Source organism: Staurois parvus, unplaced genomic scaffold (assembly GCF_062004578.1).
Source record: "Staurois parvus isolate SC_StPar_1 unplaced genomic scaffold, SC_StPar_1.0 ptg000287l, whole genome shotgun sequence".
NCBI classification, from domain to species: domain Eukaryota; kingdom Metazoa; phylum Chordata; class Amphibia; order Anura; family Ranidae; genus Staurois; species Staurois parvus.
In genome coordinates this window covers 16,103,397-16,247,575 of record NW_028318083.1, presented here as the reverse complement: position 1 = coordinate 16,247,575, position 144,179 = coordinate 16,103,397, and the positions used below count along the sequence as shown (strand labels likewise).

Below are 144,179 nucleotides of genomic sequence, written 5' to 3'. Positions count from 1 at the left end.
CTTCTCTTGCTGCATGCTTGTTTCCAGTCAGTGATTCAGAAAGTGACAAAAGAAAAACAGTAAAATAACAGCCAGACAACTAATATTTTAAGTATAGAATTTAAAAGTAGTTTTTTTTAAGGTATACACATATTGACAACCACTGTTGTACTCCCTGTTGTATTGTATATATGAAATTACCTCATTCTTAATGGGAAAAAAAATCTCACAGAGTGTAAAAATCATGATAAGGTTGTGGTTTCATTGCTTGAGTCACCCAGTTATTGGTTCATAATTTCAGCCTTTGCTTAATAATTATATTTGGAATGAACATTTTTTTGCAATTTATAAAATTAACTATTCCAGATCAATGGTATATATTCAAATATAATAGAAATATTCTGATAAACTATATTGTACAAATATATTCCCAAAATGAAAAGGGCAGAAGAAAAAATATACTGTATATACAATTAGAGAACAATTGTTCTCCACATTTTCTCATTTTGCCTCCATTGGCAATTCATGGGCGCCATCTAGTGGATAAATACATTCTTACACAATAGATCAACTTTTACTGAAGATGAAATTATTGTAATTAGTCACTAAAGTTAATAGAAGATAATTCATGTAACATATGGTATCTTTGCCAGTATGTAGCAAAACACTTATTATTACTATTATTATTATTGTGTGCTGTAACGGTTTCTCAGATTGTTCTTATCAGTGTAACAAAAAAACCTTTGAGCAGTTACATTGCAATTTGCTTATGGCTGATAGCAATGGTTTATTAGAAGCACCTAATGAAAGCAGAAAGGGCAAAGCAATTATTATATTTTTTTTTTACTGTGGTTATACCAGACTTCCATAATTAAACTAATTACAGTAAAGCTTCCAAAACCTTAGCTCCAAGGAGCCTCCTAACCCACTTGTATTGCACTGTATTGTTGCTGTATTGTCTCCCGTTATATTGTAAAGCGCTGAGCAAACTGTTGGCGCTATATAAATCCTGTATAATAATAATAAACCTAATAAAGGGCTTCTGAGTGGAACAAGTTAAAAGGAGTAAAGTCAGATTGCCTTACCAGCAGAGATAAGGGTCAAGGACTAAACGTTTTTGACCCAGTGGATTAGCTTGATCACAAAGTAACTAGCATTCTTTGTGACATAAAAATGGAAACCTCCATGTTTCTCTTTTTCCTTTAAAGGGTAAGTTCACCTTCTGAACATGTATTTAGGGTGTAACATGTTCAGCACTAACAACCTCAACCACTAATCCATGTGACACCAGGCACGGGTTCTTCACCCCACAGCAGCTTTCACATTATAAAAATGTCACTGTTGAGTTTGCAAAGCTGTGACATTCATTCACAAAGATCTATGAGTGAATGAACTACAAGTCCCATATTCCACAGCAGCAGATAGCTTGTAGCTCTTAATGTACTTCACTGACACTTCCTGCAGCTCAGTCACTGCCTGCCCATAGAGAGATATGCAACACATGCACCAAAGAAGCTCTCAAACCTTTTTGTGGTGCACTGTGTTTTTTCCAGCTTGCATTTTGGTGCATTTGTATTGTAGCAAAACACACATCTGCTAACCACGTTTGAGGTGCCATTAACAATGAATAGCACCCAAGCATGCATTGTGCATTTTGATCGATGCACATTTTACCCTCTCTCTCCCTGTCTTCCCCTCTCTCTCTTTCTTCCCACTTGCTCCTTCTCTATCCTCCCTATTCTCGGTTTCTTTCTCGATTCACCTCCCTCTCTCGCTCTTCTTTCTCTCTCTGCTCTGCCCACAGCTAATTCATTCATTCAGAGAGATCTGTGAACTACAAGTCCCATCTAGCATGGTAGCAAATGGCTTGTAATTCTCTGATCAGCACCATCATAGTTCACTGACACTTCCCGTACCCAAGTAACTGTCTTTCCATACAGAAGTGCAGGAGCCAGACATTTCAGGCTCCAGTGTAAGAAAATAATAAATGCATTTTTTTTTTTATCTGCAAAATCACTTGCATTTTTTATTTTGAAAGGTGAACTTAGCCTTTAAAGGATAATTTCACTTTAAAAATTGCCCATTTTTGTGCAGGTAAAAAATGTGCATTTACTAAATGTGCATTTACTTTTTTTTTTTGAACCTGTAAAGTATTGCACCAGCAATCAGCAGATCGCTGGTGCCAAGCAGGACTCCTGCAAACCTGCCAGTGTATCTGTGTGCTCGTACCTCGTACAGGCAAGCAGATACACTGTGATAGGAAGAATCAATTAACTACCACAGCGCTCAACAGCACTTTGGTAGTTCAATGAGAACTACAAGCAAACAACCGCTAAGCCTGTTGGTACTTGTAGTTCATTCATTCACAGAACTCTGTGAATGAATGACGTGGCTGTGTAAGCAGTGTCCTGTTTTCAAAAGGTGACAGCTAGTGCAGGGAACTTCTCCCTGTACTGCTATCACAGGGAGAGCGGGCAGCAGCTGCAGCAGTTGGAACAGGTTACCCTAAAAATGGGTGGAACATGTAACATGTTCCCAAAAGTGAACTTATACTTTAAAGCAGTTTTCACAGAAAATTGTGGATTGTAATTTCATCTGAAAATAAGTGTCTGTAAACTGCAAGGAGTGATTAGGGAGCAGGGGCGGACTGACCATTTGGAAACTCAGGCACTGCCCGAGGGCCCGGGGTCAGTAGGGGGCCCCATGAGATGCCCCTGGTACCTTTTTCATAGGCTTTTTTGAGTTCGGGCAAGGACACAGGGGCCCCATGATCCCCTATTGCCCGGGGGCCCCATGAGTTGTCAGTCCGCCCCTGTTAGGGAGTATAGGGGAGATCATGGAAAGACGGAAATTTTACCACCCCTCCCCACCCTAGCCTGTAATGCATGTTCCTGATGTGAACTGATTTTAGATCTAATGCTGAGCTAAAGCTACCCCAATAAAGTTGTATGTATGTATTTATTTAAAGCCTACGTATGCTGTTAAATGTATGTATGTAATACTTGTAATTTTCAATGGGTTTTTTTGCAGTTTCTGCCATTGACAGCCCATGCAGGGCAGTAAGGAAATGTCCATTACCACGGTGTGTAGAAACCCCTGTGAGTTAGAACAGCATGTCCACTGTAATGTCCACAGGCTTTATTAGGACTCTGCACTCAGATGGCTTGGCAGGAGCCAATGGTTGGACAGAATTTGAAGTCAATAAAAGGGAAAGAATTAACTTGAGTACTGCTAGTCTATCTGCAATACATGACATTTTCGTTCAGCTTAAAGAGTGAGAGGCTTTATATAATCTGATCCTAGAAAAGCTTACAGCTGCCCCCTCTATTGTTCACTTCTTCTATAGATTGTAAACTGTTAAAACCCATACAACACAACAAGATTCATCTTGATAGCCAAAGCCTTTTTCTCACACAGAAACAAATATATCTGTCGTAATAACACTGAGAAAACTGACATTTTTAGATGATGGTATTTATGTTGGACAATTTAATAAAACATACCTATATATGTATAGAAAAATTATATACTAGTTTTCATTTTGTATTTTGACTGTTTTAGCATGCAGTTTTCACTACTGGTAACTTGTGTTCATGAAATTTTTCATATGTTCAGTATGAATTACCCAGGTTTGCAAAGGATTTATTTTAATGATTGCAGATAATCATCTGTTATTTGGCCTGTTGAAGCCAGAGACCATTGGCATTTTGTATATGTTCTTTGGAACCTAATAGGTTCTTATTCAGGGCTTCAACCTCAAATCCACAGTACTCTAGTTTCTTCTTGCTCTTGGAGGTGAACGTGGAAGGATGTGATGAGAGGTAGAATGGGCTTGAGAGAAGCAAAGAGGAGAGTTTGGGGGAGATTTTGAGACAAGGTTAGTGAGGTCTCTCAGGGCCAAGCTGTGAATTGGCTTTTATGAATCAATACTACCTCCCATCATTTGAGTTTTAGAACCCTGTCCCCTCCTCTCCTAGAGGGAGAACATACCAGAGTATCTCTACATCAAGTGACTAGGTGTATGATCCTTTAAGAACAAAAATCTCAATACTGAAGGTTCCACTATTTCCTTTATAACTGATCATGATTAATGTGTCAATATACCATCTTTTTAACATTGAGTAGTCTTTCCAATGTAAACTGACCCATATTTTAAAGTGGTTGTAGAGGCTATTGCTTTTAATAAAATAAAAGAGAGGGTATACTGACAAGCTCCTTGCAGCGATATTGCACAGAGTGGATCCTTACCCCCTTTTTTTGTGGTCCCCTGTTGGTGCTGGCCACTCCTCCTCTCTTCTGAGTGCCCCCATAGCAAGCCGTTAATAGACACACAAAGCACAGCTCAGCCACGCTCCCCACTCCTTCCTATTTAGATTTGTCTGACAGCAGCAGGAACCTGACAGCAGCAAGGAGAAAGAAGAGCTGCAACCAGGCGCAGCGCTGGAGTGATAGAGGAATCAGGTGAGTGTTTAGGGTTTGGAGGGCTTGGACAGGTATGGGGGCATTTTTATCTCAATACAGGGAATGCATTAAAAGGTACAAAACGGTTTACGTTTAGAACCATTTTAACTGATACACTGCAAAATTTGTGTCACAGGAAAAATGCCTCTTAAGTTTTCCCATTATGTGAATGAATTGCCTGTGTCCCCTTAATTATATTACATTTACATACGAGGAGGAGGGGAACATGCCAGAATGATGATTACACACTAAAGCAGGCCATAAACTGTGTGATTTTCTTTTCTGCAACCAAGGGTGTTGGACTTACAAAATCTTCTTAAGTTGCAAACAAATTAATTAGTTTTTGTTATAATTTATTTTGTATTCTTTGAAATTCATTACTATTGTGATTCAGAGATTTGGATACTCCTGAATATAATTTTTTTCCGAATTTAGATTTGTGAGGAAACATCACACAGGTCTATTCACCTGATTATGTGCAGAATCAAGGAAGTGATCTGGGGAGACTTCCTTAAGATGCTGCAGATCAGCCACATAAGGAGTATCCATTTTCAAGTGGTCAGGTCCCACAAAGGTCTCTGGACATACCCTATTCCCATCAGGCCTGCCATGCAAGAGATGAGGGGCACCCAGATGTGCAAACCTATCACTTTGGTGTGGAGACCACCTGTTGAGGAAAGTCAGATGTCAATACATTGTTTTGAAGGAAGACAGTACAATCAAGAGTAATACTTTCAGAGTTGTCCAGTGTAGAGACCAGGCTACTCGTTCTGTTTTAGGGAACATTTCCGAACATCCTTCAACACCTAGTGTCCAGTGGAGTTTAGCTCAGGAAAATGAGTCAACATGACATTCTCCATTGAGAAGAGGACCATCTGTAAAAAGGAAAGAGACAATCCTAACTGCCTGAAGAGGCTGACGGGACAAGCCAGTATTTCCTGATCTATGGAGAACATCTGGATGGCTTTCCCCAAGCTCAGGCCTCCCACCATAGAAGGGAAGGCTAAAAAGGGCTGAGAGCCAACAAGAGAAGGGGAGACTATGTTAAGAGGTTGTCACCTCAACTGCATACAGACAGTTTTGAAGAGAATTTAGATAAAGGGCCTCATTGGTAACTGATAGTTACCAGCAATAGGCACCCACGACCCCCTATCCGATTGAAGCTTGCAGGTGTTAGGCCCTTCAGAAGGATTCTGACTGCAAGAGTCCAAAAAGCTTACCCTCTTCAGTGAGGACATCTGAGCATTCCAGAGTGGGAATACAAGGAAGTGACACTGGGGTAGAAACAATTTCCAGCGATCGAAGTACACCAAGGGGCCAGGTCCCGGTTAATGTAGTGAACAGTAGGATCTGGTCCAGGCTGATATTTGGAGAAGAGGGATGCTGAGGGATTCAAGGTAACCATGGTGCATTCAAACAGTACAAAAGGATAAGGGGATAACAAAGTACTAAAGGACCTGTCTGGATGTACTGATAGTCCCCACTTAAACGGGGTGCTCTTTTATGCAGAAAGCTTTACAGAGGGGATAGGTGACCGCTGGCTTCAAGCTCTATGCAACGAGTGGCAATTGTACTTTGAAGGCCTACAAGTACTGACTGCCAAAGATGAAAAATTAGGGTGGGATTCCTCAGATCCTTCTATGGATCTCCTGCATTGAGGAAGGAGCACACTCAGGCCACACGTTGCTAATCACACGGTTAAGAGCCGGTCTGAAGAGAAGATGTCCCTTGAAGGTTAACCATGTCAGACAATCCTTGGATACAGCATTGGCATCTTAGCCAAGTAGCCTGACGGTCCTAAGCATCAGTTCATTGAGAGACGAAAGTTTAGATGCATGCGATATAACGCCAAAGCTAAAATACAAGGCTCCAGATGTTAGTCCTTTTCCCTCTGCCTTAAGAAGTATTTCTCTTCCACTGGAGTAGGTCACTGTTAGATAATCTACCCATTCTGACATGGTTTAACAGATTAAGATTACTGCCAAGGAGGGTAGACCAATCAATTAAAACTGAAATTTAAGAGGAACGTTTAACTGCCTGTTAGTGGAATCCCAAATGGTAAGCACACCCTCAGCCCGTTTAGTGGTATTCCTGCTAAGTTGGGCCACTTGGAACAGATCACCAATTTACAAATTCCTTCTCTAAGGAATAAATTTATGACATATTTTCAGCTGGGGCACAGGACTTTTCAGGGTGTTTCCAGTCCACATATGGAAAGTGCCATAATCCAGAGCACAGTATCCAAAAGGTCATGTTCCAGGCTATCCCCACACACCCAGTCCAGCAGAGTCTGGATACAGCCCTCATGCAGGGGGTCTTGATTAAAGTCACTAAGAACAAACTTCCACAAAGCAAGGAAAAAATTAGGAAAAGGGATGCAACCCCCTAGGACACCAGCAAAAAAGCAGCATGCTGTTTAATGAAGGGGATATACTGTGCTGGCTTACAATTTTTCTGTTTGCCTGTGTCCCAATTTCCTGTGGACAGCAGTATAACCCAATGATTTCTGTATTACTATGGCCTTCAATGGACGAGAAAGAAACTAAGTTATAAGAAAGCACTATTCACATAGCTTCTTCAACAGAAATATGGAAAAGTGAATTATAGGAAGTGCATAATTGTAGCTAATACAGCTAAAGGTGGCAGCCAAGTATTCTTTTGTGTTTTAAATAAAGTGGGGAAGGGTTAAAACTACTTTCAGGTTTCTTTTGCTGTGTCCCCACTATGCAATTTAACCCTCTCTTGTTGTCTATGTGACCATTGTCACCAAGAAAGAAACTGAAATACAAAAATGTCACTCGAGCAAGAGAGAAAATTTCTGCTCGCTTCCGGTTTCATCTCTGGGACAGGAAGTGAAAGTAAATCTCCCCAAAGGGGCACAGTAAAAAATAAACATTAAAAAAATATTCCCTTTGCAAGGCCAACAGAGCAAAGGGAAGCGATAGGGCCAAGAGCAACATTTACAGGAAAATATGAGAATAGAATACCGGTATACACTCAGCTTTTTATATCTGGATTTATGGTTCAGTTTTCATGGAATGTAATTTTTTTATGCATATTTTTTATCATATGCTTATGATTTTCCAGGTTTGGGACAGATTTACTTTAAGGTGATAGTCCATGTATATTGAGAAAAAAAAATAATGTCCTCCAAGTAAATGATACACAGTTCATGGATATCAGTAATCTTTATTGCAGACATCTGTTCCTGTCTTGACAATATTGATGTGAGCTCTACAATGCGGTTTCTTCAACACAATTCTATATAGGAGGATCTTCATTCATTATTTCCACATAATTAGTTTCATTTAATAGCTAAAGCAACCTGAATATCATTTTATATTTGAGAGTTCTATGCTGTGTATACACGGGCTGAATATCGGCCAAAATCAGCTGTTACAGTAGAAACCGGCTGATTTTCACCCTCTGTGTACAGCTGCCAGTCCAACAGAAGCTGGACGTGAGATCAAGAATGCTTGAAAACCAGCAGCTTACTAACATCCGATCAGTGCTCTTAGCCAATGGCTGCAAGCACTGATCAGTATGTCCTGACTTGGGGGCAGTCTCCTTCAGAACACAATAGCACAGCAGGGGAGATTGCTGCACTAACATCGTTTGTGTTAGTACAGAAATCTCTTGGGTTATTTTTGTGTTCAGCCCGCTAGGTTGATCGAAAAAAAAAAAACACAACTTAGAAGTGTACCAGGTTTTAGAAACATCTTACCAAAACCGAAAACTCCTGTTGCAACGGGTGGTCTGTATTTTGAGGAATAAAAAGAGAATGGAGGCGCCAACTAAGTGCAGTAATAAAAGGACTGGTTTATTCGCAAAAGAGTAAAAACACTCACAGGATGAGAAAAGGCTCTTCATATAAAAAAGGTACAGCATCGGCCACTCCTCTCTGTCCTGCAGGTACCACCAGCCAGGATCCAGAGGCAGTGGAGACGTAGAATAGGCATGGACCTATGGAGACCAGGAAGTCCACGCCAACCAGCATGGAACGCACAGGCAGATGTGACGTCACCGGGAGGGTCGGAGGGCTGGAATGACAAGCTACGCGCTCTGAGCCTCTAGGTTTTTCTACAGGCCTACAGATGTATATTATAAATAGCTGTTAGCAGTAATGTAAGACACAGCGGTAATGGGACTACAAAAGACCAGAGGATCAGTAAATGCATACCAATATAGAGTCCAAAGGAATTAGGATAAGAGTGATAAAAACAAGTGCACTAGACATGAATTACCTAGCCTCAAAATATTATACACAAATGACATAAATCAGATAATAAACTATAATAAAAAATACATTGCATCGTATATACCGTAATGTATGTGGATATACACACAAATTAAGAAAACATTGGTATAAATATGGCAAATAAATATGGCAAAATTTGTGAATTTATATTATATAATACCACCGCATAAAACAGAAACTCAACTCTCTATATGTACTATATAGTACTTACTATGGAAGTCGAAACAAGTGAAAAAAGCCCCATAGACCTTATGGGGTTTATTTACTAAAGCTGGAGAGTCCAAAATCAGACTCCCTTCTGCATAGAAACCAATCAGCTTCCAGGTTTCATTGCCAAAGCTTCATTGAACAAGCTGAGGTTAGAAGCCGATTGGTTTCTATGCAGAAGGGAGTCTGATTTTGGACTCTCCAGCTTTAGTAAATAAACCCCTATGGGTCTGAAATCCATTATAGAGAAGACCATAAGGGTCCACTAAAAAAAAAAAAAAGATGGATATATTGAAAAAATGCATTTTATACACAATTTAAAGAATAGGCATATGTACACAAAAAAGGGGGTGAGTTAAGGATTACTAGGTGGTATGTAATATAAGAGTATGTGTTGGTATGAATATATGGGAGGTGCAAGAATACCATCCCTACCGTGAAGCATGGTGGTGGCTCACTGATGTTTGGGGGTTTGTGAACTCTAAAGGCATGGGAAATTTTGTGCAAATTGATGGCAAGATGAATGCAGTATGTTATCAGAAAATACTGTCAGAAAACTTGCATTCATCTGCATGAAAGTTGCGCATGGGATGCTCTTGGACTTTCCAGCATGAAAATGACCCTAAGCACAAGACCAAGTTGACCCTCCAGTAGTTACAGCAGAAAATGTGAAGGTTCTGAAGTGGCCATCACAGTCTCCTGACCTTATTATCATGGAGCCACTCTGGGGAGATCTCAAATATGCAGTTCATGCAAGATGACCAAAGACTTTGCATGACCTGGAGCAGTTTTTGCCAAGACAAGTGGGCAGCTATACCACCTGCAAGAATTCGGGGCCTCATAAACAATTATTACAAAAGACTGCACTCTATCATTGATGCTAAAAGGGGTAATACACAGTATTAAGAACTAAGGGAATGCAGACTTTTGAGCAGGGGTCATTTCATTTGTTTACAGGTTGCCAGGTTTGGTTTTATGATTGTACCATTCTGTTATGACCTACAGTTGAATATGAATCCCATAAGAAATATATTTTGCGTGCTCACTCATGTTTTCTTTAAAAACGGCACATACTGTATACTACCAATTCTCCAAGGATATGCAAACTTTTGAGCACAACTGTACATTTTCATACGACATAATTTATTTGTTGAGGATCAGTATGGGGAGTGCAGCTTGGTTAGATTTAGTGTGTAAATCTCTGATCACTAGATGTCACTGTTGGGCATTATCAGAACACTGTTACATACTATGTTAATGATTCAATGTTTCCTACATGCACAAGTATTACTCCCAAATGGGAATTTTCCAGGCCCCATAGTGGATTAGCTGGCAATGATTACATCAGATTATGAAATTGTTATTTTTATGTGTATGTACAGAAATAATTATAGGCAGTGGTGGCAAGTGACAAATATATGTGAAACAGTATTTAAAACAAATTCTTTTATGGTGAACAGAGATGTAAAAAAAAAAAAAAAAAAAAAAAAAAATATATAGAACACACAAACTGATAAATTTAAAATGATACAGCAACGTAAAATATTCAGCATGTACTGTATAATATTGTTAAATTTAGTGACTAAATATTGACTGATGCCTAAAAGCTTTGCCCACCAAAAAAGCAGTCAGAGAGCAAAGGGCTAGTCACTAGTATTGCCTGTAATCTTCCTGCAGCTGATCCTATTCCCAATATTGACTTATCATGCCTTGTTCTGCATGGTTTCTCTCTATGTAAGTGGCCATCTTGGTAGAGGCAGGGTTTTTCTTCCTTATGTCAGTGTATCCAGCACAAAACCGTAGTCACCACAATAGTAGCATCCCCAAATCTCTCCAAATTTTTTGAGACAAGTGGTCATAGGCAACAGTACCTTAGACTTACACTGCAGATATACAGCTGAGACTACAGTTAGAGGAGTGCCTACTGTGACCACATACAAAAGATAGCGCTGCTCAAAAGCCTCCTGCACGTCTTTATGTCAGTTCTCATCCCACAGTGGATGCCGGCTCCTCCAGGAGCATGTTCACTCCATGAGACAATTGCAGTAGTAAACTTACAGGTACACTCCATTTACATCAGCCATATCTGCCAGTGAACACAGAGGCTTCAGCTGCAGTTCCTGGATCTTGGTCATGCCCCTCTAAGGTGGAGCGTGGCCAAGATTCAGGAACTGTACCTGAATCCTCAGTGTGTTCAGCATCAGATATGCCTGATTTGGTTGCTTGCAACCCTAACTTGTTAGAGAAGAGCGCCTAGGCACACCCATATCCAAGGACATGCACTGCTATTTTTAGGAGGAAATCAAGACAAGCAACCAAAAACTAGAGGGTATCTACGTGGGACTTTGAGGGTGCAAAAATCATATCTGGTAGTCTTACTACTGTGAAAAACATTTAATTTTCTCAATAACCATTTAAATATAATTTTAACGCATGATAGACATTGTGTCAACAACAAAAAAAAAAAAAAGGTTTTGAAAACGTGCATAGAAAAACAAGCAGTGTTAATGTTATTGTTATCAAGATTGTTAACAAGTGTAAATGTTAACAAGATACATATGGAAGAATAAATAACCCAGAATAGCATATGAAACATTGAGTAGGGCTAAAGAGAAAGGGGGATTGGGTCTACCAGATGTCAAGAGATACTATAAAGCAGTGGTTTTAGCAAGAATATATGACTGGACATTTAACCATAAGGGGAAAAGTTGGGTAACAATTGAAAATGATCTTAGTGGCATTAGATTGAATCAGATGATATGGGTTCCACCACAGTGCAGGGGAATCAAAGAAAGCACAAGTATCTACACTTTAAATGTTCTTAGGATATGGGACAATTTACACAAAAACATGAAATGGGAATTTAATTCTATATTAATGCCTCTCACAAACACTGAGTACTTTCCCCCGGGACAGAATAAGATATCAGGGAGATGGATTAGAAAGGAGGATACTCAATTGAGAGATGTTTTGGTGGAGGGGGAACTGAGACCACTTAAAGATTTAATAGAGAAGAAGGGAGATATTTTTATTAGAATAGATGAGTGGAAATATCATCAATTGAAATGTTTTATTGGAAATCTACCGAAACCCCTGAGAATAAAACAGGAGTGGAATATGTTTGAAAGGTTGTTAGAGACACGAAGGGATGGGAAGCACGGTATTTCAAAAGTGTATAGAATACTTACAGAATTAGACACAAACACAAAGTTAATTTTTATCACAAAATGGGAAAGAAATATGGGAGTTGGGTTTGATGAAGATAGACAGAAAAAGATGTTTAGATTGATACACGATAATGTTAGTATGAGAGAGGTTGAGGTTAATTATAAGTGTGTGACACGATGGCACATTACACCGAGTGTAGAGCACAAGATGAATGGGGAAAACTTAAATAAGTGTTGGAGAGGATGTGGAGAGATGGGCACGGTGTTTCACATATGGTGGGAATGTCCGAAAATCCAGGCTTTTTGGAAGATAATAGTCAAATTGATTAAAGAAATAACTGTAATTGACATAGGGTTGGACCCAACGACGTGCCTCCTACACAATGTGGAGACATCTGTAAATAAATATAAAGATTCAGGTATTTGGTACTTCTTCAACACGGCGAAAGGGTTGATACCTAAGTTTTGGCGGAAGGCTGAGGTACCGAAGGAGGAAGACTGGATTAATAGAGTAAATCAGATAAGTAGAATGGAAAGATCATACCATATGCAGGAAGATAGGATGAGAGTTTATCTTAGGAGATGGGAAAAGTGGGAAAGAGCAGGATTGAAAGAGAAATATAGGAAAATATGAACTAGGATGTTAGCAAAAAATTAATAAACCTCAAGTGAGTAGAATGGCTAGAGTCTGCAGAGGGGGAGGAGGGGGGATGAGGGGCGGGACGGGGGGGTTGTGGGATGGGAAAGAAAAGAGTTTTTAGTAAGGGAAAGATAGAAATGTTATAAATGTTTATTTGTAAGAGAATTATTTCCCTTTTTGGGTTTTTGTATTAATATGAAAAATTTAATAAATATTTAAATTAAAGGGAAGAAAAACAAGCAGTGGCCCTGTGACATTTGAGAAGGCCCAATGCTAAAATTCTGTAAAGAACCTAAGATCCCTAACCTCCTGCGTGATGGGATCAGGTAGGGAAAGAGGGACTTGTTCCCTGAGGACAGAAGCCCCGGAAGAAGAGCAAATTAGCCACCAAGTCGGGTGAGAAGAGGAAAGAGGAATCCAATGGGGGGGACTGCTCTGTGAGGAACAGAAGAGGGGTCAATTAGCAAGGGAATACATGTTAGGCTGCCATAGATGACAGTCCTGACCCTAGTCATAAGGTGAATCTTAAGTGTATGACATGCCTTCAGGCAGGACATAAGAAAGAATGATATTCCCACAGTAGGGGATAAAAGGAACACTGGGGAACAACAAGGACAGGTTTCCAGAATACTTTGTTCCCATGTAGTGTAAGATAAGGAGGGTCCCCAGGAATAACATAGGGGGGAGTTGAAACAGAACTATGGGTATTAGGCTGAATGGAGAGTAAAGGTTCCGCTCCTACTGATGCCCTTATAAAGGAATAACCCCCTTAAATACAAAGGTCTGGCTCTATGTTACCAACAGCAATGGGGAACAGGCCCAGAGGGGAAGAGAAGAGCAAAGTCTTGCAAAAAGGAGTGCACTTGGAGGTGTTAGGGGAGGATATACAAATCCTAACCAAGACCTGCAGGTAACCAGGTCTAAGGATGGGGTTCCCCAACATCCCACTAGCTGAGAACTACCTCGCATGATGGCTTACAGAGTCTAGGGGGAGCGATATGCATACGCAACAAGAAGAGGAGGGCACCCAACCCCAAAGGCTGAAATGTGCTAAACTGGTGAATATCAAGGAATTAGAAATGCTAGAAGATCTGTGTGCGGAAGTCTGCAGTCACATAATTAAAGATGTATGGTGAGACAGGAGGGCAAGTGCCAGAGCACCTAGAGACCACATGTGGAGGGGAAACAATCACATAAAGGGGGAGAAATGAGAACAAGTATGTGCAACCTTTTCCAGTACTAGGTCAGCAAAGAAGTTGACCAGTGCCAAAGTAAATTCATTTTGAAGAAGCATAGATTAAATTATTTAGTGCAAGAATGGCTGGGTCCACAGTTGGAACAAAAAACAATATGTGCAATCAATACAACCTAAAAGATACCATTAACCCTTTCACTGCCAGGTCCGTACGGCCCTACAGCACTGCTTCCATATGTACCTACATTCCTACTCTGCTATAAGCTCATGGTCACTTCATTGACCATGAACCTATAGCAGAAATGTTCAAAAGATCTGATGCAATTGCTGGCTTCCCACAACTGCCGGCAGTTGTACTGTAATTTTTTTTCATGTGTCCCCCCTCCGCTGGGACCCCCCATCAGCGCACGCCCTCACTCACCAAGTGACCCCAGGTTTGCTGATAAATGCACTGCAACTGGGTGCATTGCACACAGCTGTGGGGCCTTTGTGGCACTTCCTCAGACTTGAATATGTAGCATTGGGAAGGCGGCTTCACTACTAGTCAGGTCAACTCTGCCGTGGGCGCGAAGTGAATCATCACGGCCGCAGCATTTAACCACTTACCGTCCAGCGACATCAGTACATCACTGAACTTTGGATGTTTATACCGGAGCAGGCATCACCCTGGTACCGGTTTTTAGAGCAGTGTAAAAATTAAAAAAATTATTTAAAAACAAAAAAAATTAAACCGCCCCCTCCCATCCTCAACCTCAAGGGCTAATGCGCGCATCAGTCCTGCACGCACGCAAACAGCGATCGACCCACACATGCGAGGTATCTCTGAACATCAGGACATGCGCAGTAATTCTGGCACCAGACCTCCTCTATAAATCTAAAGTGGTAACCTGTAAAGGCTTTTAAAGTGTAGCCTATGGATAGTAAAATTTATGTCGTTTGTCGCCATTCCAACTATGCGCGCAATTTTAAAGCGTAACATGTTTGGTATCTATTTACTCAGTGTCACATCTTTTATACCTTACAAAAAACGGATTAAATTGTGTTTTTTTGCAATAAAATTCAAGAAAGTGTATTTTCTTTTCCCATAAAATTGTGTTTGAAAGACCACTTTGCAAACTTTCAAAACCCACCAATTGCAGGTGTTCCATGCATTCCTATCCATATCAATTGGGAGGCAGTGGCTACAGGGCCGCTGTTCCCAAACTGACATCCATGTGGGTGCATGTCCCTGAACTCACACTGTCTGCGTTTGGGGCCATGCACCAACACCCGCACAGATATGAATAGGATTGCCTGCACAGGGATACACAGAACACCTGTGCATCCCCATGCAGGTAAACACGGCCCTCCATGGGCATAAACTTTAGTATACCCCATGTGAACGAGGTCTTAGTAGGAATATAGCAAGAGTTGTATTTTTAGTGAAAATATTGTTTTGATAAACATTAGTGCAAATGCCAAAGGGTCTTAAAAATCAGTAGCATCCTCTTTTTATTTTACTGGGCATGTGCTTTCAGAAAATATATGGTTTGGGGGGCCTTTTCCAAACTCTGAAAGCTGTAAGTGAAAAAAAAAAACCTTCAGATTTTTAGAGAAATTTGGATATTTACATTTTTTGCGTACATTCGATTTACACCATTTCGCAAAAAGGTGCAATTAAAAATTTACAAACAGTGAGTAACTCAACATAGGTTAAGTTCTTATTTTTATTTCGTAGGAATTTAGCAGGATTTTTGTAAAATGTACTGTTTTTATCTGCTAATAATTATTTTAGTGTATTTTTAGCAAAATATTGTTTTGATAAACATTTGTGCAAATATCGTGGGGCAGTAGCACCATCTTTTTATTTTACTGGTCATGTACTTTCAGAAAATAAATGGTTGGGGGAGGGGGTCTTTTACAAACTCTGAAAGCTGTGAGGGAAAAGTAAGAAAAACAATGGAAAATTACTATCTGGCCCTCTGCTTTTAGAAAATGTAGAATGTGTTCAGATTTTGTAAACAATTTCATGAACAAAATGAACATTTAAGCGTGTGTGTTAAATGAAAAAAATGGCAGCAAAAGGGCCCATCAGTAATGAAAACAGCCTACCTAGGCGGCCATCAATAATCGCCTTCTAGAAATGTTCATTCAAATTTGAACAGATTCTGTCAGAACAAATTGCAACCCATGTAAACAAAAAATAAAGCTTCCAATCTGCAAACAGACCTTACTAAAACCCTTATATCAGCATGGAAGCCAGAAAACCATCTTTTCAAAAGGATACGTCAGCAGTGGCAGCCTACGTAATATTTACACCAGGCTTATATGCTCTATGTGTGTTTGTGTACTCTGTCCTCATGTGCTCTAACTAGGTGTTCTGTTTTTACTCTGTCTATGCATGATCTGTACAGGTCTAATATGGGTTTTTGACAGCATGTGCTCTGTGTATGCTCGGTCTTCACATCTGTGCATGCTCAATGTGTATTCTGCATTAGTATGTGCAGTGTAGCCCACCACCTTCTCTTCCAGGGTGTGCAATGCCTCCAGAGAGTGGGGGGAGTGCAACATGGAGCTGAACAAAGAGATAGAACATACTGACAGAAAGTGGAAAGTTGATTGGGTGCAATCGTCCGATGCTACTACGAATGATAAACACAGATATTATATTTGGCAGGGTGGGAACATAGTAGCAGATTTTTAAAATGCTATACTACACACAGGTTTTAATTTTTTATTTTTTTCTCAGTGTAACAGGTTTGTAATAGGTTATTATGAGCAGCCAATGTACAGAAACAAGGGCATGAAATGGGTCATAAATTGTTGGCGATCTGTGATTTTCAGTGGGGGGGGGGGGGGAAAGAGTTATTTTAGGTTATTCCTCAAAATGTTTGATCCTAAAAATGTCCATGATTTCTCAGAGATACCATCTTCTGAGAAAGCATTCTACTGGCAACTACAAGAGAGAGAAAGAGAACGTGTGTGCGAGTGCGTACATACACAAAACAACTGCCTTACGTATACGGTTTCAGCTGCACACTGTCCAAGGAAATTAACTAAACATGTTTGCAATTAAGAGCCACATGATCGGTCCTGAACTGCCAGGGACAGAATGAGCAAACTGAACTAGAATGTGCTTCTGTCTGGGGAAAAGGAGAATATGGACTTTTTAGTCTCAGTACGAGAACAAACTAGAACAATAAACTTGTTTTAAAAAGGAAAGAACTGTGAGCAAGAAGTACAGAAAAGCAAATATTAGCTGCACCATAGTATTTTGCATTCATATAAAATTTTCTCTTAGGTTACATGTCTGTTGTGCCTGGGTCCTGGAGTATCATGGGATTATACTGATTAACATGTAATTCCTTGGGGTTATCATATCTCCATCTGTTTAAGAATAAAAACTGAATAACCCAAACATTTCCCAAGTAAGACTGAATACGGATTAAACAGGAAAAAGAGCATATCCAATACCGTATACACTGGACATATAGACCATAGAACATACTTGTAAGAGTTGCATTAAACAGGTTTGCTCTCATCCAAAACATTCCTACAAACAGATAAATCTATCCACAGACACGTATTAATGGCAGTGCCAGTGTTGTTTTAAGTCTGCTTTGTTCCAGCTACCATCTGCTTGCTTTGTATGTAAAACTACAGAATTGCCTTAAAGCGACTGTTACCTCTATATACAAACAAAAAAAAAAAAAGGTACTCAGTAAAAGAAGTGAAGAGAAGGAAGCCTGCAGGAGCAAGGAATAACATATATTACTTTATTAATCATCCCCTAGGCAAAACGAGCATTTAGCTTTTTATTTTCTCCAAAGTTCAGCTTTAATACTTGCCTCTCCAGCAAGCAGCAGCTTAAAGTTTGGTTCTCTTAAGCTGCATCCACACTCATAGCGAGAGCAAGCCTTCCTGCTCACAATTTTGTTTGCGCAATTTGCACATGATTTTCTGTGCCACATATGGCCAGCCCATTAACTTGGGTGGGCTGCCCTATGTCCTTTTGTTGCCTGAAAAGAAGCTCCTTCTATTCTGTTTTCTGTGTGGGGAGCCTTCCCCGCCATCAAAACACAATGATCAGTGTTGTCGGCTATGTCCGGCAGCACGGATTGTTCAAAAAACAATCTAAAGGGTGGTTGTACAAAAGTTGATCGATAAATCGACTTCTGTACAACCAGGGTGCCCCATACATGGATCAAAATTTTGCCAGTCCCTGCTGAACCAGCAGCATTTCAATCTATGTATGGCTGGCTTAAAATTTCTTTTGTGTCCTGCAGTAATGCAGTGGCCAACAGAAGCAGGATGCCAACCTCCCGACACACACATTTACTTACAAAAACAGGGGACATTTACAGTGTATTTTTTTTTACCGACATTCTAAAATGTGATGGAAACTCAGATTACAACTTAAACCAAGTAACATTCAAGCAATGTAAATACTATGTAGATATTAACGATGCCCATACGTTATCTGCCCAGCTTAATGTAAAAAATAGTCAAACAGTGTAAAAAAAACCCCAAAAAGTGAGCATGACAGTGTATTAAGGCATGGGGCAAGAGGAGAAAGAGGGAAGAGAGAGAGGGGGGGAGGGAGAGGCCCTTGCAGTAAATATGGCTAGCCTGTGCATTAGATTACCTTGTCCTAAATCAGGCTTTGCTCCCCCACCCCACCCAAGGCAGCTCAGCTCCTTCTCCCACCCACTTCCAATATTCTCTTCTCAGTCAAAGGTGGCAGGTTGGGAAGGTGGCAGATTACAGCAGCGCCCATTGGCTCAGTAGGCAGCAGGAGGCGAATCTTCTGTGGCTTTAGTTAACCCATCAGTTTCTGTCTCCTAGTAATGCTGGACAGCTGTTCCTATACAGTTTCAGACTGACTCCTTCCTGCTGCTTCTACTGTCATAGTGTCAGAAGACTTTGTACATTTTTCATTTACATTATATACATTGGGAGCTTTGTGATTTGTTGCATGAACTTTCTTTACACTTATCTAGCACGGTGGGGTTCTCTATATTTACTGATTAGTATTAGAGATGAGCGAAGTATTCAAAAATTCGATTCGACTGATTCGGCGAATTCGTGGAAAAATTTCGATTCGAGTCGAATATAATCGCTGCGAATTTAACTTATAAAATGGTGTTTCTAGGCTTCAGAGAGACTTTATATTAGTGCAGAACACTGTACCTTTAATTTAAATGCCCTTGGAGTCTGCTGGGGAAGAGAAATAATACTGACAGTCAGTATGACATGCAGATGAGTGCCGTCGATCTTAGAATCACCGCACACTTCACTCATTTGGGCAGTCACGGGGCCAAAACCAGAGTGTGGAGCCACAGTGTGGCGGTGGAGGCAGCAGCAATGGGAGGCCATACAGCACCCTATGACAAAAATGGAAACCACCAGCAGTGTGAGGAGACCTGAAAGTGGCACATGGCAGAGTGTGGCGATGGAGACAGCAGCAATGGGAGGCCGTACAGGGACCCATGACACACTCTGGACCTGGCAGCAGCATGAGGAGGCGGTACAGGGGCCCATGACAGATTACGGGCCTGGCAGCAGCATGAGGAGTCGGTACGGGGGCCCATGGCAGATTACGGGCCTGGCAGCAGCAATGGGAGGCCGTACAGGGACCCATGACACACTCTGAACCTGGCAGCAGCATGGGGAGGCGGTACAGGGGCCCATGACAGATTACGGGCCTGGCAGCTGCATGAGGAGTCGGTACGGGGGCCCATGACACACTCTGGACCTGGCAGCAGCATGAGGAGGCGGTACAGGGGCGCATGACAGATTACGAGCCTGGCAGCAGCAACTTGGACAGGAGGACGTTCAGCTTCTGCACCGTCGGGTGCGTGCTCGCAAACTGTTGTCTCTTGGAAACGGATTCCAAGAAAGACTGCTGACGGAATCCGTGAAGAGGAGTAGCAGGAGAAGGAGCATCTGAACGAGCGGAATATGCCAACAAGCGACAACAGGGGCCCATGACAGATTACGGGCCTGGCAGCAGCATGAGGAGTCGGTACGGGGGCCCATGGCAGATTAGGGGCCTGGCAGCAGCTATGGGAGGCCCGTAATCTGCCAGCACCCTATGACAAAAAATGGAACCCACCAGCAGTGTGAGGAGACCTGAAAGTGGCACATGGCAGAGTGTGGCGATGGAGACAGCAGCAATGGGAGGCCGTACAGGGACCCATGAGAGACTCTGGACTTGGCAGCAGCATGAGGAGGCGGTATAGGGGCCCATGGCAGATTAGGGGCCTGGCAGCAGCTATGGGAGGCCCGTAATCTGCAAGCACCCTATGACAAAAAATGGAACACACCAGCAGTGTGAGGAGACCTGAAAGTGGCACATGTTTGGGGCATGATTCATGGCGGATTTAGTCAGTTGTGTCAGGAACTGGTGGTTTGAAATCCAGACTAATCCACGCCTGATTCATTTTCACAAACGTCAGTCTCTCCACACTTTGGGTGGACAGTCGTGTCCTCCGTGGAGTTGCAATACCTCCTGCCGCACTAAACACGCGCTCCGATGCCACGCTACTGGCCGGGCATGACAGCCTTTTAAGGGCAAATTCAGCTAGTTGGGGCCAAAGGTCAAGTTTCGTTGCCCAGTAGTCAAGGGGATTGTCTACCTCGGTTGGCAGGGTGCTGTCCAAGTAGGCCTAAGCCTGTTGTTTGAGGTCCTGCTCCAGGTCCACCTGATGCTGCTGCTGCGGCTGGTTAGTAGTTTCTTCACTGCGCTGGTGAAGAAAGCTACTCATCATCGACTGCAGACTGAGGCAGCTGCTGCTGGTGGAGCTGCCACTGCTCCTACCACCCCACCCCTCCCCTGCTGCCATGGCAGCGGAACGCGAGCGCACAGGGCCCACAGTGTCTGAGGATGGACGTTGGCGCAGACAGGCAGAGACCAGCTGACTACATAGGTGGTTTTTATAGTACGTTATTTTGGCCTCCCTCTCAGCAGGTGTGAAAAAGGCCACCATTTTTGAACGGTAGCGAGGGTCCAACAAGGTGGACAGCCAAAAGTCATCCCTCTGTCTGATGGTTATTATTCGGCTGTCGCTACGCAAGCAAGCGAGCATGCTATGGGCCATTTGTGCCAAGGAATGCGAGGGACTCCCTGCCTCCATCTCCACAGCATACTGCCACGGTGCGTCTGGGTCCTCTGTCTCCTCTTCCTCCTCCTCTACCAGATGCTCCTGCTCCTCCACTCCTGTCCGCTGAGTGGAAAAACCACCCATTTCACTCAATAATTCCTGAGCACCAATGTCCTCCTCTACCTCCTCCTCTTCTTCCTGTCCTGCCCCCACAGGGGTCATGTGGCGTTGAGATCTGTGCGCCACGTCTACCGCACCCTGACCAGCCATTGTTAACAGCATTTGTTCAAGGACGTGCAACAGAGGAATGACGTCGTTCATCCCATAGTCCTGCCGACTCACGAATAGCGTGGCCTCCTCAAAGGGCCTGAGCAAGCGCAGGTGTCACGCATGAGCTGCCAATGGCTGACATCTAAGTTACACAGGGAGTACCTTTATCCGCTTTTAACATCAGGAAATCTGTGATGGCCTTTTGCTGTTCGTAAAGGCGGTCTAACATATGTAGGGTTGAATTCCACCTTGTTGCAACGTCACAGCATGAGGAGTTGGTACGGGGGCCCATGGCAGATTACAGGCCTGGCAGCAGCAATGGGAGGCACGTAATCTGCCAGCACACTATGTCAAAAAATTCAACACACCAGCAGTGTGTGAGGAGACCTGAAAGTGGCACATGGCATGAGACACTGTGGACCTGGCAGCAGCATGAGGAGGCGGTACAGGGGCCCATGGCAGATTAGGGGCCTGGCAGCAGCTATAGGAGGCCCGTAATCTGCCAGCACCCTATGTCAAAAAATTCAACACACCAGCAGTGTGTGAGGAGACCTGAAAGTGGCACATGGCAGAGTGTGGCGATGGAGACAGCAGCAATGGGAGGCCGTACAGGGACCCATGAGAGACTCTGGACTTGGCAGCAGCATGAGGAGGCGGTATAGGGGCCCATGGCAGATTAGGGGCCTGGCAGCAGCTATGGGAGGCCCGTAATCTGCAAGCACCCTATGACAAAAAATGGAACACACCAGCAGTGTGAGGAGACCTGAAAGTGGCACATGTTTGGGGCATGATTCATGGCGGATTTAGTCAGTTGTGTCAGGAACTGGTGGTTTGAAATCCAGACTAATCCACGCCTGATTCATTTTCACAAACGTCAGTCTCTCCACACTTTGGGTGGACAGTCGTGTCCTCCGCGGAGTTGCAATACCTCCTGCCGCACTAAACACGCGCTCCGATGCCACGCTACTGGCCGGGCATGACAGCCTTTCAAGGGCAAATTCAGCTAGTTGGGGCCAAAGGTCAAGTTTCGTTGCCCAGTAGTCAAGGGGATTGTCTACCTCGGTTGGCAGGGTGCTGTCCAAGTAGGCCTAAGCCTGTTGTTTGAGGTCCTGCTCCAGGTCCACCTGATGCTGCTGCTGCGGCTGGTTAGTAGTTTCTTCACTGCGCTGGTGAAGAAAGCTACTCATCATCGACTGCAGACTGAGGCAGCTGCTGCTGGTGGAGCTGCCACTGCTCCTACCACCCCACCCCTCCCCTGCTGCCATGGCAGCGGAATGCGAGCGCACAGGGCCCACAGTGTCTGAGGATGGACGTTGGCGCAGACAGGCAGAGACCAGCTGACTACATAGGTGGTTTTTATAGTACGTTATTTTGGCCTCCCTCTCAGCAGGTGTGAAAAAGGCCACCATTTTTGAATGGTAGCGAGGGTCCAACAAGGTGGACAGCCAAAAGTCATCCCTCTGTCTGATGGTTATTATTCGGCTGTCGCTACGCAAGCAAGCGAGCATGCTATGGGCCATTTGTGCCAAGGAATGCGAGGGACTCCCTGCCTCCATCTCCACAGCATACTGCCACGGTGCGTCTGGGTCCTCTGTCTCCTCTTCCTCCTCCTCTACCAGATGCTCCTGCTCCTCCACTCCTGTCCGCTGAGTGGAAAAACCACCCATTTCACTCAATAATTCCTGAGCACCAATGTCCTCCTCTACCTCCTCCTCTTCTTCCTGTCCTGCCCCCACAGGGGTCATGTGGCGTTGAGATCTGTGCGCCACGTCTACCGCACCCTGACCAGCCATTGTTAACAGCATTTGTTCAAGGACGTGCAACAGAGGAATGACGTCGTTCATCCCATAGTCCTGCCGACTCACGAATAGCGTGGCCTCCTCAAAGGGCCTGAGCAAGCGCAGGTGTCACGCATGAGCTGCCAATGGCTGACATCTAAGTTACACAGGGAGTACCTTTATCCGCTTTTAACATCAGGAAATCTGTGATGGCCTTTTGCTGTTCGTAAAGGCGGTCTAACATATGTAGGGTTGAATTCCACCTTGTTGCAACGTCACAGCATGAGGAGTTGGTACGGGGGCCCATGGCAGATTACGGGCCTGGCAGCAGCAATGGGAGGCACGTAATCTGCCAGCACACTATGTCAAAAAATTCAACACACCAGCAGTGTGTGAGGAGACCTGAAAGTGGCACATGGCATGAGACACTGTGGACCTGGCAGCAGCATGAGGAGGCGGTACAGGGGCCCATGGCAGATTAGGGGCCTGGCAGCAGCTATAGGAGGCCCGTAATCTGCCAGCACCCTATGTCAAAAAATTCAACACACCAGCAGTGTGTGAGGAGACCTGAAAGTGGCACATGGCAGAGTGTGGCGATGGAGACAGCAGCAATGGGAGGCCGTACAGGGACCCATGACAGACTCTGGACTTGGCAGCAGCATGAGGAGGCGGTATATAGGGGCCTATGGCAGATTAGGGGCCTGGCAGCAGCTATAGGAGGCCCGTAATCTGCCAGCACCCTATGTCAAAAAATTCAACACACCAGCAGTGTGTGAGGAGACCTGAAAGTGGCACATGGCAGAGTGTGGCGATGGAGACAGCAGCAATGGGAGGCTGTACAGGGACCCATGAGAGACTCTGGACCTGGCAGCAGCATGAGGAGGCGGTATATAGGGGCCTATGGCAGATTAGGGGCCTGGCAGCAGCTATGGGAGGCCCGTAATCTGCCAGCACCCTATGACAAAAAATGGAACACACCAGCAGTGTGTGAGGAGACCTGAAAGTGGCACATGTTTGGGGCATGATTCATGGCGGATTTAGTCAGTTGTGTCAGGAACTGGTGGTTTGAAATCCAGACTAATCCACGCCTGATTCATTTTCACAAACGTGAGTCTCTCCACACTTTGGGTGGACAGTCGTGTCCTCCGCGGAGTTACAATACCTCCTGCCGCACTAAACACGCGCTCCGATGCCACGCTACTGGCCGGGCATGACAGCCTTTCAAGGGCAAATTCAGCTAGTTGGGGCCAAAGGTCAAGTTTCGTTGCCCAGTAGTCAAGGGGATTGTCTACCTCGGTTGGCAGGGTGCTGTCCAAGTAGACCCAAGCCTGTTGTTTGAGGTCCTGCTCCAGGTCCACCTGATGCTGCTGCTGCTGCGGCTGGTTAGTAGTTTCCTCACTGCGCTGGTGAAGAAAGCTACTCATCATCGACTGCAGACTGAGGCAGCCGCTGCTGGTGGAGCTGCCACTGCTCCTACCACCCCACCCCTCCCCTGCTGCCATGGCAGCGGAACGCGAGCGCACAGGGCCCACAGTGTCTGAGGATGGACGTTGGCGCACAAAGGCAGAGACCAACTGACTACATAGGTGGTTTTTATAGTACGTTATTTTGGCCTCCCTCTCAGCAGGTGTGAAAAAGGCCACCATTTTTGAACGGTAGCGAGGGTCCAACAAGGTGGACAGCCAAAAGTTATCCCTCTGTCTGATGGTTATTATTCGGCTGTCGCTACGCAAGCAACCGAGCATGCTATGGGCCATTTGTGCCAAGGAATGCGAGGGACTCCCTGCCTCCATCTCCACAGCATACTGCCACGGTGCGTCTGGGTCCTCTGTCTCCTCCTCCTCCTCCTCTACCAGATGCTCCTGCTCCTCCACTCCTGTCCACTGAGTGGAAAAACCACCCATTTCACTCAATAATTCCTGAGCACAAATGTCCTCCTCTACCTCCTCCTCTTCTTCCTGTCCTGCCCCCACAGGGGTCATGTGGCGTTGAGATCTGTGCGCCACGTCTACCGCACCCTGACCAGCCATTGTTAACAGCATTTGTTCAAGGACGTGCAACAGAGGAATGACGTCGTTCATCCCATAGTCCTGCCGACTCACGAATAGCGTGGCCTCCTCAAAGGGCCTGAGCAAGCGGCAGGTGTCACGCATGAGCTGCCAATGGCTGACATCGAAGTTACACAGGGGAGTACCTTTATCCGCTTGTAACATCAGGAAATCGGTGATGGCCTTTCGCTGCTCGTAAAGACTGTCTAACATGTGTAGGGTTGAATTCCACCTTGTTGCAACGTCGCAGATCAGGCGATGCTGTGGAATTCCGTTCTGCCGCTGCAGCTCAATGAGGGTGTGCTTTGCGGTGTAGGAATGGCTGAAATGCATGCAAAGTTTACGTGACATTTTAAGGATGTCTTGCAGTGGGATGGTGGATTTTAGGAACCGCTTGACAACCAGATTGAACACGTGAGCCATGCATGGCGCATGGCACAACCTTCCTTGACGCAGAGCAGACACCATGTTCTTTCCGTTGTCGGTCAACATGGTTCCGATTTTCAGTTTGCGCGGAGACAGCCATCTGTCGATTTCTCTGTTCATTACACTCAGAAGTTCCTCCCCTGTGTGACTACGTTCGCCAAGGCATACCAGGTGCAGAACAGCGTGACACCATTGCGCCCTGCACATGTGATATGCCGGTCGGGTAATGGGACTTGGCACGGGGGTGGCGGCTGAGGACACGGCGGAAGAAGAGGTGGTAGAGGCGGACATCTTTTGTGGACCAAGGACGTGCAAACGTGGAGGCAAAAGCGGCGTGACCTGTCCAAGTTGCTGGTGCGGCTGTGACGGCACCACGTTCACCCAGTGGGCCGTAAATGACATGTACTGTCCCTGACCGTAGTTACAGCTCCACACGTCGGCGCTGCCGTGCACTTTGGCAGAGACCGACATGCTCAAAGACTGGCCCACCATCTCTTCTACATGTGAATGCAGGGCTGGCACTGCCTTTTTGGCGAAGAAATGACGGCTTGGCACTCTCCATCGCGGCGCGGCACAAGCCATCATTTCTCGGAAAGGTGCCGAGTCCACCACTTGGAAAGGGAGGGACTGCAGCACCAGCAACTTGGACAGGAGGACGTTCAGCTTTTGCACCGTCGGGTGCGTGCTCGCAAACTGTTGTCTCTTGGAAACGGATTCCAAGAAAGACTGCTGACGGAATCCGTGAAGAGGAGTAGCAAGAGAAGGAGCATCTGAACGAGCGGAAGATGCCAACGAGCGACAACTCCCCTCAGCAGAGGTGTTGGCGCCTTGACTGGCTGATGGAGGGCGATTGACGTCGGGTGACGGAGCAAGTAACGGAGCGGGTGATGGAGCGGGGGCTGGGGCGGGCAGAACCGCCGTATCTTTATCACGGTTTTCCCAGGCCACCAAATGGCGACGCTGCATATGCTGCCGCAACACTGTAGTCCCAACATGGGCCCCCTGGCCACGCTTGACTTTCTGGCCACATAGTCGACATACGGCTACGTTTACTTCCTCGGGCGGCTTGACGAAAAATTGCCACACCGCCGAGTAGGAAACTTTGCCCCCGATACTCCTCACTGGCTGACTGCTGCTTCCTCCGTGCACACCGGCACCACTACTGGCCGTGGTGGTAGGCTGCAGTGGAGCTGGTGCTCTACTCCGTGGCCGTTTGGCTCCACTGACATTGCTGCGACCCTGCTGCCTCCTGGGCAACCCACCGACTGTTTCGCTCGCTGCCAAGCTGCCACCCTCTTCTCCTGATGATGCGGAAGAAATTGCCTGATGACGACGAGGCTGCCAAGTGCGATCAACCTCCTCATCATCAAGTAGGGTCTCCGCATCACTACTAGCCCCCTCGGCTGCGTGTGGGTCAGGAGACAGACCTGTCTCTAGACCGGCTACCGAGCCACTCTCCTCGCCACTACTTCTTCGCCTGGCTGCTGAAAAGGCGGATGTCTCCCCCCGTTCCTGACCGCCCTCTGTTAGCTCTTCCTCACTGTACAGTGGGGCTGAGCCCACAGCATGCGATACTTCGCTTGGTGAGGGAACACCAAAGGACAGGGGCAGGTAGAGGACACGTGATTTCAGTGGGCTTGGTCCCGGGCCATGCCAACTAACGGTTGTGTCTGACGTACCCACCGACCGTTGGCTGTAGGTGTCAGAGGTGACCTGGGAAGAGGAAGACGACCGAGCCAACCAATCGACGACGGCAGGGTTGTCGGTGGAGACACGACCGCTGGATGACACCGGGAGCACTGGCCTCTGGCTGCGAATAGTGCTGCCTCGACCCCTTCCTCTGCTGCCACGTCTGCTCGCTCCTAAAACATTGCCTCCTCTGCCACTCCTCTGCATGTTGTCTGACATACTCTTTAATTCAATGATTCTGTGTCCCTGAGTAACAATTCTGTGTCCCTGGGTAACAATTCTGTGTCTGTCCCTGAGTAACAATTCTGTGGCCCTAAGTAACGGTTCTGTGGCCCTAAGTAACAATTCTGTGTCTGTCCCTTATTAACGTTTATGTGGCCCTAAGTAACGGTTCTGTGTCTGTCCGAGTAACAATTCTGTGGCCCTAAGTAACAGTTCTGTGGCCCTCAGTAACAATTCTGTGTCCCTAAGTAACAGTTCTGTGGCCCTCAGTAACAATTCTGTGTCCCTCAGTAACAATTCTGTGGCCCTCAGTAACAATTCTGTGGCCCTCAGTAACAATTCTGTGGCCCTCAGTAACAATTCTGTGGCCCTCAGTAACAATTCTGTGGCCCTCAGTAACAATTCTGTGGCCCTCAGTAACAATTCTGTGTCTGTCCCTGATTAACGTTTACATGGCCCCAAGTAACGGTTCTGTGGCCCTCAGTAACAATTCTGTGTCCCTGATTAACGTTTATGTGGCCCTAAGTAACGGTTCTGTGGCCCTCAGTAACAATTCTGTGTCCCTGATTAACGTTTCTGTGGCCCTCAGTAACAATTCTGTGTCTGTCCGTAACAATTCTGTGGCCCTAAGTAACGGTTCTGTGGCCCTCAGTAACAATTCTGTGTCCCTGAGTAACGTTTCTGTGGCCCTAAGTAACAGTTCTGTGGCCCTCAGTAACAATTCTGTGTCCCTGAGTAACGTTTCTGTGGCCCTAAGTAACAATTCTGTGGCCCTCAGTAACAATTCTGTGTCTGTCCCCGAGTAACAATTCTGTGGCCCTAACTAACGTTTCTGTGGCCCTAACGTTTCTCTGGCACTCAGTAACAATTCTGTCTGTCCCTGAGTAACAATTCTGTGGCCCTAAGTAACAATTCTGTGGCCCTCAGTAACAATTCTGTGTCTGTCCCTGAGTAACAATTCTGTGGCCCTAACGTACGTTTCTGTGGCCCTCAGTAACAGTTCTGTGGCCCTCAGTAACAATTCTGTGGCCCTAACGTTTCTGTGGCCCTAAGTAACAATTCTCTGGCACTCAGTAACAATTCTGTCTGTCCCTGAGTAACAATTCTGTGGCCCTAACTAGCGTTTCTTTGGCCCTAAGTAACGATTCTGTGGCCCTCATTAACAATTCTGTGTCCCTGAGTAATGCTTCTCTGTCCCTAAGTAACGTTTCTCTGTCCCCAAGTAACGTTTCTGTGGCCCTAACTCTGTCCCTAATACAGAGCGGTCTGCCTCTCTTGAATGACTGGAGGCAAATGAAGAATTCTAAAATGGCCGCTATTTAAAGCTCGACCATTACACAGTGCTGGCTGGCTGGCTGCTGATTGGCTAATGCAATCACATGTCATTAAGGAATGCATTATGGGTCAGCGCGCCTTGTCTGCGCGCCTTCCCAGACATCCCCGCTCCGTCGCCGCACATGTCCGCCGCCATTTTAGGAAAAATTTCAATTCGCGCGTCCGAAGTAGGCTATTTTTCGGATTCGGCGCGAATTTTCCAATATTCGACTCGAATTCCACTTCGCCTACTTCGATTCGCTCATCTCTAATTAGTATGCTATGGTAAATATCACTTAGCATGCTTGCAGCTAATGTTCACACAATATTTGTTTCACCATTAGCATGATTTCTCACTTCATGTTTTAAGTATATAACTATGATCCCAAAACATGATCTTGGATCAGATGAGCAGAGTTTGGGAGATGGACATTTTTGAAACAGCAGGTTGCATGGCAAGGTCAACTTAGGCAGCTCTACGTCAAGGCAGTGCACACTGTGTCAAAGACCAAAGTGGTGTCCTTAGGTTTTTGAGATCAGACTCAGTTCCTGCTCGGAGTTCTCAAAACCTGACAAAGTACCTCCCTCATCTTCCACATCTGAATAGGAAACATCTGTTGAAGGAAAATTAGAGACAGACTATGGAGGTGATGTAGAGTGGCCTGCTTGATCCTGCAGAACTCTAACAAGGCTGAGAACTGACTGATACCAAGTTTTGACGTTGTATTTGTTAAGGGAGGCATTTTCTAAGAGGAGTTGGCCACCCCAGAAAGAATTAAAAGATAATCTTCATGTTTTATCTCACGTTAAATACTTTGGACCGAGCTGGATTACTTCACTAACAGTTGCAGTGGCTGCGTGCGCTGTATAGACTGTATGTAGCTTCAGCTATATACCGTAAACAGTGCTGTGGGACAAGAACTTCCAGAACTTCTGGAACAAAATCAAATTCGGGCTGAGCACGTCTTAGCCATTCAGAGGAATCTATGGGGTTTATTTACTAAAACTGGAAAGTGCAAAATCTGGTGCAACTCTGCTTAGAAATCAGTCAGCTTCCAGGTTTTGTTGCCAAAGCTTAAATGAACAAGCTCACCGACTACCAAAATAAGCTGAACTAAATTCTATGTGCACCAGTTTTAGTCTCCATGTACACGGGACGTTTGGAAAACACTTCTGAACAATGGAAACTGACTGCTGGAAAACGTAGGTAAAAATAGTCTGTTTAGCCGCGTTTGCATACCGCATTTATGAGCGTTTGCGTTTAGAAGCTTTTTTTTTTTTTTTTTTTTTTTTTTTAAGATAACCTCAGGAGACCTTCCAAAATGCCCAGGATGCATTGAAAAACAGTAAAAAAACTATTTCAGACATTTTGAGAGAAATAGAGAGAGCAGAAGCAGAGAGAGCAGTATGTGTTGAGATTAGCTGTCTTTTCTGGTTGTATTCACTATGGATCCCATCATGAACATAATGCAGCACGTTCTACCATTTTCCCTTCACAAAAAACCTGGAACGGACTTCACTGGTGTGCTAGGTCCATTTGAATGCATGGAAAACACTTTGCATGCATTCTGATGATGAAAAAAGGCTCTGGACAGCATTTGGATATGGAACAGTTAAACGCTTCTAAATGCAAACGCTTATAAATGCGGTTAGCCGCGTTTGAAACGCTGCTAGAGTCTACTCCAGAACGCAAGTTTGGTGCGTTCAAAAAAACAACTGTAAACTCAACTGCCTGTAAATGACTGTAAACAACAGTCTACATGAACACAGGAAAACATTAGGGAGAGCTCAGGGGCTGCTGGAAAAAAAAAAAAAAAAAAAAAAAAAACTGCAGAAAAGCTCCTGAACGTTAGCTTATCAGCTGTAGTGTACATGAACCCTAAGTGAATCTGCTCCCTTGTATTCTATGAATGAACACAAATCTTCCTCTGACTGGCTGAGGAGGACAAAGTTTCCTCTGAATGGCTGAGCAGAGAAGGATGTTCCTGTCCCGCTGTCGAAACATAGTGCTGTACACTATAAGTAGCCAAAGGCTAAATACAGTTTATGCAAACAAACAAACACACACAGCCACTGCAACTTTTAGTGAAGAGTTAGTTTAGACCAGATTGGTCTACACAAACTATTTAATGTTAAATGATACATTGAGATCAACTTTAAGGAGCCCCCCAAGAAGGGTAGCGGATGGGGGCAGTGGTCCAGACTAACATCATCATGACCCTAAGGGGAAGAGATGTTGCAAACACCCCCTACATGCTTAGTCAAAACAGAAATCAGCAGGACCCCCAGAACTGTCCACCTTGTGCCTATGATGCATCATAAGGGTACTCACAATTTACTGCAGGGCAGGAGGGGTTTATGTTGCTTGGGATCCTTACTAAAAGAAGCAAAGAGCCCGGAAGATATGTTCTGAGGGATTGCTGGTGGAGAAGACAAGATAGACATGCTTGTCACAAGATGGTCCAAGCAGGTATAGTAAGCCCGACTTAGAAGGCGGCTGTGCAAGCTCAGTGGGGCACCTATGAAACCTTAAAAATGGTGCCAAACGTAAACCACAAGCCATCCTCTCCTACCTATGACTGAATGTGTTACAGCCTGCGCTCCATTGACTAACCCTTTGAGGATTGGAGAAGCATTCTGGGCTCCTCTTTAAATGCACAACAGCCCTTATTCACAAAACTCTTCTTAGTGTCCTCAGCTACCTATAGGCAGAAAGGAAGGGTGTTTGGGACAAGCCCCATATACAGTCTTGGCCCATCTGATGGCTATCAGATCTTCAGGGAGTAGTGCCATATGCCTAGGTGAATTCCACATGCAGGATCCACTGTCTGGAGTGCGACAATAGAGGTCAGCCCCCATCTTACTGCTGGGGTCTGGGTACCGAACCCCAGGTAAAAGCCAAGAAGTAACTGATCCAAAAACTTAAAATAGGAGCCTCAGTGGTTCTGCAGCAACTGAAGTGCCTTTATAGAGGAAAAATTGTTTTCATAGAAAGATTTGACTACTCCGTTCTTCCAAAAACAGAAGCAAAAAACTGATGCATGCTGGGGGTGGGAGGGGTTAAACTGGGCTGTCCTTTCAACTTTGCTTGACAGGGTCTAATTCTCCTGAAGAACCATTGGTTCTTGAGTAACATCCCATGTCCTGTAATGTACAATTAATGAACTGATGGCAAAACATTTTTTTTTCTCCATTTTTGGATAAAATAAGCAAGGGACCCCTGAGTGTTTAAAACGTTTTTTTTCTCCATTTTGAGTAGAATAAGCGAGGGACCCAAGTGTTTTTTTTTTTTATCCTATTGGGGAGATTTCACTTCACTGTCCCATAGTCAAAACAGAAAGTGAGAGGAAATACCCATTGGAAGATTTACCCTCTATTACTGTCTTGGAGACAACCCAAAATTTTTAATTTTCTATTACTTTCACTCTAAATGCTAATAGTAAACAGATATGATAGATAAAGAAGATGAAACTTCCTAAAGGGGGCACAGGACAGTAATAAAAACCTGACACGTTTTCTAATTCCTCTCTTCTTTGTCCACAACTAACAAAAGTTTTGCCTTTAGTTACACTTTAAGGAATATATATTTAAAAGGACAACTCTAGAGACTGCAATTTCCGTTTGGCTTCAGCTCAGTAAGGATTATTTAACGGGTGGTCAGCCCTATATAGATGTCAGAAGACTGCTGGATAGGCAGGCATAATCTAACTGGCTGAACATCCAACTGGCCCATAAACATGCATAACTGGGAACCCAGGCATGTGTGTTTTGCTATTAAGGCACTGCCAGGTAGTTCCAGTGCTGGGCCTCTTTGGAGAAAAAAAAAGAAATTGTTCCAATCTGTACAAATGATTTCAGATCTGGAATCTGTGGATACCTAGCACTTATGACACGTTGTTGTTTCTCTGGCATCATCCCTGCAAACAGGAATCACCTGCCCTGTAAGTTTTCCTCTCCTAATAACACATACGTGCTGATATTTTGCACTCCTCCCAACAAGCTATTAATTTGGCTGGTGTGCTTCAAATCTAAAAATCAACTAACTAATGTAAGTAACTGATCTGCTTGCAGGTACATTCCATTGTCTGTGAGAGGCTCCGACTGTACAATAATCTTTGCTTTCAGCATAAACCACGTGACTGATGCCTAAGCTTTAGTCATATGAGCACCGCTGGGATGAAGATTATATGTAGCTTTTTGCTATTATCGGACCACCATTATAAACTGTAGGGCCCTGTACAGCCTACCTGTGTTATTGTTGCAGGGTTTACTCTAAAAGTCACTTTGAAAAACTGTTGAGATTTTCTCATTTTACATGCTTGCACTTTCAAATGGCTGTTGTTAAAATTAAATGTACAAGTCAAAGACTTACGTTGTGAGAATTATACAATAAAAAACAGGACCATTGTATAGCACTGTAAAGGAGGAAACAAATATGGACACATTAAATAATTGAAACTTATCCAGAGTTTTTAAAACCTTGATCTATATTGATAAGATTATTTACATCCACTTGATCCTTTTTACAATTTTATATTAAAAAAATGCATAAAATTATACCTTCCCTTTAAATGAAATGATGGCAATTTATCAGCATTATTACAGTAGTGTGTAGATGACTTTGAAGTACTTTGTTATAATGGATGATCCTTCGTGAATGATATGGCTGGCTTACTCTAGAACACCATTCACATAACTGAAATGTTTAGTATTAAAATGTGGAACGTTTGTCTCTTAAATACGAAAAAAAAAAAAAAAAAAAGGTATCAGACACTGGGATACTGGGCCGTCCAATATTCTCAGTCTTTGGTGTGAGCAAACACGTATTGTGTATAAAGTCCATTGTCCATCTGTCACTCATCTGGAGTTATTGTTCATGTGCTTGAAGGGTTCCTTTTCTTCCAAATGATTGGTTGTGGATAAAGGAGTCTTTTTAGAGTAATATCGTTGTCTGTCCTTTGATGGCTTGTTGGGCAGAACAAAAAGCACAATAATAACAGCAATATGGAAGTAAAAATAGAATGACCTAGGCGGGAAAAAAAAAATTATGTTTAATTTCACAAAAATGCTATTTTTCAGATGTCCTGAACTTTTTCATTGTGATGAGTGGACATAGCTTAAGGCTGGCCACACACTGTGCAATTGATTGATCCTTTAGATTTACCATGTAACAGAAGGAAACATCAAGGCTTCATTCAAACAGACGTAATAGTTTTACTAATCTGATTACACGTATGCATACATAATGATAATCTATTTTTCCCCTTTATTTAGACTTCATTTATGTGCTTACAAATGTGTATACTAGCATTTATATATGTGTAAGAGTGTAAAGAGCATGCTCTTTAGGCCCCATGTACTTAGGACACTTCTGAACGCTGGAAACTGACTTCTGGAAAAAGTAGGTAAAAAAGTATTTTTAGCCGCGTTTGCGTTTAGAAGCATTTTTTAAAGATAAGCACAGGAGAACCTCTCAAATGCCCAGTATGCACTGAAAAGTGGTAAATTATTAACTATTTCAGACTGTTTCAGAGAAATACAGAGAGTAGAAGCAGAGACAGCAGTATGCGTTGAGATTAGCTTAGGTGTGAGTTACTCATTAACATTTCTTTTGTTTCCAAGGGTGGGAAAGGTGTCTGGTGGAGTCATTAAGGCCACCTGGCAGGGGGTCTTCATGAGGAATTTGAGGTGTGAATGTTCATTAACATATCTTTTGTTTCCAAGGGTGGGATAGGTCTGAGGTGTGAACTGGTCATTACAATGTGTGACAAGCTTGGTTGGAACATCCTGTGTTCAGTGTCTTGTCCATTTGAGTACCTTGAAAAGGCTTTGGATACATTTTTCATGATGAAAAAAGGCTCTGGACAGCATCAGAAACTGGAAGAGTTAAAAAAAAAAATTCAAACACAATTGCTTATAAAAGCGGTTTTCCGTGTTTACAAGCATTTTGCATTTGAAACACTGACAAAATCAACTGCTGAACGCAAGTTTTCTGCGTTCAAGAAAACGACTGTAAATTCAAATGCCTGTAAATGACTAAATGATGTGTACATGGACACATAGGAAAACATTAGAATGAGTTCAGGGGCTGCTGAAAAAAAAAAACGCTGAACAGCTCCTAAACGTGAGTTCATCAGCTGTAGTGTACATGAGCCCTTAGATGCAGATTTTTGGATTCTGTGATACAGATCGAAATGCAACTCATGTTTACACACCTGTGTGAATGGCTTTATTGAAACCAATGCAGCTGTATTCAGATCCTTAATTAAAAACCTTTTGTATATTTTTTTTTCCTTTTTTTTTTTTAACCACCATGTGAATGATTCCTTAAACGTTAAGGGGAAAAATAAAAACAGTAATTCCGGATTTGGTAGAATCTCCTCCTGAACACCTGCCAGTATTTTTTTAGTTTTTTCTTAAGGCTAAGTTCACACTTGCTTTGTAAGCAGGTGTTTTTAACACTCCTCAAATGCCTATGAAAATTATACACATGGCAGCACACTGTTCACACTGAAGCGTTATGGTGACGCTCCTCAAATGCCTGGCAGGTGTTTGCGGGGCGTTAATACCATTAACTTCATTATAGGAGTTTGTGGTGCTGTTTCAATGTTTGGAAAATGCTTCCAAAATGCGCATAGGGAGTTTGGGGAGCGTTAAACGCCTGTCTAACACCTGTCAAATGCTATAGGGGTGTTTGGGAAGAAGTCAAGTGTGAACAAGCTCTTAGGCTGTAGTTTACATTAACTGGCTAGTTCAATAAAGAAAAAAAAAATGGAAATACACATTCCATCCAGAGTTTTTTTTTTTTTAATTACTCTACACAATGAAATTTGAAATCTGACCGATTGCTGTATTTTACCACATCTTGCACCTTATCATTGTTTGCACTGCCTTTTAAAACAAGACTGCAGATGGTCTTATACGCCGATTAGATGGCAGTCAGATGAGAATGCACAAGTCAGCCACTGAGTATTTTTTTTTTTTTACAAACTGTTTTATAAATATGCACTTTACCATGGGGCAAAAACAGGATTTTTTGTTACTCACCGTAAAATCCTTTTCTCTCAGTTCATTGCCGCTCCTCTTTATCCATAACTAAACAGGGTTTTATAGCCCCACCTACAGGAGCAGGTCACTAGGAAGAAAAAAAAAAAAAAACTTGGCATCTCCTACGGGTAGTCCTCTCTGGACATAAAACCCCCTCTCTGATATAGGCCTTCAGTCCGTCACAAGCAGTGTTGAAGGAGAAACTCCATAGAGGGGTGGGCACTGTGTCAGTCAATGAACTCAGAGAAAGTGATTTTACAGTGAGTAACACAAAATCCAGTTTTCTCTTACGTTCATTGATGGACACAGCCGCTCTTCTTTATCCATGACAAAACAGGGATGTCCCCAAGCAGTGCCACAATGAGGAGGGGGTCAACCAACATAATGGATAAAAAATTGTTGGAGCAGGTTTTAGTCTGTTGCAGACCTATTCTATAGAGCAACTGAAGGGGAATTTATGAATGCAGCTGCCTAAATATAATAAATCTTGCCCAGATCTGTCTCGCTGCTCCTGCCTAGCAATGCCTGGCTGTGTAATAGAATTGATAAATATCCCCCATTGTCTTTATGCCTGTGTATACAGAACCTTAAGTCTGTCCACATCATTGTAATCATGTTTGCAGACAAGTCACTAGATCTGTTAGGATTAAATTGTGCAATAGTAAAGTGTTGGGGAAGAAGACTGCAGTGCTAACAGACAGAGAAAGCAAAATGTCTACATATGTGATGCAGAGCTTTTCTATTAGGCCTCCCAACTGCTCTCTCAATATAGAGTTTAGTATCAAGAAACCAGTCAACAACTTCAAAATTTAAAAAAAAAAAACAAAAACTGATGAAATGTAAATACATATCACTTATACTAAATGGTAATTAAAAGCTTTACACACAGAAATACCTTACTCTACACTAAACAATACAAGTCTATTAACATGAATACATACTTGTACATTTTAAGGGTAGGTTCCATGGCCAGCAAGAAAAAAGGTGCACAAGTGTAGGAGATGGCCAGCTGGGTCACAATCCACGTGATGATGTCATACCCAAGTTTACGCATTTTCGAAGTAATGAAGTAGTGACGGAAATTATTTCTTACCTGAAAATTGAACAGTGTACATAAAATTTATTGCTTTTTCCCTGCAGGACAATACTGTTTTCACAAACCCCAAAAAACAGCTTTGAACAGGTTTAGCCCATGTTCTCTGTCTAGAATATGTATAAAATAGTTAATCTCAAGAATGTTAATGTGGTAGAGCATGCCTTCCAGTAAGGAGCACTGATTACATCACATTAGAAAAAGGCAGCTCTGCTTCTGTTCCTCTTTGGTGTGGTATACAACTGACACAACAAAAAAACAAAAGTCGAATTGCTTTTTATAAAAGGTAAGTCTATGTTGCCTTCAGGAGAACCAAGCATATTTTGGTCTGTATAATGTTTCCAAAGCTAGGTACACATAGCTCAAAATTCATCCGATTCAGCAGGAACCAAATGAATTTTGAACCGCGTCTATCCTTCTATGTTTAACAGAAAGGCGATCATTAGACCAGATTATGTCGAGCGGTACTGCTGGAAAACCAGCATTTGATCATCCGCTGCAGCACTGATCATTGTATTTTGATGGGGGTGGGGTAGGGAATTCCCTGCTGTCAGAATTCAATAGCACAGCAGAAGGGATCCTGCATCCACATTGCTTGGGTGGACGCAGGAATCTGAGGTTTTGTTTTTTTTCAATTCAGCCCACTGGATGAATTTAAAAAAAAAAAAAAAAAAAAAAAAAAAACTCGGGGGATTTACTAAAACTGGAGCACTCAGAATCTGTTGCAGCTGTGCATGGCAGCCAATCAGCTTCTAACTTTAGCTTGTTAAATTAAGCTTTAACACAAAAAAAAAAAAAAAAAAAAAATGGAAGCCGATTTCCATGCCGAGTTGCTCCAGATTTTGCACGCTCCAGCTTTAGTAAATAACCCCCACAGTGTGTACCCAGCTTTAGATAACAGTGCTAAAATGCAGCACCTTTCAATGCCTGCAAGTAACCACAGTTGAACGATGTGGGGTGTTACTCAAACTAAAAATGTTTTGCCTGTTGTTTTTTCTAAAGGCAAGTATCAGACCAACCTGAATACAAATGGACCTGTTAAAGATGAAAAATAACAGACTTACTGTCCGAATCACCAAGTGGAAATAAAAGGAAAAATAAGCCTAAAAGTAGAAAACTAATGCAGTGACCACATCTAAGAACTGGTAAGCTGCAATATAATAAATGTTTCTTCCTGGGTTTAATACTGCTTTAATATTTAGTTTTATCAAATCGGTGCCTGGTTAACAAATATCTGAACATTGTAATCCATTCATGTGTATAACAAATGTTGACAGATTGGCTAGCTGTTTGGTCTGGTAGAGTTACCAATTAAAGTGTTACTAAACTCAGGACTCTGCATTCACTATCTCCCACAGTACACGGAAATGCAACATCCTTTTTACACAATGTAGAGGATAACTACTCAGGTTCCACAGGGAGTATAAAAAGCATGCTTTACTGCATATACAGACTGGTTTCACTGTTGTGGGTTTAGTAACACTTTAGCTCAGCTATGGTATGACATTAGGCCTATAAACAGTGCTCGATAACGTGTATTTCACCAGGTGAAAAAAAGCCTAAAAGAAAAAAAATGCAGCCACCACATTTAAGGAGATCCAGTGGTTTAAATATAGTCTGAGCTACTTTCCTTGAACATTTCTGCAGCAAGTCACCAGAACCTCTCATCTATATGCTTACTCCAGCTTTCCTTCTAAGAGGATCTCTTGCTAAGGATTTTGAACATTGTATCTGATTGACAATTGATCATTACTACTATACCAGTAGCATTCTGGTGAGTGCATAGTGGTGGTGGAGTGTTCACTGGATCCCTTGGCACTGTTTTGGAGTTGGACACGTTGCGGTTTTGTGTCTTGCAGTACCACTGACACATATATGGACTATACTTTGTTACAATTTTATTGTGATTTACACTAGCACCTATATTTTACACTGTATGGACTTTATTCATTTATTGTTTCACTGATGTTTAATCTTTTTGTTTGCACCTATGTGCAAAATTTATTTGGTGTTTTTCAAAACTCTTGGACGTTTTACTATAGGATTTAGCGCTGCACTTTATACACATGTTACTGTGAGATTTATTGTCATGGTCTGTTGTGCTAGCTGCTTTTTGCTAAACACCGTGATCGCCATGAATTATCTTGATATTTATACAGCTCAATAACTGCCATCCAAACAGCTCAATAACTGCCATCCAAACAGCTCAATAACTGCCATCCAAACTAACTGCCATCCAAAGTAACTTTATGTCTTTCACTATATCTACCATCATGACTAGTGAGGTTCAGCTTGAATCTGTTGTATAATACACTTCAAGCCTACATGGATCGTTCCAGTGAATGTTTTGCACTGTGCATGAGAGCTTCCATTCACCACAGAGGGAAAGGAGTGGTATCCTACATGCAGCAACACTCAGAGCTGAAGGAGACAGTAGGTGCGGAGCTGTGGACGCAACCCCTCACCTGTGCGTATTGACATTGCTGTTATTTACTGCCATCATTTTTATTATTTGTAGCACAATACTCACTGCTCTTGCAGCCAGCATCACAGGAATACCGGTGATAAAGGTGAAGTAGTATCCAGGATAAACACCATGCCACAGTGCAGAGAGGAGAAATGTTAAAGCTGTGCGATACTTTGGAGCTCTGTCATAACAGACTCTGTAAAACATACAATAACCGGGTTATTATAAAATATTAAACATCAGTACTGGCAAAACATGAAATCAGCTCCAAGCAAAGAAACTTACAGCACAGGTGAAATACAAATATGGAAGCTGTTTTTAATGGTAAAGGTTTTATATTTTTTTCATTCTGTCCTAGGATTTACACAGCCCTGCCACACAGCACAGCCCTCTGACAGGGCAGGATAACTATTTTCTCTACTGCAGGTCAGTAGGGCCTCTTTCACCCAGGTGATGATGACCGTATAGCGTAGACAGGCTGATTTTTTTGCTGCAACAAAACTTCCAGGAGCTGCGTGCAGGCATCCCACTGAAGTCCATTATGACACAGCAGCTGCACTGACACAGCCAATGGTTCTAATGTAACAGACACCCCCCAATTGGCAGCAGTGCTGAGCACGCACCCCCCCCCCCCTGTGTTCAGTTTGGCAGCCACTGGAATTGCACCCAGAATATCATGGCTATCCTTATAGGTAGTGCAACCACCACAGTAAATTTTAGTATCCCCAACAGCTCTCAGGATATCAGACATAGATACTTACATCAAGCCAAGTTGGACCAATGTAAGTATGAAAAAAAATAATTCCCTGAGTTCCTGGAGACTCCCTGTGTTCAGTGTGCAGAGGGGAAGCTGCTGGAGCAACAACCAGAAGATCACAACTATCACAGTATGCAGCGTGGACTATTACAGAGATTTTCAGCATCCTCATCGCCCCTTCGGATATCTGATATGGATGCTTACATCAAGTCATAGTGGACCAATATAAGCATTGAAAAACAGACAATTCCTGGAGTTCTGCTTTAATCACGGAATAACGAACACAGACCTGAAATAACTTTCGCTTTTATATCTGCCTGGAGTTCAGCTTGAAAAGAAAAGGTCATTTAAATTATTATTATTATTATACAGGGTTTATATAGCGCCAACAGTTTGCTCACCGCTTTACAATATAACAGGAGACAATACAGCAACAATACAGTTCAATACAAGAGATAGGAGGGCCCTGCGCCTTGGAGCTTACAATCTAGGAATGCACGATCCTAAGCAGTTTCCCTCCTTCCAAATCATTCCAATCAAGTCTTCCATCGTGAGCCTTTCACTGCAGTCAATGGCATCCAAGTCACTTATCCATGGGGTATGAATAAGGATTGAGAAGATACTAAACACAGGCTGTGCAGTACGAAGCCAGGTAGCTAGCATTTTCAGAGGCAGGTCAGCAATAGTAGTCCGCTCATCGTCTCTCAAGACATCTGAACAGACGGCATAGTCAATTTATAGTCATTTTTAGGCAGAAATCTACGATTATTGTGTGACCATGTAATTACAAACAGCAGCATGCTCACTGGACTAAAGATACACATTTTAGATTCTTGTCCCCAACTGGTCCAATTGACATTAGTTTTCAGAGGTCTTTACACAAGAATGTCCCACTATTCTATGTGTACCTGATAATCACAGTCACTGAATTTGAAATCAGAAATGGGGAATATCACAGATTATCACATACAGAACTAGTTTGTAAGTATAAAAGAAGTTGTGAGCGCTGTGAAAATTAAAGCAGCCACAGCATCAAAAAGGATACCGAAAAACCTTACAAAAACATGAAATATAAAGGATGCGGCGCTATATCACAAGTATTTAAGTAAAAAACGTCCAAGATATCAATGTAGCGATTAAGTGACTAATGTGATCCCAAACATTATGTCACAAGCAGAGTAACCTGCAGTGCAAAAACAGTCTTTGTGACAATTTCTCTCCTTCAAAGTGCTGCTTCCATGCAGTGAACGTGAGAAGGATAAGGCTGTGCACTCACCAGATGCACAGTGTAACTGCGCATTTAGAGATAAGTTCTCTCTACTAGATCCACTGTTAACTTCTAAAGGTCAGGTCAAGCCAGATATTCCTCCACCCACTGGATGTTGCTGATAATCCACGGTCTCTCTCTTAGGTGGCTCTATAGGTGATATGTGACTCACCAAGGGCCACAAAGAAAGGAGACCAATAGCGTGATACCTCCTTGCTGCAGTGCTGCTCCTGATTCCTTTCACATGTGTGGTTTGTTTGTGCTCACCTAGGTGAGCACAGAACTAGTTTATACTTGCCTAACTAGGAGAGTTGAATGTTGAACACCTGAATCTTTCCAGCTAACCCTAAAGTGTTACCCACAACAGTAAACTCAGTCTGTTAATGCAGTAAAGCTCGTTGCACTCACTGTGGAGTTAATCCTTCGCATTGTGTAAAAAGGCTGTTTGATCCGGTCTTCTCAGATCCTCCCCTTCTTCCACAGTACCCCAATCCATCTGCTGATAGTACAGAGCCTTAGGACGCACTCTAGCAATACAAACCAAACTGAGCATGTGCAGACAGCGGGTTTTTTTTTATGGAAGGGTACATGTGATCAGCCCAGGATCAAACAGCACTGTCAAGAAAGAGGGTCAGGGGTTCTGCAGCCTCATAGTACAGTCAGAGGAGAATGAAAACTCAGCCGGACACTGATACAAGTCACTACATACTGATGTTGAGAAAACAGTTTATATTTACTAAAATAATTGCATTTCCATGTTCCGTATACTGTGGGAGTGCAGATATAGTGAATGCAGGATCCTGTGTTTAGTAACACTTTAAAGCAGGGGCCTCCAAACTTTCTAAACAAAGGGCCAGTTTACTGTCCTTCAGAATTTAGGGGGGCCGAACTGTGTCCATTGGGAGTATAAAATATCAAGACGTCAGTGAGAATAGACAATGTCCCATCTTTGATGTCAGTAGGAGGGATAGTGCCCCATTTTTGGTGTCAGTTGGAAGAACTGCGACCCATTGTTTGCGTCAATGGGAGGAACGGTGCCCCGTTATTGGGAGGAATTGTGCCCCTTAGATGGTGTAAGTGGGGGAAATTATGCCTCATTGTTGGTATCAGTGGATGAAATCGTGCCCCAAGGGCCAGATAAAAGCAAGGAAAGGGCTGCATCCAGCCCCCAGGCTGCAGTTTGGAGACCACTGCTTTAAAGTACAACTAAAAGGTAAATTTTTTTTTGTGGAATTAGAATTCTTGTCAATTTTTATTGCTATCTGTGTCCCTGTTAGGGAGATTCAGTCTCTCTATTTGCATTGTTTACCATTATCAATGAAAGTAAAAGAAAATCCCAAATTTCGAGTTGTCCCCAGAAAAGTAATTGTGGGGACATCTTCCAATGGGGACACTAGATCTGGTGACCTGGAGATCCCCAAGGAATTCCCTTATTTGCAGGGATTTCCGCTCACTTCCTGTTTGGCTATGGAACAGAAAGTGAAGGGAAATCTCCGCAATGGGACACAGAAAGCGAAAAGAAAAAAATCTGACAGGGGTTATAACCCTCCCTTGCTCTATCCAAAATAATAATAAATAAAAAAAAAACGTTTTGCTGATAGTTCTTCTTTAAGTTCATAAAGTAACCAAATGGTCATATAAACCCTTAGAATAATGTATATGCTTCAGTTTGATTCTATAAATTTAGAGGGATCTTTTGCATTGTTTTCTTGTTAAATATTTGTGCTCTAGGAACAGAGCTTTTCTTCTGGCCTGTGTTTCAAAATGGTGTCAGAAAATTATACTAGGTCTGGCCCAGACCAATTCATCTCATTGTCAGGCCATCAACTTGGCACAGGATCATGCAGTAACTAGTTGTTGGTGCCTATTCACTGTCTGCATGAGCCATTTATGTTTTTGCCATGTTGGGCAGCTGAAATGTTGTGGCTGGGATCAGGACAATATTATGGCTCTATGCAGAATCAGGTCCAGAGCTAGTTCAGCCTGAGCATGCAAGTAGAGATTACTTTAGTGAAACTGCATATCAAAGCAATCATAGAAATAGGTAGTAGTGGCAGTAGGGGCGGACTGACAACTCATGGGGCCCCAGGGCAATAGGGGATCATGGGGCCCGTGTCCTTGCACAAACTTAAAAAAGCCTATGAAAAAGGTACCAGGGGCATCTCACGGGGCCCCCTACTGACCCCGGGCCCTCGGGCAGTGCCCGAGTTTCCAAATGGTCAGTCCCCCCCTGAGGGCAGTTATACGAAAATGCTGATTTCTCCTGTATAAGGCTGGCCATACATTACACAATTTTCCTGTACAACTTTCCTTTAGATTTACCAAAACCATATAATAGGAGGTCAAACCTAAACACTTTCAATATGTATGCAATCAGGTGGGCCCTTGCACTACATACTGTAGTTGAAGGTAAATCTAAAGGAAATTGAACAAGAAAATTGTATAATGTATGGCCAGCTTAAGAGGAGTTTAAACCATGCTCCCTCCTACCTCCATACTACACAGTCAAACCGAACATATAAAGGGATCAGCAGCGTGGCTCAGGAAGCAGGAGGGTTGGGCCCAGCTAGACTTTTACAGCAAACATCAATATTTACTTATAAACTCACTGGGCCTACAGACGGCGTTGACGTGACGTTTTTACTAAAGCCATCATAGTTTTTGTATTTTTTTCATTATACCATTGGATTACTTCATGGCATTACTCCGGTTTACTCTAACCTGTAACATGCCACCATTGCTCAAGAATGATGATGTACATTTCAGTTAGAAAAGCATTTCAACTCCTAACAACAGTTTTCATAAATGCATCAACTATTTAAACACTGAGTCATCAGTAAAGCTGTGTTATACCCAACTGGAAGCTGCTAAAAGATCAGAGGAAATATGTAACTGTTCTAACGAAATGATTCTGTTTGACAATACTGTATTAACAATGCTTTATATACCTCATAATGTACCAGAATTGGAAGGTTCGTCGCAGCGTATTAAACAGCCTTAGAACACATATACCTTGATAGATGCACAGCACCGTGGTTGACTTGCTATTCAGCAATGAGCTTTGGAAATTGCCAGCCATTAGACAGTGTCAACATGCAATTCATGGGGCTTGATTTACTAAAACTGGAGCGTGCACAATCTGGTGAAGCTGTGCATGGTAGCCAATCAGCTTCTAACTTCAGCTTGTTTAATTAAGCTTTAAAAAAAAAAAAGAAAAAAAAAGGACAAAAAAAACCACCTGGAAGCAAATTCGTTTCTAAGCAGAGCTGCACCAGATTTTGCACTCTCCAGCTTTAGTAAATGAACCCCATTGGCGTTTCTCAACCCCAACCCCCAGCATCATGGCACATGGGAAGTTTTTCCTAGCTAAAAGAGAAAAAGTGCTACATCCAGCTCGAAGTGTGAGAGCTCAGCGATCACATGACTGCCGAGTTCTCACAGCCACTCTGAGCAGAGAGCGGTGATTATCAGTCACCGCTGTCTGCTCTGCCCCCCCTTATGCTCACTGGAGCGCTGGGCTGTGGTGCGGGAGGGAGCGGCTAGTTTAGGTTCTTAGCAGCTCCCCGAGAGGCCAAGCCAGGTGCCACTCCAGACTCTTGGGTCGATCTCTACTTTAAGTCAGGATCTTCCCCAGCCTGGACTGGCTGAGTGACTTCAGCCCGCTGTCCGCTGAAAACAGGTGACAGAATTGCAGAACGAACTGCAATCCTGTCCATAGGATAAGCACAGCCACAGTGATCCACAGGAGAAGCACAGCCAAAATAGCTTTGGCTGTACTTTTCCTTTAAGCTTTGCAATACAAGATGTAGATAGCATGGGGGGCCTGAGTGACACACTAAGTTGCATTATGTTACTGGTAAATGGCAAACATGGTACCATGCAATTATGAAGGTTTCTTTGTTATGACTGTTAACATGTTCATAGAGTAATTCTAGGGTGAATTTTCACATTAATGACAGTCTGTTTGGGGACATTATCAATACAGCTAGAGGCTTTGACGTCTATTGGGCTTTTATCCTAGACAGTTTATTATCTATTTTACTCATGTTTGGGATTACCTTTTCAACCAAACTGCTGTCTGGATATTCCAGTTGTCTATGTACATTTTAAAACTTGAAGCCATCTACAAGAAAAATGAAAGAATTAGAACATTGATTTAATTCAAAATTATATGAAGCACTGTTTTCACCACTCAATGACACCCTAAAAGGCAAAGTACACATTTACATCAACTATTTGATTGTCAACATATTTGTTATCTTTGACATCTAGGCCATACAACTAAGTGTTCTTGCTCCAATAACCATGCAAAACATTTAAAGCACTAGAAAATGAATTGAAAAGTTTTGAAGTGCTGAAAAATGGGCACATTGCTGACTTTGAAAGCAAAGATTGCCCTTCTACATGTTCTTATAGAAGATCACTATAAATCATCACATAATACCTTGAACATTTTAAATTATATGGATGAATACTAATGTGTATAAAAAAAAAAAAAAAAAAAAAAAAAAAAAAAAGAAGAAGGTTTGAAGTAAACTTGTTAATCATGACTTCAAAATGAACTTATGGCTGCAAAATAGGCTCTATATGAGGTCTCAAAATACTGCCAGTGTTGTTGGACATTCTAAAAAATTCCCTGACATTCTGTGGCATGGGAATACAGGCCATCAAACACGTTGTGCCCAAGAGACCTATCCTCAAGGCCCAAAAGCTGTCACATTGAAGGGGGCTGCTTACAGCAGCTATGTCTCTTAACCTACAAAATTAAACTGAAAGTACCCTGCAAAGAAAAGGAGAAAGTCACTTTTCTGGCGGGTTGTGTTTTTAATCTTCCTCTGTAACCCACAGATCACTACGGTCTCCTGTAGTAACATAGGGATAGGTGAAAGGAACCACAGTGCTCAAGGGGGGTAAGGGGGCTATCCGACATATCCAGAAGTGTTAAGCCAGCCACACATGATCAAAATTCGAACGGTTCAGCGTGGACTGGCCAAATTTCGACCCACGTATGGACACTGTGGTTGTACAAAAGCAAATCTACAGATCGACCTTTGTACAACAATTCTGTTGGATTTTGTCTGCTCAATCAGTAGTGCTGGCTATAGCCTGCAATGCTGATCAGTGTATGCTGATGGCTGGGAAGTCTTTACGCTGTCAGAACACAATAGCTCAGTGGAGGTGTGGATGGGGAAATTGGGACTGTTTTTTTTTTTTTTTCATTCAACCCACTGGTTGAATGAAAAAAGTGACTCATCTATTGGATGCCTTGGATAACAGATGATCTGCACTCAGAGAACTTCAGGAAAGTGAAAATTCAGCAGGACACCTGAAAAAAAAAAAAAAAAAAAAGTGTGTTCATCCTCTTCTCATGCAGGATATTATCACTTTGATTGAGTTGGGTAAGAGACAGGGTTGCTTAAAAGCTGATCTGTAGCCATCCCAGAACACCTTTATTTGTATGTCTAAAGGCCAGTGAAATGTATTAATCTGTGAATTTTAAGACTTTGCATTTGTAATCACTTTCAGTTTTCACTATTGTCAGAGCATACTGAGAAGCAGGGAAATGTGTCGCCACTATGTGCAGAAGCCCATATGAATTAGAATATTACAGTGACCAAAACGTCCATATCACTGATTACCTTTACAGAGTTCCTCCCCCAACCAGCACCACCCCACAGCCTGATATAGCCTGGCTGGAGTCAATTCCTGGACAGAAATTAAAGCCAAATAAACAATGGCATGACTCTCTCTGAAGAATGATTTATTTTTTTTAAACATTTCAGATTTTTCTATTTTGTAGTACTGATTGGACAGCTGTGTGCAGACGCAGCACAAAATCCACAGGATAAAACTAAAACAAGCTTGTACTCACAGCCTAACCTGGAAAAAGTACAGCCATGACTTATGGTACATGTCGTTAGAAGGTGACTTGCTAAACCCAAACTCCAGGCTTAAAGAGGAACTTCAGGTAATGATATTTTATACATAGTTCGCTAGCTTGGGCCAATGTAACTATGCATGTACCATACCCGGCTGATGCCATTGGAAGCTGGAAATCACATTGTGTTCAGGGGCACCGAGAAAGAGGAGGACCCAACAAAGAGCTGGGGATTGTGGGATATGTAGTACATAAGGTTAGATATGCAAGGAGCCAATACTGTTGAACTACAGGTTCCAGCCGGCGGAAGGAAGAGAAGTAAAATACTGAGAGAGGATATATATTTTGGACTCCGGAGAAAGCTCTTCTTCTTGAAACTATGGGCTGAAACTGCAAGGAGGGACCTGGCTGCAGTGGAGAGTTAAGTAGGCTGTGCAGTTCGGAGATTTTGGCGGATGAGCTACAGACCTGCAAGCAGAGCATCCGTCCCCAGCTTCCTGTTGGCAGAGTGACTGACCAGTGACATGCAGTTCATCACCGCCACAGTCACAGCAGAATCCCAGTGTTATAAGGGGCTCGGCCAGGCACCCTCTACGCTGGTTGCAGATTCTGCAGGAGCTCTTCCAGGACATCCTGATTCCCTTGAGCCACGGTGTCATCAGGATTGGCGAGTGGGCAGACGCCAACACTGTGTACACTTGTCACTAAGGGACATTGCATGCAGACACCTTCTACTCCATGTCTTCTCATAAATTAGCAGTCTCTATCAGGAACCATTCACATATATTATCCATCAGTTCTGGTCACCATTGCAGAGCTATCTCTTTGGGCCCTTATTGAGCTAGCTGAAGATTCAGGTCACTCTTTCCACCAAGACTCTTTTAACACTCCTCAAGCCAATGACTCAATGCCTAGGACCTGTGCGTATGTTAAAGAGGGACTCTGTTTAGAATTTGTTTATAGCATATATTTAGCTCTTACAAAGTGTGTTATCTCTGGACCTGTGTCAGCCTGCTCCCTTAAAACCCTTTTAAGGGAGCAGGCTGTCATTGAAGTTTTTCTTCTCTTTCATACCTGGGGTCAAAGGCTCCCACTGAGCATATTTGAAATACTGTTTGAATCATTGTGTTCATCTCTGCCAAGTCCACCTGTGTTCACACTTTGAGCCCAACAAGGTGGTGGTTACACTGCAAAGTATTTGCAAAACATTATTTACGGTTTGCTGACTGAATAATTCTCCATAAATACTCAGTTGCTTTCAGTTGTCTGTGAAATTGACACCCTTTGTTCAGACATAATGCACAAAGAAAACAGAGGTGTCGGGCGGCTTGCAAGGTCAGGGCTACCTTTGGGGACCTGTGTCTTACAGCAGCCCTCAAGAGGGTAGCACTACAATTTTCATCAAAACTGGACTGTTTCAGTGCCTAGGGCAGGAGGGCTGGGGGAGGGGTGTGTTATATTAATTGTCATCACTACTTGACATGTCCTTTAAGCTCACCTCAATGTTCCATATGTTGAGATTATTTATTAAATCCCACTGGGGATTGCCTTTCTCATCCACCCCACTGAAACCATATCCTGCAGCATTGTTCACGGCATCAGCTAGAAAAAAATTAAAATACAGTTAAAAGATCAAATCTACAGAGATTATTCTATATGCTATATAACCATACCAATCTGATATTTGTTTTCATTCTACAACAAGCACAAAATAATTAAGCCTGGTAAGGAATACTCGGTAATCCCATAAATTAGCTATAAAATAATATTGAGCACCGCTTTCCTCATCCCAGAATGAAAGATACTTAGCCAATTTTTATCCTCTATTCACATGAAGAAATAAGATGAAAAGAGATACTGGAAAGAGAAGACCTAGGAGTACTTAGACAAGTATGTCTGCACTGTTGCCATCAACATAAAGTGACCCAGGAGTGCAATGAAGGTAGAAACATCCAGGTGCATGAAGGTGGTAACCGTTAGTATGACGTGTCTACATATCAATGATGTGCATACGTAGGGGCCTCAAGTGACCACCAGGAAAGCTATTCAGGTTACAGGAATTAGGATATTATCCAGGTCTATCTGTAATCATCACTTGTACCTTTTCATTGGTAAGCAGGACACATGCTTTGCATTAGGGCCTATGATATTTTTTTTTTTTTTGGGGGGGGGGGGGGGGGGGGTCTGGTAAAAAAAAAGAAAAAAGGAAAGATCTAGTCCTTGGTTTGGTTTGAGTTAATAGGAACAGGCGTAATGCAGGGATAGGTTAACACAAGCATAGCAGGATGTTATGGAGATAAGTGTCAGGCATCAGAAAATGGGTCTGAGAGAGAATCTGGGTCAAAGTAAGTGAATCATGCCCACATGCATACATATACACTCTTGTACATACTCTCAATGCATATACATGCTCACACACATTCATAAAAGCTAGAAGTCTTTCAGATATGAAACCTGGTTCAGTTCTGCACAGAAGCCAATCAGCTTCTACTTTCAGATTGTTCAATTAGGCTTTGGCAATAAAACCTGGAAGCTGTTAGGATTCTATGCAGAACTACACCTTTTGCACCCTCCAGGCTTCGTAAATAACCCCCACTGTGACCCAAACTATCATATTTTCACTACCTTACTGATCCATTTACGCACATACCAAGGGGTTGAGTTTGGGCAGGGAGCCCAAATACTTCTAATGGAGAGGTTACTAGGACTTTAAAGCTGCAGAGCTCAAAAATCAGATAAAATGAGGCTTACAGAAAACCAGGGCTCACACAAACAGGGATATTTCACGCCGTGGTTTCTCTAGATTGGGTAATTCCTACAGAGTAAAGCTGGCCATACATGCGTAGATTTCTTCCATTCATTTTGTTGGCTGATACAATGCCCCATCTATGCTAAACAGCCTGACAGCTATTGAAATCTGACAGCTGGCAAAACACGACTGTCAGAATACCCCAACAGCCAATTGTCTGCAGTCACTGTTTGGCCAACAATTGTTTTGCCTGGCTTCTTCGATCTTCAGATCAGAGTTTGTTGAGTCAGGTGGTGCCATCAGAGTCAACCAAAGATCAAATTTTGTCTGATGCTGCAAGAAAAGGCCAAAATTCGATCTATATATAGCCAGCCTAAATCAGTATTAAACGCAAACACTATATTACAGCTTACCAATCCTCAGATGTGATGGCTGCAGTCATTTTTTTTTCTAGGCTTTATTTCTTCTATTTTTATCTGGCGATCCAGATAAAAAAAAAAAAAAAAAGGACAAGCTCTCTTACAGATGTATCAGTTACAGGAATGAAACAAACCATTTAAATCACTGCCAGAGGTGCCTGCATTGATCGGTTTTTAAGTAAAACCTTCATCCCAAAAGTAAACAAAAACTGTTCACTGTAACTAATTATAAAGTATTAGCTGGAATTTGGATTCAATTTGTTAGTGCATTTAAATCTGCAAATACATTTAACACTCTGCTCTTGCCCGACTGGCAATGCTGCTGTGCCTCCTGATTCCATTCACCCAGATTGGAGTCACAACAGTATAGGAGATGTGTTACTGGCCAGATTACCAGGTGAAAACAGAGCGAAAAAAAGCAAAATAAAACTAATGCAGTCATCCTAATGATTGGTAAACTACAATAGATTACATTTTTTTGGGGGGGTTTATTACTGCTTTAAGAGCAGTAGACACTAATGTATACAGGAGTACAGGATGATGGCTCAAATTAGTCAGGCCAAAAAGTATCCAATAGACACAATCTTATGAAAATAGGATTCCAAACATTATGTTCAGCCTCATGAATTTATGTATTCATGTATAAAAACATTTTTATCGAAAAATATTCTACTCTTTAAAAAATATTATACTCTATATTCACTTACCCAGAGTCCATGCAAAATAGTACTTAGGTTTGTTAGCCATTGCAGCAATGTAAAGGTAGCATAGTCTTGTCAAAAACGAATATTCATTAATGAAAGTATCATCCACAATATAGGCAATAGGGAAAGCCTTACTTATGGTCAGGAAAAGAATGAGTGATACCACACATATGCAAATCCTGTGTAAAACAACTTTCTAAAAGAAAAAAAAATATACACAGTGAATAATTACTGGTGCAGTATGAAGTTGAAGCTTTCTTTGTAAATCCTTTATAAATTTAAAATTGAACCCCAGCAAGTACAGTAGCTAAATGCAAAAAATACATATATGGGAATAGTATTACTTGTGAACTAATTTGCAATTCCATTCAGCTAGTCTTGGGACTCAGTTATACAAAACAGTCAAATTTTTGTACTCTAGTACAGCAACAGCACAGTCTTCTATAACCCGATCATGAAGAAGCAGCCGTGATGAGTTATCACTCTGCTCTCTTCTCCTATCAGCCGGTAATCATATATGAAATGCAGCAACGTCTGACTGGCTTCTAGAGCTGGCTCTCCTTCTTACAGTTCCTCACTGTATAGGGGATTACTAGGACACCAGCATCCAAATAGCTTTAGATACAGCATCTATATGCACGTAATACAGTTAAAAGAGAAGTGTGGGTTTAAAAAAATAAATAAATAATATACTCCCCTAGATGGCTACAACATGGACCCAATGCTGCAGCTTTCCCCCACCAGCTCTACACAAAGAACTGAGCAAAGAACTCTAATTGCGCAGTTCTTGGCTCCTCTGTGCTCTGCCCCTCCAGTGCTCACTGGAGCACCGGGCTGTGGAGGGGAAGAAAAGTGGCTGACTCAAGCTCTCAGTGGCATGCGGAGAGGCTGAGTCAGCTGCAGGTCAGGCATTTGGGCAGATCCTAATATTATTGTCAGGATCCCTGCAGAGCCTGTGCTGGCACTCTGATGTCAGCGGACAGCGGTTAGCCTTTGGCTTCAAACCAGCGTCAATTTTTACACTTGCACAAAGTCAGGGATTTTGTAGGACTAGAGTCAGGTGTATGATTAACCAATTATACCAAGCAGGAGCTAATTATCAACATGTTTTTATGTAGGTTAAAACACAGTTATTAACGGAAACAGCTGTGTAGGAGGCTTAAAACTGGCTGAGGAACAACCAAACTGCTACTAAGGTGAGGTTATAGAAGACCTTTTCTTGTCACAAGTCATACACCATGGCAAGACTGACCACAGCAACAAGACACAAGGTAGTTTGCCTGAGAGAGACCTTGCTGATGCAGGATAAGATTTCAAAGCAGACTGGGGTTTCAAGATGTGCTGTTCAAGCTCTTTTGCAGAAACACAAAGAAAATGGGCAATGTTGAAAACCATAGACACATCACGCTTACTTCTTTTCGACATCAGGAGATGTCCAGCAGTGCCATCAGCACAGAACTGGCGGAGACCAGTGGGACACAGGTACACCCATCTACTGTCCAGAAAAGTCTGGGCATAAGCTGTCTTCCTGAAAGAATTGCAACCAAAAATCCATACCTCCAATGTGGAAACAAGGCTAAGCGACTCAACTACGCACAAAAACATAGAAACTGGGGTGCAGAAAAATGGCACCAGGTTCTGTGGACTGAGGAGTCAAAATTTGAAATATTTGGTTGTAGCAGGAGGCAGTTTTGTTCACCAAAGGGCTGGAGAGTGGTACAATAATGTGTCTTCAGGCAACAGTTCGGTATGGTGGAGGCTCCTTGCAAGGTTGGGGCTGCATTTCTGCAAATGGAATTGGAGATTTGGTCAGGATCAATGGTGTCCTCAATGCTGAGAAATACAGGCAGATGCCCATCCCTCATGCCATACCATCAAGGAGGCACATGATCTGCCATAAATTTATTCTGCAGCAGGACAACAACCCCAGATATACATTCAATATCATTAAGAACTATGTTCAGCGTAAAAGAAGAACAAGTAGTCCTGGAAGTGATGGTTTGGCCCCCCTTCCCCCCTCCAGAGCCCTGATCTCAACATCATGGAGTGTATCTGGGATTACAAGAGAAGACAGAAGGTTTTGAGGCAGCCTGCATCCACAGAAGAACTGTGGTTAGTTCTCCAAGAGGTCTGGAACAACCTTCCTACCAAGTTCCTTTAAAAACTGTGTGCAAGTGTACCTAGAGCAGGGGTGTCAAACTGGCGGCCCTCCAGCTGTTGCGAAACTACAAGTCCCATCATGCCTCTGCCTTTGGGAGTCATGCTTATAACTGTCAGTCTTGCAGTGCCTCATGGGACTTGTAGTTTGGCAACAGCTGGAGGGCCACCAGTTTGACACCTGTGACCTAGAGGAACTGATACGGTTTTGAAGGCAAAGGGTGGTCACACCAAATATTGATTTGATTTCTCTTCTGCTCATTTACTTTACATTTTAATTGATAAAAAATAAACATCTATTTCTTCATAATTCACAGCATTTTTTTCACACCTGCCTAAAACTTTTCCACAGTGCTGTATAGCTGCATTAATTGGCATTTTTATGCCTGCTTGGAAGTTGGATGTGATATTTTGTCACGAGTATGGCAGTAGTACTAATTTTAGGGAATTCATTAAGTGTAGCCATTTTTAAAGCCTGGATATTTATTAAAGGCAGCATCTGTCCAGGTGGATCCTGTATGCTGTATGATTTTGCCAATAATATCAGCATGGAATATGATAACAGACAAGTAGTTAGCTATCTGGCAGAGTGACTAGGTCATAAAACAAAAGGTTTTTTTTCAGAAAAGGGTTTGTTGCATAGATGCCGCCACCATTATTGTAAGTGCTGCCTGCATACAGAGGAATTACATGAATGATGTTTGACAAAACACTGGTGCAGAACAAAAATGGTGCGTTCACAGAACAATCTAAATATTATATTGTGACATACTAAGCATGTGCAGAAGAAGAACGTTAACCTTTTTTAAATAATTTTAATCAACATAATGTTCCATAACAGTGTGACTTCAAGCAACTGGATACAGAAGCAAAAGAAAAAAAAAATCTATTCATAGCCATATGTGTCTATTGTCTCTGTATAGAAACCTAAAAAGGAAATGGCTGTTTGAATGGGAACACATTTTTTTAAAGAATCAAAAAGCACCTATTCTTTTTGCCCCACTGCCATGACCTAAACAATCCAATCCTTCCCCTTTACACATGTAGACGTACTGAGGTCTATGGGGTTGTAATGCACAGGCACAGCTAGAAAAGGGAATGTTGGATGTAAACAATTGAAACTGCAGCCCTCAGATCTCGGGAAGTATACATCTCTGGATGGGGTGGGATCAGTTAGGTCAGGGCTAAGGGACGAAAAAGAATAAGTGCACTTTGTTTGAAAGTGCACTTATTCTTTAACTTAATATAGATTAGGCTAAAAACTCCAGGCAAACAGATAAATGTACAGATTGCATACATATCAGGAGTTGTTTTACGTGTCAATTACATATATATGTTCATTCATTTCTGAGATTTACGAAACACAGGCAGCCTGGTGACCTGACTTCTCTTCTCTGCAATTAACAACTAGGGCTCATCCCTGTCCCAGTCTGTGATTGGGCAGTCAATGCGAAGCAGCAGACTGATGAGCTCATCTGTATCTCTCATCCTATCAGCATGCTCCTTGTTAGGACATGAGCACTGCAGCACACCTTATTGGCTACCTTTGCAGCTTTTCATTCTCAGTCTGAACTCTACTGTACAGGAGGCTGATGCAAGGATGATGCTCTTAAAAATTCACTTATTCAGCATGAAAAAAATACCTGCATAAATTGGTTTTATCTGGCTGGAGCTCACCTTTAATGGAAATAAATTTCATCAATGCGTTGTCAAAAATCTTGTTTCTACTTTATTATTCTTTTACCCAATGAAGAAATATTTATGGCTGTCCATCCAGTGCTTACTAACACAACACAGCCTGAAGGATGACACCATTTACTCTTTCATTGAAGGAAGACAGTAGTTCCATCTGCCCCTAACCTTCTGACTCTACAATAAAGGAGGAGCTAGCAGAAATTTATCTTGCTGATCACTTAGCTCTTTTCTCCTGCCAGCTTTCCCCTCATATTGGCATGCTGCACACATAATAGGCTTGTAGTATTGTCCCTTTTCCCAGTCTTAAGCTGGCCAGAAATGGATACAAATTCTAATCAGTATGTGGCCATCTCTGCTCAACAGAAGTTTGTCGTATGATCACATTCTGTAAAAGTAACATGTTGGAAAAGACTCCCTCCAACAGCCATTGAGCGGTGTATTCTGACAGCTGCTGGTCCCTTTGTCAGAATACAATGTACTGAAGGAAGGGGATTCCCTCATCCCCCTCATTTCTGTGGATGGAGAAATCTGTTACAGCCTTGATCAAGTCATCACTGACTTGCGTAGGGCAGATTGCCACGCGGGCATACAGCACAGACTGGTACAGGGATACTCCAATTTTTGAAGAGCAAGGGACACAAGTGATTTGGTAACCAGTCAAGGTCCACAATGAAATTAAATTGCACCGCCTAATGCTACATCAGTAGCTGGGGGGGGGGGGGGTGAGTGGTTGGGTAAGTGCACCAAAACACTTGCATTAAGGATATAATAGAAGTATATGGCTCAGTGCAGCTAACACGTAGTTAAGCCGCAGGTGCACTGCCCTGCACCAGTGATTCAGTGTGAAAGCCCACTGAAATTTTGCTCATTACAATAAGCGCAGCATATACATTGACTTTTTTTCCTCTTCCAACTTCAACTGGCATCGCTCTCCAAGCTGCTAAAGAAGGTCCCAGGTGAAATTATATAGGTAGTCTGGCTGAAAAGACAAAAAAGTCCTTCCAGTTCAAAAAAAGAAAAAAAAAAGTTATAATCCTATATCCACAGTTGATACAGAAGAAGGCAACACCCACCCCCTCAGCAAAGCATGAACCAATTTGTTCCTGCAGGTTAAAACAAAAAAAAAAAAAATCCTTCCTGATCCCCCGAGAGGCAATTGGATCTTCCTTGGATAAACGTTACCTATATAAGTTAGTATCCAGTTATATTCTGTGTATCTAGGAAAGAATCCAGACCTTTATTAAAAGGAATCCACTGAGCTGGCCAGAACCAACTCTTGAGGGAATCTACTCCACATTTCCACAGCTCTCACTGTGAAGAAACCTTTCCATGTTTGGAGATTACATTTCTTTTCCTCCAGACGTAAAGCGTGCCCCCTTGTCCTCTGTGATGACCTCTGGGTGAATAGCTCTACACCGAGTTCACTATATGAACCACTGATGTATTTATACATATTGATCATATCCCCCCTTAATCTCCTCTTCTCAAGAGCGAATACATTCTGTTCCTCCAATCTTTTCTCATAGCTGAGCGCCTCCATGTCTTTTATCAGTTTGGTTGCCCTTCACTGCACTTTCTCCAGTTCCCCAATGTTCTTTTTTGTGAATTGGTGCCCAAAACTGAACTGCATATTCCAGATGAGGTTTTACTAATAATTTGTACAGGGGTAAAATGATATCTTTCTCTCTCAGGAGTCTATACCCCTTTTAAAAAAAAAAAAAAAAAAAAAAGAGGATTTTGCTCGCTTTAGAAACCGCAGCTTGGCACTGCATACCATTACTAAACTTATGATCTACCAGAGCACCCAGATCCTTCACCACCATTGATTCCCCAAATTGTACTCCCCCTAGTATGTATGACGCATGCATATTCATTTATCAACATTAAACCTCATTTGCCACATAGTTGCCCAATAAAACAGTGCATTGAGGGCGGCTTGTAAATTGGAGACATCCTGTAAAAACACTGCAAAGCTTGGCATCATCTGCAAAGACTGAAATGGGATTTTTAATCCCAGACCCTACTGTATATAGTTTATAAATATATTAAAAAAGTAAGGGCCCCTACACTGAACCTTGGGGTACACCACTGACAACCCTAGACCATTCAGAGTATGAATCATTAACCACTACTCTCTGAATATGATCTTTTATCCAGTTTTCTATCCATTTACATAATGATTTATCCAAGCCTGTAGACTTTACCTTACAGATTAGCCATTTGTGGGGAACTGTGTCAAACGCTTTTGCAAAATCCAAGTATACCACGTCCACAGCCACCCCTCTGTCCAAGGTTTTGCTCACCTCCTCATAAAAAGAAATCCTTTTCAAGTGTACTTGGTATCACTCAACCTGGGGAAAAAAACGGTGCTACAGAGGAAGCATCAGCTTATACAGCTCCTGCTTCCTATGCTGCCAGTTTGATGCACTGTGATGCTCTGAAAAGGTGGGTCGGCAAGCCGTTCATCGGGATCTGGACATGCACTTCACTGGTTTGAGGTTGAGAGCCACATCAGAAGGCTCAGACGGCTACAGGTTGAGCACCCCTGGGAGTAGCGATTCCTGTTGAAAGTAGCAGCCCGATAAATCCGAGCGTATGAGCTGTCAGCTGGACTTAGCAGTGACCAGTGAGCCATGGGTTGCATCCTGCTCTACACAATAACGTCGATGCCTTTATTCATAGTGCTTTTGTAAGTGTGGTTCTTACTTTTAATAAAAGAAATATATTTCAGCATACAGAGAGAAAAATCCAGGCATGATACAAGAATAGGGCAAATTGTACTAACTAATTGAGCAAGTGAGAGAAAATATAATTAGTGAACCAGTGTCCAGTTGATCCCAACTTTAAAGGGAACAAGCTTATTACGACCTTTTATAAAACTCAAAAGGTCTCAATTAGAGGTGAGAATCTATCCTTCCTTTCTGTTGGTGGTTGAGATTCAACGAGCACACTGGGATTTCTTTCTAATTTTCGGAATGAGAATTATTACTTTTTTTGAACACAGACTGATGAATTTATGTACCATTTCTGATATATGTTCACCATTTATTTCCTCACATTTATGTGTGATACACATACACTGTGTTGTAAAGGCATTACTGTGTAGATTCATGTTAATATTTGCGTTGGAACAGTATTAGAATACGGGCACTGATTTTCTGTTTTAGTAGATTGGGTGACTAATTGAAAAGGTTTTAGCTCCAGCTCGCTTTTTGCACAATTGATAGGTGAGCATAAAGATTATTAAAATTTGTTGTTATACACATGTATAGCCAGCTTTAGTGCTGCTATACAGGGATTGTGAGAGGCTGATTCCAAGCCAAATTGGAGTACTTTCACTAGTTACAGTTCAAAATAATGAATCAATAAAATACATAGCTGCATTCATTTGTGTTTTTTATATCGGCCTGGAGCTCAGCTTTAATCATGGTCAATAAATGGTAAAAAGGAGAGAATTCCAAGAGCAGTTATCAGAATTTATATGCACTAAAGGGTAAAATAAACTGTTGATTCTGACCATTTCTATTCAACCAAGACCCAAGATGAAGCACACAAGTTGGCTATAAAAATAAGTGAGAAAAGGAAGCTGTATACCTTTAGTACTCACATTTGGGGAAGGATCTGACACAAGGCGTTTTTCTTTCAAGCCGACTTCCTTTAACTTTGATCGTATGTGACTTCCTTCAATAAAGGCAATGTAGTCCTGGAAATTGCTGCAGGGACCAGCAAGGACACTCATAAAATTCAGGTGGTAGCTAAGGTATTCCAAGAGAGTTGGTATTTTCCTGCAGAAAATAGAAAATTGGTTTCTATGTATATATGTGTTGTCTAAATTATTATACCTTACCGGCCCACTTCTGGGAATGGTTCAGATTACAGATAATATACATGAACTAAGGGCTAGTTCACACCAAATGCAGTCCAGTGCATTTTTATCCTGCATCAAAAATGCATGGACAGTGTTTAACATGGATTCTAATGGCCTTAGTTCACATCGGTGAAGTCAAAGAAAAAGTAGAACATGTTGCAGTTTTTCTGCTGGAATGCATTCGGAACATGGCAATCTGCATCAAAAACACACCGGAACACATACGCCCGCCGTCCCTTTTTGGGACGGTGACTGTGGAGCAGCCGGTGTATGTCCGCAGTCTCCGGGGGTCCACTGCCACTCCCTTGTCGGTGTGCCTGCGCTAGCAGTCTTCGGCGCATGTGCGCCACTCCTTTGGCGCTGCGTACGGCTGACGTCATCTGCGTGGGCCCATTTAGGGTGAGCGTACGCTGCGCCATCATGGATGTGGACCGCGTCCTTTCATGGACTCCCGTGTGTGACGCGGTGGGGGTTATCCAGTGCGATGTGGCGTGTCTTATATACTCCCAGCAGATACTTTCTCGGACTATTGTTTCAAGTTCCCTTTGTGTGGGATGTGTCATTATTATTTATATACTGGTCTTTTATAGATATTGTCCTTTCTATAGGGGACACATGGGAGGAATTCGGTGCGGGCCTGCTATTCCTTCATATACGGATACCATACGAAGGTGGAGTACTTTAATACATATTGGTTTTGCCCTCCCTTCTTTCCCATCTGTCTGAGGCCAGTTACTTAGTGCCCATTATAGTTTGGTATTATAGACACCTAGGTATAATACACCTTGATTGACTACTATTACATAATTGGCTGGTTACTCTGCCACTTCATCTGGCTCCTACATTATATGGGCATATCTGGAATTCCAGTTGGGACTGGGCACTCTCATGTTAGTATGTTGCTCTTGCTGGCCAGTTATGCAGGTGGGCTATTTTTGTTATATGGCAAATACACCAATTTTAATTACTCAATCCCACTAATATATGGCTATTTTGCAGGCCCACCAATGTCTTAGCAATTCCTCATCTGTGATCCTCTCCATGTCTTTGTGGGTATAGGGCTTTTATGCCCTTGATGGAAGTAGATGATTTATAGAATTGCTGTGAGTATTGGCCAACTCAAACCATATTGGCGTTTTAGTTTCATATATTTCCTATTATAGGATTCCTGTATACTACAATTGGCCTTTGAGTTCCCTTTTGGCCTTCTTCGTGCTCTGGTCCCCTATGCCCGCCCTCCAGACTCTCTTGCCGCTGATCCGCCCTCTACACGCAAGCTTAGCTCGATTTTATACACGTGTATTTTGTTTATCTTATGTACATTTGTGTGATTGTCTGTACACTCATTTTGTATTTCTTTATACACGCAGTAGCACTACTCTCCCTCATATTCAAGCTACGGTCCTGAAGAAGCCAAATGCACAGGCGAACCGCATTGACCGTATTTTGATGTATGCATATTGCAGTTACTATAATTATGTGCTCAGTGATAGATAGAGAATCTAAATATCTATCTATCTATCTATCTATCTATATATCATACACACACACACACACACACACACACACACACACGAGGGGGGCGTTGTGCTTATTATGATTTTCTATGGTTTTGCCCCCTTTTTTTGAGGGGTATGTTTGTATCATGGGTCCTATTATGAATATAGGACTCCTTTTATGTCAATAAATGGTTGTATTTTACCGTGTGGTCTCTTACTGTGCCCAAAGAATCCAATGTTTTTGCCGTACTTATTAGTTCGGTCTTTTTTTCTTTTGTATCAATAGGATTTGGCACCAAGAAGCTTTTTTTGGTTATTTTTCGGAACGCATCAAAGACACACCGGAATGCAGATGAAGTAAAAAAAAAAATAAAATAAAAAATAAAAATCACACATGAACACACCAAAAACATGCAAGCAGGAATGCATCCAGAAAGCAGAAATTGTGATGTGAATTGGCCTTTAAAGCAAAACAATCTTTCACTGACTCAATACAATAAACAAGAGCAAGTGGAAATAGTAACCCAACACAATCCATCATGTACTGTCAGCTTTAAATGCAATTCACCATGTTTTTTGCACACATTTTCTTAATAAATTTGGTTCAGATAAAAAAAAATAAAAAATAATATATATAAATATATATATATATATATATATATTTATTTTAAAATATCTAGCTTTAAGGATAACTAAAAGGCAAAACTTTGTTTAATCATCGGATAGCCTAGGGAGGGATTAGGACACCTGTCAGTTTTTATTGCTGTCTGTGTTAAGGAGATTCACCCTCTCTATTTGTTTAGTTTACCATTATCATGGAATGTGAAAGTAAATGAAAAACCAAAATTTTTGAGTTGACATGAGAACACTAACAGAGGGGAAATCTTCCAATGGGGACACTAGTTCTGGTGACACATTTGGATTCCCCCACTTTAGAGGGATTTCCTTTCACTTCCTGTTTTGGCAATGGGACAGGAAGTGAAGGGAAATCTCCCCAATGGGACACAGATGACAAAGAAAAATAAACTGACGGTTATAACCTTCACTTATTCTATTCCAAAAAAAAAAAAAAAAAAGTATGTTTTGCATTTAGTTAAGACTTCAAGTCCAGTTCCTGTAGAGAGCCGAGTGCACTACAACCTCAAACATCATCAACCCTGTCTACACTCTCTCAGTGAATTATAGAATTCCTTCCCCTCTGTCATGGAGATGAGGAAAGAGAGGGGTTCTGTAGTCCTAACAGACTTCCTGTCCTAGGTTGACAACTGTATTCCTCCATAGATACAGTACAGTAGTGTAGTGTTTATTTAAATGGACTGCCTAATATCAGCCCTAAGGCATTTTCTCTAGTACAGTTCACAGTAGTGCAATACTGCAAAGCAGGAGTGTTAAGGAGGTGCGTTGAATGAATGGCACCACATAGCATTCACATGCGTCACCACATTGCACTGGTGTGAATGGGCCCTACAATTTTCCCTTTTCTGCTGTTGGAACAATTTTAGACAATGCGTACGATGTGTAGAACATGAACTAGATGGCTGTCAACTAGTAGTATGAGCTACATATGGAAAAAGCATGCAATAATGACAACAATCTCTCAAAATACCTGGAGTACCTTTTACTTCCTGACGCTATTGGAGCGATATTGCCAAACTTCCTGTCTGATCGGTGTACGACAGAGCAGGAAGTAAGGGGAAAACTAAAAAAAAAAAAAAAAAAAAAAAAAAAAAAAAAACACAAACAACAAACAATCTCTGTCATAATTTGTTGCTGTGTTTGCACCCAGTAAGGTAAGACTTTCCCTCACTTCCTGTCCAAGTGACTGACATCAAAACAGAAGAGGAAGTAGGAGGACTCTCCCGAATGGGTACAAATACAGCACATCCTGATAGAGGTTCTGACCTGTCCCCATGCTATCCAAAGTAAAAAAAAAAAAAACACACAAAAAAAAAAAAAAAAAAAAAAAAAAACACACAACAGCATGAGTCGTACAGGAACACACTCGATCCAGGTGCAGTGCAATTTCAGCCAATTCATTTTAATGCACTGGACCACAGCAGAAGTAGTGCATGCACTTTACTTTAGAGCAACCGGATTGATACTTCTTTACTAATGCGATCCAGTGCAGGCAAACGCATTGCATTTGCGACTTGCGTTTGGGGGGTGTTAGTAGTGCGTTTTGAACACGGTGCGGGAAATGCACATGGAAAGCGGGGGTTCCTGCTTGGAGTTCTGGTGTGAACTGGATGTAAAGAAAAAAAAACAAAAAACAAAAAACACCTCTGCTTCTCAGTTGTATATGCCATGTCACACAAAGGAACATCTATTTTAACCACTTCATGTCCGGACACTTTCACCCCCTTCCAGTTCAGGCCAATTTTAAGCTTTCAGTGTGATCACGCTTTGAATGATAATTGTGCGATCATGCAACACTGTACCCATATGAATTTAGCATTTTTTTGGAGACCGATAAAAATTTATTTTGGTGGTATTCATTCACCACTGGGATTTTTATTTTTTTTTGCTATATAAATGAAAATGTCTAAAAATATTGAAAAAAAGTGTTTTTCTTATAAAATTTTGCAAATAATCTTTCTTCATAAATCTTGGCCAAAATTTATTCAGTTATCTTTAGTAAAAAAAAAAAAAAAAAATTAGTTTACAACCAAAAATTATAATTTTTCAAAAAATGTTTTTACATTTTTATTTTTTTATATTAATGTTTTTTTTAACATGTTGTCACCCTAGCAGTACAGTGTCACCATAGTGACACTGTACTAGTAGGGGGTGATGAGGATTTTTTTTTTACACCGATTGCTTTTACACCCATAAAGGCTGTAAAAGCAATCATTTCTCCTCCTTTCTGGCTGCATTCTTGCAGCCATTGAGAAATACTGTGAAGCTGTGATTGGTCACAGCTTGTCACATGGTACAAGGCTGTTGTGAATCGCTTTGTACCATGTGACCTCTGGGATCATTCACAGATTTCACTAGTAGTAAGCAATGTTGTCAGGAAGTGACATCTTGTTTACTACTATTCATGTGATCGCTGATTGGCCAGTCAGTGATCACATGATCGGGACCTCACACAGAGGTCCCGTACAGCGATTGGTGTTCCACTGTGTCCAGAGGACACAGCGGGCACTGGCTTGCGGTGCCGCGCGCTCCCAGGGAGCACGCACATGCTGCGAATGCAGGTGCCGTTTATAAACGGCCACCCACTCCTGCACTGCTCCCGTCCGGCCGTTTATGTACATGGGCAGGACGGGAAGTGGTTAACAGGCATTCTCACTGTTCCACAGAGTGCCTTGTAATTATATGTGCACTGTGTTTTAATAAGAGGACACACAGCCAAGACAGAGTAACCAGGAATCCTTCCAAATTCAAAACAGAATGGGGTTAAAGCTCACATAAATTTATCATTTTATCTATACACTTATCACTAGAAAGGATACATGCATTTACTATCTCCTCAATGTTCTTATTTCAAACAGTTATCTATTAAAAAATATTTATATGAAATCTCTTACTTAACGCAGTTTTGGAGTTGCTGCTTGGTGAGTGATTCAGCACTGTGACTCATCCCTTTAAAAAGAAGAAGTAAAACATAAAAATAACGGCTGAGGATTAAAAGGAAAAGAGAAAACCGCAGCTAGTATAGATATTCAGTATATTACAGAACGCAAATACAGAAAAATGTATTGACCAGTTCTTATTGACTATTATCATCATCATCATCTATAGGCACTTACTGTACACTATGATCAAAGTGACCCTTGAAATACACCTACAAAGCCAACAGCAGTAGCAGCAGGTGGCTTCCAGAATGCATCTATGGCTGCAATTTCACTCACTTTATGGAGCCTTCTGATTTAAAGGGACACTAAACTCTAGTTTAAAAAAAAAAAAAAATTCTATTCAAAGTATGTATTCTTAACTTTAAAACAGAGCTCCACCCAAAAGGGGAAGTTCCGCTTTAAGGACTGCTTCTCCGCTCCCCATTAAGGATTAGCCTAGGGGGCCCCTCCCAGGCCACTGACAGACAGTCTCCTCAGCACTCCATCTGACACCCAACCCAGCTGGCCTGACTAACACATATTTATGGGCTGGTCCACCACTCTACAAGGGCCTCCAAACCTGGGATTGATTAGACTCCTATAAACACGCAGATTAGGTCTCCACCTCTTCCGCCTACTGGCTTCTGGGAAGTTCCAATGATCCTCCAGAACCAGGTGGAGGCGATAAGAGTCTCAACCTGTTAAGTCATCCAGTTTCACCTGCAGTAAACCGACCTTAATCACAGACTCAAACAGTTACCATGGGTCATACACAATAGATTTGCGTACACTACTCTAGTAGCACACTAGAAGGTGCTACGTTTAAAAAAATGCAGCTGTTAGGAGGCGTGATTTTTTTTTTTCTGCCTCCAAATGCCCCTCTAGGTTAGCCTAGGTCTCCTTGCACATACAGGCATTTAGAGTCAGATATCTATCCCTGATGATGAAGTCACGTGACAACGCATAGGATGAAAGCAAGGCAATGCCCTTCTAGTATGCAACAAGAAGTCCCCATTTTGGTACACCTCTGATACGAGCTGTGTATGGGCATTATTGCCCACTTCTCTTGTGAGTTTCATTTTATTGCATTCCTTTTTTATTAAAACTCTTTCACTATGGGAAGCTCTCTCTGTTTATTTTATGAGCGATCCTTGCATTTATGTCAAAGCGAATCTTCTGGAGGAAACATACCTGTCATTGTCACGGGATCCTACGGAACTAGTTGGAGTGGTCGTGGATATTCATCTAGCACTTTTTGACCTACATAGTATATAGGTCAAAAAGAAGATGAGTGTGCACGCCTGGTAGTGGATGAGCACCGTGGTGAAAAATTGTGAAGAGTCACTTTATAAATTTGGGGAAAGAAGTGAAATGTGCATGCTGTATTATCTGGAAATTCATATTACAGACTCAAATTTATGTTTGAGATTTTTTCTTTTTCGATGTGTTTGATGGTCATCCGGGCGTTTACTAGATATATAGTTTATTTTTCATTATCCTATTAGGGATACTATTGAAGTTTGTACACTCACTTGAATTTATTTTTGTACTCATTCATTACTGGAGAGGTTTATTTGCATTTGGTTGGATGGTCAGTCGGATGTTTGCCAAGTATTGTTCATGTAAATTATTACACACTTGGCTTATTTATTTATGGTGTTATGTTGCACTAGTTCATTTGCTTCACTTATTGGTGAAGGCGGTTTCTGACATTTATTTAGCAGCGCCACACTACACACATTTATTTCATGGTGAAGCCACTGGCTCTTGGCTGGGAAATTCAGGTATATTCAGTAAAAAGCCAATGCTATTGTATACATAATCTCATAATAGAAGGACCAACTTCCCAATTGGGAACCATCCACCCCAAATGTAAGTAAGTGATCATAAAGTCAGCATGGTAGTCAAGGCACTTATATTAAAAAGAGGGGGCTCTTATAAATATCTTAGAAACAAACTCAGTTCACATCAGTCCAGTCTGACTACATATTTTGTTCATAGCTGTACATGATTTGCTGGGATGTAGACATCTTAAAAAAAAAAAAAAAAAAAAAAAAAAAAAAAAAAAAAACACAGTCTGGGTTCCTCTCCTGCTGTACTTCTTAGACAGGTTGGTTTGAAAAGTGTCAAACTCCTTCCAGTGTCTACTCCAGCTTTCTGAGTCATCAGCATTCTGTCCCTCTCACTTCCATCAACTCTAAACAATAGTTTTGCTATGCTGGAAAAACACCAAAGTGCTCATTGTGAAGCTTTTAGCCAGCAGATATGTTTAACCTCCTGCTGACAACAGAACAAATATCTGCAGTGGCAAGGAGGGCGGGGCTTAACACCCACACATGGTGTCCACGCTGGCAAAAGTCTCTGAAAGCGCTGTGGGCTCTCAGCACAGTGACCAAGCTGTCATATACATCTCCTAGTGTCCGTTTGTGATTGGGAGCCAATGGGACATGCCCCTGATCAGGTGACCACTGTGAGAGTCATTCATTTGGATCATATCAGGAAGTCTGCCCTGCCCCCCACCCCCAGACATAAATACCCAGTGGAATGGCCGCTGGGAGGGAATGGGAAGGGGTCAAAATGTAACCAAATGTAAAACTTTCTTTTTTTTGGACCGCATGGAGATAGATTAGAACACTTGTCAGGTTTGTATTGCTGTCTGTGCCACTGTTAAGGAGAATCTCCCTCTCCATTTGTCCTGTTTACTGGGTTTTTGGGTTGTCAACAAAACAGTAATAGAAGGGAAATCATCAAATGAGACACTAGTTCTGGTGGCAGCACAGGATTCCGTCACTTTGGAGGGATTTTCTCTCGCTCACTGCTTAGGCTATGGGACAGGAAGTGAAGGGAAATCTCCCCAAGACGAGACAGAAGGGAAGAAAGAAAACCTGACGGGTTATAACCCTCACTTACTCTATCCAAAATGAGAAGAAAAAAAAAAAAAAGGTTCAGCATCCATTTCATAAGTATATTTCAGACAAATTTAATTAATCAAAAAAGGTGTATGTATACATTACCCAGTGTCCCAGTTTTTTTCCTCTAACACTTTCAGTTTGTACTACAGTTAGGTCCATATATATTTTTACACAGGCACAATTTTAGATTTTTCAAGTATTTAGCAAAACATATTCAAGCTATTCGGCCCCCCTTTTTCAAGGGACCAAAAAAATTGGACAAATGAATATAATCATAAATAAAATGTTCATTTTTAATATTTGGTTGAGAATCCTTTACTGGCAATGACTGCCTGAAGTCTGGAACCCATGGACATTACCAAAGATTGGGTTTCCTCCTTTCTGATGCTTTGCCAGGCTCTAACTGCAGCTGTCTTCAGTTCTTTGTTTGTGGGTCTTTCTTCCTTTAGTTTTGCCTTCAGCAAGTGAAATGCATGTTCATTTGGGTTGAGATCAGGTGATTGACTCGGCCAATACAGAATATTCCACTTCTTTTCCTTCAAAAGCTTCTGGGTTGCTTTTGCAGTGTGTTTTGGATCATTGTCCACCTGTACTGTGAAACGCTGTCCAATCAACTTTGCTGCATTTGGCTAAAATCGGGGCTGACAGTATATCTCTAAACACTGCAGAATTCATCCAGCTGCTTCTGTCTTCTGTCACATCATCAATAAACACCAATGACCCAGTGTCACTGGAAGCCATGCATACCCATGCCATCACACTGCCTCCACCATGTTTTACAGATGTCGTCGTGTGCTTTGGATCAGGAGCTGTTCCAAGCCTTCTCCACACTTTTTCCTTCCAGTCATTCTGGTACAGATTAATCTTAGTTTCATCTGTCCAAAGAATGCTTTTCCAGAACTGGTCTTGCTTTTTTAGATGTTTTTTGGCAAAGTCTAACCTGGCTTTTCTATTCTTCAGGCTTAAGAATGGTTTGCACCTTGTGGTGAACCCTCTGTATTTGCTATTGTGATGTCTACTCTTGATTGTAGACTTTGACAAGGATATGCCCACCTCGGAGAGTGTCCTTCACTTGTCTGGATGTTGTGAACGGGTTTTCCCCTTTACCATAGAAAGGATCCTGTGATCATCCACCTCTGTTGTCTTCTGTGGATGTCCATGCCTTTTTATGTTGCTGAGCTCACCAGTGCATTCTTCTTCTTTCCTCATAATGTTGCTGGTATCTTTCTGATGAATTGGTTTGTTTTTTTAAGCCTTACAATGGTCTGGTTCACTTTCATGGACAGCTCCTTTGAACGCATGATGTAGGTTCACAGCAATAGATTCCAAATGCAAATACTACACTTAGAATAAACTCCAGACCTTTTACCTGCTAAATTGATGAAGAAATGACAAAAGGAGTAGCTCACACCTGGCCATGAAACAACTTTTGATTCAATGGGCCAATTACTTTTGGTCCCTTTAAAAAGGAGGGATGGCTAATCTTAAAAACTGTAATTCCTAAACCATGCCTCCAATTTGGATTAATCCTGATTGTGCACTTTCAGCCCATATCCATTATATAGCTATAGCTTGAATATATTTTGGTAAATATGTGAAAAACTATAATTGTGCCCGTGTCCAAATATATATGGACCTAACTTTATATCACCTTTGGATATTTGCGGAATTAGCAAGTAAGAGCAGATTAGCAAATGATCCACTGAGAACATGCTTATGATCCGTTAAGAACCGTGCATGTGAAAATGTTATAAATTTGCTTTAGCAGAATGAGAATCGAAAAAGACTATCCAGCAGAAACGAGTCTGGAATACATTTTCTTGCAGCTGATATTGCTATATTATACAACAGAATGACCCAGTATGGATGTCAAAACCTAAAGCCTAATGACAACCAAAACCTTTTACTAAGGAAGGCATAGAGTTAGGTTTTTATTTCTTGCCTGTGCTCCCCATCAGGGAGAGTTCTCCCCATTTCTGGGACAGGAAGTGATTGTAAATTTCTCTAGAGGGGACACAGACTGCAACAAAACGCTTTTTCATAAAAATAAAGGAAAGGTTAGTAGCTTTGTCAAGCAATTAATACTGTTTTTGTCTTCAGATTGCAATGACACCTTGTCCTATCACAGAGACAAGAAAAAAGTGATTTTTAATTCACCTGCCAAAATGTCAATGCTTACCATCATGTAACTGGAAGGCCAGTGTTGTGATTTTCTGAGTAACAATCATCAATGGCCTAAAAGAGAAAGACATTATTATAATATCACCAAACATTACAGGTATGTTTATGCACCTAATAGTGCATTATATGCATTGCCTACTTGTTGCCAGCATGTATTGTAAAGACAAGCTACTATAGACGGTTAGTTCACCTTTAATAAACAAAAAACACCTACGTAGGCAAGGGGCACTTAAAACTAATTGTGCAGTTCTGACTAAAATTGAATAATGCTCTTGTTATAGGTGTAGGCCATTTTCATACCTCCCAAAGCCTGACTGGAATACTCCCAGGACATTGCTAAGTGAGGCCTACTCATTACTGCTCACCTCCACCATCACAGGAATGAGCTTTTTCTCTGATTCAAACCCCCGTATATGCTCTCTTTCCCCTGATGCAGTAGTTCTGAGCTCAGTGTTTGAGAACTCACTCCTGTGATGGTGGAGGTGAGCATTACCTACTAGGCCTCACTTAGCACCGTACTGGAAGTGTTTCAGTCAGGCTTGATGAGGTATGCAATTGGCCTACACCTATAGCAAGGACATTATTCAACTGTAGTTAGAACTGCACAATTAGTTTTAAGGACCCCTTACCTGCATAGGAAGGTTTTTTTGAGAGAAAGAGAGAAAAAGCTCATTCCTGTGATGGTGGAGGTGAGCAGTAATGAGTAGGCCTCACTTAGCAATGTCCTGGGAGTATTCCAGTCAGGCTTTGGGAGGTATGAAAATGGCCTACACCTATAACAAGAGCATTATTCAATTTTAGTCAGAACTGCACAATTAGTTTTAAGTGCCCCTTGCCTACGTAGGTGTTTTTTGTTTATTAAAGGTGAACTAACCGTTTATAGCCGCTTGTCTTTACAATACATGCTGGCAACACGTAGCCAATGCATATAATGCACTATTGTCTTTATCCACAAACACCCCTTATCTACATAGGAAGTTTTTTGTAAAGGTGAACTAACCCTTTAACAAATAGTGCTTAGGAACAACATTTTCTATTCTGTGTAACTGACAGTTGTGGATAACAGTTCGTTTACACCCATTTCTCAGGTTATTTCTTGTTACATACTTACTGCATGCACTTACCCAGAGAAGTCCGTAGTAAGGATGCCATAGTTGAATATGTACACTCTGTTAATCTGGCACAATATCAGATAACTCATGGCAGTTGTAAAGCAGTACCTGTACAAAATAAATAAAGTAAAACCACGCTGTGTCTCAATTAGCTGTGTCCAACAATTAATCTGTTCCAACATTATTCAAAGGAGGACTATAAACAGCTAAAGCACCATCTTGTTTGTGCTGAACTATAAATTATTAGATGTTAAAAATACATTTATTGATATAAATATGGCTAAAGCCATAAGAATTGTCAAGCTGGAACATAAAATGAACAGCGCTGCACAGAAGGAAATGCTTGTGTAGCACCCTCCTAGTAAGCTAGGGGGAGCTAGACTGCAATTGTTAGTTAGGGCTTAGTAGCAGCTTGGGTGTGATAGCTAGCAGGGGTCAAATTATGGTCAGAGCTGAGAGGCTCTGCAGACTAGCCCTCTGGAATTTGCCCTTGCTCTAGGACTTTGGAGAAAGATCTAGAAGCAGTGGGTGGATCTGAGGAGTGTCTGGTCTGTGCTCTTAGAGGATCCTGGCCAATCCCCAATAGGAGGCTTGGCAAGCGGCCAAGACAGCCTTTAGGAGTAACCGAGCCTGCTCAGTAGGAGGAAGTTGTGGTTGGAGAGGAGTTGGAGGAGAGTTGAGGAGAATGTGAGGCGGGAGGCAGGAGCTTGTGAGGGGGCCAAAATGGAGAGGGGATCACCTACAGGCAGAGGACCTTAGAAGGAGGAAAGCTCAGAACTCCATCGGCCCCCTGAGAGAGGACCACCTGTGAGGCAGGGAAGGAGCAGCCCAACTAAAAGGCCTGGTAGCAACCACTGGCCCATCAGCAACACAGGAGGACTGAGTAAGTAGGCCTGCACCCCCTGGGCCAGATAGGGGAAGGATTACTCTGCTGAGAAACCAGATTAGCAATCACCCGGGACTGTCTTATTTATTACCAGCTTCCTGACAGCCCTATAGCAAAACTACTGCTACAGGGCGGCAGGGCTGCACAAAATCACGTATATATACCTGATTTTGTATTTCCAGGTGGGGGGGGGGGTGCACGAGCTGCAATTGGCGGCTACAGCTGTCGATCACCGGGTCCTGGTCGGAGATTCCCCGCCGGCACCCGGCAATCGTCCCAGATATTAACCCCTTCCTGCCCAGTGTCATTAGTACAGTGTCAGTGCTTTTTACTAGCACTGATCACTATTAGTGTCAGTATGAATGTCAGTGTCAGATAGTTATCCCCTCCATGTGTCAGAATGCCCACCACAGTCCCGCTATAAGTTGCTAATTGACGCCATTACTAGTATAAAAAAAGTTTAATATTAAATTCCAGTATTTATACTGCCATTTGTAGACACTATAACTTTCACGTAAACCAATTACTTTACACATAATGGTATTTTTTTTTTTTTTTTAGCAAAGACATGCAGCAGAAAACACCTGACGAAATTTGTTTTTTTTTTTTACTGGATATGTTTTATAGCAAAAAGTTACAAAATATTCTGTTTTTTTTTTTTTTTCAAAATGGTCAGTCTTTGCAAAAAAAACAAAACAAAACAAAAAAAAAAAACCTAAAAACCAGCAGAGGTGATCAAATACCACCGAAAGCTCCATTTGTGGGAAAAATTGGACATAGCATTTCATTTGGGTGCAGCGTTGCATGACCGCGCAATTGTCAGTTAAAGTAACGCAGCGCTGTATCGCAAAAAATGGCCTGGTCAGGTGGGTGGTTAAAGTGACAGGCACTGGATCTCCTGCTTAGGGATTCCTCCAGGCAGCTGGATAGAGGAATATATAGGGTCTGGGGTGGTACAACAGCAGATGCTGGCTAGCTCTCCAGGAAGAGGATATTTTGTGTGAAGACTTGTACATAGTTCAGGAAGATGTCCTCAGTTTCTCAGTTCCCTTGGGTATCCCGTACACCCCTTATCCCATTCAAGTTCTAAATCCCCCAATAAAGTGTCAAAACAAGCTCAAGAACTGGTCAATGACTCCTGAATGCAAGTGGATGTGAAAATGCATGTTGCCTGGCTGTGCAAGACTATAGGGGGACCCAAAACTTCAGCAACTCCTAAGGGGGTAGTGCTACACTTATAATAGGATATTTTCTGGATGAAAGATGCAGAACTACACAACCAATATTTACCATTATTAGCCTTCTCCTGCCTGTCTCTACTGGTTAGTGTGGTTATCAAATCACAGTGATCAGCCAATAGCAAGCTGCAGGTGGTGTGTAAGCCTATGCTCAACTTTACAGAAAAAAAAAAAAAAAAAAAAAAAAAAAAAGACATAATGAAAAGGCGCTCAAGGCTGCTGGGATGGTTAAATTATACTCTGTTCTAGGTACCCACATTTTATTCATCGAACTAGTAAAACCAGTCTGTAAAACAAGTTTACCTTAAAATACACCTAAAGCCAAACCCTTTTTCTTTCGGTTTGGCTGGAATGGAAAATGTTGAAACTCCTATCAAGTTTTTATTGTGGTTTGTCTGTGTGATAAGGGGATTTACCGCCCCCCACCCCTCCTATTTTTTTTTTTTTTTTTTTTTTTTTTTTAATTCCCCACTCTATCCAAAATTTTAACAAAAACTGTAAGCTTTAGATAAATTTTAAAACTTCTGTCCATTTATGAACACAGCCATTAGGGATTTTGTTTATGCCAACCAGGAAAAAGTAGCACTATTAAAGCTGTAGTAAACACCGAATGGTAACTTGTACCTACAATGTAAGTGTATAATAAAATTTACCTGTAAGTACAAGGAATATCTCCCAAAATGAGAACAGTTTAGGAAATATAAACTAATTCTGCAGCTGGTGACATCGGCGCATGCACACTGTGCTCTGAAGGGAAGGCACAGTGAGTATGTCGTCCCTTCACAGTGATGTCATCGTGGCTCCCATGCACATGCGTGAGTGACATCATGGCTCAACCATTCAAATGTCCAGAGCCTGCAAACCTGGAAGAAAGACTTGGTGAAGATGGAAGCCATGTCAGGCACTGGAGGGCTTTATTTTAAGGCAAGTCTTTCATAATGTGCTAAATACAATGCACACTAGCACACTATGCCTTACCTTCCGGGGGGGGGGGGGTTTAGTGGCCATAAAGGAGCACAGACTCTGAAAATAACAGAGGACAGGGTTCACAAAATGTGCTTATCATCTATGCGTATCTACCCTTTCCCTTAATATGGTACAATATGTAGTATAGATTGTGAAGAATGCAAAATCCATACACTCTTACCTGTGAACTTTTTCCCGACTTGCATTCACCATGATGAAGTAGCAAACAAGTACCAAGGTAAATATGTGCACAGAGTACCTGGTATTTAAAAAGAACATTTAACTTCCATAAGAGCCTTTTAATAGCAGTAACAGTCTAGCATTACAGAGTTTTATACCAATTCTAGGCAAAATAAATGCAGGCTATAAAAATCAGAGCATACATGGAAAACAGCATATCATGAGCAGAAACAATACGTGTTAAGAAAGTACTACTGTTGAACCCACAGTAGCTGGTTTAAATAGATAGTGACCACAGTGACTGAGGCTGCAGGGGACAGCCATACTGCCTGCAATCCCATGCAGTTTCTAACATTGGGAGGCACATATTGTAAATCAGGGGGTAGGTGGTTCGTCACCCTTTTTTTTTTTTTTTTTTTTTTAAAAACAACTTTACTAGCAAGGTTTAGTACGAAAAACTTACAAAAACAAAACAAGTGTCACTGTAAAAAAAATTGTTTATATATATATATATATATATATATATATATATATATATATATATATATATATATACACACACACACACACACACACACACACACACACACACACACACACACACACACACACACACACACACACACACACACACACACATATATATATATACACATATATATATATATATATATATATACACACACACACACACATATACATACACATACATCTATACAGTGGAGATCGAAAGTTTGGGCACCCCAGCTAAAAATTTGTATTAATGTGCATAAAGAAGCCAAGGAAAGATGGAAAAATCTCCAAAAGGCATCAAGTTACAGATTAGACATTCTAATAATATGTCAGCAAAAGTTAGATTTTATTTCCATCATTTACACTTTCAAAATAACAGAAAACATAAAAATGGCGTCTGCAAATGTTTGGGCACCCTGCAGAGTTAATATCTTGTACTGCCCCCTTTGGCAAGTATCACAGCTTGTAAACGCTTTTTGTAGCCAGCCAAGAGTCTTTCAATTCTTGTTTGAGGTATCTTTGGCCATTCTTCCTTACAAAAGTCTTCCAGTTCTTTGAGATTTCTGGGCTGTCTGTCACGCACTGCTCTTTTAAGGTCTATCCATAGATTTTCAATTATGTTGAGGTCAGGAGATTGTGAAGGCCATGGCAAAACCTTCAGTTTACGCCTCTTGATGTAATCCCCCGTGGATTTCGAGGTGCGTTTAGGATCATTATCCATTTGTAGAAGCCATCCTCTCTTTAACTTCAGCTTTTTCACAGATGGCATCAAGTTACCATGCAAAATTTGCTGAAATTTTATTGAATCCATTTTTCCTTCTACTCGTGAGGTGTTCCCTGTGCCACTGGCTGCAACACAACCCCAAAGCATGATTGATCCAACCCCATGCTTAATAGTTGGACAGAGGTTCTTTTCATTAAATTCTGTGCCCCTTCTTCTCCAAACGTACCTTTGCTCATTCCGGCCAAAAAGTTCAATTTTAACCCAATATGTCCACAGAACTTGTTTCCAAAATGCATCAGGCTTGTCTATATGTTCATTTGCAAAGTTCAAACGATGATTTTTGTGGTGAGGACGTAGAAGAGGTTTTCTTCTGATGACTCTTCCATGAAGACCATATTTGTACAAGTATCTCTTTATAGTGGAATAGTGTACCACAACTCCAGTGTCTGCCAGATCTTTCTGGAGGGATCTTGCAGTCAAACGTGGGTTTTGAATTGTTTTTCTCACAATCCTGCGAGCTGTTCTGTCTGATATTTTTCTTGGTCTTCCAGATCTTGCTTTAACTTCCACTGTTCCTGATGACTGCCATTTCTTAATTACATTCCAAACAGAGGATATTGACATCTGAAAACGCTTTGCTATCTTCTTATAGCCTTCTCCAGCTTTGTGAGCGTCAACTATTTTCAGTTTCAGTTTTCTAGACAACTGCTTAGAAGAACCCATGGTGCTGATTGTTGGGGCAAGGTCAGATGAGTCTGTGCATTTAAAACCTTTGAGCTTGACATCACCTGGTCTTCCCAGACAATGATTGAGAACAATCCAGGACACTGGCAGGTCTCAGCTTGGCAAAGGGGGCAGTGCATGCTATAAATTCTGCAGGGTGCCCAAACTTTTGCAGACGCCATTTTTTGTTTTCGGTTATTTTGAAAGTGTAAATGATGGAAATAAAATCTAACTTTTGTTGACATATTATAAGAACGTCTAATCTGTAATTTGATGCCTTTTGGAGATTTTTCCATCTTTCCTTGGCTTCTTTATGCACATTAATACAAATTTTTAGCTGGGGTGCCCAAACTTTCGATCCCCACTGTACACACACATACTGTATACACACACATTCTGTATATGGGGGAAAAAAAAAAAAAAACTTACTACCTACTACCTACTTTGAAGTGGGTCAGTGGATGGTATCAGCAAGTAGGGCGATGGACAGTGTCAGCGAGTAGGGCTGAGATCGGTGTCAGTAGGGCAGTGGACAGGGACGGTAGTTTTTTGTTTTTACAATTTTTGGGGGTTTTTTTTTAGGAACCCGGTTGGGTTGTTTTGGTGAAATAGTAGAGGTCTAAACAAACCCCTGATGTCTCACTTGTGAGACAGAGAAAGGAACTGAGGACAGAGACTCCTCAGTTCCTTTCTCTGCAGCCTCAGCTGTGCTTGACAGAGAACAAATGGGAAGTGCTCTGTGCCAAGCAGCTTCCTGTTCATTCACAAACCGAAGCAAAGTAAACACAGTTTACTATGCTTTGGTTACGATCACTCACTGTACATTTAGAAAAGGAAGGATCTGGTAAATTACATATTTTCTAGTCCCTTCCCCTGTAGCAGCCATCAGAAGAGGAGGGAAACCAGCAGCCCTGAAAGGGAGGGATCAGGGAAGGACACAGGGGCTCAGGCAGCAGAAAAAACAAGGGCAGGAAGGGCAGCATTTACTGGTACCGGTGGGAGGGAAAGGAGGAGAAGCCAGCTTTCAGCCGCTGCAGGAGGAAAATACAGGGTTTTGGTTCTAGTAAATGCCGCCCCGCTACCCCACCTGTAAAGGCTCTGGGGGTCGGCATGAAAAAAGTTATCATCTGCCTGTGATCGACAGGTTGATTGTGATCGGTGGGTTTCTAAGCCCCATTTAATCCAGAAGGTAATTTCCTTCTACTTCTGATCTTTCACACCCCTCTATAGAAGGTTTGCTCTACAATAACAATACTCTTTATGTCTAATGGATGTGCCACAATACTGGGTCAACTGGTATTAGCGGTGCAACGGAAGATAGGGAAACAACACTCAGATTTAAATCAACTATATTCTCATAATTAAAAAAAAAAAAAAAAAAAAAAGATCTGGCACTTCTAGGTTTGTGTTCCAGGACTTTCACAAATCTATTTACCTTTACATCTAGGAATACTGGTGCATGCTTCCTAAACACCCTATTACCATAGACACGACTGCAAACGATTCTGCCAATATCAACCATCAGCTGAGATTATCAGGGTGTTGTCGAACTATGAGAGGGAAATTCTTTTTGCAAGTAGGTGCCACATCCATACCTTTCCACATAGAATCTGGAAGCTCATGGCATATTCTTGTTCCCTTACAACTAGTGCAACGTTAGGTAGGCATCTTTCTGCTCGTGGTTCTTAGGGAGATGTCTCTTAATCCATTGACAGTTTACTGCTAGCCATACATGCCTACATCTATGCTAGTTATATATGGCTTGAATTGTGAGTGGTGGGTGGCCCTGTCAGCACCACATGGCTCGACAAATTTTGACAGCACAGTGGCTAAATGGTTAGCACTTCCACCTGGCAGAACTAGGGTCATCAGTTCAAATCCCAGCCACAGCACTACCATGTCTCCAAAGACATGCTGGTAGGTTAATTGGTTCCTGTCTAAACTGGCCCTAGTATGTGTATGTATGAATGTAAGTTAGGGACCTTAGATTGTACACCCCTTGAGGGTTAGGGACTGATGTGAATGTACAATATATATATGTAAAGTGCTGCATAAATTGACAGCGCTGTGCAAGTACCTGAAATAATAAATTTACAAATCGAAGGAGCTGGGTGGTAAATTATGAGTGGAACAGTGGCTGATGCCTATCAAATGCAGTCACTGTAAAGCCGGGTACACACCTTCAGTTTTTTTCATTCATCCCAGCTAAGCAATGTTAGTACAGCGATCTCTCCCACTGTGCCTTTGAGTTCTGACAGAGGGACGAGCCCCTGCCACCAGAACACACTAATCAGTGCTGATTGGATGCTGTCCCTTTGACAAAAGCCAGTCCATTGACAATGTACTGCAGGAAGGACAACTGTACACATGGTCCAAATGTATATTCTGACAGTCACGGGAACAACTGTCAGAATACAATATCCAACAGGGGATATTCATCCATCCACGCATTTTATCATGGATGGGGAAATCAAAGTGTGTATGTTTAGCCTTATATCTATTTTCTGCACAGATGCAAGAAATACATACCCGTGCACTGAAGACTATAACAGTTCCATATTTACTAAGGCTTGAAAAACCTGACAACCGACTTTTATTCATAATTCTAGCTGAAGCATGATAAATCTAAAACCACAATGCTAGATCTAGCAATCACAAGAAACTTGATTGTCATTGCTACAGTGTGCAGTAGCAACACCTTAAAAAACAAAACGAAAAAAAAGAAAACAAAAAAAGATTTAACTGTTTATACAGAACATTATGTGACTGCCTAGTGACAAAGATTATAAAAAAAGGTTTAGGATTAACAGTTGACATGGATACAGACCAGCCCATAGAATCTGACAGGAAATGATGTAGGACTAGCAGCAGAAAGGACAAAGTTTGCACAGACAACGTCCTGCCCTGAGATCTGTTAGGAGTTCCAGACTAAATGCCACTCTATCACTTTTTGTTACATTATTGTTTACCATTTGACTCAATGAAAAGAAATTTGAAAACTGAAGCCCGTTCCTGCAACAGAATATGTTTGATCCCATTCACAGTTCGCTTGTCACTATATGGGTGCATGCCTACAAAATAGTATCTCATAAAAAGGTACTAGATCACTTACCATCCAAAGCAAAATACTGCCAGGTAAACGCCAATGATGGTGGCGAAGGCATGGCGCACAGTAGCATGTGCATGGCTTGCGCTCAGGTAGGTACGGAACCAAACAGCGACACCAAGAGCAAACAACTGACATGTCACAAAGTTGACCTGCAAAAAAACACAAAACAAGCACATTCATTTTTTTTCTTCAGGAAACTCATGGACTCATTAACTTTAAATAAACAACTAGAACATTTGATAGTTAACCTGAAGCAAAAAACGCAAACCCATATTTCAGTTTTGTGCAGATGCTGAATAGTTAAATTGAGGTTGCATTTTACCCATGATGGGTAACGGATTCACATTTTCTGAAGGACTTGTAGAGTGGATTTGTACATCATTTATTTTGGTCATGACAAAAAAAAAAAAAACATTTAGTAACATGTTTTAAATACATAAAATATTAAAGGCAGCATATTAAAAGTGAATAAGGGCAAAGCTTTTGCCTGTAACCCATAGTCAGCTAATGCCCGCTATCAGCTGATGGGGAAGAGCTGTGCCAGACTTGGGAAGGATCCCGACAATATTGTCATGATTCACTCTGCTGCCTGATAAAAGCTGGCTCCACTTTTCTTTGCATGTGCAGCACAGCACACAGGTGAGCACTGGAGGAGCAGTGGGGATAGCAGGGATTAAGTCACTGTTCTCCACACAGAGAAGAGCAGGCTGAGCAATCAGTGGTTAAGTGATTGTTCAGTCTTCATTCTTAGAGCCAACGTGGGACAAATGCAGCATCAAACAGATGTTACAGTACGAAGGAAAGTTTTTTTTCTCTTTTTTTTTTTTTTACGCATACCTATACTTAATATTGTGCTTTGTGCTAGAGATGCATTATAACCCTTTTATGATCAGAGGTCATTGAATCCTAGATGCCCATACTCTATTAATACTAGGGATGCACTGATATATCGACGTCCAAAATTTATCAGCTGATAATAGTGTTACCAGCATTTTACCGATAATGGCTTCTCTGTTTTTATTACAAAAGTGTAAAGCAACAGTTGCGTTTCATAGACTTTCACGTAAAATTGCATACCTATTGACTGTCATACAAAATTGTGTCCCCACTGACTTCAAGGGAAAAAAACACCCCGTGACTTCAATGCAAAATCGCATCTCATAGACTTTCATGAAAAGTCGCGTCCCATAGACTCTAATGCAAAAACGCCACCTAGTAACTTCAATGCAAAAATCGTCAGCCACATTAATTAAAATAAAAAAAAAATCTAAAAACTGTTTCGGTTTTTAGCCAAGTGCATCTTGAATTTTCAGTTTTGATTTCGGCACCAGAATTTTCATTTCATTGCACCACTAATACTGTGCTTTGTGAAGCTGACAAATGGGCAAAAATGTCTGAAAAAAGTATTTTTGATAAGTTTACACAACATTTTTAATACTTTCACTTTTTTACTCAATATATTGCACTGGGACTCCCCAGCCTTATGGTTTGGCTGCAAACAAATCTCATGTGATAACTATGAGTGGCTGTCACGGTAATCACAAGACTGGGATACACTCCCAGTTTCCAACCATGTGTTTAGACCAGCAACTTTCAATAGTGGCACCATTTAGAACTAGCAGTATGTTTCTACAATGAAATGTAGATAAAACTGGATCTAAACTTAAAAACAAGCTTGTACTTTTTATTTTCACTTGGTGATTTTGCGAGAAACAGAATTTCTGTCCAATAAGTGTAAATAGTAAAGCACTAGAAATGAATATATCAACATAAACTATACAGTGTACTGTTAGGATATTAAATATTATAATATTATGAATGCAGTAATGATAAGTGACAAACCAATAAATAAACGCACTGTGCTCTGATCACATTTGGATCCAATAAAGTGCAACTCTAGTGATAACCACAATATACACTTGTGGTGACACACCGTGATCCAAATCCCCCCTATTTGAATCCTTATCAGGATAAATTTGGTGATTAGACAATCGTGGTCCCGTTATATAAAGGGAAAAAATAATAGTGTTTTGTGCCTTATAAACACTAAATAAAACTTATAAATAATATTAAAAATAGTGCAGCGCTAAAGGTAGTGATATTAAAACAGGTATGAGTCCACTTTAAAGTCTTGGTCATAAGAACGTGTCCAGTGACAAGTGAGGATTCAAAATTGGTGATCCGTGTGGAAACGGCTGAAAAACGCACTCACCAGAAGCAAGACACATAAACGCAGTGTGCATCTGGAGCTCATGGATCCTCAATCCAGAAGGGAATAAAGCTGGTCCAGTTACAGGAATGGTGAATCCCTCCTCTGTGGATGCAGAAACAGATCCTCCTCTTCCCAATTAGGTGTAGGATTCCAAAGATCAGGATTCTGCAAGCAAAAGCTCCTCAGGGGAGTTTAGGGAAGGACACCCATAGTGTAGTAGGTTATAAAAAGCAGCTTTATTAAAAAATAGCATCCAGTTCAAAGTAGGCAGGTATCATAAAGATGTGTCAGCAAGACAAACTAACCCTGACACTCTGAATAATGGCCGCCGGGCCTCCACGTGGCTCCGACGGCGTAGCGTCTCGACGTCCAGGCTCCTCCTTACGCGTTACGTGCGCACGCACATCTTCAGAGGTATGGTTCCATGAGCTCTAGATGCACACTGCGTTTATGTGTCTTGCTTCTGGTGAGTGCGTTTTTCAGCCGTTTCCACACGGATCACCAATTTTGAATCCTCACTTGTCACTGGACACGTTCTTATGACCAAGACTTTAAAGTGGACTCATACCTGTTTTAATATCACTACCTTTAGCGCTGCACTATTTTTATGTTATTCTATTTTAAGTACATATTGGTTGCTTAGAGTGCTTAGCCGCTTTCAGGACTAGCGCTCACTGTTTTTCTCCCTATTTATAAATAATATTCAGTGCCTTCTTAAAGAGAAAAATAAACAAAATACCCAAAAATTAAGCGTAAATAACGAAATCCTCCCAAAAAGTCCAATGAATAAATATACGTGATTCCCCAAAAACAAAACAATCATGCAAGTGATGAAGTGAACTGGTGATCTTCACTCTGGTGCCAAATCCTCGAAACAGCAGAAATACCCGCTCACCTCCAAACCTTGACCCTAGGGGCCAACACGCTTTTAGGATCACCTCAATCGATCCTTAAGGGTACTTTTTGTATGGGTGTACGCAACTTCCGGTGACACACTTTCGGGCGTAGAGGCCATATTGGTACACCCAGCCCATGCAGTACACCCATAGCTTGTGGTGAAAAAGCATTTTTTCATGGGAATACATGTGAGTGTGCTATTGGCTACTATTTTGCATTGAGTAATAAAGCATTATTGCACTATGGAGGATATTGTTCTTTATATCTCACTAACATGATCCTGAGTGGAGAAGGTAGAGAGTGAGCTGTATTGCAGTACCATTGCCTTTAAGGAATCTGAGAGGAGTAAGTCACTACGTTAGGGAGTATATATGACATCTGTCCCTGTGGTGAAAAAGTACCCTTAAGGATCGATTGAGGTGATCCTAAAAGTGTGTTGGCCCCTAGGGTCAAGGTTTGGAGGTGAGCGGGTATTTCTGCTGTTTTGAGGATTTGGCACCAGAGTGAAGATCACCAGTTCACTTCATCACTTGCATGATTGTTTTGTTTTTGGAGAATCACGTATATTTGTTCATTGGACTTTTTGGGAGGATTTTGTTATTTACGATTAATTTTTGGGTATTTTGTTAGTTTATTTTTCTCTTTTAAGAAGGCACTGAATATTATTTATAAGTTTTATTTAGTGTTTATAAGGCACCAAATACGATTATATTTTCCCTTTATATAAAAATGGACCACGATTGTCTAATCACCAAATTTATCCTGATAAGGGTTCAAATAAGGGGGATTTGGATCACGGAGTGTCACAACTGTATATTGTGGTTATCACTAGAGTTGCACTTTATTGGATCCAAATGTGATCAGAGCACAGTGTGTTTATTTATTGGTTTGTCACTTATCATTACTACATTTATATTTAATATCTTAACAGTACACTGTATAGTTTATGTTGAGGTCATATTCATTTCTAGCGCTTCACCATTTACACTTATTGTTTATTCACTTATGGTATAGGTTGAGTGATAGCAGCTTATAGTAGGTTCACCCATATAAGCGCAGGAGGATCTATTTCTTTTTATAATTTCTGTCCAGTGGTGACAATCCACAATCACTGTACTATGGGCCATCTATGGTATGTACTATTTATGGGGAAACAGCATTTTCACCATAGGACAAAAAAAATGTCCTAGGACTACAGAACATCTTACCCATTGTTCTTTTCTGTAGTATAGGAGGGAGTGGTTCTGTGGCCCAAAAGAGAAGAAGAAGTGGAACAATGCTGACAACAGTCAGGCACAGCAGTACTTGAACTAACCAAATAATAACACTTTGTGATCTTGGAAAATCTGCAAGTAGATGTAAAGAAGTTTTTCATATTGCAATTTGTCATTCTCAGCATGTCAGGGGAATGCCTTGTAATCAACTTTAGATCAGCCATTTACACATTGCTATCAAAATAGAGTTAAGAGAACTTACCATCAGTGAAAACTGAATGTCAAAATAATCCAGAGGTATGGACTACTGAAGGTATAGGCAAAATTGTGACTGTTAACACTTACGAGAAGCATGGCCAACGCTCTTTTGGCCATACTTTTCATGAAGGTCACAAGAGTGCACTTATTTTTGCACTACTATGAACCAGATTCAGCTGAAAGCGGGCCAAAGCCCCCTGTCAGCTGATGTCACAGAGCCTCTTCAGGCTCTGCATGGATCTGAACAATAATATCGGGATCTGCTGGATCGGCTTCTTAGTGTACCGCTGAGAGCCTGCACTAACTGCTCCTGACCCCTCCCCACTGGAGGGGCAGAGCACAGAACAGGTGACCAAGTCACCTACCCATGCTCAGTGAAGACCAAGAACTGAACAATCAGCGGTCTCATGATCGCTCAGTTCTCAGTCCTAGAGCAGGCGGGGTACAGACGCAGCATTGGACCAATGCTGCAGCCATATAGGCGAGTATGTATGATTTGGGCTTCGAAATCCCACACTTCTCTTTCAATCTGGCTTCAGACCTGCAAGTCTTAATTTGCATAATTTTCTGATTGATTTGGGCACGTGAGCCGTCATGTTGGAAATGCATGGCCATCCTTATGAAAATTTTCTCTGGAAGCTGTTCACATACAGGTGAAACTCAAAAAATTTGAATATAGTGCAAAAGTTAATTTATTTCAGTAATGCAACTTAAACGGTGAAACTAATATATGAGATAGACTCAGATGAGATAGCAAGATAGTTCAAGCCGTGATTTGTCATAATTGTGATGATTATAGCTTACAGCTCATGAAAACCCCAAATCCACAATCTCAGAAAATTATACTATTACATGCAATCAATAAAACAAGGATTGTACATAGAATAATAGCGGACCTCTGAAAGGTATAAGCATGCATATGTACGCAGTACTTGGTTTGGGCCCCTTTTGCAGCAATTACTGCCTCAATGCGGCGTGGCACGGTAGCTATCAGCCTGTGGCACTGCTGAGGTGTTATGGAAGTCCAGGATGCTTCAATAGCGGCCTTCAGCTCTTCTGCATTGTTCGGTCTCATCTTTCTCTTGGCAATGCCCCATAGATTCTCTATGGGGTTAAGGTCAGGCGAGTTTGCTGGCCAATCAAGCATAGTAATCCCACGGTCATTGAACCAAGTTTTGGTGCTTTTGGCAGTGTGGTGCCAAGTCCTGCTGGAAAATGAAGTCAGCATCCCCATAAAGCTCGTCTGTGGAAGGAAGCATGAAGGGCTCCAAAATCTCCTGGTAGACGGCTGCGTTGACCCTGGACTTAATGAAGCACAGTGGACCAACACCAGCAGATGACATGGCTCCCCAAATCAACAAAGACTGTGGAAACTTCACACTGGACTTCAAGCATCTTGCAGTGTGTGCCTCTCCATTCTTACTCCATACTCTGGGTCCTTGGTTTCCAAATCAGATGCAAAAATTGCTCTCATCAGAAAAGAGGACTTTGGACCACTGAGCAACAGACCAGGTCTGTTTTTCTTTAGCCCAGGTAAGAGGCTTCTGCCGTTGTTTGTTGTTCAGGAGCGGCTTGACAAGAGGAATACAACATTTGAAGTCCATGTCCAGGATCCGTCTGTGTGTGGTGGTTCTTGATGCACTGACTCCAGCCTCAGTCCACTCCTTGTGAAAGTCCCCAACACTTTTGAATGGCCTTTTCCTGACAATCCTCTCCAGGCTGCGGTCATCCCTGCTGCTTGTGCACTTTGTGAACATCCAACTTCTTTTGCAATTACCTTTTGAGGCTTTCCCTCCTTATGGAGGGTGTCAATGATGGTTTTCTGCACAACTGTCAAGTCAGTAGTCTCCCATGATTGTGATTCCTACTGAACCGAACTGAGAGACAATTTAAAGGCTCAGGAACCCTTTGCAGATGTTATGGCTTAATTAGCTGATTAGAGTGGGACACTTTGAGCCTAGAATATTGTACCTTTTCACAATATTCTAATTTTCTGAGATTGTGGATTTGGGGTTTTCATGAGCTGTAAGCCATAATCATCACAATTATGACAAATCACAGCTTGAACTATCTTGCTTTGCATGTAATGAGTCTCATATATTAGTTTCACCCTTTAAGTTGCATTACTGAAATAAATGAACTTTTGCACGATATTCAAATTTTTCAAGTTTCACCTGTATATGCAGTGCGAATCCGATGCAATTTGAAAGAGTCCGGATGAGTTTAGTGAGTTGGGATTAGTAGCTCCCTAAACTTGAATGGAAACTGCATTTGTGGAGATTCCAGTACCAACTTGCACTGGAGCTGCTCCTAAAATCGCATTGCAAAACCGACTCAATTCGCACTGCATCAGTGTGAACCTAGGCTAAGTGGGGGGGGGGGGTATTTGCTATTTGACTCATCTGGAATGGTGGATGGCACTGTGTCCAGAGCCCAGAAAGACAGAAACATTTTAATTTGCTACCCACCAGATAAGGGTACAATACGTACTCTTTTACAGGGCTTTTATCATCATTTTGGCCAGCTGGCATCTGGGTCACTTTAAAGGATATGTGAAGAAAGGGAAATAAGTGTTTTTTTATTTTTTTGGGTACTTATCCTTTAATATTGCAAATTAAAAAGTATATATATACTTGTATATCCTATCCCTCTTGTATTGAACTGTATTGTTGCTGTATTGTCTCCCGTTATATTGTAAAGCGCTGAGCAAATTGTTGGCGCTATATAAATCCTGTATTATATATATATATATATATATATATATATATATATATATATATATATATATATATATATATATATATATATATATATATATATATATACACACATACACACACACACACACACACACACAAATTATATACACACACACACACACACATACATACACACATACATACACACACACACACACACACACACACACTATACTCTTAAATCCTAAAATGTTAAAAACATAAAATGAACAAGTTGGAAAGATACAGTCAGAGGTTAGCTTCAGGAAAAACCTTGTCTGTTTTTTGCATAGGTTATCATGCATTTTCAAGAGTTTTCATAAGGATGGCCATGCATTTCCAAAACATGACAGTGAAACTCCAGAGAAGCTCATATTATTTCACATCACTAAGTCCCGGTTCACACAAATCTGTTTTTAGGTGCATTTTGAAATGCAGGAATTCACATGACATGAGAAATAAAATGTTTTTCTATGGAGAGTGTTCACATTTGTGCAGCCCAGACGCAGTAGAAATTTTTCAAAAAAGGGTCATGTGCGAGTTTAGAGCAGTGTGATTCGAATTCGAGGTCCACAAAGTTGACCGTATGAGAAATGGTTACGTGTTCAGATGTAATGCGATTCCAATTCGTTGTTTCATATGTTAACCAGGTTTCTGACCAGCTTGAGAGAGACAGACCAAAATCGCAGGTGAATCGGACCGCAGCTGATAACTGAATCGCACTGGAAAAGTGAATACATTTGTACCACTTATGTGTGAACCTAGGCACAGCAGGGCACTATCACACCTGGAATCCTGAACAGCAATGGTTGCACAAGCTCATAAAGACAGCGAAAATGTAACGCACAACCGTTACATTTTACAACCAAATAGTTATTCTATTTCTTCTACAGTGTTTTTCTGTCATAGAAGCTTCTTTTACAGGGTTTAATGTAGTCTCACCTGGGCCAGCTAGTGAATGGGTCTCTTTAAAAATAAAAAAATTAAAAATATGACATGCAGGTTACTTTTTCTGCGATACAGAACAAAATCGCTAACTCTTGCAATGAAGTTCTAGATTTTTATTTTAAAGCAAAAAATGGCCAAAAACGCACACACACACGCTGTACAATTTTAGTTTCCTTGGAAAATTGGTAGTCACAGCAGTCAGCAGCTATAATTACAGTGAAATAAATCACCTTTTCTTTTTCACATGGTGTGGGTTAAACTCCAGCATGCTTGGCAGATGCCTACACTCCCTCTCTCCAAGAATTACAGTAGGATTCTGCACAGCCCACTCCCTAGCAACTAATCATTCTGTTCATTGCTCAACCTCAAAAATGGCAGATGTGAAGCCACATAAAGGTCTCTGTTTAACAGGATGGGGAAAGCAGTTATGCCGTTTCCTCGTGGTAGTCTGCTTGTGGTTTCTGGCAATCAGCAACAAAAAATGTTAACTCTGTTTTTCTTTATATGAAATGAAAATAAAAGACCCAACAAGAAAGAAGGTGTGCTGTTTCATTTATTTTAAGTATCAAAAGTTACAAATACAGAAGGGAGATACAATTCACAAGGAAGTCCTAACAGAATATACTTCATTATCAAGCCTTTTCAATTTTCAGTGCTGTGATAGTTTGACAATTACTCCATCATTTTTTGCAACACAGAGCTTTTTTTGGTGGTATTTAAAGCAGACTTTTACCTAAAAAAAAAAAATAAAAGTCAACAGCTACAAAAACTATAGCTGCTGGCTTGTAGCCTTACTAGTGGTCTGATTATGTCCGTATTTCTGTGCTCAAAGCGGTACTTTTTTTGCATGGAAATATGTATTTTTTTTTATTGTAGGCCTGTAATTTTTAAGAATAACTCACTGAAATCTGTCCGAACAAGAGTCTAGTAAACATCCCGGGTATGTTAAAATTTGAAACACAAAATAAATTATAATTTAATAAATAATCATAAAAAATAATATAATAATATACCTTAGATTGTATGCCCCTTGAGGGTTAGGGACTGATAAGAATGTACAATATATATGTAAAGTGCTGCGTAAATTGATGGCACTATATAAGTACCTATCATAAATACATAGTAAATTTAAATATAATCAAACCAAAAACACTGAAATTTGAAATAGAGCGCCAAGTTCGCACATCACTGAGCAAAGTCGCAAAATCATTTTCAGTGTCTGATGATGAATTTCCCGACGAATGATTATCACTCAATTGCAAGTGGTTCTAATTTACTATCACTGTTCTCTAGCTGGTCTAAAACTGCTTTTGACCTAAAGGGGATGCTTTTTGGACGCCATGGACGTTTCTCAGTTTCCAGGCAGAAAGAACAGTAAAAATGCAGGCAGGGCACAGGACAAAGCACTCGGGACAAAATGTATGTGAAATGGTTTGATACAGTAATGTTTTACTATGCGATTTTAGTGAATGAAACTTTTACAGCTTTAAAATTTCCCACCAGTTCCGTCCCCCGTACGTCACAGGGAACGGAACCCAGAAGACAGATGCCGGCATCAGCCGGAGGACATTGCCGGGGACACTGCAGGAGAGACATCGCGGGAGCGAAGGACAAGGTAAGTAAAGAAGAGAACCCGGAGCAGCGCTGCAAGGTATTCCTGAGTGTAGCTCGGGGTTACCGCTTGTGGTACTGAAACTTTACCCCGAGCTACACTCGGGAATACCACTCGGGAGGTTACAATACAGCCACTTACCTGTCCCACGGTCCAGCGGTGTCCTCAACACAACTGGTTTTACCGGCCGTCTTCTCTCCCCGGCGCCGGAATCTTCACTGTGGGCACCCGGCTGTGACAGCTTGCGGCTTCACAGCCGGGTGCCCACTGCGCATGCGAGAGAAGCGCTGTGCTTTGTGAATGGCCCCATAGTCTTCTGGGACCTGTCATGCCTAGGCGATCGCAGCAGACGTGGGAGTGGGTACCTGTCAAATTCGGGTACCCGCTCCCCCAAGGTGACAATTAGAGATGAGCGAATTATTCAAAAATTCGATTCGGCTGATTCGCCGAATTTGAGGAAGAAATTCGATTCGATGCGAATTTATTCGCTACGAATTTAACTTATAAAAAGGGTTTCTAGGCTTCAGAGAGCCTTTAAATTAGTGCAGAACACTGTACCTTTAATTTAAATGCCCTTGGAGATGAGGAAGGAGAAGGATGAGAAGAAGGAGAAGGATGAGAAGAAGGAGAAGGAGAAGGATGAGAAGAAGGAGAAGGAGAAGGATGAGAAGAAGGATGAGAAGAAGGAGAAGGAGAAGGATGAGAAGAAGGAGAAGGAGAAGGATGAGAAGAAGGAGAAGGAGAAGGATGAGAAGAAGGAGAAGGAGAAGGATGAGAAGAAGGAGAAGGAGAAGGATGAGAAGAAGGAGAAGGAGAAGGATGAGAAGAAGGAGAAGGAGAAGGATGAGAAGAAGGAGAAGGAGAAGGATGAGAAGAAGGAGAAGGAGAAGGATGAGAAGAAGGAGAAGGAGAAGGATGAGAAGAAGGAGAAGGAGAAGGATGAGAAGAAGGATGAGAAGAAGGAGAAGGAGAAGGATGAGAAGAAGGAGAAGGAGAAGGATGAGAAGAAGGAGAAGGAGAAGGATGAGAAGAAGGAGAAGGAGAAGGATGAGAAGAAGGAGAAGGAGAAGGATGAGAAGAAGGAGAAGGAGAAGGATGAGAAGAAGGAGAAGGAGAAGGATGAGAAGAAGGAGAAGGAGAAGGATGAGAAGAAGGAGAAGGAGAAGGATGAGAAGAAGGAGAAGGAGAAGGATGAGAAGAAGGAGAAGGAGAAGGATGAGAAGAAGGAGAAGGAGAAGGATGAGAAGAAGGAGAAGGAGAAGGATGAGAAGAAGGAGAAGGAGAAGGATGAGAAGAAGGAGAAGGAGAAGGATGAGAAGAAGGAGAAGGAGAAGGATGAGAAGAAGGATGAGAAAAAGAAGGAGAAGGATGAGAAGAAGAAGGAGAAGGATGAGAAGAAGAAGGAGAAGGATGAGAAGAAGAAGGAGAAGGATGAGAAGAAGAAGGAGAAGGATGAGAAGAAGAAGGAGAAGGATGAGAAGAAGAAGGAGAAGGATGAGAAGAAGAAGGAGAAGGATGAGAAGAAGAAGGAGAAGGATGAGAAGAAGAAGGAGAAGGATGAGAAGAAGAAGGAGAAGGATGAGAAGAAGAAGGAGAAGGATGAGAAGAAGAAGGAGAAGGATGAGAAGAAGAAGGAGAAGGATGAGAAGAAGAAGGAGAAGGATGAGAAGAAGAAGGAGAAGGATGAGAAGAAGAAGGAGAAGGATGAGAAGAAGAAGGAGAAGGATGAGAAGAAGAAGGAGAAGGATGAGAAGAAGAAGGAGAAGGATGAGAAGAAGAAGGAGAAGGATGAGAAGAAGAAGGAGAAGGATGAGAAGAAGAAGGAGAAGGATGAGAAGAAGGAGAAGGATGAGAAGAAGGAGAAGGATGAGAAGAAGAAGAAGGATGAGAAGAAGGAGAAGGATGAGAAGAAGGAGAATTCCAAGCCGGCAAAAAGTGTATCTGCAGAGCTCCGCTATTTCTTAGCGTAGCTCTGCAGATACACTTAGCGGAGCTCTGCAGATACACTTTTTGCCGGCTTGGAATTCTTCTTATTTTCATCCTACTTCTTCTTCTTCATCCTCTTCTTCTTCTTCTTCTGAGGATGAGGATGAGGATGAAGAAGAAGAAGAGAAGGAAGAAGTAGGATGAAAATAAGAAGAATTCCAAACCGGCAAAAAGTGTATCTGCAGAGCTCCGCTAAGTGTATCTGCAGAGCTCCTCTATTTCTGACAGTTCTCTGACATTCACATTTACAGCGGTTGAAACATTGTATCTAAATGGAAACATAAATGGAAACAAATAGATACAATGTTTCAACCGCTCAGCTCTGCAGATACACTTAGCGGAGCTCTGCAGATACACTTTTTGCCGGCTTGGAATTCTTCTTATTTTCATCCTACTTCTTCTTCTTCATCCTCAGAAGAAGAAGAGGATGAGGATGAAGAGGAAGAAGAAGAAGAAGAAGAAGAAGAAGAAGAAGAAGAAGTAGGATGAAAATAAGAAGAATTCCAAGCCGGCAAAAAGTGTATCTGCAGAGCTCCTCTATTCTGCAGATACACTTAGAGGAGATCTGCAGATACACTTTTTGCCGGCTTGGAATTCTTCTTATTTTCATCCTACTTCTTCTTCTTCTTCTTCATCCTCTTCTTCTTCTGAGGATGAGGATGAAGAAGAAGAAGAAGAAGAAGTAGGATGAAAATAAGAAGAATTCCAAACCGGCAAAAAGTGTATCTGCAGAGCTCCGCTAAGTGTATCTGCAGAGCTCCTCTATTTCTGACAGTTCTCTGACATTCACATTTACAGCGGTTGAAACATTGTATCTATTTGTTTCCATAAATGGAAACAAATAGATCCAATGTTTCAACCGCTGAGCTCTGCAGATACGCTTAGCGGAGCTCTGCAGATACGCTTAGCGGAGCTCTGCAGATACGCTTTTTGCCGGCTTGGAATTCTTCTTATTTTCATCCTACTTCTTCTTCTTCTTCATCCTCATCCTCAGAAGAAGAAGAAGAATGAAAAGAAGAAGAAGAAGAATGAAAAGAAGAAGAAGAAGAATGAAAAGAAGAAGAAGAAGAAGAAGAAGAAGAATGAAAAGAAGAAGAAGAATTAAAAGATTCTTCTTCTTCTTTTCATTCTTCTCATTCATTCTCCTTCTCATTCATTCTCCTTTTCATTCTTCTCATTCTTCTTTTCATGAAGAAGAAAAGAAGAATGAAAAGAAGAATGAAAAGAAGAAGAAGAAGAAGAAGAAGAATGAAAAGAAGAAGAAGAAGAAGAATGAAAAGAAGAAGAAGAAGAATGAAAAGAAGAAGAAGAAGAATGAAAAGAAGAAGAAGAAGAATGAAAAGATTCTTCTTCTTCTTTTCATTCTTCTCATTCATTCTCCTTCTCATTCATTCTCCTTTTCATTCTTCTCATTCTTCTTTTCATGAAGAATGAAAAGAAGAATGAAAAGAAGAATGAAAAGAAGAAGAAGAAGAATGAAAAGAAGAATGAAAAGAAGAAGAAGAATGAAAAGAATGAAAAGAAGAATGAAAAGAAGAATGAAAAGAAGAAGAAGAATGAAAAGAAGAAGAAGAAGAAGAAGAATGAAAAGAAGAAGAAGAAGAAGAAGAATGAAAAGAAGAAGAAGAAGAAGAATGAAAAGAAGAAGAAGAAGAAGAATGAAAAGAAGAAGAAGAAGAAGAATGAAAAGAAGAAGAAGAAGAAGAATGAAAAGAAGAAGAAGAAGAATGAAAAGAAGAATGAAAAGAAGAAGAAGAATGAAAAGAAGAAGAATGAAAAGAAGAAGAATGAAAAGAAGAATAAAAAGAATGAAAAGAAGAATGAGAAGAATGAAAAGATTCTTCTTCTTTTCATTCTTCGTTTCATTCTTTTCATTCTTCTTCTCCTCTTCATTCTTCTTCTCCTCTTCATTCTTCTTCTCCTCTTCATTCTTCTTCTCCTCTTCATTCTTCTTCTCCTCTTCATTCTTCTTCTCCTCTTCATTCTTCTTCTCATGAAGAAGATGAGAAGAATGAAAAGAAGAATGAAAAGAAGAAGAATGAAAAGAAGAAGAATGAAAAGAAGAAGAATGAAAAGAAGAATGAAAAGAAGAAGAATGAAAAGAAGAAGAATGAAAAGAAGAATGAAAAGAAGAATGAAAAGAAGAATGAAAAGAATGAAAAGAAGAATGAAAAGAAGAAGTATTCCAGTACAGCAAAAAGTGTAGCTGCAGAGAGCTCCGCTATTTCTGACAGTTCTCTGACAGTTCCTTCACATTTACAGCGGTTGAAACATTGTATCTGTTTCCGAATAAAAACATCTGTATCCTAAATGGAAACAAATAGATACAATGTTTCAACCGCTGTACATGTGAAGGAACTGTCAGAGAACTGTCAGAAATAGCGGAGCTCTCTGCAGGGACACTTTTGCCGGCTGATCGGGAAAAATACGATTCGCGCACCCGAAGTATGCTAATATTCGGATTCGACGCGAATCGAATTTTTCCTGAAATTCGAAACGAATTCCACTTCGCCTGGTTCGATTCGCTCATCTCTAGTGACAATCCTTAATGGGGAGTCGGGACAAGTGCTTAAAGCAGAACTTCCCCTTTTGGGTGGAGCTCCGTTTTAAGCACTCGCTTTCTGGGGCATTTTTATTATTCATACACACGCCATCAGCATTTTTTGCTAAAAAATTACCTAAAACCCCCAAACATTATATATATTTTTTTACAAGCAGACGCCCTGAAGAATAAAAAGGTGGCAGTTGCAATTTTTTTTCATGTCACAAAATATTTGCACATTTGTTCATCAGAGGCAAATTTTCAAGAAAAAATACACTCAAATGAATCTGCGTGCATACAAACACATTAGAGTACTCATTTGTTTGGTATCTATTTACTAGATGCAACATCATCACTTATAATTTACCAAACGTACTCAATACTCAAAACTGCATGCACCCAAAAAACGGCAACAAACTACGGTACCTAAAATTTTTTCTTAGGTGACGCTTTAAAAGCCTTTACAGATTAGGAGTGTTGAGTTCATTATGAATGATGGCCCTAGAATGATTGTCATTTGTGGGGATATGCCACACGTGGTGCAATCACTGTTGATATATGTGGGACTTCTGTGCATGTTTGCATTTGCATGTATGAGTAGTTGGGAGGGGGGGTGCTTTTAATTTATTTATTTTTTAAACCTTTCTTATTTCTTTTTTTCCCCATTTAAACTTTATTGCTATCACAAAGGGGCTAACAGGTCCACATGGAATAGCTTTGGACAGGTACGCCTTAGATTCCTTAAACCCCCAAAGTCTCTCTTGCCCTCCAAAACAGCTAATCAAGCACAGATTGTGCTTGATTAGATGCTTTTCTGGCTGTAACAGCTCAGGAAATCCCAGATTTGAAACCGGAAGTAAAAACATCTTTGTTGCTTTCTGCTTCATTCTTCACAGAGAAGATGGGTGAACAGGTGTTCACTGATCCCAGCCATTTACCACAATGAACAGAGGCAGGAGGGAAGGGCAGCCTTCTCAGTACTGCAAAATTAACAGCAGCCCAGATCACTTTTACAAAACAGTTGATCGCCAGCTGTAAAACACGACTACATCAAGGTTACAGCTTTAGCTGCAGCCATGTACTCGATATAACCACTTGCTGACAGACTGTATATATGCATGGACAGCACAGTGGCTACCACTTCTGCCTGGCAGTACAACAGTCGTTGGTTCGAATCCCAACCAAGGCATCACCTGCCTGGAGTTTGCATGTTCTCCCTGTGTCTGCGTGGGTTTCCTCTGGGTACCCTGGTTTCCTCCCGCACTCCAAAGACATACTGGTAGGTCCACTGGCTCCTGTCTAAATTGGCGCTAGAATGTGTGTGTGTGTATGAATGTAGGTTAGGGACTTTAGATTATACACCCCTTAGGTTAGGGACTGATGTGAATGTAATATATAACACTGGAATACTAGTTAGTGCCAGTGTACAAAAGGTGTATTTGATTTGGAAGAATAAATCACCTCTAATATTGGAGGTCCTACACATGTGGATGGTGCTGTGTTATATAAAACTGTAAATTTAGTTTTTTAGATTTTAGGATGGTGTGCCTCGGGATTGTGCAGAATTTGAAAGGGTGCCTTAACTGAAAAAAAGGTTGAGAAACACGGGTCTAATGACAGTAAGATTACAGCTAGGGAAGACAAGTAGTAAACAGAGGACTGCATTGAAACGGCACTCCAGAGATCCATGTCCACCTAACCACCATTTTCTACTTATAGTGGAAGTAAACTGGTTAAAGGGATTGTAAAATCTAAAATTTTATGTAAATCTTGTAGCTGCTAACTTTTAATCATAGGATACTCACCTATCCATCCTCACCGGGGCCAGTTCTTAATCAGTCTTGGGGTTCCTGCCACCAGCATCTATAGTGTGGGAAGCCGGCTGTGAGCTGTGCTGCACTTTGTGAATGGTCCTGCTGTCTTCTGGGACCTGTGATGTGTCCCAGAAGGCTGCGGGCAAAGATCGGGCTAAACCTCCACTTGGATTGCCTAGGCAGTACAAGTGGAAGGAGGAGCAGGTAATTTAAAAAACTAGGTACCTGTTCACTCCCCCAAAAAGTTATATGCTAAATGTGGTGGTAGTGGGGGGAGAATATAAAGCCGAATTTCCCCTTTTGGGTGAAGTTGTGCTCTAATTTCACTTCCTGTCTCTGTGTGCCTGGGAGAGAGAGAGAGAGAGAGAGAGAGAGAGAGAGAGAGAGAGAGAGAGAGAGAGAGAGAGAGAGAGAGAGAGAGAGAGAGAGAGAGAGAGAGAGAGAGAGAGAGAGAGAGAGAGAGAGAGAGAGAGAGAGAGAGAGAGAGAGAGAGAGAGAGAGAGAGACCGACCACATGTCCGGCTAGGAAGACGTATGCTACTACTCCAGGCCAGAAGCAGGGATTATTAGGCAAGTGTTTCTCTATTTAATAGTTTACTATTGCTGCCTATAGCTTCTAAGTGTATATATTTAAAGCTTGGTGACAGAAGAATATCTGTCCCCTTGTTATCTCACATGTTCTATACCAGGGGTCTCCAAACTGTTGCCCAAAGGCCGGATGTGGCCCCTTGCTTGCCTTTATCCAGCCCTTAGGGCACTATTCCTCCCAATGATATGAGGCACTATTTCTTCCACTGACCAATGATGGGGCACTACTCCTCCTTATACTGACCACCAACCTTAACCACTTGAGCTCCAGAGGATTTACCCCCCTTAATGACCAGGCCTCTTTTTGCTACTCGGCGCTGCACTAATTCAACTGATAATTGCGCCGTCATGCAATGCTGCACCCAAACAAAATTTACTTCCTTTTTTCACACAAATCGAGCTTTCTTTCAGTGTAATTTGATCACCTGTGCGCTTATTTTTCACCCTATAAACAAAAAAAGGCCAAAAAGTTTGAAGAAAAACAATATTTTTTATTTTCAGCTATAAAAAATATATAGTAAACTCAAAGTTGGTTATAAATTTAGGCCAAAATGTATTCTGCTACATGCTTTTGCTAAAAAAAAAAATTCCAAAAAGTGTATATTGATTGCTTTTTGTGGAAGTTATAGCATCTACAAACTATAGTATAAATACTGCAATTTACTCTATTTTTCTGCTATACAGCGCTGCGCTAGTTTAACGGACAATTGCGCGGTCATGCAATATGGTACAAAAATGAAATTTACATCCTTTTTTTCCCCACAAATTGAGCTTTCTTTCGGTGGTATTTGATTGCCTGTGCGGTTTTTATTTTTTGCGCTATAAAAAAAAAAAAGGCTGACAATTTTGAGGAAAAAAAAAACAATATTTTGGACTTTTTGCTATAAAACATGTCCAGTAAAAAAAAAAAAATGCAAAAATCTAATTTAGTCATAAATTTCTGCCAAAATGCATTCTGCGACATGTCTTTGCTAAACAAAAACCCAATACGTGTAAATTAATTGGTTTACGTGAAAGTTATAGCGTTTACAAATGGCGGGAAAGATACTGGGATTTTTAGGGGTTTTTTTATACTAATAATGGCGGCGATCAGCGAATTATGGCGGCGATCAGGGACTTATAGCAGCGACTTATGGCGGGACTGTGCGGACATTTTGACATTGGGGGGTACTGACTGGGGGTCACTGACATCCCCAAAAACACTAATACAGTGATCAGTGCAAAAAAAAAAAAAAAACACAAAAACACACTGTACTAATGGCAATGGGGAGGAAGGGGTTAACTTTATTTTGCAGGGAAGGGTTATAGGAGTGAGGGGAGTGTTTTACTAGGGGGCGGGGGTGTGTACTGGACGGGACAATGCTGATCGAGAAAGAGAAACTCTTCTTTCTCGATCAGCTCATCCTCGAGCTGACAGGGAAGTGACAGACAGCACAACTACTGCAGCTGTGCTGTCTGTCACTGTTTGCCGACAATCGCCGGGACATAGCCGCTAAGGAGCGTTTTAAAACGTGGTTTTGCCTGTGAGTGCCGCCCTGCCGCCGTATATGTACAGTGGCTGGGCGGCATGTGGTTAAGGCAATGTTTATTCTCACTGATGCTGGGTCTGGGACACGCCTACCTTTACTGGCAACATTCTGAAGGGCAGTAAACTGGCCCTTTGTTTTAAGGATTCTCTTAATTTGCAAGGATTTCCGCTCACTTCCTGTTTTGGCTATGGGACAGGAAGTGAAGGTAAATCTCTCCAATGGGGCACAGATGGCAAAAAAAATAAATAAATAAAAAACCACAACAACTCACAGGGGTTCTCTTACTTTACCGAAAATGAAAAAAAGAAAATTTTGACTTTAGTTCTACTTTGATCTATTATATAAAACTTGCATTATGTCCACACTGGTATGCATCTATATGCCTATGGGTAATGTTATATGTTGGTTGCAGTAGTTCCTCTGTAGCCAATTACTTTGATCAGATTACTGGTTAAGTTTCCAGGAAGGGAATTCCCTCTGTTCACAGAGGCCCTGTCCTAGGTGGAGGCATTGCCAACTTTATTATCAAACCCAATCTTCCACAAGGTTCTAGTTCTCTCATTTAACTACAGGTTTAACGCAATGTCTGCTTGGGGAGGACCATTTCTCGTGAAATCTTTTTTGAGTTCAGGTCCACCCTAACACATCTGCAAAATGGAGAAAAAAAATTTTAATTTTAAAAATATGGACTGGACTGTACTATCCCGCACAATACTTACATGATCATTAGATAAGTAGTGCACCATGTTTTTCCATATACATCTTCACCATATCTATCTGAACAAACTACTCACATGCATGATATAATACAGCAGTATAGAGGAATGCTACTTCATGGTTCTAAAAGAACTGCATTCCACACAGCACATATTTTCTAGGAGACAATGATCTATTTATACAGACTGGTGAACAGGTGCTTTTCATTGTGTGTTCCTCACCCTATTTCTCCATGAACGTTTACCTGGTGCTTCTCCAGTTAATAATATAGGAAGCTGCAATGTTCAAGTGCAATGCAAACAATGTGCAAATTGAAGGGGAAAATGACGCCAACGTGTTCAAACTTTCGTCTCTAGCTTCCCTCAGCCCATAGTCATGGATTACAAAGGCCTATGTGTTCTGTTTCTGAATTGCATTTGGACAACGTATTCTAATGGCCTGTAATGTAGTGTTTAAATTTTGACTTGGACCATATGAAGATACATAACTGTAGTATTTTTGCCATGCATTTCTTTTATCCATGTAAGATAGCTCAAGGAGAATATAGTGAAGCTGTAATAGTGTTCTGCACTATGACACACATTGTTAACCATTATTGTAGAACCGTCTGAATTAAGATGCTTGCAGCCTGCTGTATAACCTATGTATAACAAGGACAAAAAGACTAAATACACTTAAAGTACAACTAAAGACACTCTCGGCCCCCAAGATCTCCAGACATTATACCCTGTGACTTTTCTCGTGAGGATAAGGAAAACAACATGTTTATGTTCCACCATTACCCACTGACTTTGATGAGATCAAAAACAGAATCACGGCTGCAGTAACTCCTGTGGAAGAAGACAGACATGCTCAGGAGCATTGGGGATTCATTCAGCTATTGTCTTGGTGTCATCTGTGCAGCAGGTGGAGGGCACATACAGCATTCATAACATGATAATGATGACATGAAATTTGAGGACTTACTTCATAGTTTGTAATTTATTATGTAACTAACACGTTTTTATTATTAATGCAGGCCATAGACAGATAGTCCGAACGAAAAAAATCGCCCAATATTCATGCCGTCAGCCATTTTTCGCAGATCTTCTCGTTTCGTTTTATCGGTCATGCTAGAAAATCCACAAAAAATGAACGTTTTTCGTGAGCATTGGCAGCAGCATCCATGGCAGCAACAATCGATTTTTCGTTTATCGGCCAACAAATTCGGCCGATAAACGGCCCGTCTATGGCCAGCCTAAATATAACTATTTGAAAACGGATCACTTTTTTTTTTTTTACTTTAACTACTTTCCTGCCGCCCTATAGCAGAAGTACTGCTACAGGGCGGCAGGGGTGTGCAAAATCACATATATATATATATATATATATATATATATATATATATATATATATATATATATATATATACACACATACACACATACACATGATTTTGCATTTCCAGATGGGGCGAAACGTGTGCGAGCCCTACCAATGCCACCATTCACGGCCTCGGCTGTCAATCACCGTGTCCCGGCTGGTGATTACTAGCCAGAACCCAGTGATCGCCGAGCATTACCAATGGGGGGGGGGGGGAAGAGAACTGTATGTAAACAATACAGTTCTCTCCAGTCAGCTCCTGCACACTGCTTTGTATGGCTCATACAAAGCAGTGTGCTTACAATGGAAAGCACAGACACAGCCTCATAGTAAAACACACAGCGCACAGTTAACCCTTTGATCGCCCCAGATGTTAACCCCTTCCTGCCCAGTGCCATTAGTACAGTGTCAGTGCAATTTATTAGCACTGATTACTGTATTGGTGTCACTGAGGATGTCAGTGACACCAAGTCAGTTCCCCCTTTAGTGTCAGAATGCCTGCCGCAGTCCAGCTATAAGTTGCTGATCGCCATCATTACTGAAAAAAAAAAAAAAACAGTATATATACCGCCATTTGTAAACGTTATAACTTTCATGTAAGCCAATTCATTTACACGTATCAGGATTTTTTTTTTTTTTTAGCAAAATACATTTTGCCCTAAAATTCATGACGAAACTTGATTTTCTAAAATTTTTTTACTGGACATGTTTAATATCAAGAAGTCAAAAATATTGTTTTTATTGTCTCAAATTCTTTTTTTTTTTTTTTTTTTTAAATAGCACAAAAAAAATATAAAAAAGCACAGTTGATCAAATACCACCAAAAAAAAAAAAAAAGAACATAAATTTAATTTGGGTGCAGGGTTGCATGACCGCACAATTGTCAGTTAAAAGTAACGCAGCGCCGTAACTCAAAAAAATGGCCTGGTCAGGAAGGGGGGGGGTGGGGTAAATCCTCTGGAGGGCAAGTGATTAAAAAAACTATACATTAAATCCACATATAATCCCACCCACCACCACAAAAAAAAAATCCTACACACATTATAATGTCAAAAGTATTGGGACACCCCTCCAAATTATTATTATACAGGATTTATATAGTGCCAACAGTTTGCGCAGCGCTTTACAAACTAAATGGAGAAATACAGCAACAAAACAGCTCAATACAAGAGGGTTAGGAGGGCCCTGCTCCTTGGAGTTTACAATCTAAGATCATTGGATTCAGGTGTTCCAATCACCTCCATGGCCTCAGGTGTATAAAATCAACCACCTAGGCATGCAGACTGCTTCTACAAATATTTGTGAATGAATTGCTCTCTGGAGCTCAGTGAATTCAAGCGTGGTACTACGATAGGTTGCCACCTGTGCAATAAGTCCATCCATGAAATTTTCTTGCTACTAAACATTTCATGGTCAACTGTTAGTGGTATTATAACAAAGTGGAAGCAACTGGGAACAGCAGCAACTCAGCCACGAAGTGGTAGGCCACATAAAATTACAGAGCAGGGTCAGCGCATGCTGATGCGCACAGTGCGTAGAAGTCACTGTCTCCAGAGTCAATAGCTAAAGACCTCCAAACTTTGTGTGGTCTTCAGATTAGCACAACAGTGCATAGAGAGCTTCACGGAATGGGTTTCCATGGCCAAACAGCTGCATCAGCCTTACATCCCCAAGTGTAATGCAAAGCGTCGGATACAATGGTGTAAAGCACACCACCACTGGACTCTAGAGCAGTGGAGATGTGTTCCCTGGAGTGACGAATCACACTTCTGTCTGGCAATCTGATGGACATGTCTGGGTTTGGCAGTTACCAGGTGAACGGTACTTGTCTGGTTGCATTGTGCCAAGTGTAAAGTTTGGTGGAGGGGGCATTATGGTGTGGGGTTTTCAGGGGTTGGGCTTGGCCCCTTCGTTCCAGTGAAGGGAACTCTTGAGGCATCAGCATACCAAGACATTTTGGACAATTTCATGCTCCCAACTTTGTGGTAACAGTTTGGGGATATCCTCTTCATGTTCCAACATAACTGCACACCAGTGCACAAAGCAAGGTCCACAAAGACATGGATGAGTGAGTCTGGCGTGCAGTAACTTGACTGGCCTCACAGAGTCCTCACCTCAACCCAATAGAACACCTTTGGGATGAATTAGGATGGAGACTGTGAGCCAGGCCTTCTTGTCCAACATCAGTGCCTGACCTCACAAATGTGCTTCTGGAAGAATGGTCAAACATTCCCATAGACACACTCCTAAACCTTGTGGACAGACTTCCCAGAAGAGTTGAAGCTGTTATAGCTGCAAAGGGTGAGCCAACTCTATATTGAACCCTACGGACTAAGACTGGGATGCCATTAAAGTTCATGTGCGTGTAAAGGCAGACTTCCCAATACTTTGGCAATATAGTGTATAATCCTATGGGAAGAATTTCTGTTTAAAAAGGAGATGTTCACATTTTAGTAAAAAATAAATGCACTTTATTTGCAAGTAAAAAAATGTGTATTTATTATAGTTGTCTGCAGGAGCCTTTAAAGCATTGCACCAGCGATCAGCAGATCACTGGTGCCATGCAGGTCTCCTGCAGATCTGTCAGTATATCTGCTTGCCCTTACATGATGTACAAGCAAGCAGATATACTGACAAGAAGATTAAATTAACAACCACAGCACCATGGTAGTTCATTGAGGACTACAAGTCGACAGACGCTAAGGCTGTTGGGACTTGTAGTCTCTCATTCACAAAGGACTGTTAAAGAGTGACACAGCCAGGCAGGCGGAGCCCTGAACGGACACATTTTTCTTTTCAAATGACAATTGGGGGGGGGGGGGCTGTGAGAAGATTCCCCACTAGCTGTCAATGTGGAGGAACAGGGGCTGGTTTCATCGTTACATGTTACACCCTGAACATGGGTGTAACATGTTACGAAAGGTGAACATATCCTTTAAATGGTCTGATGACAGGGTCTCTTTAAGAGAGCTTAAAAAGGGTAGTAGACAATTAAAGGGAACCTACAGTGTATTTATGTCGACTACACATCTACTGTAAGGTTTAACATTTTTAATTGCTTGGACTTCTAGAAATTTGTAGATTCCCTAATATAAAGCCCTGTTTACAATTGCTGTAATTTGTTTTTTCAATAATACGACATGCGGATTGCAGCAGGGCATATCATTCTCACATCACTACCACACCCTGCACGCTTGTGAGAAAGTAATATAACTTATAGGTACAACTATGTAAAGTTCAATCACAATTCTTGTAGTTAAACAGCAACTCCTAGCTATATGTAATAGTATTCTGTGTACTTGTAATGCAATACAGGAAATACTGTAAGGCTGCAAAGGATGAAAAGCCTACTATGTAGTTGGGTTGAAAACTAAAACCAAAAATGTTCCTCCTTGTTAATGTGCAACTGTATCTTGTACTATTTTCTATTAAAAAAATTCCCCTGAACCCCCGAATCTTGGCCACTATGACAAATATTTACCTTTATTCCCCAACCAGGATCTGCATTGCTTGACTGCCTCACAACCTTTGTCCCTAAAACAGCCAAGTCATACTACACATGGGCGCCAGGACCCCATTTATTACATGGTGGCCTCTACCAGTTGTTCAGGGCACAGCTTTCCAATAGCAACCAATTGGGTCATGGTTCACATGCCCACCATGCAGCATCTTCATCAGAAGAATGACTGTCTTTTCGAGCAGGGCAGTACAATGAAGATGGCTGGATCAAGCTTGATGGTATTTGACTAAAGAGAAGAGAGACCTTACAGCTTGTTGTCAGTGCTCAGCTCAAAAGCCTGCATCTCTGATGGTATGGGGGTGCATTCATTCATAAGAAATGGGCAGCTTGCACATCTGGAAAGGCAACATCAATGCTGAAAGATATATCCAGGTTTTACAGCAGCTTATGCTCCCATCCAGACAATGACTTTCAGGGAACACCTTGTATATTTCAGCAGGACAATGCTAAGCCGCATACTGCATCTTTGACAACAGCATGACTTCGTAGCAGAAGAGTCCGGGTGCTTAACTGGTGTGCCTGCAGTCCAGACCTTTGACCAATTTAAAGTATTTGGCACATCTTGAAATGAAAAATAAGATAAAGCAGACCCAGGACTGTTGAGCAGTTAGAAACCTAGATCAGGCAAGAATGGGACTACATTCCACTCCCAAAACTCCAGCAACTGGTCTCCTCAGTTCCCAGAGGTTTACAGTGCGTTGTACTTTATGTGTGTCAGCTGGCTCCACTGACAGCTCCTGGTCACCGTTTATGATCAGGAGCTGGTGGGTGGGGCTCCTGATCATGTGACCGCTGCAACCAGTCACAGTGGTCCCATGGTAAACTCCACCTATCTTAGGGCCGACGGGAGCTGATGCCATAGGATTAAAAGGGATAAAATATGGGGAAATAAATATTCAAAATACATTTATTTTATTTGTCTGTTCACCTGTTTTTGCTCCAAAACTTTAGTTCCTTGGTACCTGCTGGGTATTATGATAAAGTACACTTACACTAACACAAATGAGGGGGACTACCATAGCAGAATTGTTTCCTTGGTTATTCAGCAATTAAAGAGTGCTAAAATACTTACTTGGAAGACGGAAATGCAGCCCAGAGTATGACTAATAAGGCTTATTTAGATATACACTGTAGTCTTTTTTCCTAAACCAAACAGTCACTTCAGATTATACACAGAAGGCCTTTCCTCTACATTCCAAGAGGTTTAGATCAGTGCTGGCCAGGTGCGGAGGTAACCAACGGCTTCTTCCAAGCCTACTTTATTCCCAGTACCAGGTGGTACAAGCATGATACAGGTACATGGTGACACCACTACATTACTAGTGGAAGGAAAATATTATACCGCCTAAAAGATTTATTGAAAGTTAGTGTTAAGCAGCAAATACACCCAAAACTCAGGCACTTGAAATGTAAAGTCTATGTGGATGGAAGTAGGATTAATTGCCCTTGGTCTTATGGTAGCCAAACAAGTTACAATCTGAACAATCTCAGTACAACCTTCAATCTAAACCTATTCATTGCTATGAAAAGCCTATCTATGCATCCAGATATAATGCGGGAGATTTGCGAGCATGCAAAATGTGGTGCAGCTCTGCATAGAAACCAATCAGGTTCACACTAAGGTGGTGCAGTACATCACAGGTAATTCGCACAGGAGCCAAAAAAGGTGCAGGACCCTTTTTTGGGTCTGCACTAGATTCGGATCGCATGGGTATTCACACCTATGCAATCCGATTCTGCACATCTCGCCGTGTTTTGGACCAATTTTGGGGTGTTAACATACACACCCGCATCGGTTTGCATGAATGGGGTGCGATTCTGATGCAGTGCGGAATTCGCACAAAAAACATTGTGAATTCTGCACCGCATCAGTGTGAACCCAGGCTAATGCAGGCCATAGAGGGGGAGAAAAATCGGCCGATTTTCATCCCGTCTACAGCCGGCAAAAAGTGTCCCTGCAGAGAGCTCCGCTATTTCTTTGACAGTGCTTTGACATTTATAGCGGATGCAACAATGTATCTATTTGTATCCATTTTGGATACAGATGTTTTTATTCGAAAACAAATAGATACATTGTTGCAACCGCTATAAAATGTCAAAAGCAGTGTCAAAGAAATAGCGGAGCTCTCTGCAGGGACACTTTTTGCCGGACTGGAATTCTTCTTCTTCCTCCTCATCCTCTTCTTTTTCCTCCTAATCCTCTTTTTCTTCCTCTTGCAGGTCACTGCTCATGCGCAGATTTTTTATCGGTAAAAAGATCGGCCGATTTGCCCATAATTGCCGCGAAAATCATCCGATCTGCAAAATCGGCCGATCTTTTTCCAACTTTACCGATAAAAAAAAAAAATCGGCCAAAATACCGAAAAACGGCCGAACAATTAACCCACTAACGATCCGAAAATCGGCCGATTTTATTTTCGCCCGAAAAAAAAAAACGGCCGATTTTCGACCCATCTATGGCCTGCATTATTGTCAAGATTTAACTGAACAAGCTGAAGTTAGAAGCTGATTGGCTAGCATGCACAGCTGCACCAGATTTAGTAAATCTCCCCCAATACAGTGCCTTGAAAAAAGTATTCATACCCTTTGAAATTTTCCACATTTTGTCATGTTACAACAAAAAACAAATGTATTTTATTGGCATTTTATGTGAAATATGAACACAAAGTGGTACATTATTGTGAAGTGGAAGGAAAATGATAAATGGTTTTCAACATTTTATACAAAACACATCTGAAATGCGTGGTGTGCATTTGTATTCAGTCCCCGAGTCACAACTTTGTAGAACCACCTTTTGCTGCAGTTACAGCTGCAAGTCTCTTTGGGGAGGTCTCTTCCACCTTTGCACATCTAGGAGGGTTACATTTTTTGTTTCACAATGGGGATGGTGTGTTCAGAGTGATGTGCAGTTTTTCGCCAAACACAGCGTTTGGCCTTTAGACCAAAAAGTTAAATTTTGGTCTCATCTGACCAGAGCACCTTCTTCCACGTTTGCTGCGTCCCCCACATGGCTTCTCACAAACTGCAAACAGGACTTCTTATGGCTTTCTTTCAACAATGGCTCTCTTCTTGCCATTCTTCCATAAAGGCCAGATTTGTGGAGGGCACAACTAATATTGTCTTGTAGACAGATTCTCCCACCTGAGCTGTGGATCTCTGCAGCTTCTCCAGAGTTACCATAGGCCTCTTGGCTGCTTCTTTGATTAATGCTCTCCTTGCCCAGCCTGTCAGTTTAGGATGACAGCCATGTCTTGGTAGGTTTGCAGTTGTTCCATACTCTTTCCAGTTTCGGATGATGGATTGAACAGTGCTCTGTGAGATGTTCAAAGCTTGGGATATTTGTAAAACCTAACCCTGCTTTAAACTTCTCCACAACTTTATCCCTGACCTGTATGGTGTGTTCTTTGGTCTTCCTGATGCTGTTCGTTCACTAATGTTCTCTAACAAACCTCTGAGGGCTTCACAGAACAGCTGTATTTATAGTGAGATTAAAATAACACACAGGTGAACTCTAACAATTAGATGACTTCTGAAGGCAATTGGTTCCACTAGATTTTAGTTAGGGATATCAGAGTAAAGGTGGCTGAATACAAATGCATGCCACACTTTTCAGATATTTATTTGTAAAAAAAATTCTGAAAACCATTTATCATTTCCCTTGCACTTCACACTTATGTGACACTTTGTGTTGGTCTATCACATAAAATACATTTACATTTTTTGGCTGTAACATGATAAAATGTGGAACATTTTTATGAATACTTTTCCAAGGCACTGTATGTCCAGACATCATGACAGGCCTCTCTGTAGAATGACTCTGTACACTAGCAGAATAAGCAAGGGACAAGGTAGGCGAGTTTTCAGCAATAAAAGCAGCTCTCCAACATCCTATAGCCCATACTGTAAATTTCTAGAATAAGCATGGCAAGGTTTGTACTAGACATTTATGGAGTGTTGGGGGGCAGAGCTGCCCCAATAATACAGGAAAAACAAAGAAATGCTGACCCATACCTCCAGGTTCCCCACCATGACCCCAGGCCAACCTCCCTGATCCTGTGCCCCGTCTAAGCCTTGTGAGCCCCACCACTGCACCAGACCCCAGGAACAGCGCAGTATCCCAATATCAGGTACTGGGACATGCATTTTGGCACCCCAGAATCATATCCAGTCTGACAAAAAGTTCTTGTTAAGTCAAACAAACGAACCACCAACTCTGCAAAAGGAAAAAGGGGGAGGTGTATTTCAACACCACTGACCATAAATGCTGGGAAAAAGGGGGATTTTATTTTATATATATATATATATATATATATATATATATATATATATATAAAAATCACACACACACAGTGACTTTGAATGCAGGGGAGAGGACAGGGGTTCAACACTGACCATGTGGCATAAAAGGATGCTTTCTGTCTGAACTTCAATGCTTGGGGAAATTTGTTCCACACAAATGCTGGGTATTCTTCCAGTTTCAGCAAGGCATTTTTCCTCCCACTGACCACTTAAGGCTGGGCATTGTGTGCTGTACTATACATTACACCAGGACTGGAGAAATCCCAGACAGACAGAGAATTCCAGAATTCAGAATGAATTTGTCCACCCTTACATTACATAAGTTCTGACCACACCACACCGTATCATGGGGGACTCACCCAGGAAAGCTTTGCCCTGAGCCCATCAGTTTGACCCAGCTTTCTGCCTAGGTGGAACCTAAAGATAACTACACAAAATTATGGTTATCCTTTAACACTTAAAGAATATGTAAACCCAACATTTCATATTCCTGATATGTGCCTGCTGTACCATATACTTGTATGAGAAAGTATCCTGTTCTCTTTGTATTGCTTCCTTTGTGTGAAATCCCTGGTGTTCCCGTCAGTGCCCTTGCTTTCCTATTTAAAAAAAAAAAAAAAAAAAAAAAAAAAAAAAACTGACCACACTAAGCATGAGAACACACCCTGTGCTGTGCTGGTAACTCAGTGTGCTCTCCTCCAATGATCACACTTGTGCTGACACACCCCTCCTGCACAGCCAATCACTGGGAAGATTAGCATGCTGCTGTTTCTCCTCCCCTAGATCTTATGCAGCTGAGATGTGATGTTTTGGCTTTCATTTCTATTTTAAAACTGCAGGGATGTTGAGTTCATATCGTATGGGACATGTAGCTCCAGGTAGGTAGTTTTTTTTCAAGCTTGCTCGCAGCAGGGCTCATCTATCAAGTGGAAGCATTCAGGTGGCACACACAGTGCTTCCACGCAGTGTCAGCCTCTCCCCCCACCACGTGTGAAGTCTGCTGGGCTCCACTTGCCCATCTGCGGACCCAGGACCGGCTCACCGCCGTCGCCAGGAGGGGAGGGAAGAGAGCGGACCCATCCACTCCCCTCCCCTTCTTGTCCTGACCCGGAAGTGACGTTATGTCACTTCTGGGTCCATGTTGAGAGACCAGGAAGGAATGTAATGCAGTGTGATGTGCACTGCAGTACATTCAGGGGAGCTTGGACCTTGGATGTCTCAATAAAGAGAACCTGTCACCAAAAATCACATCACATGTGATTGATGAAAAAAAAAAATTATGTTTTTTTCTTTTAATTATAAAAAAATGAAAGTTACACCCAAAAATGAAAGTTACACCCAAGAACAGAACATCCCTCCCCCCAAAAAAATAAACACACCACAACAGAGCCATATATGCATGTACAAAAACGTAAAAGCACACGCTGGGGTGCCTACACATGAAAACGTCGATTAGGATACACGTTACATATCGCTGTGCACGCCATAATGAGAGCAATAACTCCAGCACCAGACCTCCTCCGTAACACTATACTGATGACCTATAAGGAGCTTTAAATGTATCATATAGAAAATATAGGGTATTGAAGTTCATCGCCATTTCACAAGTGCACACAAATTTACCCACTTCAAGTCCAGACACTTTTACCCCCTTCCTGTCCAGGCCAATTTTCAGCTTTCAGTGCTGCCACACTTTGAATGACAATTGCGCAGTCATGCAACACTGTACCGATATGAATTTAGCATTTTTTTTTTAAGACAGATAAAGCTTTATTTTGGTGGTATTTATTCATCACTGGGATTTTTATTTTTTTTGCTATGTAAATGAAAAACGTCCAAAAATTTTGAAAGTGTTTTTCTTATAAAATTTTGCAAATAAATATATCATCATAAATCTTGGCCAAAATTTATTCCGTTATCTTTTTAGTAAAAAAAATATAAATAAATATAACCCAAATTAGTATAACCAAAAATTATAATTTTTTTACATTCTTATTTATTAATTATTTTTTATGTTTTGTTTTTTCTACATACTGTCACCCTAGCAATACAGTACAGTACACTCCCCTTTCCTGATGAGCACCTAATCAGTGCTCATTACACTGCAAGGTCTCTCCTGTCCCTGCTAGTCCCCAGGTGCGGTGCTGGAGACAGGAAATATACAGCGCAATCTTTAAAATATTAAACGTTTAAGTCGCCATAAAGTCCCTTTTGTTTTAAAAGCCCCAGACATTCCTAAAATCACCTCCTATTTAAAACACGGTTTTGGTTAAAAAAAAAAAAAACATTTTTATCTGGACAAGTAGATTGTCACGAGAGGCAAGTAGAGTGGGACATTGGTTTAGTCCCTAGACAAGTAGTTTTTTCAAAAATTTCCACACCCCTGTAAACTGAATGGGTTGTTTTACAAAGTGAGGGTTTACAATCACTTTAACTATAGTTAATTTTTAATGGCTCGATTGGGGACAGGTTAGAACACCTGTGAAGTTTTTATTACTTTATGGGTACGGGGTTGTTCACTTACGGTCTTGGCTATCATATGGAAAAGAAAGCAGAATCGCCCCATTAGGGACACAGCACCCTGCTAAAAAAAAAAAAAAAAAAAAAATGCTTCAACTGTATTCTAGTTTGAGCCATTCTCCCAACCTTCTCTCCCAGTAACCACAATGGACGTTAGGTGAAATAGAGGATTTAACCCCTATATTGGTTTGGTACACACATAATTATAATGTGTTGATCTTTTAGATATATGATCTCCTTTTTGGCCACACCTCTTCCTGAGACTCCGTTGGGTATGATATCATCAGTTAGATTCCTTTCCCTTTACAAATTTAGAACATTTTGTGATTATCCGTAAGTATTGCATTACATTGCAAGGGCTGGGACAGTGATAATAATGGGGAATTTTAACTACCCGTAAATTGACTGGAGTAATGGCCCTGCAGGAAGAGTTAAAAGGGCAAAAATTTATAAACCTACTACAGGACAATTTTATGGTACAGTTCATAGAGGCCCAAACTAGGAATGATGCTCTGCTGGACCTGGTAATCTCAAACCATGCAGAGCTTATTACGAATGTCCATATAAAAGAACATCTGGGTAGCAGTGACCATAACATGATTTCATTTATTGTTAGCTGTAAACAGCAAGCACATATGGGAAAAATAGAAATGCTCAATTTTAAGAGAGCTAATTTTCCAAGGCTGAGAGCTGCTTTCCAAGACCTAGACTGGGAGGGAATATTGGCATCGATGAACACAACACAGAAATGGGAGTTCTTAAAAAAAAAAAACTATGTGAACACACTGCAAAATATATTCCCATGGGCAACAAGTTTAAAAGGCTAAAAAAATCAAACCTATGTGGCTTACGGCCAAAGATAAAAAAGCTATATAAGAAAAGAGCTTTTATTAAATATAAAAATGAAGGAACACTATCATCGTTTAAACATTTCAAAGAATATAACAGAATATGCAAAAAGGAAATAAAGGCTGCAAAAATTGAAAATGAACGACAGCTTGCAAAAAGATAGCAGGACAATCCCCCCAAAGTTCTTCAAACATATTAATAGTAAAAAGGCCAGTTCTGAGCATATAGGCCCTTTACAAAATAATGGCTCCCGCTGCTGCCTCAGCCAATCAGGAGTGCGAGTCCCCGAACAACTGAGACCTGGACATCAATGGATTGGGATGGGGCTCAGGTAAGTGCTGGTGGGGCTGCTGCACACAGGTTATTTTAACTTCATGCATACAATGCATGAAGGTAGAAACCTTGAGCCTTTAGAACCACTTTATCCAAAACAAAAAAATGTTTTGCCTTTAGTTGTACTTTTAAAGTGGAGATGCAATAGAATACCTGTCAGATTGTATTGCTGTCTGTGTCCCAATTGTACAGATTCACCCTCTTCATTTGTCTGGTTTACCATTATTATTGAACGTAAATGTAGAAGAAAATCCCAAATTTGGGCTCTCCCCTTAAAGTTATAGAGGGGAAATTTTCCAATGTGAACACTAGTTTTGGTGACCTGGGTGTCCCCAGGGAATTCCCTTAATTTGTGGGGATTTCCTCTCACTTCCCGTTTGGCTATGGGATGGGAAGTGAAATCTCAACAGGGATACAAATGGCAAAAAAAAAAACAAAAAACCATCTGACGGGATATAACCTTCCCTTTCTCTATCCAAAATAGCAATGTTCAGGTCACACAAAGAATGAGGAGGGCAGTTAAAGTGGTAATAAACCTAAAATCGAATATATTGCAGATTACCAGTCACTAGAAATGGTGGCTACATTAGTTTGCTTTTTAGGATTTTTTCCCACCTCTCTCGTTTTCACTTGGGGATCTGGTCAGTAACACACTCCTTGTATTAGAATGCCCCCACTCTGGATGGATCACATTTGGCCAGCAGCAATGTCAGTCTGTGGGGAGGGGAGTGTTTAATTGTACTAGCTGATTCAAATACACTAACAAATTGAAGCTGAACTCCAGCTCATATTTTATAAATGGTTACAGTTTTTTTTTCCCTTTTGAGATAAAGTTTTTATATAAATAAATAAAACTGATCATTCTAAGCACCCCTGTCAATGTTAACTGGTTAGTCTCATTCCTGTAACTGATACATCTTCAAGAGAGCTTGTTCTTTTGAAAAACAACAGATGTATTCGGTGGATCACCACATGAAAATAAAAGAAAGCCTACAAAAGCAAACTACTGCAGCCATCATACCTAAGAATTGGTAAGCTGCAATAAATGTTTGCTTTTGGGTTTAATACTACTTTAAGCAGTACTAGCCAATGTTGGGTGAACCAATAGTTGTTTGGCTGACATTATTTTCAGCCAAAAACAACCAGATTAGAAGTCTCGTCTGATGTATATACAACCCCAGCAAACTTTGCTCCCTAGCCAGAAACATAGAAAATACCATTTACTTCCAGGTATGGAGAAGCACATGCAAGCAAAGATGCTTGGTGGTTAGCCCAATGCAGTCAGAGGAGGGAAGATCTGTGTAGGCTCTATCTAGAGAGAATCAGATCATAAGGCTTTCATTCAGAGCTTCTGCTGGCTGAACAGAGTTGGTAGGGTAGTGAACCAAAAGAGAGTACAAGCAGCTTAGGAAGGAGAATTAAAAGAAACCGGTTGCCAAATCCTGTTTGCTTTAGTCCCCGATCACACCGATGTGAACTGTCATGCGATTTGATGGTTTCAAACCGCATGAGCAGTCGCACCCTACTGTCTGCAATGGACATGAACATATCGGAGCGATTCCAACTCTTGTCAAAGTCACACTGATTTTGAAAGTACTTCATGCACTACTTTTTTGCAAGTATAGGTGGGACTTGCATAGACGTGTTCATGAAGTCGCACAGATATCTTCCAAGTGGCATCTGAAGCCGGACTGACATCTGACTTTGAAATCACCTGAATTCAAGTGAATTTCAAAGTCGGATTCGGTGTGAGCAAAGGCTTAAAGCAGTATTAACACCTCAATGCTTTTTAGCTTAAAAACTGAGAATAAAATAAATATTCCCCATTATTTGTTAAAATTCGTACCCCAGCACTTCTCAGTGTTGCTTCCTTGAACTTCCATTCTTTACAGAAAAGAGTAAACAGTGGACAAGGCATTCTCATGTCATTCTGTTAGTGTCAAGAAGAGGAGCTGAAGTGGAGGAAGGAGGAGCGGGGGACTGCCTTGCCATCCTAGACAATAGGGCTGCGTGTTTCTGTTGATGCACACAGTGTAGGGAAGCCTTTCTCAACATTTCAACACAGAGGAACCCTTGAAATAATTTTCCGTTCTCAGGAAAACCCTGCTAAAAATTACTATATATACCACGGATGTGCAATTCATATCGCCGACGCCTGGGACATGTAGCTCTGGGTGCTGGGCAGGTAGTTTTATTTTGCCTTTAGCCCTGCTGCGGGCAAAGGGCTTACCTGTCAGGTGAGCCCACAGTGCCAGCTTTTCCTCCCTGCTCGCTATATGTCTCAGGCTCCAGCTTTGCTTGCTCATCTGCAGGCCCTGGACTGGTTCAGTGGGTGCCGGCGGAATGACAACTCATTATACATTAGTGCAGCGTTTTTCAACTAGTGTGCCGTGAGATATTGTCTGGTGTGCCGTGAGAAAAAATTGCAATTTCATCCGTAACATGTGGCCTCGGCTCACAAATAGACCAATCATTAGAACAGCAATGGGCAAACTATGGCCCGCGGGCCGTATACGGTCCGGCGGACCTTTTAATCCGGCCCGCGGAGCGTGATACTGTCAGGATGATCTGTCCCCCTCGACGTATCTGCGCATGTGCCGGAGATCACCGATCGGCTGCTAATGCCTGAAACTGGCACATGCTCAGATACGTCGAGGGGGACAGATCCTCATAGGAGACAGATTTTCATGCTACACCGGAACAGCGAGAGGAACGCGCGGAGCAAAGGTAAGTGAATTGACACAGGGGGGGCGTGGGGACTTAATATGGGGGATGAATTACTATATGGGGGATGAATTACTATATGGGGGATTAATTACTATGCTTACTATGGGGGAATATTACTATACTTACTATGGATGACACATACACATCATTCATCTACTCTTGGTCCGGCCACCGGGTCCAATATATGAACCCATTGCGGCCCTCAAGTCAAAAAGTTTTTCAATAAATTTTTTTAACATTTTCTAATGGTGGTGTGCCTCGTGATTTTTTTCATGAAAAAAAGTGTGCCTTTGCACAAAAAAGGTTGAAAAACACTGCATTAGTGTGATGGTCTGTGGGAAGGATGTTCCTTACACTTGTGGTCATTGGGAAGAATTACCCCTCATATATAGCTAAAAAGATCAATGGTGTCAGTGAGAACTTATCTGAGAGACAGAAAATTCTTACTGCTCTAGCAACCTCTGGAGGAACCTAGGGTTCCATGGAATCCTGGTTGAGAAACCCCGATATAGGGAGACAACTAGCCCCTGAACGCAAGGGTGACTCCATAAAAAGCTGAAAGTGAACAGAGCCTGGTGATGATCATGGCACCAGCTTAACCAAGAACACAGACAAGAATTAAAAAGATAAAGAAGCTATATACCCAATAAGTGATAATCTAGTGCTAAAAGGCCTTAAAAAGGAGAAGTACAGCCAAAGCTCTTTTGGGTGTTCATCTCCTGTGGATCACAGGAGTGCAGTTAGGTCTGCACTCCTGTGACCAGTTTCCAGCTGACAGCGGGCTGAAGCCTGCTGCCGGCTGATTTCACACAGCCCAGACTGGGGAAGGATCACGACCATATGGTCGAGATCCACCCTGGAATCTGGAGTGGCACCTGGTTCAGCCTCTCAGCAAGCCACTTTGAGCCTGAGTCAGCCGTTCCCTCCCCCCTCCACAGCCCAGAACTCCAGTGAGTGCAGGGGGGAGCAGAGCAGACAGTGGTGAATGATAGTCACCACTCTCTGCCCACAGCGGCGATGAGAACGTAGAGCCAGCGGGGTACAGATGCAGCATTGGACCAATGCTGCATCCACCCAAGTATGATTTAACTGCCTCCCACCCGCCATATAAGAAAATGACGGGAGAGCAGTGGTTCTCTCATTCTGGTAGGAAATCATATGACGTCCTCCAACCCCAGCGGCGCATGCCGGCGACCAGCGGTGTGCTGGGACACAGGATCACCGATCGCAGAAAAGAGCCAATGATGTAGGCCAATCACAGCTGGTCAAATGTAAATAGGAATTGCCGGTTATCAGCAGTCCTCTCCTCACACTGACAGCGCGTGAGGAGGAGAGACGGTAAGCGGCATTCCTCAGAGGTGACATGTACACTGATCTTTAGTGCCCTGATTATCAGTGTAGCCCCATCAGTGCCACCTGTCAGGGCCCATCAATGCCACATACCAGTGCTCATCAGTGTACATCAATGCCACATACCACTGCCCATCAGAAATGCCATTCAGTGCCAACTATCAGTGCCAGTCAGTGCCATATATGAGTGCTGCCTTTCAGTGCCCATCAGTAATACCTGTCAATGCCCACCAATGCCCCCTTATCAGTGCCCATCACTGCAACTTCATTAACGCACATCAGTGAAGGAGAAAAATTACTTATTTACTAAATTTTATAACAAACTAAGAAAACATTTTTTTTCTTCAAAATTTTCAGTCTTTAATTTGTTTAGCAAAAAATAAAAAACCCAGTGGTGCTCAAATACCACCAAAAGAAAGCTCTGTTTAAAAAAAAAAAAAAAAAAAAAAAAAAAAGATAAAAACTTTGTTGGCAATTGTCAAAGTGCGGCAGCGCTGAAAGCTGAATTGGTCTGGGCAGGAAGGGGGTAAAAGTGCCCAGTAGGCAAGTGGTTTAAAAAAAAAAAAACCCACAGTTCTCTTTTAAAATTAGGGTTTAATATGACTTAAATGCCTAGTTCACACTAACATTGAAAGCGGGTGTTTGAGGGTCATTTTTAATGCTCCTCAAACGTCTATGCAAGTGATACTATGGACAGCACACAGTGCTGTTCACATTACCAAAACATAAAATGTTAGCGTCGCTTCAAAATTGAAGCCTCATGTTCAGTCTGTAGGAGTTTGAAGCCTTTCAACACTTCCCATTCAAGTCTACGGTGACGCTCCACAAACACGCTGGCATGCGTTTGCAGTACAGTTGCGGCGCATTAATAACATAAGTTAATTATAGGCATTTGTGCTGCGGTTTTAACACTGGAAAAATGTTTATAAAGTGTATCAAAACCATGTATAGGACGTTTGGGGAGCGTTTTTAATGCTTGTAAAAAACGCTTGTAAAGGAGCATTTGTTAAGAGTTAGAAATGTAGCCAAGTGTGAGCAAGTCCAAAGTGGTTATATCAGTAAAGCTTATTTAAAAAAAAAAAAAAAAAAAAAAAAGTCATACATACCTACTCTGTGTAATGTTTTTTCCCCTCCCCCCTGCTGAGGGCCCCTAGAGCAAGACATTCATGCATGCTCATTCCCGACCCTCCCCTGTGTGCCTATGGAACAATGGAGCACACAGAACGTGGCTCAACCCAACCCCCGCTTCCTCCTCCCTGGCTGTGATTGACAGCAGCGGGATCCAATGGCTCCCAATGCGGTGTCTCAGCCAGTGAAGAGGAAGAGACCTAGGAGAGCCTTGGCTCTCGTGTACATCAATGGAACGGGCTCAGGTAAATATTAGGGGAAGCTGCTGGGGTTGGGGGGGTGCTGCACACTGAAGTTTTTTCCCTTCATGCATAAAGGTAAAAGACCTTCAGCCTTTACAACCACTTTAAACGGTTCCCATAGATATGAGTAAACTTTTGACTGGATCAGGAGACGATCTCACATGCTGTACATTGGACGCCACTGAACCTGCCACCTAAAACACTAACTGAAAAACCTGTCTGTCATTATGTGATCAGTAATCCTTCTCTATATGATAATAGGTGATATCAGTGCCTGCTTGTGCCTCTCACTTCTTCCTCTTTCCATTGACAAGAGCAGGAACTGCAGCCAAGAAGAATGTTCCTGTTTGTGAAATACTCGGATCTCACCGGACGGCAGTTTGGTCATCCACACTATGTCTATGGACATCTTTCACAATGAGCATTACTCAAACATTCTCCCACAACCAAGGTGGATAAAAAAATCGATTATTTTTTTTATTTCTAAATATCAGATTTATTTTTTTTATTTAAAAATCGGCTTTTTCGGATTTAAATCTGATTTTTTTTATTTTTTAATCAAATGTATTTTAATAAAATGCTTTTGGAGTACAATTCTATCTAAAGATAGTTTTCTATTTAAGATACAATAATCATTTAGTTTCTTCAGCATGAAATGGAGCTTAGTTATGTAGTATGAGGCTGTATATTCTGCAATATTTACATTTTTGGTAAACTCATTCAGTGAATCCAAGTGGAGATAACATGCACTGCATTGATGCATTCACACAATTTCAAAGTAATCATGAGAAAAAAGAAATAAAAGAATTTGTGTAGTTCTCCAGCTATGTGCGATTAACCTACTAACCTAAAATCGGTTCCGATATCGCAGTTTTACTAACCCGACAGCTTATTATTCTAAAAAGGAAACCTTCATTTGATTTGTAATTATTAAAGATTCTAACTACCAGCAAGAACGAGTCGGATTCCTTATATTTAAATAGCACCTGTCATTTTAGATCCATCATGGCAGCACCTGTTAGCAGGCATCCACTCACCTGTTGCCGCCACGTCCTTCACCTTTTTGTGTTACTGCCGCATCACCAGCCGTCCCATTAAAGTGAATGGGATTGTCGGTGAGTCAACAGCGGGTCAGAGGAGGAGCCTCTGCGGGACAGATGACAGCTGCTCTTTAAAAATTATGATTTAAATTGAGCCTTTTCACTAGTGATTTAAATTAACTTGATTGAAATAATATCCACCCTGCCCACAACTCTAGAAAAGATCCATCATTACAAAGCTGGAGACCACCAAAACCTTCAATGACCATGGGGTCACCCAAGCAGCCAAACCAAAAATGTTTACACTAGTAGAATTTTGTTTGATATTTTCTGTTTTAGGAACATTCATTCCATCTTCTGTTAGTAGGATCAATTCAAAATTAAATATCTCATCACTGCATTAGAAAATTAAAGGAGCTGAATGGGAAATTAAAAAATTCCAATAGCGTATTTGTTAGGGAAACTTCATTTGTTCCAAAATCAAATGTTAAAAGCAAATGAAATTTTGAAATACTTTCAAAATGGCAACGTCATCAAATGTACTTAGAATTTTCAAACAAATCTAACGTGTTTGAAAATGTAATAATAATAACAGTAATAATAATGAAAAAAAAAAATCATTGTACAAGAAAAAGGACCTGATTATAAGTCCTCATGCACACTGCACGTTTTTACAGCGGCTGTTTTTTGCTTTTGACTTTTTTTTCCTACAGGCAGTAAACTCCCCATGTTGTCATATGTGTCCACGCACATGTAAACTGTAATCAACGTTTTTTGGTAGTGGCTGGAAAAAAACCCCAAAACTGGTGGGTTTCTAGAGAATTTTTGTTAGCTGTAAAAACGCTGTAACGCTTAAAAATGCAGCAAAACGTGGTAATTCGTGGCAAACCAGCATTTTTGGACTTTTTTTGACTGAAAAAAAAAAATTTGCGGGGGTCAAAAAGACCTCAAAAAAAAAAAAAGTGGCAAAACGCCAATACAAAAATACTAAAAAAACTCACATCTATAATGTGACTTTACACAGCTAACGCTACCAACGTTATTAAAACGCCCATTGTGCATGAGCAGTAAAATCTGCTCAAGCTGGCTTCATACAAACTGAAATGGAAGATCTATTCTCATCAAATGTCTACTTGTCTATGGCTAGCATGTGAGCACACTGGAGGTCCCATGAAAACCACAGACCAGCAACAGCTGGAGATAGCATGCAAGTGAACAGTGCTTGACATGTTGCCAACTCATTATAGAGAGGAGAATTCAAACTAGCCAAAGGATTACTTCTACGATTCCCTAAATCAGATAAATCCAAAGATTTCCTAGATAACAGGAGAACTATAATGCAGGGCAGGCATGCAAAATTTGTAATAGAACAAAAAGAGAATCGATTGCTGAACAAGTTAGGGCTCACTCATACAAGTACAGAAAACGCATGTGTGTTGACACACCTTCACTTGCGGTTTTGTAGCACATTGTGTTGTACTGCACATTGAACTGCATTTTTACATGAGTTTTGTTTTTCTATGCTTGCCACATCTGGGGTGAAAATTATTATTATACAGGATTTATATAGCGCCAACAATTTGCTCAGCGCTTTACAATATAACGGGAGACAATACAGCAACAATACAGTTCAATACAAGAGGGATAGGAGGGCCCTGAAAATTCTAACTTATTTTAGTATGATAGATGTGTTGCACAGAGGTGCGTTTTTGTGCATTGGGTTGCATAAACTTTCGGCCATTGCAGCATTTTTATGCAACCCACCCCTGTATGGTGTGAACACGGCACGTAGAAAACCACTGTTTTCTATGGCGAAGATTTACTAAAACTGGAGAGCGCAAACATGTTCCATCTGTTTTCCCATAGCCACCGCCCCCCCTCCCTCTGACAGTACCGGGAGACTTCTCTCCGTACTCTGTCAAATTTGAAAACAGCACAGCCACCCACTCGGCTCCATCATTCATTCATGGATTTCCGTGAATTAATGAACTGAAAGCCCTGACAGCTTTAGCGGCTGTAGGCTTGTAGTTTTCAATGAACTACCACGGCGCTGTGGAGTACTTCTGTCAGTATATCTGCTTGCTCATACATCCCATACAGCAAGCAGATATCCTGACAGTTCTGCAGGAGACCTGCATGGCATCAGCGATCTACTGATTGTTGGTGCAATGCTTTACAGGCCCCTGTAGACAAAAATAATAAATGCACATTCTTTTACATGCAAACATTTTTGTCTAAAAGGCAGTGCCCGAGTGCTCAAATGGTCAGTCCGCCCCTGGTGTGAACCTAGGGTTAATGGCCAGACAGATCTGTACATGTATGGGTACTATAAACCGTATAACCAGAGCAGATCCAGACACTGATCCCATCCACAGATGAAGAGTGTATAGTATACGGGTGTCTATAGTAATGTCGGGCACAGATGAAGGAAGTAGTGCGCACGGTATACGGGTGTCTATAGTAATGTCGGTACAGATGGAGGAAGTAGTGCACACGGTATACGGGTGTCTATAGTGATGTCGGTACAGATGGAGGAAGTAGTGCGCACGGTATACGGGTGTCTATAGTGATGTCGGGTACAGATGGAGGAAGTAGTGCGCACGGTATACGGGTGTCTATAGTAATGTCGGTACAGATGGGGAAGTAGTGTGCACAGTATACGGGGGTCTATAGTAATGTCGGTACAGATGGAGGAAGTAGTGTGCCCGGTATACGGGTGTCTATAGTAATGTCGGGTACAGATGGGGAAGTAGTGTGCACAGTATACGGGTGTCTATAGTAATGTCGGGTACAGATGGGGAAGTAGTGCGTACAGTATACGGGTGTCTATAGTAATGTCGGTACAGATGGGGAAGTAGTGTGCACAGTATACGGGTGTCTATAGTAATGTCGGTACAGACGGAGGAAGTAGTGCGCACTGTATACAGGTGTCTATAGTAATGTCGGTACAGATGGAGGAAGTAGTGCGCACAGTATACAGGTGTCTATAGTAATGCCGGGTACAGATGGGGAAGTAGTGCGCACAGAATACAGGTGTATATAGTAATCTCGGTACAGATGGAGGAAGTAGTGCGCACGGTATACGGGGGTCTATAGTAATGTCGGTACAGATGGGGGAAGTAGTGCGCACAGTATACGGGTGTCTATAGTAATGTCGGTACAGATGGAAGTAGTGCGCACAGTATACGGGTGTCTATAGTAATCTCGGTACAGATGGGGGAAGTAGTGCGCACAGTATACGGGTGTCTATAGTAATGTCGGGTACAGATGGGGGAAGTAGTGCGCACAGTATACGGGTGTCTATAGTAATGTCGGTACAGATGGGGGAAGTAGTGTGCACAGTATACGGGTGTCTATAGTAATGTCGGTACAGATGGAAGTAGTGCGCACAGTATACGGGTGTCTATAGTAATCTCGGTACAGATGGAGGAAGTAGTGCGCACAGTATACGGGTGTCTATAGTAATCTCGGTACAGATGGAGGAAGTAGTGCGCACAGTATACGGGTGTCTATAGTAATCTCGGTACAGATGGAGGAAGTAGTGCGCACAGTATACGGGTGTCTATAGTAATCTCGGTACAGATGGAGGAAGTAGTGCGCACAGTATACGGGTGTCTATAGTAATCTCGGTACAGATGGAGGAAGTAGTGCGCACAGTATACGGGTGTCTATAGTAATGTCGGGTACAGATGGGGGAAGTAGTGTGCACAGTATACGGGTGTCTATAGTAATGTCGGTACAGATGGAAGTAGTGCGCACAGTATACGGGTGTCTATAGTAATGTCGGTACAGATGGGGGAAGTAGTGCGCACAGTATACGGGTGTCTATAGTAATCTCGGTACAGATGGAGGAAGTAGTGCGCACAGTATACGGGTGTCTATAGTAATCTCGGTACAGATGGAAGTAGTGCGCACAGTATACGGGTGTCTATAGTAATCTCGGTACAGATGGAGGAAGTAGTGCGCACAGTATACGGGTGTCTATAGTAATCTCGGTACAGATGGAAGTAGTGCGCACAGTATACGGGTGTCTATAGTAATCTCGGTACAGATGGGGAAGTAGTGCGCACAGTATACGGGTGTCTATAGTAATCTCGGTACAGATGGAGGAAGTAGTGCGCACAGTATACGGGTGTCTATAGTAATGTCGGTACAGATGGGGGAAGTAGTGCGCACAGTATACAGGTGTCTATAGTAATCTCGGTACAGATGGAGGAAGTAGTGTGCACATCATCAGAGCACTCACCTGTTCCAGTGGCATATGTAGCAGATCGCTGACAGGCAGCAGCAGGGTGGACCCTGTGGGTCTGGGGGACGTGTTGGCCACCATCATTCACCCATCCAGCATCCTAATGATCACACACAGGGAATGGCCGGAGCCCAGCAGACCCGGTACATATGTACACAGCTACACACCCAGGAAACCAAACACATCGTATCTCTGGCGGCACCGCCCCGCCCACTCACCCGGCCCACCAATCACAAGTAGTCGGAGTGTTTTGGGTGTGTCCGCTGACTGCTCTCCGTCTGATGGCAGAGCTGGGTGAGAGGTCTGTGAGTGGGGGAGCTGGATCAGCTGGTTTTTCAGGGCAATGATGGAACATAGAAATAGCCACACACAATAGAGAATCAAGGGGCCCGTCTAGTGGAAGGAAATACTTTTCATAGTATATAGAGGCAATGGGGTTCACCATGCTAAAATAATGAACTGCTTCATGATCAGGCTATTTTTTGCTATGCAGCGCTGTGCTACTTTAACCACTTTTCCTCCTGAGGATTTACCCCCCTTCCTGACCAGGCCACATTTTGCGTTAAGCCGCTGCGTTACTTTAACACACAATTGCGTGGTCATGCAACGCTGCACCCAGAAGAAATGTATGTCCTTTTTTTCCCACAAATTGAGCTTTGGGTGGTCTTTGATCACCTGTGCGGTTTTTATTTTTGCGCTATAAAAAAAAAAAAAAGGCTGACAATTTTGAGAAAAAAAAAAATATACATTTTTGACTTGTTGCCATTAACCAGTTCCCAACTGCGCTATAGCTGAAGGACAGCTACAGCGCGGTTGTGAAGTCCTGGGACGTCCATGGACATCATTCCAGAACCCGGCCCCCAGCGGCGTGCACCCGTTTCCGCCGGTGATGGCTGTGTCCTATGGGAACAGCTGATCTCGGGGTATGGTAAATGGCCAATCACTTGTCCAATGACACTGCGATCACTGGGTAAATACAGTTGCCGGTTCTCGGCTGCACTGTCCTCACGCTGTAACAGCATAAGTACTGCCGAGAACCAGTAGTTCTCAGCGAAGGGATCAGCACTGATCAGCAGGGCACTGATTATCAGTGCCCATCAGTGCCACCCACCTGTACCCATCAGTGCCACCCACCTGTGCCCAGCAGTGCCACCCACCTGTTCCACTCAGCAGTGCCGCCCATCAGTGCCATCTATCAGTGTAGCATCATCAGTGCCTCCTATCAGTGCCCATCAGTGCTGCCTATCCGTGCCACCTCATTAGTGCCCATCAGTGCAGCCTCATCAACACACACCAGTGAAGGAGAAAATTACCTGTTTGCAAAATTTTATAATAGATACAAAGAAAAACTTTTTTCAAATTTTTTGCTCTTTTTTTAAATACCACCAAAAGAAAGCTCTATTTGTGTGAAAAAAATTATAAAAATTTCATATGGGTACAATGTTGCATGACCGCGCAATTGTCATTCAAAGTGTGACAGCGCTGACAGCTGAAAATTGGCCTGGGCAGGAAGGAGGTATAAGTGCCCAGTAGGCAAGTGGTTAAACATGCCCCGTAAATTTTTTAAAAAGAATCTAATTTTGGCATAAATTTAGGTCAAAATGTATTCTGCGCTATGTCTTTGCTGAAACAAAATCCCAATACGTGTAAATTAATTGGTTTACGTGAAAGTTATAGCATTTACAAATGGCGGAATATATAATGGAATTTTTATTTTTACTAGTAATGGCAGCGATCAGTAACTTATAGCGGGACTGCGGCGGCCATTCTGACAGTGGAAGGAACTGACTTGGTGTCACTGACATCCCCAGTGACACCAATACAGTGATCAGTGCTAAAAAAAAAAAGAAAAAAGCACTGACACTGTACTAATAGCACTGGGCAGGAAGGGATTAACATGAGGGGTGATCAAAGGGTTAACTGTGTGCATGTGCTTCACTGTAAGCACACTGCTTTGGATGGCTGTGCTATGCACAGCCATCCAAAGCAGTGTGCACGAGCTGACAGGGAGGAGAGCTGTTTTGTTTACAAACAGTTCTCCTCCCCATCAGAGATGCTCGTGTATCTCTGGGTGCCGGTGAATAATCATCAGCTGGGACCCGGTGATTGACAGCCGTGAATGGCGGTGCACTCTAGCCGGGAATGCAAAGTCACATGTATATAGATGTGATTTTGCGCACCCGTGCCGCACTGTAGCAGTATATCTGCTATAGGGCGGTTGGGAAGCGGTTAACTGACAATTGCGCGGTCATGCAACGCAGTGCCCAAATGATATTTATAGCTTTTTTTCACACAAATACAGCTTTCATTTGGTGGCATTTGATCACCTCTGGTATACAAACAAACATCCGATGGCCACACATCCAGTAAAATCACCTTCATTTCTTCTTTAAGCATATTCCACAAACATGACAGGGATACAGGACTCCAGCTAACGCGTTTCACGCTCCACTAGGGCTTAGTCATAGCTCAGCTATGACTAGCGCTATGACTAAGTGCTAGTGGAGCGTGAAACGCGTTAGCTGGAGTCCTGTATCTTTGTCATGTTTGTGGAATATGCTATAAGAAGATCAGCTGGTTTTTCAGGGCAATGATGGAACATAGAACTAGCCACACACAATAGAAAATCAAGGGACACTTCTAGTGGAAGGAAATCATTGTCATAATATATAGAGGCAATGGGGTTGATTTACTAAAGTGTTCTTTGCTAAAGTGTAATTACTAACATATGCTATAAGAAGAAATAAAGGTGATTTTATTGGATGTGTGGCCATCGGATGTTTGTTTGTATATTGGAGTCTGCCACGGACAGGGCCAACACCTGGGATTTAGTGTGTGTATGATAGCGGAAGAGGGAACCAACCTAGAGCGGTGTTTTTTGTTCTTTTGATCACCTCTGGGTTTTTTATTATATAAAAAGAAAAAGACTGACTATTTTGAAAAAAAACATATTATTTACTTTTCTGCTATAAAATATATCCCATAAAAAGAAAATTTAAAAAAATCAAATCTCTTAATAAATTTTGGCCAAAATGTATTCTGATGCATGTCTTTGATTGAAAAAAAGTGTATATTGATAGGTTTGTGTGAAAGTTTCAGCGTCTACAAACTATGGGATAGATACTGGAATTTATATGTTTTTTTTTCTTACTAGTAGTGGCAGCGATCAGTGACTTATAATGACACTAGCAGCTGTCAATCTGACACTATCTGATGCTGGGTGGAATTAACTGCCACTGACATCACCAGTGCCATTATTACAGTGATAAGTGCTAATAATATGCACGGTCATGGTACTAATGTCACTGGGCAGGAAGGGGTTAACATCTAGGGCGATCAAGGGGTTAAATATGTGCCTAACATGTTTGTGTGTGTACTGTGTGCTGGTTTTACTGTGGATCTAGTTGAAGCAGAGAATGAAAAATCAACTAGATTGTTTGTCACTGTTTACACCTCCAGAGCTGTGTTCTATGAGTCTGAGAGCCGTTCGCTGGGTGCCTGTGGCCAATCACTGGCGGGCACCTAGTGATAAGCATGTGCTGTGGCCAATCACAGCCAGGCAGGCACCCCCTACCCATAAATTCTGCACAGAGCGGTCGCCCTGTAGCAGTAAAGCTACAATGGGCTGGTCTTAAAATGGTTAAAGTAGAACTAAAGGTAAAACAGATAGAATAAGGGAGGGTTATAACCCGTCAGTTTATTTTTTGCCATCTGTTTTCCATTGGGTAGTAATATCTTCACTTCCTGGCCCATAAACAAAACAGGAAGTGAGAAGGAATCCCTCCAAAGTGATGGAACCTATTTTTGTCACAAGAATTAGTCCCCCCTTTGGAAGATTTCACCTCTACTTTTGTTCTGGGGACAACCCAAAATTTGAGATTTTATTTCACTTTAAATCTTGGTGAGAGAAATAAACAGAACACATACAAACAGAGCACAAGTATCAATAAAAATCAAACAGGTTTCCTAATTCTTCTCCACTCTGTCCAAAACTAAAAAAATACTTTTCGTTATACTTTAAAGCAGAACTCAATTTTCTTCTACTATATGTGATTCCCCTTCTACTGTATTACAAAAAACTGCTAAGTTCCACGTCGTCTGTACGCCCTGTAACAGCGTTCGCTCAGCAGTGGGTGTGTGTGACCCCCTGGATGGGTGCACGACACAAAAACACAGGCACAGCACAACAACAGTGGAGGTGAAAAAACAAAAAGGTGCAGTTTATTTACAATATGTACAGAAAAACGCCAAACCAAAAAGAAACATGAAATCCTGGCCAACTTGGCTACTTACTGTACAAACAGCTTCCCTATCTATTCACTAGGCAGAGCCTGATGCTATACCTAGTTGCAGGTAGTTGGAGGCTAGCCACACAGGCTTTTGTCTCCCTGCACACGGATAGGCTGTTGCTCCCCAGCCAGTTCAGACACAGATCTGGTTCCAGGTTGGAGCAACTCCCTAAGCAAGCTGGGAAGTTTTATACCAGCCTTAATGAGCCCACTACCTTCAGCTGGGCTCATTACCTCAGTGCTGAAGGACTCAGCACTTCCCTCTAGTGGAACAAATCCCCATAAAGTCTGAACCTTGGACAAATGTCTCGTCCATCCAGGACGCAACCAGGTGATTTCACCTGCCTACCTTCACATACCCCCCCCCCCTCTTGTTTCAACCTTGGAGTTGTAACACCAGTAACCAGGCAGGCATGAACCCGGGATAAAGCATCCACATTTCCCATCTGAACTCCAGGGCGATGCTTTACCGTGAAGGTAGATTCTTGTAGGGCCAGAAACCACCTATTTACCCTTCTATTGGTCTCCTTATTTTGAGCCATCCATTTCAGAGGAGCATGATCCATGATCAGGTCAAAATGTCTGCCTAGCAGATAGTACCGAAGGGAATCTAGGGCCCACTTTACCGCTAAACACTCCTTCTCAATCGTGGCGTAATTTTCCTAGTGAGATTTTAACTTTCTGCTGAGGTAGATTACCGGGTGCTCCTCCCCCTTCCAAACCTGGGACAACACTGCTCCTAAGCCAACATTGGATGCATCCGTCTGGATCACAAAGTCTTTTGAAAAGTCTGGTGAGTATAGCACTGGCTGGCTACATAAGGCCCTTTTCAAAAACTGGAAGGCTGCTTCAGCCTCTGGGGACCACTTAACCATGACCGGCTCCTTCCCTTTTGTCAGGTTGGTCAGGGGCACTGCCAGAGAAGCAAAATGGGGGATGAATCGTCAATAGTAGCCAGCAATTCCTAAAAAACCCGTACCTGCTTCTTGTTTGGGCGTGGCCAACTCTGTATCGCTTCCACTTTGTTGATCTGAGGTTTTATTACCCCTCTCCCAATAGTGTACCCAAGGTACCTGGCCTCTTCCTGTCCAATAGTACACTTCTTTGGGTTGGCCGTAAACCCAGCTTTCCGTATTGAGTCTAGTACAGCCAGAACTTTTGGCAAATGTGAGGCCCATATCTGCGCTATGGACAATCACATTGTTCAGGTAAGCTGCAGCATACTTCTGATGAGGGCGAAGAATCTGATCCATTTTTTGCTGAAAGGTGGCCGGGGCATTCTGTAACCCGAACAGCATTCTTCTGTACTGGAATGACCCTTCCGGGGTTACAAAGGCAGTCTTCTCTTTTGCTGACTTAGCTAGGGGAATCTGCCAATAACCTTTCGTCAAATCAAGCGTTGTCATGTACCGGGCTGCTCCCAGTCAGTCGATTAGTTCATCTATCCTTGGCATGGGGTAGGTGTCAAATTTTGACACTTTATTTAACTGTCGAAAGTCGTTACAAAATCGCCAGCTCCCATCTGGTTTGGGCACCAACACTATAGGGCTGGACCAGTCACTCTGGGACTCCTCTATCACCCCCAAATCCAGCATTCTCCGTACTTCCCCACGTATTGCCTCCCGCCGGGCCTCTGGGATTCTATAGGGTTTTAGTTTTACCCTTTCACCCGGTGGGGTGATAATGTCATGCTCCACCCCTGAGGTTTGTCCCGGCAGCTCAGAAAAAACGTCTGTGTTGCGGAGCACAAACTCTTTAACTTCCTGTTTTTGAGTTGTAGACAGCAAGACTGCTATTCCAACCTCTGGAACCAAGCAGTCAGATTGCGCTGGTGACACAGCCTCTGCAACTAGGGATTCCCAGTCCCTCCAGGCCTTCAACAGATTAACGTGGTAGATCTGTTCAGGTTTTCGCCTTCCTGGTTGTCTGACCCTGTAATTCACCTTGCTCACTCTCTCAATTACCTCATATGGGCCATGCCATTTGGCCAGGAATTTGCTTTCCACCGTAGGGATTAACACTAGCACTCTATCTCCCTCGGCAAACAACCTGGTCTGGGCCCCCCGATTGTACACCCTCTGCTGTCCTAACTGTGCTTGGGCCAAGTGTTCCTTTACGATAGGCATGACCTGGGCAATTCTATCTTGCATTTGGGCGATGTGCTCAATCACACTCCGATGGGGAGAACTCTCACTTTCCCACGGTTCTTTGGCAATATTTAACAGCCCCCTTGGGTGTCTCCCATAGAGCAACTCAAAAGGTGAAAACCCTATAGAGGACTGGCGTACCTCCCGCATGGCAAACATCAAATAGGGTATTAAATAATCCCACCCCTTTCCACCCTTATCTACCACCTTCGTTAACATTTGTTTCAGGGTTTTGTTGAACCTTTCAACCAACCCGTCGGTTTGGGGATGATACACAGAGGTGCGCAATTGCTTTACCTTGAACAGTTTGCACAGCTCTTTCATCACCTGGGACATAAAGGGGGTACCCTGGTCCGTAAGCAGGTCCTTCGAAATACCCACTCGGCTGAAAACGAGAAATAGCTCCTTAGCTATCGTCTTGGCAAAGGTATTTCGGAGCGGAATCGCCTCTGGATAGCGGATGGCATAGTCGAGTATGACCAACATGTACTGATGCCCCCTAGCGGACTTCACCAGCGGACCTACCAAATCCATTGCAATCCTTTCAAAAGGGACCTCAATGATGGAAAGAGGTACAAGTGGACTATGGAAATGGGGCATAGGGGTCGACTTCTGACACACAGGGCAAGAGGAACAGTAATTTTCTATCTCCCTAATGACCCCAGGCCAATAGAACCGCTGCAATACTCTTTCCCGTGTTTTCTCCGCCCCCAAATGACCCCCAAGGATGTGTCCATGGGCCAACTCCAACACCAACTTCCTGTAAGGTCTGGGCACCACCAGTTGCTCAATGGTTTCTTCCGCCCCTTGAGCGACTTGATAGAGTAGGTCCCTTTCCACAAGGAAGTATGGATAAGTACAAGTTTTCTCGGGGCTCACTAGTTCGCCATCTAGTTTTACCACATTTTCCCGTACTTTTATCAGTGTGGGGTCTTTCAACTGTTCGGTGGCAAAATTTTCCCTATGCACCTCTAAGTCTGAAAACTCAACAGTCGGCAGGTTTTCATCTGAAGAGGCAGGCTCCTCCCCAGTTCCTTGGGTCTCCCCGGCTAGTACCGACAAGGGGAACTTGGGAGAGCCCTCACCACACTCAGACGATTTCTGGGATTCACCTTCCTGGTCTGCAAGGGAGACAGTGGGGGGGGTCAGGACAATCCCAGAGTTCCCAGAATTTTGGAAAATCCCTCCCCACAATGGCATCATGTGGTAAGTGAGGCACCAATCCTACCTGATGAGACAGGTTACCTTTGGGGGTCTCAAAAAACACGGTTGCCACTGAATACTCCCTGGGGTCCCCATGCACACAAATAACAGCCACCTTTTTTACCCAGAGACCTCTGTAGTGACTATCTCCTCTCTTATCAAGGTTACCAGGCTACCTGAATCCAGCAACACAACAACATTATTTCCATTAACAGTCATTTTACACAAATGTTTTTCGGTGCCTGGGCTGGCAGTGCATACCACTGTCGCAAACAGCGACTGACGTCTGTCCCTCAGAAAGTCACACTGCATAGGCTCATCCACCACTGGGCAATTGGCTGCAATATGTCCTTCTTGCCGGCAGCGGTAACAAATAACCTTTTTCGCAACCTCTTGCGGCCTTGACTTTCCTTGCCGCTCTTGCCAGACATTGGGTAATACTCCCACCCTCTCACTCTCTCCACCCTCACCCCTTGGAATCATCTTACCGCTGGGGATGGTCTGGTCTTAGGGTGGAAAGTCCGTGAGTCTCTGGAAGAGGAGGAGGTCAGGTTCTCCGTAGCCAAGTATCTCTCCACTAGATCCACAAGCTTGTCAGCTGTCTCTGGGTCTCCATGGCTGACCCACTTTTGAATGGCATTAGGCAGAGACCTTAGGAACCGATCCATAACGACACGTTCCACAATTTTTGGGGCGGTCAAAGTCTTTGGCTGCAGCCACTTCCTGCTCAGGTGAATGAGATCATACATCTGTGACCTGGGAGGTTTCCCAACCCAAAAAGTCCAATTATGCACACGCTGAGCACGGACAGCGAGGGTAACACCCAATCGTGCCAAAATTTCCGCTTTCAGCACATCATAGTGTAACGGACCACCTGACAGCACCTCTATCAATCCCCTGGCAGAGCCTCCCCAGAGTGCGGAGTCTAAGCACCGGAGCACTTGTTCACCAGGGCCCCTGATGGTGGGGATGGACTTGGAGCGCTCCGGTACCAGTTCGCAGCTGCTAGGTATCTCCAACAGGGGTAGAGTGGTCTGGCAGGAGCTCCAGGGGGCTAAGAGTCTGATGTGAGGGAGCCTAGTGATCCCTGCGGGATGGATGAGCTAAATCAGAGTCATACAGGCCGGATCGGTAACTAGCGGGTCGGTGAGGTACAAAACGGTAGGCAAAGGATAGTCGGGTCACACGCAGGGTCAATACCAAAAGATCAGATTTAAAGGGGAACATCCAGGAGCAGAGTCAGGCAGGCCAAGGGTCAGGACAGGAGAATGCAGCAAGGTCAAACAATCCAGATCAAGATACTCACAACACAGGTAACAGCATACAAAGACCATTCGGCAACAAGTGTTTGTGCAGAGCTGGTTTAAATAGCCCACCCTGCACCTGACAGGCGTAGCCTAGGTCCTAGTGCCTGCCTAGTACTGTCAAGACGACGGGTGCGCCTGGGTCCTAGTGCCCTGCCACCTACACGTCTTGGCAGACACCTACGCCTGTGTAGACCCATGCGTCGCGATGGTCCCTGACACGTAGTCTTTGGCTTGGTCTGGCTCCAGGTCATAGTAAGCTTTTTGCGACTCCCCAGTTAATAATGGGGCCATCAATCCAGCCCACTGTTCCTTAGGCCACTTTTCCCTTTCAGCAGTCCATTCAAATGTGGTTAGAAACACCTCAGGATCATCATCTCCAGTCATTTTTGGCAATAAACGGCCCACACAAAATGATGGTGTATTACCAGAATCACTACCAGCCTCAATCTGCTGCCTCTGCTGAAGCTGCTTCATGACGGCCTCTAGGGTTCTCTGCTGGGCTGCAATGCTCTGCTGGAGACTTGCATTAGTCTGTTGTTGATTGGCATTCGCCAGAGCCAACTGTCTTATTATCTCCTCCATGCTGGCCTTTAGTTACCACGAACTGCCCGCATCCTCCACCATATGTAACAGGGTTCGCTCAGCAGAGGGTGTGTGTGACCCCCTGGACGACACAAAAACACAGGCACAGCACAACAACAGTGGAGGTGAAAAAACAAAAAGGTGCAGTTTATTTACAATATGGCTACTTACTGTACAAACAGCTTCCCTAGCTATTCACTAGGTACAGCCTGATGCTATACCTAGTTGCAAGTAGTTGGAGGCTAGCCACACAGGCTTTTGTCTCCCTGCAAACGGATAGGCTGTTGTTCCCCAGTCAGTTCAGGCACAGATCTGGTTCCAGGTTGGAGCAACTCCCTAAGCAAGCTGGGAAGTTTTATACCAGCCTTAATGAGCCCACTACCTTCAGCTGGGCTCATTACCTCAGTGCTGAAGGACTCAGCACTTCCCTCTAGTGGAACAAATCCCCATAAAATCTGAACCTTGGACAAATGTATCATCCATCCAGGACGCAACCAGGTGATTTCACCTGCCTACTGTCACAGCCCCAACATTGTTGCTCCTTTTTGACAGAAAGACAAACATGTTCTTCTGTCCATTTTGTGTGAGCCAGGCCTGTCATTCTCACACCCATAGTGGTGCATCATCACACGGGCTGAGCTCAAAGTACTCCAAGACTCATCAGCACTCATATGCCATTACGTGACCACTACACCTCCTGTAGGAGCTGCTTGAAAAAGGAGTGCACTTCCGCCTTCCACGGCCAGTGCATGCTCCGAAACGCGTCGCAGTGCACCCTGGGATCTGACGTCATCACGGCCATGCCGCCGCTACGTTCCAGCGTGCGTTCCATCCGGCTTTGAGGGAGGACGTGCATGAAGGCTGGCCTCACCGCTGTTCCCCCTCCAGCCACCACGCTGTTCCAGCCGAGAGCTGACCTCCCCACATCGCAGAGAGATGACGGCTCTTCACCCGGGTTACCACCCCACCGTTAACTATTGTTAACCACGGTTTTTATGCTTATGATTACTTCACACATGTGAGTGTTTCTACATTTAGACTTGAATTAAAAGACTTATTGCACTTAGAGGCGCTTCTCTCCTTTTTCTTTTCCTACTGAGAGGTCCAAGGTGGGCTTCCTAATCTCGCTGCTCTCGGACAAGGTCTTGGCCTCGGAAAATCCCTTATGGGAGAACAATAACCCTGTGATTCACGAGTTTGCCGGTTTTGTTGCCTCCTTCCATATGGTATTTGATGTGCCTGCTCGCTCCGCCTCTGCTGCTAAGCTGCTCCTGTCCATGCATCAGGGTTCACGAACCGTTGCCAAGTACGCCATAGAATTTCGTACCCTGGCGGCAGAGGTGGGTTGGAACAATGAGGCTGTGGTGGCTACTTTCTCTCATGGTCTCTCAGATGCGTTGAAGGACGAGATTGCAGCCAAAGAACTGCCTGTGGAGCTCGAAGCACTCATTTCCTTCCTAATCCTGATTGACACCAGGCTCAGGGAGAAGCCTTCACTTATGGAGCGTCTGCGGAGGCCTCCTAACCGATTGGCGCCTACGTTTTCTGTCCCACCCGTTCCTCCCTCTCCTCCCACACCTCCTGGGGATGGCTTGTCTGGCGGTGAGCCCATGCAGCTGGGGTTTGCTCGCCTTTCCGAGGGGGAGCGGGACTCTCGACATTGGGAGGGTCGCTGCCTGTACTGTGGTCTCGGTGGGCATTTTCGGCAGTCCTCTCCGGTCCTTCCGGGAAACGCTCGCACCTGAGATCCTGTCAGGGGCAGATCTTGGGTGGAGTTTCCTCATCCCCGGTTTTCCGCAAAGATAAACCGCTAATCACCGTTGTACTCTCTTGGGTGGAAGTCTCGGTGACGGCCCAGGCGTTGGTAGACTCTGGTGCTGGCGGGTTGTTTATGGACAGTTCGTTTGCTGGCCAGTACTCTATTCCTCTGCAGGCTCGAGTTACTCCATTGGTCCTCGAGGCGATAGATGGCAGGCCCCTGCAACTGCCGCAGGTTACCCACAAGACCCGGCCGGTGGAAGTAGCTATTGGGGCTGTTCACAGGGAGTTGGCCTGTTTCCAGGTAATTTCTTCCCCGCACTACTCTGTGGTTTTGGGATATCCCTGGCTTCAGAAGCACAATCCAACCTTTGATTGGCGGTCGGCCGAGATTCTCTCGTGGTCTCCACAGTGTGAGGCCGGTTGCCTCCGTGGACCTGTTAAGGTGTTGTGTGCCTCCTCGGACTCTTTGTTGCCCACTGACTATGTGGAGTACCTGGACGTGTTTGACAAGGTGCGCGCCGGTGCTCTGCCTCCTCATCGTCCATACGATTGTGCCATAACCTTACAACCCAGTGCCACTTCTCCGCGTGGCAGGGTGTATCCTCTTTCGGTTGCGGAGAATCAGGCCATGGAGGAGTGCGTTGCGGATGCGCTTTCCCGGGGGCACATTCGCAAGTCTACGTCTCCAGCAGGAGCTGGCTTTTTCTTCGTGAAAAAGTAGGGCGGTGAATTGAGGCCTTGCATTGATTTTAGGGGTCTCAATTGAATCACGGTTAAGAATGCTTACCCAATACCGTTGATAACCGAGTTGTTCGACCGCCTCAAGGGAGCAACGGTCTTTACTAAACTCGACCTCAGGGCTGCGTACAACCTCGTACGGATCAAGGAGGGTGACGAGTGGAAGACCGCGTTCAACACCAGAACCGGCCACTATGAATCCCTGGTTATGCCCTTCAGGTTGTGCAACGCACCCGCGGTCTTTCAGGAGTTCATTAATTATGTGTTTCGTAACTTGTTGCAGCAGTGCGTGGTGGTTTACTTGGACGACATCCTGGTTTACTCTGCGTCCATGGAGTCTCATATCCAGGATGTTAAGCGAGTGCTGCAACGATTACGTGAGAACGAGCTTTTCTGTAAGCTCGAGAAGTGTGAATTTCACCGATCCCAGGTTGCCTTTTTGGGCTACATCATTTCCGCTGTGGGATTTTCCATGGACCCTCAGGAGGTTTCGGCGGTTCTGCAGTGGCCTCGTCCCAGTGATCTTCGGTCCATTCAGCGCTTTTTGAGATTCGCCAACTATTATCGGAAGTTTATCAGGAACTTCTCCACACTGGCCAAGCCTCTCTCAGACCTGACCAAGAAGGGCAGTAAACCCCACGAGTGGTCATCCGAGGCCATCTTAGCTTTCGAAGCTCTGAAATCCGCCTTCGCTTCGGCTTCGATACTGTCTCATCCCAATCCTGGGTTGCCTTTTGTCCTCGAGGTTGATGCATCTGAGACGGGAGTAGGCGCCCTCCTGTCTCAGCGTCGGTTGCCCGATGGACCCCTACTTCCCTGTGGGTTCTACTCCAGGAAGCTTACCTCTGCAGAATGCAACTACCAGATTAAAGACAGGGAGTTGTTGGCCATTATTCAGGCTCTCAAGGAATGGAGGCACCTGCTCCAGGGTTCTGCGGTTCCGGTTCTCATTCTCACTGATCACAAGAACCTGATGTATCTCTCGGAAGCTAAGAGGTTGACGCCCCGTCAGGCCAGATGGGCTCTGTTCTTGTCGCATTTTAACTATGTGGTCTCCTATTTGCCTGGCTCCAAGAATGTCAGGGCTGATGCCTTGTTGCGGCAATACTCTGAGCTGTCCAGGGAGGACTCTGAGCCGACTTCGGTCATACCTCCGGATCAGATCCTGACTGCCATTCGTGCCAGCCTGACTTCTCCCCTTGGGGAGCAGATTTTGGCAGCTCAAACTGATGCTCCCTCTGAGAGACCGGCTGGTAGATGCTTCATACCTGAGGGATTGCGCATCCGCTTGCTGCGTACCTACCATAATTCCAAGACCGCCGGTCATCCAGGGAGGAACCAGTTGTCCTGGGTTGTTTCTCGTTTATTCTGGCAGCCATTTCTCCGTTCCGACATCACCTCATATGTAGCGGCATGTTCTGTCTGTGCCCAGAATAAATCTCCTCGGCATCTTCCATTGGGCTTTCTGCAACCCATTGCCAATGGGGAGCGTCCCTGGTCACACCTGGGCATGGATTTTATTGTAGACCTCCCTGCGTCTCGAGGCCATACGGTCATTCTTATGGTCATTGATCGTTTCTCCAAGATGTGCCATTGTGTTCCGTTCAAGAAATTGCCGACTGCACAAGAACTGGCTACGGTTTTCACCAGGGAGATCTTTCACTTGCATGGGTTGCCTAAGGTGATTGTCTCACGCCGTTTGTGTCCAGGTTCTGGCGCGCCTTCTGCTCCCAGTTGGGTATCAAGCTTTCCTTCTCTTCGGCCTACCACCCGCAGTCCAATGGGGCTGCGGAGCGTTCCAATCAGGCCCTGGAACAATTCCTTCACTGCTATATCTCTGACCATCAAGACAATTGGGTCGATCTCAGCCATGGGCAGAGTTTGCGAGGAACTCGGCTGTCAACTCCTCCTCCGGGATGTCTCCCTTCATGGCCAACTATGGGTTCCAACCCGCTGTATTGCCTGAGTTGTTCTTGCCACAAGACATTCCGGCTGTGGATAACCATCTTGCTGCCCTGCGTTCCTCGTGGGGGGGCAGATCCAGAGGTCCTTGAACGACTCAGCTCAGCGCCAGAAGCTCCAGGCTGATCGTAGACAGTTGCCCGCTCCTTCATACCAGGTCGGAGATCGGGTGTGGTTGTCCACTCATAACCTCAATATTCGGGTGCCCGCACCAAAACTGGCTCCCCATTTTGTTGGTCCTCTCCACATCCTCCGCAGGGTGAACCCGGTTGCCTATGCCCTTGCTCTTCCTCCTGGGATGCGTATCTCCAATGTCTTCCACGTATCCCTGTTGAAGCCTCTGGTCTGTAATCGCTTTACTGCCTCGTCCTATCCGGGTTGACGGTCATGAGGAGTATGAGGTGAGCCGCATCCTGGACTCTCGGTTGGTCCGCGGTCGGGTGCAGTTCCTGGTCCATTGGCGAGGTTATGGTCCTGAGGAGCGTTCCTGGGTTCCTTGCGCGGATGTTCATGCTCCTGCCCTCCTCCGCGCTTTTCACGCCCGCTTTCCACAGAAGCCTTATGTTGAGCCGCGGAGGGGGAGGGGCCCTTGAGGAGGAGGTACTGTCAAGGTCCTACCTTTCCTCAGACCTTGTGCTGCTCCATGTGCTGGCATCCATCTTAGGTGTCTGCAAAGCATTGCGGGATCCTTTATGCTTATCACATATAAGTCTGCTGTTTGTGGCTGTCCATTGCATTTGTGTCCTGTCTGTTGCACAACAGCAAGCTCCTGTTTAGCTACTCATTGCTTTTCTGGATACCGACTCGGCTTTGGCTAAGACTCCTCCTGGCTCCTGATCTCGGCTCTGGCGACCATTCTTCCTGGCTTCTGATCCCGGCTCTGGCGACCATTCTTCCTGGCTCTTGACCCCGGCTTTGGCTACGATTTCCACTGTTGGACTTGCATAGACTCTTGTCTTATTTTTATATTAATAAACCTACCTTTAATTGCACCTCCTTGTGTGTTTGGCTCCTCGTTCCCTGACAGATACTACAGAAAACTAGAGATACAGTGGATGGTGGGAGGAACTACAGGCCCAGCAGGGGCCATGCTATTTGACATACCGAGATTTGTCTGACAGCAGTGGCACCTGTAGCTCTTTACTAGAGTTAAAATTCAACACAAAGCCTGACGGACAAGTGTTGGGGTTATTCCTACCGTCGGTGCCTTGCTGTGTCATTCATTTTCAAAGGCAACCTAACTCATTAAAGGAATGCACATGCTTTGCAGTGCAACGAAGCAAACGATAATAACTTGTGATAGGAAGCTCTTCCAACTGCTTGGGTCACTCGTTGTTACTATTCAGCACTTAATAAATAACCTGAGAATTGCAAGGCATTTTCAATATCAGGAGCATTGTCGATACACTTTAAGGGCACACAGGGGTAAACGTATGGTGCAAGGGGAGGGTGGTGGGTGCAGCGGGGGACAAATACTGGAACCGGTCCCCTGTATGGCTCTCTGCAGCAGCTGAAAAGCCAGCGGGAGGAAGAGGAGAAGAATCCAGTTTTCAGCTGCCGCAGAGAGAGTCATGCAGGGGACCAGTTCCAATAATTGCCCCCCTGCCATACCGATCACCCTCCCTGCTCACATCCGATTAACCCAGCTGCCTGGGCCCCATACAGGAGGACTGGTGGTACCCCCTTATCCATGGCCCTGCGTGTTTATGCACATTTATGCATGAATGGTGTTTGAGTGTATTCACTTATTCTGGTTGTTGGAAGATATGTACATGCATATGTGTGCGTTTACACGTATGCATGTTTTATTCTGCTCACAAGCTCCTCTTAGAGTGTGCCTTTGGTGTGTTTTTTTTCGTAAATGCTCCTTTTCAAATACACCTCTGAACATCTACACTGTCAGGGCTCCGGGTATGACCAGAGGTGTATGGACTGACACAGGGAAACACAGGCTTCAGATATAGTATAAACAATTTAATTTATTTAAGACTAAACAATACATAAACGCAGTGCAAGACTAAACATAAACACAGTGCAAACAAACCAAACCCCCCAACAGATAACAAAAGAACAATACTAAGCATAGTCGGGCAGGCCGGGTCGGTAGCAAACGGGCAGACAAGGTACAAAGGAGCAGGCAGAGCATAGTCAGACGGGCCGGGTCAGGAACAATCAGGCAGACAAGGTACAAAGGAGCAGACTGGAGAGTGGTCAGGAATAGCAGAGGTCAGGACAGGCGGAGTTTAATCAGAGTCAGGGATCAAGCAGGATCAGACAGGATGCAGGTACAGGGGCTCTTGGGAAACATACACCAAGGCCCAGATCACAGGCCTGGTCATTCCTTATATGCACCTTCTGCAATCAGCCTCAGGTGTTTTGGCTGACTGCAGGAGTGAGCCTCTGGTTGCTGAGAGCACCCGCTGGCCAGTCCTGGTACTGCAACCCACAAGGCAGGTGAGTCCCACCACTATTGGCGAGTCCATTCCTGACATACAGTATGTGTGCATGGCCACTTAGACTAACATAGAGGTGCTTTTACAGGCAAAAACAAAGTGTTGAATGCCTGCATAAGGAGCGTTTTTTTAAGCTCTATGTGCATGAGGCCTAAAGCTTAAAGGAAAAGTACAGCCAAAGCTTGTGGTTCACAGGAGTGAAGTTCATTGTGCACTCCTGTGACCCGTTTTCACCCAACAAAAGGCTAAAGTCCACTGTCGGCTGACATCACAGTCGATCCAGGCTGGGAAAGATCCCGATCATATGGTTGGGATCCACCCAGGAGCCTGGACTGGCACCTTGCTCAGCCTCTCAGCGGATCGCTTGAGCCAGCCGCTCCCTCCCTCCCCCTCCACTGCCCAGCTCTCCAGTGAGCGCTGGGGGAGGCAGAGCTGACAGCGGTGACTGGCGTACAGCGGCAGGGAAAACTGAGTGATCAGCAGTGTCTGATCACTCAGTTCTCACCCTTAGAGCCGGTTGGGGACAGATGTAGTATTGGATCAATGCTGCACCCACCTAGATATGTATGATTTGGGAAAAAAAAATATTTCCATACTTCCTTTAAGTTGCCAGGTAAATTTTAGTTTAAACACAAGGGAATGTTTTTCTTTGTTTCTGGGTTTAGCCTACACACACATATTCCCTCTGAACACTGATGCTACTTTTAGGATGGACAGTGGGATATGATAGGTGACCTCAAATTCACAAACATGCTCTGCAAACACCTGAATGTATCCCCTCCTAACTGCAACTGCTGAGGTTTTGCGCTCCCAGAAGAGGAAGGTGAGCCCAGGACACCCATCATTACAGTTAGAATGCTGACCAGAAGGAGGTTAGTGAATCCTAGCTATTTAGTTATGGTGTGTGATAGCTGCAAATCTTGGGGACCTTGGCATCTCACCATGGTGTGGCCTATTCAGATCTCTGTGCTATTTAGCAAGTGACTTCCAAATAAAACTATCAGTACCATATTAGCATAACATACTAAAGTGTCTGACACTATTGTTGGAGATTATTATTGCATCCACTGACACCAGCACTGGCGGTTATTAATATGTCCACTGACACTAGTACTGGAGGTTATTATTGCATCTACTGACACCAGCGCTGGCTGTTATTAATATGTGCACTGACACTAGCGTTGGAGGTTCTTATTGCATCCACTGATACCAATGCTGGTGGTTATTAATGCAAACCCTGATACTAGCGCTGGAGGTTATTATTGCATCCACTGACACTAATCTTGGGGTTTATTATTGCATCCAATGACACCAATCCTGGGGTTTATTGCATCCAATGACACCAATGCTGGGGGTTATTACTGTGTGCACTGACACTAGCGCTGGAGGTTATTATTGCATCCACTGATACCAATGCTGGTGGTTATTAATGCGAAACCTGACACTAGCGCAGGGGGTTATTACATCCAATGACACCAGTGCTGGTGGTTATTAATGTGTCCACTGACACTAGCACTAGAGGTTATTATTGCATCCACTGACACTAATTCTGGGGGTTATTATTGCATCCACTGACACCAGTGCTGAGGGTTATTACTGCATCCACTGACACCAATGCTGGCAGTTGGTAATGTGTGCACTGACACTAGTGCTGGAGGTTATTATTGCTTCCACTGACACCAGTGCTAGCGGTTATTAATGTGTGTACTGACACTAGCGCTTGGACCAATATATGTTGTAACTACGTATATACCATACCTGACCAAAGCCCCTAGAAGCCGGAAATCACTGAAACAGACACTGCTACTTCAATGATCTCCACCTGGTTCCAGGTCCTGTGCTAAGTAGCTGCGCTGTTGCATTGAGGTCATGCCTCCCAACCTCATCCAATCAGAGAATGCTTTGCATTCAGTCAGAAAATGGAAAGCATTCTCTGAGTGACACCCGTGCTGAGTGACTAACCTCCAGTGTTCAGAATGCAGCAGGCAAGCAACTCAGCACAGGACATGGAAGCTAGTGGATATCCCTGTATCAGCAGTGTCTATTTCAGTCATTTCCAGCTTCCAGGGCATTGGCCAGGTATGGTAAAGACCTTTTCATGACTTCATTTTAGGAGTGGTTTTGGTTGACCATTTCTTTACTGTGCAGAATGATTGTATTTAAATGTCGAGATTAGTGTTTTTACTTGTTTACCCTTACTACTGGTGCTGTTTTTGTTTACTTTTGTTTTTTTTATAGCTCTTGGGCTCATTTACATCTGTGTTGCTTTTTAAAGAGTGATCTGCAGTGGGTCCATTTTTAGAGAATGTTGCAGGTCTGGCTGACAGGCATTCAGGAGGTGACACTGGTGCTTTTTCAATACCTGTTTGTTTTCTGACAGCTGAAGAGGCTTTTTGAATGGAAACACCACACCGCTGAGGCAGGCAGATAACATCACAATCTCTGCCTCAGCCAATCAGAGAAAGCCTTGTATCTGCTGATAAAATACAAGACTTCCTGTGAATGGTTGAGTGGCAGTCATCCCAACTCAATTTTGCTCTGGCAGCAGATTGGAAATCCCTGTCCCACTGCTGGAACACAGTGCTGCTGTATACTGTTTGTAGCTCAGGCTACATTCAGTTTATACAGCTCTGACAACAAGTGCATCTGTAAGTATCGGAAATTGTTTATTTGAAGCTGTTTGGGCCAAACTAACTTTTTAAAGTCACCAAAAACATGGAGTTAGGCCGCAACCCCTCCACTGTGCTATAGGGACAGTGTGGCCTGCTTTTCCCTAGCCTACAGGACTGACCATCAGAGGATGGACTGCTGAGCCAGAGGAACATGTGGATGATGGAGAGAGAGGCCCAGAGCATTGCTGAATACCTCTTGCCTGGCTAGAACAGAGTATGTGAGACTGATCACCATCAGGAGATCATCTGCAGCAACAATGTGGTGAGAGGCCTTTGGCCTCCCTTATTTGTTTCATACCTGTCTGCTGTCACAAGGATTTGCTGCCGCCAGTAGAGTTCTGCCTAATGGCGACGGCATATGCTAGAATGTATGGGACATACACACAACCCCTGCATTCTTTATGCCATATTGTACAATAGATGCTGGTTGCTCAGTGGTCACTGTAAATTAAATTGTTTTTCTATGTAGGTTGTGTGCAGAAAAGCATTTGTAGTGGTAACGTATCATACTGTATTTCTGGGGTACAAGGACTGTGGCATATGTTACCGTGTTCCCAGGGAGTAGGTTGAAGTTTTAAGCCTTCCACAATCCACAACACACATCCACAATTTGTCACAACATGGCAGGCACGCTGCCTAATGCAGGCCATAGATGGGTCGAAAATAAAATTGGCTGATTTTCGGATCATTAGTGGGCTAATTGTTCGACCGTTTTTCGGTATTTTGGCAGATTTTGTTTATCGGTAAAGTTGGAAAAAAATCGGTCGATTTTGCCGATCGGCCGATTTTCTTGGCAATTATGGGAAAATCAGCCGATCTTTTTACCGATAAAAAAATCTGCGCATGAGCAGTGACCTGCAAGAGGAAGACAAAAATAAGAAGAAAAAGAAGAAGAGGATGAAGAAGAAGAAGAGGAAAAAGAAGAGGATGAAGAAGAAGAGGAAGAAGAGGATGAAGAAGAGAAGAGGATGAAGAAGAAGAGGAAGAAGAATAAGAGGAAGAAGAAGAGGATGAAGAAGAAGAGGAAGAAGGAGAAGAAGAAGAGGATGAAGAAGAAGAGGATAAAGAAGAGGATGAAGAAGAGGAAGAAGAAGAAGGGGAGGAAGAAGAAGAAGAGGAAGAAGAAGAGGATGAAGAAGAGGATGAAGAGGAAGAAGAAGAAGAGGAAGAAGAAGAGGAAGAAGAGGAAGAAGAAGAAGAGGAAGAAGAAGCAGAAGAGGAAGAAGAGGAAGAGGATGAAGAAGAAGAAGAGGAAGAAGAAGATGAAGAAGAGGAGGAAGAAGAAGATGAAGAAGAAGATGAAGAAGAGGAGGAAGAAGAAGATGAAGAAGAGGATGAAGAAGAAGAGGAAGATGAAGAAGAGGAATTCCAGTCCGGCAAAAAGTGTCCCTGCAGAGAGCTCCGCTATTTCTTTGACAGTTCCTTGACATTTATAGCGGTTGCAACAATGTATCTATTTGTTTCCACATAAAAACATCTGTATCCTAAATGGATACAAATAGATACAATGTTGCAGCCGCTATAAATGTCAAAGAACTGTCAAAGAAATAGCGGAGCTCTCTGCAGGGACACTTTTTGCCGGCTGTAGACAGGATGAACATCGGCCGATTTCTTTTTACCGTTCCTGGTAACGTCGGCCGTTTGAACGACAGATTTTTCGTTTTTTTTTTTAAAGAAAAATCGGACGATTTTCGACCCATCTATGGCCTGCATAATTATTGTCCTCTGAGTGCCCAAAGCTGAACCCCCCCAGGAAAAAAAAAATCATCTACGACCCTGAGCTGTGGCATAATTCCTCCCTCTGACACCAAGGATGGGCAGTATTCCTCCCACTGACCCCAATGATAGGGCATAATTCCTAACTTTTCTATCATTTGTGGAGCAGAATGTAGAAGAATATTTGCATGATTTATGCTATGAGAATATCATTAGATTATTGATATAATCCACAATTCTATAAGGTCTCTAATTTTTGTGATTCTCTCATTTTTTTGCTCATTCTCTTACTACATAACAACTCATGCCAACGTAATCAAAAGCATTTTAGAGCATGAATGGAAATGATCAGAAAGCAACTATGATATTATATCAATACTTTAAACAAAATCATAAAAACAAAGCAAAAATCTCTTTTATAAGTTTAATCTAGTTTTGTAGCCTTTTACACCGCGTTCCAAATTATTATGCAAATTCTATTTAAGTGTCACAAAGATTAAATATTTTGTTTTTCAGTTTAACTCATGGATTGCATTGTGTGTCAGGGCTCTTTTGATCACTGAAAACAATCTCGGACACCTGTGATTAGATTGGCCGGTGAGCCCAATTTAAGGAAAAACTACTAAAGGACGGTGTTCCACATTATTAGGCAGAGCTCCATTTTCAAGCAATATGGGGAAGAAAAAGGATCTCTCTGCTGCCAAAAAGAGTGAAATAGTTCAATGCCTTGGACGAGGTATGAAAACATTAGATATTTCATGAAAACGTAAGTGTGATCATCGCACTATTAAGAGATTTGTGGCTGATTCAGAGCACAGACGGGTTCATGCAGATAAAGGCACATTGAGGAAGATTTCTGCCAGATCCATGCATCGGATCAAGAGAGCAGCTGCTAAAATACCATTACATAGCAGCAAACAGATATTTGAAGCTGCTGGTGCCTCTGGAGTCCCACGGACATCAAGGTGTAGAGTCCTCCAGAGTCTTGGAACTGTGCATAAACCTTCTATTGGGCCACCACTAACCAATGCTCACAAGCAGAAACGGCTGCTTTGGGCAGAAAAACACATGAAGACTAATTTTTAAACAGTCCTGTTCACTGATGAGTGCTGTGCAACCCTGGATGGTCCAGATGGATGGAGTAGTGGATGGTTGATGGACGGCCACCCTGTTCCAACAAGGCTGTGACGTCAGCAAGGCGGTGGTGGAGTCATGTTTTGGGCCGGAATCATGGGAACAGAGCGGGTCAGCCCCTTTAGAGCCCCCGAAGGTGTAAAGATGACCTGTGCAAAGTATGTGGAGTTTATGACTGACCACTTTCTTCCCTGGTACAGAAGGAAGAACTATGCTTTCCGTAATAAAATCATCTTCATGCATGACAATGCACCATCTCATGCTGCAAATAATACCTCTGCATCAATGGCTGTTATAGGGATAAAAGGAGAGAAAGTCATGGTGTGGCCTCCATCCTCCCCTGACCTCAATCCTATTGAGAACCTTTGGAGCATCCTCCAGCAAAAGATCTATGAGGGTTGGAGGCAGTTTACATCCAAACAGCAGCTCTGGGAGGCTATTCTGACATCTTGCAAACAAATTCAAGTAGAAACTGTCCACAAACTCACAAGTTCAATGGATGCAAGACTTGTGAAGCTGCTATCAAATAAGGGGTCCTATGTTACAATGTAACGTGACCTGGTAAAATGTTTAAAAAGTTAAAATGTTGTTAAACGTTTGATTGAAATAGCTTTTGATTTCAGTAAATATGCTGCAAACACAACAAATGACAATTTTCAGTTCTTTACAACCTATAAAGTGTTTTGAAACTTACTGTGCGTAATAATTTGGAACAGTGCATTGTAAGTTTTTTATGTTTTAAAAAAATACTGTTATCATTAGGTTTGTTCAATAAAATCTGAATTGTACTCTTAATAGTTGATAACATGAGAATTATGCTGACTGTTATTTACATCAATTATTTAGGTAAATGAGAAAAATATCATTTGCATAATAATTTGGAACACGGTGTAAAGGTGATGATACTCCCTAGAAAGATTAATAATATTAACATTTCAACACATGAAGATCAGTATTTTTAAGTGCTGACAGGGGTTACTTAAGTAAAAAAAAAACAAAACACTGTGCTTTCACCACTTGCTAACCGCGCTACAGCAGAATGACAGCTGCAGCGTGTTTATCCAGTACTAAGAGGGAATCATATGGCGCCCTCCTACGGACACA

The 144,179-nt window shown here is 42.6% G+C and overlaps 1 protein-coding gene across 2 annotated transcripts; it reads right to left on the bottom strand.

Annotated features, from left to right (window-relative positions):
* Window positions 1-33,205: 33,205 nt before the first annotated feature.
* On the bottom strand, window positions 33,206-121,305 carry MBOAT1 (membrane bound glycerophospholipid O-acyltransferase 1). 2 transcript variants are annotated; one of them, XR_016313461.1, is made up of 14 exons: window positions 121,109-121,305; window positions 78,441-78,586; window positions 73,370-73,447; window positions 70,111-70,206; window positions 68,985-69,040; window positions 63,867-63,921; window positions 58,577-58,754; window positions 51,121-51,313; window positions 48,744-48,847; window positions 45,426-45,490; window positions 39,407-39,539; window positions 36,725-36,876; window positions 35,784-35,871; window positions 33,624-33,762 (listed from the first exon to the last, which is right to left on the bottom strand). XR_016313461.1 is itself a non-coding variant. In XM_089682263.1 (13 exons), exons 1-13 carry the CDS (start codon window positions 121,193-121,195, stop codon window positions 33,594-33,596), a joined length of 1,512 nt encoding a protein of 503 aa, XP_089538389.1. In that variant the 5' UTR covers window positions 121,196-121,300; the 3' UTR covers window positions 33,206-33,593. The 2 variants fall into 2 exon arrangements, 1 of the variants encoding a protein (XP_089538389.1); XM_089682263.1 differs by lacking the exon at window positions 35,784-35,871 and having other exon boundaries at window positions 33,206-33,762; window positions 121,109-121,300.
* Between the last annotated feature and the right edge of the window lie 22,874 nt (window positions 121,306-144,179).

Bases quoted from the DNA above. Each gene is read 5' to 3' on its own strand.
- MBOAT1 (XM_089682263.1), bottom strand. From the start codon at position 121,195: ATGATGGTGGCCAACACGTCCCCCAGACCCACAGGGTCCACCCTGCTG. The intron at 69,041-70,110 runs GTAAGTGCATGC...TTTCTCTTTTAG, and splicing joins CTTACTACGGACTTCTCTGG to GCCATTGATGATTGTTACTC. The intron at 45,491-48,743 runs GTGAGCTTAAAG...TTTTTCTTGTAG, and splicing joins TCAACATATGGAACATTGAG to ATGGCTTCAAGTTTTAAAAT.